Source organism: Eupeodes corollae, chromosome 1, assembly GCF_945859685.1.
Source record: "Eupeodes corollae chromosome 1, idEupCoro1.1, whole genome shotgun sequence".
In the NCBI taxonomy this organism is placed as follows: Eukaryota; Metazoa; Arthropoda; class Insecta; order Diptera; family Syrphidae; genus Eupeodes; species Eupeodes corollae.
This window is the reverse complement of record NC_079147.1, coordinates 230706471-230841314: the sequence shown is the minus strand read 5'-3', so window position 1 is coordinate 230841314 and position 134844 is coordinate 230706471. Positions and strand designations below refer to the sequence as shown.

The window sequence follows — 134844 nt, the reverse complement described above, 5'->3', positions numbered from 1 at the left end:
TTACTGCTGTGGTAAAAAAGTGGCCTTTTTATTTTGTAATGTCAGAAACTTTTGAAAAAAGTAGTTATTATTGTAGATACGTTGAAAATGCATATTTGCAAGAAGTCTTCACTGGTGAGCAAGCTGTTTCAAAATCAAGAGTTTTTCACAATGGGTTGAGAGTTTTGACACCGTCTACGTAATCTGAAAGAATGTTGAGTTTTAAAATAGTAAAATTCAGGGCTTCCGATTCTGTAAGCATGCGCAGATAAACCAAAACATCTTGTTTTCGAAAATTGTTTTTGAATGCCTTATACTAGATTTCTAAATCTCTCTTTTAAATTGAGATAATGTCCTTTAAAATATGGAGAAACTCGGTTTTTTGAGGCTATGTATGTTCCCCAAGTTGTTTTTTTTTTCAAATATATTTACGATAACTTTGCAAATTGTAATCCTAATCGTCAAAATGTACTTAAAATTTCCAGCATTCCATTTAGGAAAATGCAAACATTATTACACATTGAATGCACTTTTAAAATTGTGAATTTACAACCTTTTCGGAAATGCAGTTCGGGTTTTATAATAAGAAAGCTATCGTTTTTCTTCAGAAAACAAGTATTTATTTAAACAATTTCTTAAATATTTATGTTGTCTTTTAATAATTTTACTTTGAGTTTAAAGTTTTTCCAACAACACCAGAAACAAATGTCTGTTCTGTATGAAGACTACTTTTACTTGCGACATATAGAAACTACTTATATGGCAAGTTTTGCAAAAGTAAAAGGTTTCGAACTCGATATTTAAATCAAACGATGGTCAAGGAATCGAAAAAAGGGGGTCATCCTATTTCGTCTGTCTGACTGTTTGTCCCCGCCCCTACAAGCCAAACTATTGAGTCGATTAAGTTTAAACGTTTCAAGCTGATTCACGTTCGGTGTTTTTTTTTAAATTTTTTTAAAGATCAAAAATATCAGAAGTAAATTTTTTAGGCAAAAATCGAAAACTGAATTATCACAAAAACAAACCGATAGATTTTTTTTTAATGTTTGCTTAATTTTTGTTTTTAATTATTTTTTTCGAAACTCAATATCTTGAGAATGGGGCATCATTTTTAATGAAATTGATATCTAAAGTTCTAAATAGATATATACCAATAATATTTTTTAAACTAAAATGAAATCATTTTATGCACATAGAATTAATTAAATTCAAGTAAAAATTTTAGTTTTCTTAGATTTTAAGCGTTTTAATTATTATTAAAAACAAAATTTTGTTTAGGTTCATCTTAAAATACAGCAAATATTGGATACATGAGTTGGTTTATAATAGCGGCACGCAATATGTCGATCAGTATCAATGACGCTGCTGTTATCAAAGCAGCTTTTAGGCTATCCAAATTTCGAAGGGGAGTCTTACTGGCCATGTTTTCCTATTCGGACTGTAATCCAACAGACTTAAATCTGAAGTTCTGGCCTTCCAGAATGCCAATCTGCAACTACAAAAAGAAGCTGGGATGCGACCCACACTGATAACTTCCCATCCCGTCTGTCGATTTGCCTTGCTTAAAAGTTTGTCTATATGTACTAGTATCGATTTTACCAATTTGCGTACTATTTTTTATAGATTTTATTTTTTATGAAAAAACGGACTGTTGGATTTTTATATAAAAATCACTGAATATCGAAAACACTATTTTCTGTAAAATAAAATAATATTGTTTTATTTTTTGTAAAAAACCGTCAATTCGATTTTCTTCAAAATTCTATCGAATGTTGAAAACAATATTTTCTATAAGATAAAATTAGTTTGAAGCCAATACTTTATTGATTTGAAAAGATATTTGAGTCGAAAATCAATTTTTACCAACTTTTGTTAATTTTTTTTTTAGGTATTTAATTTTTTGTACAAAAACTATTAATTCGATTTTTTTCAAAATTTTACTAAATGTTAACAACAATATTTTTTGAAAGATAAAAGTAGTTGAAAGCCATTATCTACAATTTTTGAAAAGATATTTGAGTCGAAAATCAATTTTTACCAACTTTTATACATTTTTTTTTAAGGTTTTTATTTTTTGTAAAAAAAAACTGTCAATTCGATTTTTCTCAACATCTTTCAGAATGCTTAAAATAATATTTCTTATAAGATAAAATAAGTTTGAAGTCTAACTTTCAAGTTTTTGAAAAGATATTTGAATCCATATTCAATTTTTACCAACTTTTGTTAATTTTTGTTCGGTTTTTAATTTTTTATAAAAAAAACTGTCAATTCGAATTTGTTCAAAATTTTACTGAATGTTGACAACAATATTTCTTGAAAGATAAAAGTAAATTAAAGCCAATATCTCAAAGTTTTGTAAAGATATTTGAGTCGAAAATCAATTTTTACCAACTTTTATTAATTTTTTTTAGGTTTTTATTTTTTTAAAAAAACTGTCAATTCGATTTTTCTCAAAATTTTATTGAATGTTGAAAACAATATTTCTTATAAGATAAAATAAGCTTAAAGCCTAAATTTGAAGTTTTTGAAAAGATATTTGAATCGATGTTTAATTTTTACGAACTTTGAGTAATGTTTTTTTTAGATTTTTATTTTTTATAAAAAAAACTGTCAATTTGAATTTTTCTCAAAATTTTATCAGATTTTTAAAACATTATTCTCCGTTGCTCAAAATTGTTTTGGAGATGAAATCATATGTTAGTCGTTAAATTTAGGAGGTGACAAATTTTTTTTTTCAGTTTTTTTGATTTAGAAAAAAACCGTTAGATAGATTTTTTTCAAAAAATATACTTCTTTGAGATTACGTTACAGTTTATTATATAAAATTTAATTCCAAAATTGTCACCTTTTTTTTAAACTGCTATGGTAAAAAATCCACCCACGCAATTTTCTTGAGAGCCCTTTCTGCATCTTTCTGCCTTATTATCTGTAGAACAAAATTTATTTGAAGTTGATATCTCTTCTGGTTCTTGAGCTATGGAGGACGAAAAAAACGTCGCGAACGTACGGACGTACGGACGTACGGACGTACGAACATACGTACACACGCACGCACAGACATCTTTCTAAAAATCTCTTATTTCGACTCAGGGACCTTGAAACGTCGAGAAATGTCAAAATTTTCAATTTGACAAATCGGACCCATTACAATAACTTCCTATGGGAAGTTAATAAAATCCGGAATATTTGCTCTAAGCCACTCTTTTGTGGTTTTGGCTTTGTGTGCTGGAGCAGAGTCTTATTGGAAGACCCATCTCTTACCGTTGAAGAGAGTATTTGTTAATCTCTCAACAACACTCTTGAGAACATTCTACTGAAACAATTTTTCACCGGTTGTTACACCTTTTTCACAAAAATGCATTGATGTGTGTCACCTTAATGGGAAACCCCCACTAAACCATTACAGAGCGAGGTGGTGTTCACGCTGAACCCTTGGAACAACTTTTTTAGCTTCTTTGAATGACGTCGCATAAAGTTTTATCATTTAGTTAAGTTTAGTTTAGTTTTTTCATTCGTAAACAAGATATTTTCATGTTCATTTACCGCGTGCCACTGCAAATACTTTTTTCTTCTTTCAAGTCTTAGTTTTTTAAGAGTTAACAGATGTCCTGTTGTTCGACGATAGGCTTTTATGTGAAGATCATCGCGGATCAATCTTGACATGGATCTGGCGGATATCTCCGATTTTCTGGACATGATCTTCTGCTTCCGAAGAGAATTCCTTCACGCACAGCATTTACTTTGCTCTCGTTTGAGCGTGGACGACCACTTCTTGGTCTGTATTCTACTCTTGACAGTTCATCAAAACGTTTTATAGCACGATACACAAACATTCTCGATAAACAAAGTTGTTTTAAAAGTTCAAAAATTAAGTTCGAATTTTGTCCACACTTATATATGTAATGCGATTTTTACGACTCGATTTTCGTTAACGCCCCACTACATGATTACAAGCCAAAAACTGAAAACTAACTAGCTTCCATTCTTTACTAATAAGAGCACGTGTTTTGAAAAAAATAGTTACCGATATTATTCCTAGTGGAAGTTATAAGCAATGTGCTGTTAAAATCGTTTAACAGAACTTAAGGCTAGACTATGTACTTGTAACCATGGTGCGATGGTTAGTACATAGGACTGTTTTAAGTAGTTTATAGGTAGAATAGGTAGCTTAACCTCTTTTTAAGTTTTATTTAAAGGACCGAATTTTAAGTATAAATAAAAAAAGATATTGATATTAGTTTTTTTTTCTAATATATACAAAAATAAATACAATTGAATTGAAGTTAAATAAATCTTAGGGCCGAAAAGCATTAGAATTAAGCATTATTGTTCACCTTAGATTGTCCGTAGGGGATCAGTAAATTAGTTGTAATTTATGGTTAATTAGGCTAGTTTTACGATTTTTTGTTTAGCTTTAAGATAGTTTTAAGAATGAATTAATAAAAATGAATAAAAACAAAATTGTGGAGTACTGTCATTTCAGAGGTATTGGGTTTAATCCCTTCTTGTGCCATCTTATTTTTGTTTTCACGGGTACTGCCTCTTGCGGGGAATTGAAAAATCCTCCAAGAGTAATTCTTGTCTTAAAAAAGTGCTTTCTAAATTTGCCTTTTGGATTCGGCTTAACACTGTAGGTCACCTCCATTCATGACAACATTACTCGCACCCAGGAATGGTTGAGAGTCTTAAGTCACTTGAACTAAATTCGCAAAATCAGAACATAAACATTAATTTTAATTTCTAAAACAAATAATTTACCAATCATATAATAATTTACCCTAAAAAAATGACGAGAGGGAGAACTATGAATTCTAATTTGAATTCTTGTTGGTTTCAGATTAAAATTTTACGTAAAAAAATATGATGACGTAATATTATGGGTATAGATGGATGAGCACAATAAAATACAGATGGATTCTTGTTGTTTTGAGACTTGAGAGTTCGGTACTCTTCTTTCAGAAGCAACATGTTGCTGGTAGTTCGTTAAATATTTATAACGCTTTAAAGATACATACAACTTGCATGCTTGGATCCCCCAAAGCTACAGTAGGTAAGATAGGTATACATACCTAAAAGTAGACAATTTGCGCAGTAAATTTTATATATTTTGTATTGCATTTGACCTTGATAGTGGCTTTTTCTAGGTAGACTTGCCTGATTTATGTATGTATAGTACAGTGAATTATAGATATGGTAGAAATGTGATGCCTTATTTATTGTAAGTCGCTGTGTATAGTCAACTATTTATTAGAAAAAAAAATGAAACGAAGGTATTGCAGGTAAAGTAATTTGGGAGTTGAAAGTTAAGTATTGAGATATTTCCTAATTAAAATTTTAAAGAAGTACAAATTTCAAATTTGTATCTTAAGTATATTTGCTTTCCTGTTTTATGGAAACGTCTTTATGATCTTTTCTACTATGATGCCAACAAACAACAAGCTTATTTCGTTAGCCTTACTAAGAGTCTTGAATCTGTTTATTCAGCCCGAGAGTGGTGAAAGATTGCTAAACAAAATAAAATTCATTGAATTTAAAATGTATTTTGAAAGCTTACTTTCGCAATCAAATGATTCAGGTACTATCTTCCTCAGTGACATGTTCCAGAGTAAGATTGCACCATTGAGCTTCACGAGATATAATTTGCTATATCTTCATCAAAAGAATTTGAAAACTCCTGGTTTTGATGGAAGAAATACAGAAAAACTGCAACGCTACCATCATCTTTCACAAAATCCTTTATACACCCACTGTTCAAGAAAGGAACAATTCTCTTGAACATACTGTCTGCTTTACTACTATTCTACTGTGGACCAAGTTTATAATCTCTCATGCATAATTTAACTTCAACTCTGCCAAAAGAAGAAACTCTACGCTTTTTTTTAGGCTGCTTTTGATAGTGTCGATGTTGTACTGTTGTCAGATAATCCTTCCAATTTGCAACGGCTCATTGAGGATTTTAAGAGTTAATGCATTCAATGGAATCTTGAAATAAATCTTGATAAGACGGAAATAGTAATATTTCGCAATGTTAGAAGAAGAGATTCCTGCGAAAAATGGATTTACAATAATTCTGAAATAAAGGTGTCTAATCAATACAAACATCTTGGCGTAGTGTTTAATTACAACATGTCTGGGAATGTGCATCTAACAAACAGATTGGGAGCATCTAAAAATTCCATCAATGCAAAGTGGTCGAGACTACTGCGAGACAATACCGTCCAACACTCAACAAAGTTCAAAATATATTATGTTGTGCTGTACTCAAGTTTGGGGATAACGCAAATACAACCAAGTCGAAAGGTTGCAGCGTTTCTTCATAAAAAGATGCTTTTTACTGCCCGATAATACGCCTGACTATGCTCTGCGTATTGAAACAGGTTAACCGAAGGGTTTTCTCCTCCAGCTGCATTTTTCTTTCATAAGGCGAAATCTAAATTTTCCTAATAATAGATTACCCAACATTTTATCGAAAGCCATTACAAACAAGAAACTCTTCTGGGCTAAGGAATGGTTGAATCTTTTTCATATATGTTCGTTGGATTTTTCTTTTGACATAAATCTACTTGAATGGCCCAGCTTAGATAACATTTACAGTTAGTCTGACAAAGTCTCAATTTCACGATGAAAATTGCAACTTTATGTACTCTGGCATACTTTCCATTATTTTTAAAGCTCGCTGCGGGCTCCTTAATATTAATGAAAGAGCCTTCCAAGGAGATACAGATGGAATGTGTACATTATGTAATATGGATGAATCGGTATTCAAAACGTACAAAACGTACAAAAGAAAATTTCTTGGCAGCGACATTCTTTCTCATTCTCAACGTTCTTAATGGCTACTGCTACTCAAACTTATATTACTCGTACTTCTTTAAAGCGTCAATAAAATATAGCAACTTTATTAAAAATGAATTTTCATAACATTACATATGTAATTTGATCTACTTACCAAGCTAGCTTATATATTTTTAAACTTCCTTTTTAACCTTACAGGCAACTTAAAGTTATTGTCAACCAGCAATACTCTTTTTTTGCGAAATCTTTTTGAAAATAAAATTATATGTCTATCTTAGGTTGCGAAGCACCAACAAGCCTCGGCTACAGACGGATTCACTGTTGACAACCCACGCAAACGAAATAAGGACAACGAAATTCGGATCTGTACGTGGAATGCTAGGTCCCTTAACAGACCACGTGCAGCCGAACAATTAGCGGAAGCCCTAAACTGATGCAAGGCAGATATTACCGCCATCCAAGAAGTGCGATAAGATAGACCGGGTAAACGTAAACTTAAAGACTGCGATATATACTACGGCGACTGCTACCGAGAACAAAGACAGCGTCTATTTGGGTGTGGATTTGTTGTTAGAACTAGATTTAGGCAAAAAGTCTTGAGTTTCAATAGTGTGAGCGAGCGCATCACGACAATCCACATCAAGGCTAAATTCGCCAACATAAGCCTCATATTCGCTTATGCCCCAACAGAAGAGAAAGATGACGACACCAAAGACATATTCTTCGAGCTCTTGGACAAGACATATGAGCAGTGCCCTGGCTATAACATTAAAATTGTCTTAGGAGATTTTAATGCCAAGCTAGGAAGAGAAGACATCTTTGGTGGCATAATCGGGAGATACAGCCTGCACGACACCACCTCTGACTACGGATTCAGGCTGGTCGATTTCGCTGCGGGGCGAGACGTTCACACATCTCAATATTCACGAGGGGACATGGAAATATCCTGATCAATCAAACGTCAACCAGATTAACCACATTGCGATCCAAGCACGACACTTCTCCAGGATATCCAAACATTCCGAGAGGCCAACCTTGACTCGGACCACTATCTCGTTGTATTGTAGCCAAGGTATGTCTACGGATATCCCGATCCAAGCCAAAACAAGGAAGTACTGTGAGAAGATTCGACGTTAGATAGCTACAATCGCAAGATACTGCCATGTCCTTTTCCTATCGAGTCTCTAATAACCTTTTAAGGAGTCCTATGCTGCATTAAGCATTGAAAATAAATGGCAACATTGCCTTGCAGCCATCAGAGATGCCGCCTCTGAAGTGCTAGGTCACCACAGCGAAACCCCTGGTTTGACGAAGAATGCCAGCAAGCGCACGCAGCGAAACAAGACGCATACAAAACGACGCTGCACAAAAGGACTAGAGCTGCTCGCGAGCTCTACGAGCAGAAGAGGAAAGAGGAACACCGGCTTCTTAGATGGAAAAAAAGAGAGGATGAGAAGAGTGCCATCGAGGCGATAGAGGGATGTCACATCAGGAATGAGGTTCGTAAATTTTACCAAAAGGTAAAAAAAAACCTCCCAACGGTACCAGCTACGAACCGAAGGCTGTAAAGACGATCAGCGGAACATCGTAGTAGAACCGCAGTCAATGCTGAGAATATGGAAAGATCACTTCTCCAAATTATATAACGGCGATGGCGAACCGAATTCCGCTGTAAGGGAGATAGAACCACAAAACCTCGGCGACTCAGATCAACAATTCCACCTACCCGACCTTGACGAAGTGAAGATAGCTATATCTAAACTTAAGTCAAACAAAGCTACTGGAGCTGACGGCATCGCTGCCGAACTATTCAAAGAAGCAGCCGATGACTTGGTAGGGAGCATGCACAACTCATCTGCAAAATACGGTCTGAAGAAGGCATGGCCAATGAGTGAAATCTTAGCATAGTATGCCCGATACATAAGAAAGGAGATTCTCTAAATTGCGCCAACTAAAGAGGCATCAGTCTCCTTAACATTGCGTATAAGATCCTTTCTTCCGTGTTATGTGAACGTCTGAAGCCATTCGTCAACAACCTGATTGGTCCTTATCAGTGTGGCGTCAGACCAGGAAAGTCCACTATCGACCAAATATTCACACTACGGCAGGTCTTGGAAAAAACCCAGGAACTCAAATCGATACTCACCATCTCTTTATCGATTTTATAGCAGCGTATGACAGCACCTATAGGGAAGAGCTCTACCGAGCAATGTCTAGTTTTGGCATCCCTGTCAAACTTATCCGTTTGTGCAGAATGACGATGGAGAATGCACGCTGCTTTATCAAAGTCGGAAAAGATCTTACCGATGCACTTGATGTCAACAAAGTTTTTAGACAATGCAATGCACTGTCATGCGACTTCTTCAACATCGTTCTGGAAAGAATTGTGCAAAGGGACGGCGCAGTAGAGGAAGACCGCGAGAGAGGACCTCAACCAACTTGGCGTGCGAAACTGGAGACAGCTAGCTAGGGACCGAGCTGGCTGGAGACGCATGCTGGTTGAGACCCAGGTTTGCCCCGGACTGTAGCGCCACCTTTAGTAAGTAGTTCTATCTTATGAACTTTTCTTTAAGTCGAAGAAATGGACACACATAACATGCCAAATTATCTATTAATAATTCAATTTAATTCGATGTCAACTTTCCAAATAAGTTGTCATTTAACGAAGAATTCACCAAACAAAAATTGTATAAGAAACTCTAGGTTGCCCATCAGTGACAAGTAAAGTATTAATCCTTAATTTTTCTAAGGAAGGTCAATGTAACCGAGCACCAGTAAAAGAAATCTTTAAATGGCTTTTGAGAAAGTAAAATTATTGTAACATGAATTTGTAAACATTTCCCCTCGGTTTTTCATATTCGTTCCTGGATTCACACATTTGTAATGCGGATGTGAACCTTTAACGAGAGCGTATAAAATGCTGATTTAATTCCTATCCTGAAGTATTAACCGAGTATTTAAAAAACTCAATGCTGTCTCATGTCAGCACAGCTGTTATGTTCTATGTCTTTCGTTGTTTAACAGAAACAATGTGATTAGTCAGTTGCATCCCTTAAAAATATCAGTTTACCCTTGAACTCAGACTTACTGACTAGCATAGAGATTCTTTTTTAACAGCACATCAAAAATGTGGAATTTTTTAACCAGCTTTGATTCTTCCGCATATTCTGATATTCAAAACCTTCAGACTACGATGTATACCGGTATCTCCTTTTAAATCTTTCTTTTTTTTTAAAGTGACAATGCTCAAAATTAGACCCCTATTTAAAAAAACTTTCTATTAACAAACATTTTTTTAACTCAAGGTCACAAACAGGAAGAGTCTAGGTTGAACCCCTTTTTCACAATCCTAAACTTTATTTTATGTATTTTTATTTCACATACTAAGTGCAATGTTCTATATCATTTTTTTTTCAGAACACTACTCAAATCCAATCAGTCGTACACAGAACACATAATTTTATGAAAAGCAAATTGGAACAATTTTTGAAAGTACCTACATAAAGCTATGTGCATTTGAAAATACTTAAAAGCTAACATTCAAATGCCCCCGAAATTATCAGTCAAATAAATTAGCAAAAATTAATTCGACATTCCATTTGAGTGCGCAATTAACAACAACTAACTCCTCCACCGCCACCGCCGCTTCATGCCGCCGCCCGCCATATCGCTTGTACTTGTAGCACCAAACTCAATACTGCATGGAAAAAGTGATTTGAATATTTTCCAATCCAAAATGGTTTAACGATTAATTATAGAAAAAGTACAAACACAAACTTTTACTCTTGTGACTTTCAAACTATGGAACAAACTAAACCAAAAATTAAATCAATTTTAGGGTCATTAACCGTCTCCCAAAACAGAATCAATTATTCGAAATACAAATTCAATTATATTTATGAACATTTGTGTGTACATAGTTTTATTATAGGCTTGGGCATGGGCTTGCTTATCTTTAACACTGTCTATTAATATTTCAATGCACAAACATTCCAAATTAAGTACAAATGCATGCGGGAAGGCAATGTATATATAATGTACACAAGTTTCTTAAATAGGTAACTACTTATGAAAATAAACTATGGGATATTTTTGTTGATACAAAAATTGTCTTAAAATTATACATATTTATAATTTTAGGAATACTTTAATTTTTTTCAGTGATTAAGTGCTTAGCAAAAATATCCCAACCAAATAACTTCGGGAAATTTTGGAAATGTGTTTTGAACTTTGCACATACTTTTAGGAGTTCTTTAAGCGAGTATGTGCAGTTACCAGGCGCGTAGCAAAGTAATACTTGATCGTGTTGTGTAGCTTGTTTTCCCGTCTTGCTAAAACGAAGGTGTACTACACGCTAGAAAAAAATTCATAGTCGGATCATCAGCAACACTAGCGTTAAGATGATGATGCACATGCACAGGGCTTACGACATCAGTAACGCTTCCACTCTTTTCGAATTTGTTATTTTACTAACTATTTGAGTACTCGTCAAATTACTGAGTTTAAAAATGTTTGCTGCGAGCTCCACTACATCGAAACCACGGACTGAATTGACATTTAACTGATTTTTTAAAAAGAAACAAGTGTTTGGCCCAAGATTTTGTATCGTATCTGAGCAATATACATTAATGATTTTTAAGCTATGTAAACTAACGGCCAACTCCTTGACAGAGAACTAGTATTTAAATGCCGGTTTATTGAAAAAAGTATAATTTGATAGAGTTCTAGATTATTTCAAGTTCTCGAGCATGAGAACTCTGATTTAGATCTCAGTCTGAGATAAAACTTCGATTTATTAGACCCTTACATTTGAGGGTCTAGAATATGAGAACTCGGTTTACTTACTTCAGTGGGTGCTACAGCGCATTGTGCTCCTGGGACTCCAGTTTCGAATACTAAATTGACGTGCATTGGCCTCAACTTGATCACTCCATCGGAGATGATGCCTGCTCTGATTCTTGTTCCCTCAGGCTTGGCGTTGAATACCTTACCGGCTGGAGCTTCGATGTTCATTCGCTCGACATGCACTAGCTGTCTTAAGCGTTGAACACGCAGTTTTTTGACCAGTGGCAAGTCGATGTACAGCTCGTATAACTCCTGATTAAATCTTCTCCGCCAGATGTTACTTTGCCTGATCGTACGCAGAACCTTTCTCTCGAAGACACTAAGATATCCTTCATCCGCATGGGAGAGGTTCCATGCTTCTGCACCATACAGCAAGACTGGGATGATAAATGTTCTGTACAGTGTCTCTTTGGTACTTCGCGATAGGGCCGTATTCTTCAACTGCTTGCTAAGGCCAAAGAAACAGCGATTAGCAAGGTTAATTCTACGTTTGATCTGCGCGCTTATATCATTCGCAGAAGTAACAGCAGCTCCCAGGATAAACAAAGTCTTCGGTGTAAATCGACTCTATTTGATGACAGTAAATACTTCGTTTTCTCCTCGTTAATATCAAGACCCATTTTCTTCCTCAGACTCGATATTAGAGAAGGCGTCCGTCACTGCTCGTTTGGTTCACCCCATAATGTCGATGTCATTTGCATATCCAAGATATTGTGTGGATTTTTTAAAGATGGTTCCACTTGTATTGGCGTTGGTGTTGCGCACAACTCTTTCAAGAACAATATTAAAGCAGCTACATGACATCGCCTTGTTTAAGTCCTTTGGTGGTTTCGAAGGTTTCGGTTGAGTCTCTTCCAATTTTGACGCAGCAACGAGTATTTTCTAACGTCATCCTGATAAGTCGTATCAGTTTGGTAGGCGTATCAACATGGCACGGTATAGTTCGGTTCTGTCTACACTATTATAAGCTGCTTTAAAATCGATGAAAAGATGGTGTGTTTCGATGCTATGTTCTTTTCCAGGATTTCGCGTAGAGTGAAAATTTGGTCGATGGTAGATTTTTCGGGCCTGAAACCACACTGGTAAAGACCAATTAGCGTTCACATAATACGCTTGACAAGATCTTGTATGCGTTGTTTTAAAGGCTAATGCGTCTGTAGTTGGCGCAGAGAAGGTGGTCACCTTTTTTTTGGATCGGGCAGATGGTGCTTAAGTTCCACTTGTCGGGCATGCTTTCTTCCGACCAAATTTAAGTAATAAGCTCCTTACCAGATCTGCTCCAGCGTACTTAAAAAGTTCGCCTGCAGACCGTCATCACCGGCCGCTTTGTTCGACTTCAGCATAGATTGATCTCATTCTGGCCGGGTGGGTGGAACTCTAGATCGTCAACCAAATGGATTTGACGTGGCTGCTCGCTGGCTGAATCGTTGACTTCATCACCATTAAGCAGCTGGTTGAAATGATCTCTCTAGGTTTTTAGCATTGACTGCGTCTCGACTACGGTATTCCTCTCCTTATCTTTGCAGGCTCCAGGACAGCTAGTGAATCCCGTAGTTTTCTCTTTGACTCTTTTATAAAGGCTTTTTCTTGTTAAAACATCCCTGGATCTCCTCGTCTTCACGCTGCTCATGCATAATCTTTTTTCTTTCTTCTGAGCAAGCGATTCTAGTCCGTTCTCTTGTCGATATAGAGCTGGCGGGAAGATCGTGTCCTCATTTGCTGTCACAATCTATATGCCTCCGCTTTGGCTTTTTTTGCCTCAGCACATTCGGAGTCAAACCAGGGGTTTCTTAGTGGTGGCGGCTGTGAGAAACCTAGCACCTCTTCTGCAGCATTTCTGATGGATTGTTTGTAAGGCTGCCAGTGGGTCTTTGGGCACATCTCGTCCGTTGTAGGTTTTCTCGCAAGCTCTATACTCGGTCGGCAAAGGCTGATGAATTGAAAACGCAAAATTAAATTTAAGCAAAAGTTTATTTTAATGAAAGAAACCAAGAAAAGAATTATTTGCGTAAGAAGTTTCTAGACAAAAAGAAAAAGTGACAGATTCAGTTGTTTGGAATTCAAAAATTAATAGTGTTGCCAAATATAGTATAAATTTTAATTGTTCTGTCACTGGCACGGCATGCATTGCCAGAGCGCTTGTTGATATTTCTCTTAGTTTTAACAAAGGCATTGTCGGTATACTCTTGCTGCAGTCTTCCAACGTTGATTCTTCTCCTCGTGGTATTTGTTCGCCTAAGAGCTTACATGGACATTAGTACGCGCAGTTTAGCACCAACTAGATAGTGGTCGGAATATATGTTGGCTGATCTGTATAACGTAACAACGCCAAGTATGCTAGAGGAGTGTCTTCCGTCAATAGCAACATGATCGATTTGGTTGCATGTTCGATCATCGGGGGACAGTCAAGTACCTTTGTGGATATGTGGGCGCGGGAATCTGGTTTCACCAAAGATGGCTTCTTTACCAATTTTGGCGTTGCTCATATGTTTTGGGGAGGAGCTCGTAGAATTCTTTCTTTGGTATTGTAATCCTTCTCTTCCGTCGGGGCATGCGCGCTGATAAGGCTCAGGTGGTCGAATTTGGCCTTAATAAGGATTGTTGTCACTCTTTCGCTTGCTTCCTGAAAGCTTAAAACTCGTTTCGTTTCATTCTGACAGCAAAACCACCTCCAAATAAGCCCTACCTCCCATCAAGTAGACACTTGCCGCAGTAGAAATCATAGCCTTCAATCTTCCTACTGCCTGGCACTTCATCGCATTTCCTGGAGGGCTGTCACATCAGCTTTGAGTTCGGCGAGGACATCGGCAAGCTGCTCTGCTTTGCCGTCCATCCAACGTTCGTCGTTAGTTCACCTTTCCAGCACTAGGAGGTGACGATAAGATTTTGCACCACCAAGAAATCGGATTAGTAATGTTTTTTTTTTTATTCTTTGAACAATTTAATGATCAGGTAATATTGTTTTATTAACCGAATTTATTGATGTGCAGGGACAATTCTACAATTAATTTAATAAACTGAAATTAAGGACACAATTGTTTACCGCTAAATCGAAGCTGACAACCATTTAATATGTATTATTACTCGATAGAATGTCAGAAATGTATGTCAAAAAATTATACCAGGTGCTTTGAAGGTTGTTTAATATTCGTTAGAACTTTGTTTTATTCAACAAAGGTCTAAGTTCTTAAAACTCTATAATAAATTCACTCTGAATTCTAAGAAAATTATAAAAAGTGAAGAAATACTCGAGTTCTAAACATTTTTAAAAATTTTAAAGATAAACCATGAGTTATTAGATCGAGTTTTAAATTGATTTTAAAACTTTGAAACTGGCTGTAATCATTTCATCGTTTCAGATTTAAAATAAAATTATTTAAATCTGGAAAACAATTCTCAGACAAAATTTTCAAAAGCAGAAGCAAATAAATTCTCAAACTCTAAAGTACTTTTCACATGAGCACGACCAACGACCAACGAATGAACGAATATTCGTCGATTTTGACGTTTCTTTCACATGAGGGTTTTTAATTCGTCGCGAATGAAGCCACAGAGGAACATCATTCACCACCGAAACCAAAACAAGAATGATTTTTGAGGTTAAGTACGCGCGATTATTTTATTCGTTGCGAGTGTGGATAATGTGGAACGCGAATAAAGTTTGACAGTTCGTATCAACTATAATTTTTTTCGCGACGAATAAATTTGTTTTCTTAAATTTATTAATATATTATAATGAAAAGTAAAAGAATGTATCATAAATCAAATAGAAACTATATTGCTTTCGTTTTGTTAAGAATTTGTGTGGAAATATGTCTTCAAACGTATATAAACTCACATTTTGGGATTCATTCGTCGTTCGTTGGTCGCGCTCATGTGAATACTACTTAAACTCTTGAATTGAAGGTTACGCAAATTAAGATAAACAACGCGCAACTTGGTTTTTAACTTCAATTTTGATATCATCTCTGAATTCGGTCAACTGCTGTGTTAAAGATGATTGGAATTTGAAAAAGTGCGAATAAAACGGAATTGGAAATAAGTTGAAGTCTAGGATAGCTTCCACAAAAAGGATATTTTCGTATCAATTTACATAAAAAACCTAATGGGTAAGGGAAATTGGGAACTTGCAGCTATAAGAAACATAATTTATTTTAAATCCAAGTAAAAATTTTAATTACCTACTAATTATCAAAGTTTTTTTTTTCTAAATTTATTAATTTATTATTATATTTATCAGCAGCACAGAAAAGTTAAAAGAAAAGGAATATAAACGAAAAAAATACTTAAATTAAAAATCTCTGACATTACTGGAGGCCATCGCAACCCTACGAGCCACAACCCGACCATCACCATCACCACCAGTAGCAAAAGGGAAAAGGAAATTTTTCATTTAACACAATAGTCCTTCCTTTGCTGGCGTATAATTGCCTCCAGCTTGATGCATCTCTCCCGTAGAGCACCGTTCTCCTTTTGTAGTAATTCAATTGTTGTGTCCTTCTTTTCGATGGCTTGTTGAACTCTGTTTTAAAATAAAATGGCAAAAAAGACAAGAATTGTTTAATTCCAATTAATTAAGGCAAATCCTTCTCGTTAACAACTTTAGCAGCAATGTAACAACACTCAGGTTATACCTTTTGTGTATCTTTTGAATCTCATTATCGCGCTCCGATTTAAGGGTAGCCACTTCAGTTGCAATTTCAGAACGTACATTGTCCCGCAGATGTTCACGTTCCACAAGAAATTCATTACACATCTATAGGAGAAGAGACAGACGTTTAAAAAGTAAATTTAAATGTGATTAGAGGCAGAGGGTTTTTGGCTGGCCAAAACCTTCTGCTATCGCCACCAAGAGGTCTACTAACCTTCTTACTATGGTCGAGTTCTATGTGCAATTGTTTTAATTCAGCTTGGCTATTTTTAACCTGAGCATCAGATTCGGCCAGACGGGTTCTTGTCTCGTTATATTTTTCACGTAAATTTCTTTCGACTGTTTCTGCTTCTAAGATGTCCTTTTCGTATTTCTCCTTTAATCGTCTAGAACATTAATTATTAGTGATTTTTTTCAAAATAATTACATTTTGTTTTGTTAGCATATTAGAGCTCTTAAACTCACTCGATTTTTGATTCAAATTCTTCTTGATTTTTTAAGGCTTCGTTATCCATTCTTGTTACAATGGTGTCAATTTGGCGATCCCTTTCAATACGATAATGCTGACGAATTGCATTTTCACTCTCAACTTGACGCATTTTTGCTTCGTTTTCGTATTCTTTTTTCCAGATTTCAAAGTCAGATTCGTATTGCTTTTCCATAGAGTTGACCCGATTCTTGAATCAATAATATACAACATTAAGGGAGCTTTTAAGAACAAAATCATAACACAGTAACTCACTTGGTATTTTTCTTCAATCCTGGACATCTTCTCGACCAATTCCCTTGTCGCATTTTCAACGGCATCTTCCTGTTCGCGCTGCATTTCGAGTTTTTTCCGTTGCATCTCACATTCTTTATCCTTCAAATCAGCTTGATGGCTTTCGCGTTCCGTAGCAAGCTCTTCGCATAACTTTGCCTTTTCTTCGTCGAATTTTGATCTTTCCTCTTGAAGTTGTCTTTCATACCTTCAATTAAGTTCAAAAGAAATTATAATGGTTTGCACAGAGTAACACCAATCGCAATCTTATACCTATCTCTGATTGCGCTACGTTCCTTTTCAATTATAGTTTCGCGGTCTTGAGCGCAAGACTCTCTTATGCTATGTTCAATCTGGTCATGCTTCATACGGGCCTCATCTACGGCATCTAATAGTTGCTGCTGATGTGCTCGTTTTAACTCTGTGATTTCTCGTTGATGTTCACATGTCATTTTATTGATTTCCATTTCCAATCCTTTAACAGTAAGTTCCTGCAATATATGTATAGCATGATAAGTCCTAGATGATGTTGTTCGAATGATTGTTTCAAATATTTTACCTTGATTTTCTTAGTATTGTCGCGGACCCATCGTTCACGACGAATTTTTTCCCCTGCTAGAGTTGTCTCTTTGACTCGCGCCACTTCAGTTTCCAATTTATGCTCCCATGCCTGATTTTGACTCTCGAGTCTTCGCGTAAGTGCTGCAACTTTTTCACATAAGGAGCCTTTATCTTTAAGAAGCTATTGGGAAAACAGATTTTTAGTTTCTTTTTGTCTTAACTCCTTTTTTCATGGATCTCTTTTTACCTGCTCAATGAAACCCTGATGGCGAGAAACAATTCCCTCGAAATGTTTCTTTTGTTCGCGCAAACGATTAGCTGTGTTTTGTTTCTCAGTCCGAAGTCCTTTTTGTTTTTCGTTACGAGTTTTTATTAGATGCTCCTTTGAAAGGAGTACTGCATTGGCAAGTTCATTGGCACGTAGACTGAGACTTATCACACGACGGGCTAGTTGGTGATTTGGAAGCATTAAAAGATCTGAAAGTCTGCAATGGGAGAAATAATAAAATTTGAAGAAGCTATTTAACAATAATATTATTAAATTATACTTAGGAACATCTTCAGCTATATCGGGCTCCACAACGAATTCGATTTCAGAACGATTGGATTCGGGGATAGATCTACGAGTTTCTAGCAGCGTCTTGTCACAACTGTTTTCCACATCATCAAGGTAACTTAAAATGTCTCTGAGAAGAAAAATAAAATTAATAAAAGATTAAGTAGTTATGAAATTAGTTGTTTGTGCAAAACTAGAAAGTTATTCTAATTTTTTTTTTAAATACCCAAAAATTAGAGTTTTTGACCCAGTATCCAAAACGCAGTGTTTCCAAATTGTTCTGAGCATTGTTACAGATTTCTGGAACTTTCAGAATATACGACTGAGCATGAGAAGAGCTCGATCGAGGAGATAGAGGGATGTCACAACAGGAATGAGGTTCGTTAATTTTACCGGAAGGTACAAAATAACCTCCCAAGGGTACCAGCCACGAACCGGAGCATGTAAGGACGATCAGGGGAACATCGTAGTAGAATCGCAATCTATCTTAAGAGTATGGAAATACAAATTCTTCAAATTATATAACGGCGATGACGAATCGAATTCCGCTGTAAGAAAGATAGAACCACTCAACCTAGACAACGCAGAGCAACAATTCTGTCTACCCGACCTCGACGAAGTGAAGATAGCTGAAGTCAAACAAAGCTGCTGGGGCTGACGGAATCGCTGCCAAACTATTCAAAGCAGCATACGAAGACTTGGTAGGGATCTGGCACTAACTCATCTGCAAAATATGGTCGGAAGAAATCATGCCCGATAAGTGGAATCTCAGCATAGTTTGCCCGGTACATAAAATAGGAGACCCTATAAATTGTGCTAACTACAGAAGCTTTAGTCTTCTTAACATTGCATATAAGAACTTCTCTGCCGTATTATTTAAACTCCTGATGCCGTTCGTCAACAACCTGATAGGTTCTTATCAGTGTGTCCACTATCGTCCAAATATCTACGGCAAACCTCGGAAAAACCCAGGAACTTAAAATCGATACCCACTATCTCGATAGGGAAGAGCTCTACAGAGCAATGTCTAGTTTTGGCATCCCTGTCAAACTTATTAGTTAGTGCAGCATGACAATGGAGAATACACGCTGCTCTATCAAGGCTAGAAAAGATCTTACCGATGCATTTGATGTCAAAAAAGGTTTTAGACAAGGCGATGCATTGTCATGCGACTTCTTCAACATCGTTCTGGAAAGAATTGTGCAAAACTCAACCGTCAATCCCAATCTCCAATTACTTGGATACGTAGATGATATTCACATAATTGGAAAATCAAAGCGTGATGTGAGTGGAGTGTTTTTGAGCATTGCGGAGGAAGCGGAGAAGATGGACAGAGTATATGCTGTCATCAAAAATAGGACATTGAACGACGACTCTTGCACATCGCTGCTTCTTTGGACTTTGAAGGCATTTGAGTAGTAAAGTCCTCTCTAGAGCATCTTAAATCAACATCTATAAGACACTCATCATGCCGGTTTTATATATGGCGCTGAGGCCTGGACCCTGTCAAAGAAAGATAAGAGCGTCTTAGGATGCTTCGAAAGAAAAATTCTTCGGGACGTCTGTGTAGATGAAGAATGGAGGAGAAGTTACAGCGAAAAACTTTTCTTACTGTACAGCGACACTGGCCTGGTTAACAGAATTAAAGTCCAACGACTTAGATGGCTGGGTCATATATAGTGAATGGACATCAATGCTCTAGCCCGGAAGGTCTTCGAATCGATTTTCCAGAGACAGCGCAGTAGAGGAAGACCGCGACTCAGGTGGCGCACGCATAGTGTGAGAAAACCTCAAATCAACTTGGCGTGTGGATCTAGAGACAGCTAGCTAGGGACCGATATGGCTGGAAGCGCATGTTTGTTGAGACCCTGGTCCGCTCCGGAATGTACCGCCACCATTATGTTAGCAAGCAATTATTTCGGTGTAAATCGAATTTTCAAAAACAAAAACCGAATTTTTGAACTTTGTAAAAATGATTTTTGCTTATGCTGTTAAAAGTTAAACTATTTAAAATATTATTTATAAAAGACCCACAACTTAAAAAATATCAATTTTCCAATTTTTTAAAATTTTAAATATGTTAGCAACTCTAGCAACGGCAACGACTTCAAAATTCTGTCCTTAAACATAAATAGTAAATATACAAAACCCCAAACAAAAAAATTACTTTAAAAAATTATTTTGTCAATATCTCAAATCAGTTTGTTTCAAAGATAATGAAAGTGATTTCGGAACTAAAAATTCCAAAATTTGGTTAAAATTTTGTTTAATCTTTTAAAATTTTGAACTTTTTACAGATAAAACAAAATTTTATAGTTCAGTACCTGTATTTATCGGGTGACTTTGCATTGTTTGATGATGTTGGTGGTTCTATTTCATCAGGATCCAATTGAGCAATAGAATTTAGCTTAAGCTCGTTTTCCACCGTCCTTTCCGCATAGTTATCTAAACAGACGAAATTTTGATTTATTTCATCTTATAGTTCCTATTACAAATACAATTACAAAGCTATACTCGAACATACCTTTTTTCTTGTCCTCCTCAATTTCCTTAATCACTGAAACTATCTCCTCATAAGTCGAATCATCTTGTGAGTTTTCATCTGATTTTGAAATCTGCGAACTGTCCTGTGTTGATGAATCCTCATCTCCGTCAATGCTATCTTTGGAAAATTTCTCAAGGTCTCCACTGACGACGCGTTCTTGTTGAGTTACTTGAGCAGACATCCAACTATCGACCTTGTCCAATTGAAATTCGTCCAGATTTGAATCCTCGCGATATGGCCCGAAGCCCCTTTTATGTTTCACTCCACCTACATGGCTAGAAAGTGACTTTTCAGCTCCTGAAGCAGATTTAGATCTTCGTTCTTTTGTCGCAGAAGGAGGTCTATTGTTTGAACGTTTTTTCGTTGTGACAATAGGACTTGCAGTAACCTTTAAATAGTTGTTAATAACTGACTCACTTGAGGGTGCTGCTGGAACGGATACGGCAGTGATTGGTAGAACAAGATTCCTCTTGGTCTGTTTGTACATTTCTATCGTGGAGTTTTTACTGTTTACTTCAGCAAAATTATTCTGCTTCTCTAATTGAGCGTAATGCCCAAGCGATGGTAATGGCAATGGTTCCATGTTATTAAGCTGGCAGTGTTGTTTTGGTTCTAGATCTTGAAGAATATTCTTAACTATAGAAGAGCATTCTGAAGATTGCTCACCAATTACATTTTTATACTGTCGAATCACGTCACTTTCACTTTCACTTTCTCGATTCTTGGATTTTTCTGGAGATGTCGAACTCGAATGCGGAAGTTCACATTTTTTTGGCGAATCATGAGCACTGGCAGTTGATGAGCTCCGAGTGCTACAGGAACAATTCTCGGATGGACACTTTGGGTATTCAAATGTCTCTGCTTGGACTTCACTAGAGGATCCGAAGTGAACTGACTTCTTGGAACCGTAGAAATAAGATTGCTTATCGTTGTCACAGTCACTGAGTGCGTCAAGGTCTTGCGTGTTGTCGGAAGCCTTACTGAAGGAAACTCTCCCTGGAAGATCGGGCTTCTTTGTGTGCCAAAAGTCATTAGATTGACATGATTTCTCCTTGCAAAAGTTAGTAAGCGAAGAAGATGAAGAAGGGTTCATTCTCTGTTGAAGCTGTTGGTTGGAAGACCTTAAATCTTTATTTATAATAGAAATGATGGAAACTATCAGAATGGAGATTTTACCTTGTCGAAGTTGTATCTCCTTCTTGGCTACTAATTTCCAATGAGTCTTTTCTTGATCTTCCCAAGTTGTTTGCACTAGAACTCTTTCTGAAAGTGCTAGTTTCAGACTGCTGATCATCGGATTGGTCTCGGCACAACCAAGAACGTTTTATAGGTTCATCAAGCAATATTTTCAAAAGATTAGACGAAGAAACCGATAGGTATCGTTTCTGCGAAATAAAATTAAATATTGTATAATTATGTAATTTTTCTTGGGCAAAATACAAACGAACTTACATTTCGGACTAATTTTCCACTGCATTCGCCTTCTATGTAGCTTCCACCACCGAAGCACCTTGAATATTTTGCATCTGCCGATTGGGGTCGCTTTAAAAATGGAGAAATGCGTCCTCGTCGAAGTACCGAGGCAGAACCTGGACGTTGGAGAAATGGTGTTTGCTTAGCATTCAATGATTTGGGCTTATGCCGTAAGACTAAATTTATCTGTCAAAATAAATTTAAGTAAATATTTCTTTGACTACTGCTCTCAAGTCTCACCTGTGATCCTTTCAAACTCAAATCCATACTAAAAGAGTGGCTATCGGTGTTAAAGTGGAAGTGGAAAGCTTTTGAATCATTAAGCTTAAGAAATTTTGTATATGTGACAAAAATCCTTGTTTAATGTTTGTATATTTATATATCGACTGACACGGATACTAACAAACGGACAACTAAGGTGGCAAAAAGTTGGAAGGTTTGTGAAGGTAGTTCCTTGGACTTACTTAAACATTGCTCTATTGATTCCTACATGGGCTGTGACGGTGAATGATGCATGCCATACACAAAGGTTTTCACCTTGCCTACAATTTGGTCACAACAGAGTGAATTTTAAGGGTGGACAGGTGTTTTCTGTTTTATGTGTTGTGTCCTATTTCAACCCTTATAACAACAAAGGTGTGCTGCCAACAGCAAAGGGGGGATAGCATAGAGCATATTTATGCGTGCTGTTCGAGTAATTGTTTTGATGAGGCGCAATAGTCGAAAGGTTAACTATAGAGGGTTGCTATGTTTTGCTTGCTAACTTTTTTCAATGTTTTAGGGATGTTGTTTTTCGTGTGGTGTTTATTTTTGGATTGATACATTTGGTTGATATTTTAAGGTAGGTAAAAAGTACATATGCATGATTTTGAGACAGTTGGAATTGAGAAAGGCACATACAATGTTTAATTCCAAAGAAAATCAAGTTCTTGTTGCAGTGTCACGAAGTAAATGTAATGCATTGTGTTTTTAATAAATGGTGGGTAAATTTTAAGGACCGTTGTTGATTTTTAATAAAACACAAATTAGGTTTAACATTTTGTTATTTTTTTTTATTATGACAATTTTGGTAATGTTCAATTATGTATAGATCGAAATATCGGCCAAATGGCTGCCGCGGCCTCGACAGCAATCCTCTATCTAATGGGCCAAATTTTCGAAGTCGCTGAGGCATAATTGACGTTTTATGCAGTTAAAGTTCCGAATTATCTCATCGCTCGCTAAGCTCTTTGTTTCTGGCTTATAAAAAAACATGTCCAACGTTGTCAAATCACATGATCTTGGTGACCAATTGACTTCGCCAGCAAGGAGGTAACACGGCCATTGAGTTTTTCGCGCGAAAGAGAAATTGTTTTATGTGCTGTGTGGTCAATGGCACCCCCCATTGAAACCACATGTTGTCCCCATCCATAGCTTTAAATTCGGACCATAAACAGTTCGTTATCATCTCACTCAGCGAGCACCATTCACAATAACTGCCTGACCGGCCTCATTTTGGAAAAAATACAGCCCCATGATGCAACCAGCCCATAAACCGCACCAAAAAATCACACTTTATGGGTGTATTGGTTTTTTGACAGTAACTCTTGGAATACCAATCAATCCACCAAAAGGAGCCAACTCTGCAATTCCTCTAGTTAGCAATCGGTTTGCGATTTCTCCAATTGTAAATTGACCGAACAAAATCACGAAGTGCTCGATATGCATTTTCATTTGACCGCTCATTTTCATAATAAGCCTGAATAACTTTAAGGCATTGCTCGATTGTATATCTTTCCACGGTTTAATTTGAATTAATCTGAAATTGCTAGATCTCAAATAAATTGCTGAAAAAAGCTTGACATTTGGTTGTGGTTTACATTCAAAACCTTATAATGAAATCACCCTTTAAAAAATTCATAAATTGACAAAATAAAATTCACAAAAATCGTCATAAATGAAATAAAACTTAAATTGTTTAAATAAAGAAAAAATTGGAAGATAATGGCAAAGACGACACGATGCTTATTTAAAAATAAAAAAGGCACTACGTGCCAGACAAGCAATGAAACAATTGCAATTTTGCTTATTTCTTTATCGTGTTATTTCTCGAAAAGGTTACTACAATTGACCTCCGAGATTTTTTGGTTTAACTCCTTTAAATTTTTTAAACTTCCAACACAAAGTTATTGTCATCGGTCCAATTTTTCGAATTGAAAATTTTGACATATTATCGACGATTCACGATTCCTAAAATCTACATATGTATGTTAATCAAAGATTTTTAGAAAGATGTCTGTGCGAACGTGTATACGTCCGTATGTCATACACTGTCGGTCATAAAGGTTAGAAGCAGGTATTTTCGAGAATTAAAATTGATATTTCTCTCGTTACATCGAACCCTTCCCGCAAATTTATTGTTAGCGCCAAAATAATTTTTATCGTAAACGACAAATCAAAAGCTTACTGCTGGTCCTTGAAACAACTTGTACCCATAGTCAGTATTGGAAATTATTAATTATGCTTAAGTTAAGAAATGGCAATAGCCTTCAAGGCTCTATGTGATATTATTGAAAACGTCGCTTAGGATAAAATGGCGGGAAGGGCTCGACATGATGAATTAGGACTATTTTTTTATCAACAAAATATGAAATTTGGGTATATGAGAGATTTAGCTCGCGGAACTTTTATGACAAATTGTTTACTGAGTCAAGAATATGCGAAAATAAATCGGGTCATTAGATGAGAAGCAGTGAATAAATCAACGTTTTAGACGAAAGGGCAAAAATAGATGTTTTCATTGATAAAGGGTGTCCCAAAATTAACGCAAGATTTGAATTTACCGCCATTTGTGCAGTGAAGTGTTGGCAACCCTGAAAAAAAGCAATTTGACAGCTAACAGTATAGGGTTATTAAAAATGGAGCGTTACACGATAGAACAACGTGTCTTCATTATTAAAGAATATTTCAAAAATAGTGAAACCTTGGCGGCTGCAGTTCGAAAATTTCATACAAAATATGGTCGGAATAGTGTTTTAACTTCGTCAACTGTGAAGAGATTAATTGAAAAATTCATGGAGACTGGATCCGTTGGAGAAGCCAAACACACTGGTAGTCCAAAAACAAGCCGTTCAAATGTGAATGTCGAAGCAGTGCGTGAGAGTGTTGCTGACAATCCAGGAACCTCAATTCGACGTCGTGGACAAGAATTGCAAATTTCAAGAATCTCTCTACAGCGTATACTCACCAAAGATCTGTGTCTTCATGCTAACAAAATTCAATTAACACAACAATTGAAGCCTAATGACCATGGACAGAGAAGAGAGTTCGTTGAATGGATTATTGAACATCAACAAATGGACCCTGATTTTTCGAGCAAAATCATCCTAAGCGATGAAGCACATTTTCATCTTGATGGCTTTGTCAATCGCCAAAATTGCCGCATTTGGGGTTCGGAGAACCCACATGTGATTGTCGAAAAACAAATGCATCCACAACGCGTGACTGTATGGTGTGGATTTTGGGCTGGAGGCATAATTGGGCCATATTTTTTTGAAAATGATGCTGTTCAAGCAGTGACTGTTACTGGTGCTCGATATCGCAACATGATTACACAGTTCTTTCTGCCAAAATTGGATGATATTGATGTGTCCAATATGTGGTTTCAACAAGACGGTGCCACATGTCATACAGCCCGTGAAACAATTCAATTACTGCATGAGACATTTCCAGGTCGTGTACTCTCTCTTTTCGGTGATCAAAATTGGCCTCCTAGATCATGTGATTTAACACCATTAGACTTCTTTTTATGGGGTTATTTGAAATCACAAGTCTATGTCAACAAGCCCATAACCACCCGAGCATTAAAGGAGGAGATTCAACGCTGCATCAACGAAATTCAACTACATTTATGCAGAATGGTCATGGAAAATTTCAACAAAAGAGTGCGCATGTGCATGCAAAGCCGTGGAGGCCATTTGTACGATGTGTTATTCCATACATAACCCTACCCTATGTACTTTACGAGTCAATAAAAATATAACTATCAAAAGACTAAAAACGGCGTTTTCTATCTAATTCAAATCTTGCGTTAATTTTGGGACACCCTATATAAGGGTCGTTAATGCTTTGCTTGGACCCGAAAAAAAAGATCAGCTATTATTTTAAAAACTAGCGTCTTACTCAAAAAATATTAAAAACAAAAAACACTTCCTCTGCCTTAAGACTTCGTAAAACACGAAGTGTCCTTGAAATAGCGTCAAACTCAGCTTTATCGGCAGCTAAAACTAGGGAGAAAGCTAATGTTAAGACCAGCTTATCCACTGTTAAATGCACAATTCTCCATGCTAAACACTTAAATCGCCTAAAGCTTAAAAAAAAACCAGCACTAAATGTGGCAAGGAAGAAGCAACGCTTGTGTTTCGCGAAAGATCACATGAGCTGGAATGTGCAAAATGGAATGACTGCAAATGATTGGCGGAAGTTTATTTTTTTCCGACGAAAAAATTGTAACCTAGGTGGGCCAGATGATTGTAATTATTATTTCCATGCCATAAGGAGAGAATAGTGATTTTTAAACCGTCACCCTAGCAAAGAAGGAGGCGTTATAGTCTGCTGGATCAATTTTATTGTATTGCGCTATAGACTTGGTAGTCCAAGATACCAAATGACAACGAAAAGGTACAAAGCCTTACTGTGATCAATATTTCCTAATATTATAGAGCTTTTTGTACCAATTCCATGGATTTTTCAGCCTGAAAACGCTCCCATACACACAGCCCGAGAGTTAAATTCTGCTTACTGCTTTGGCCACCATATTCTAAGGACCTTAACATAACTGAAAATGTGTGGGTCTAGCTTACACGTAAGGTACAGAGAGAGGAAAGCAATACGATGACAAGGAAGCGCTAATTCGTGGCATCAAATTGCCCTGGAGTGTGATTTTTCTTTTCTCTGGTCTACTTGGAATCTCTTTATAAATTCTTAAAATAGAGACATTTTTGAAGTTATTTTGGAGGCTGATGGTAGCACACATCATTAAAAAAAAAGCTAAAAAACAAAAAAAAAAATACAAATACTTGTATTTTATTTCCATTTATTTAATGTATGTACATACTTCTAATCTAATGACCATATTCTTCACTCAATTAACAATTTGCCATGAAAGTTCCCTAAGCCAAATCTCTCCTTTACACAAATCTTATATTTCGTTGTTAACAAGATAGTCCCTCATTTACTATAGTTGTTTTTTTCTAATCCATCATGTAACGGGAGAAATATCAATTATAATTCTCGAAAATGGCTGCTTCTAACCTTATGACTGGCAGTGTATCATATCACATCTGTAAAGTTTAAAAATAAAAATTGTACAGTAAAAATCATTTCGCTGACACGATATTTTACAGTCAAAAATCAACTCATATAAGTAAATGTTTTGTATTCTTGCCAAGAGCGAAAGTTATGACAGTTATTGGCCCACAATTTCACATAAGTCATAAACGCATTCAAGTCAAAACAAAAACACCTATCTAAACATTTGTTCAAATAATTCCTATACCTATAGTCTTTCAAAAATTTAATGATACAATACTTCATCTAATTGTATAGCATTCAATAAAAGAGAATCAAAAAATAATCTTTCACATTGATCCAATTAGAAAAAAGTTCCACATAGTGTATACAAAAATACTGTATTTATGTGCAATGCTTGTGTTTATTTTTAAGTTCTAATTAATCACAAGTAATACCTTTCATCAAAGACAAAACTAACCGCCATTTGTCTTTATACGTAAGATAGATACCAAATCCATCTTTTGTAAACATTATATGCATGTATATAGATACATATGTAAGGTCTTAATTTAATTAGTTTACATTTTTGGCTGAAATTTTAGAAAATGATTAACATAATTTTATGATTCCACAATTTTATATTTTAATCTCTTCATCAATCAAATAATATTTGTGTGTATATTAATATCAAGCCACCTGAGTTTATTTATCAAATAAATCATTTTTGGCACTTTTTCCTCATGACCGTAATTCATCAAACCGTAAATGAATCACGAATAGGTATAATATTCTGAGTTACAAACACAAGTACACATATTTAATCGGGCAGCTGTTATAATTAAAAAAACTCTACACTTTAAAATCTCACGTACCATTATATTAGCCTTTGTCAATTACATATTTGGCCAAAAGTACCCATTTATTCTAAATAAAGTCAAGGCTTTTCCATGGAAAACAAAAGTACGAGTATATTAATCAAAGACCACGGAATATATCGGGTTTTTCAATAAGTTTTCGCTTCAAAAGTTTGTTTTAAGTAAAACAAAAATCCGTTTTGGATATTAATGAAATTCTTTATTGCCGTGAAAGTACGTTCAATGCCATTATTTACGGAACTTGATTTCTTTTGCATGGCCACCACAGGCACGCTTGCAGAAGTCCACACGCTGACCCAAAATTTCGACGGTTTTTAAGAATAAAAGATAAATAATACTAATGCAATTTTACGTTCGATATTCATACGAAGTTCATAAATCGTTGGCATGGACCATAGACTTGACGTAGCCCCATAGGAAATAGTCAAACAGTGCTTGACCGAGGAGGACCATTTCATGCGATGACACGTTCTCCAAACTTGGTTTCCAATAAATCAATTGTGATATTCGCTGTGTGGCTTGTAGAGCCGTCCTGTTGGAACCACATGTTTTTCAAGTCCATATCATCCAATTGGGCCAAAAATATTCTGTTATCATCCAACGGTAGTGATCCCCATTCACAGTAACGTACTGGTCCTGATCATCACGGAAAAAGTACGGCCCAATGATGCCACCGGCCCATAAGCCACACCAAACCGTAATTTTTATTTGATGCAATGATAACTCATGGAGAACGTGTGAATCGCTGCCTGACCAATACCTCATATTTTGTTTATTGACAAAGCCATTCAGCCAGAAATGAGCATCATCGCTGAAGATGATTTTGCGATGAAAATCCGAATCAGTTTCAAGTTGTTGTTCAGCCCAATTCACGAACACACGACGGTGGTCAAGGGGCTTCGGTTCTTACGTCAATTTAATATTGTAAGGATGTAGGCCAAGATCTTTTCGCAAAATTCACCTAACGCTTAAGAACGAAGTGTGAGAGACACATTTGGACTTTCTGCAACTGAAACCTGAGCAGCAGCAATATTCTCGACACTACAGGCACTTCTTTGTCTCACTGGAATAGAAACATTTTGTACTGTGTCTATGGATTCAAATTTTTCCACTAGGCGCTTAATTGTTGATCTGCTAGGACGATTATGACGACCATAAAATGGAAGTAGCGATCTTAACGTTGAGGCCACTTTTTAGTGACTTCGACTTTTTGTTTTGTCGACTTGTATATTTTTTATCATGAAATGGCAAACCTTATTACAGATATATGGCGTTATTTGCTGTTTCTGTCGCTCTACTTTGTTCCTGTCGAAAAACCCTGTATTTATTTTAATTTAAAAAGGTTGCTCACATGGAAAGTGGAAACGCATTACCCTAGTTGATAAATCTTTTAAAACGAGAAAGATATGACCTAATGGCTTAAGTATAGTTCGTAGGGTTTTGCAAAAGGTAAAAGAACTTAACTAGAGGATGATTCGTCTTTTTTATCAATTTATTTTATTTATAAGATAATAGACAGAAAAGATTTTGGTTGAACACAGATATAGGGTCCGCCAATAACCTTTTTTTTTTAAATTCTATAAAAACATCGAGGCTGTCTTGTTGCCAAAATCATCCTCCTCTTTTTGTGAACAAAAATTCGTTGAACAGACCCAATAACGATCGCCATTAACTGTAACAGGCATTTAGGCCTCTGGACCAAAATCCGCACCAAACAGTGACTCGTTTTGGGTGCATCGGGTATTTCAATGTATACGCGTTTTTGTTGTGCCCTAAATGCGACAATTTTGCTTCTTTATACACCCGGCAAGATCAAAATAAGCTTTGTCTGGAAAGATGATTTTTTTGGAAAAATCGGAATCTTCGCTAAGCGTTGTTCAAGCTTATACACAACCATATTCGTTTAGCGGAAGGATAAAACTTACTATCTGTCAAATCAGACATGAGTTAAGTGTTACCATTCAAGAAATAAGCACTAGTTAAAAAAAAACATTAGATAGCGGACCCTATATATCTTGTCTAGCTATTAGTACAGACGATTGTGAGATCCTTAAAATATTGTCACTTCTGTCAGTAAAAAAAATGTCATTAATGTCAAACTTACAATTTTGTTTACAATTTTATGTGACAATATTGTCACAAATGTTAATGTCAGCCATTGTCATACTAATTGTGACATTTCATCTTATTATATTGCTCATCTCATCATCTAAAAATAATATTTCTTCCTCACTTTCTTATTTCTTACAATAGATTTATAAAACGTCAAAAAAGTTCACTGTGAACTCCGCCTTAAACATCTGATAATTGCTTACAATTTTAATACTGTCATCTTTGTACACACAGCTTTTAGTACTGTCATTGTTAGGCTACGACAACATTAGCTTTGCGATTTTGTTCTCATAACTTTTGTATATAAAACTTCCAACGCCACCTTGTGGCTACAGTGAACGTAGACAAAATCAGATCCGTCACAATACTATGGATTTTATACACAAAACTGTCATACGTACATTCAATGTTTGTCTTTTTGACAATTTGAAAATAATTTTAATTTTTTTTCAAAATGTAATTTTTGTCGCGTCGCAAAGTCTTTCTGAAATATGTGTTCATGTTGGCAGGTTACATAGCGGAAGGCGCATTGTCGTTCCCTTCATTCCTTGACAGAAGACTATGGGTATACCCACATTAACTTTTTTATATATTTTTATTTACAGTAACAACAACTAAAACACTTCATACTGTGTAGTACATAATTTAACAAATAGAAATTACTATTTCAACAATAATACAATAATAACAGTATACATTTTTTTTTAAATTAAAATAGGAATGATGTTTGTGTTAGCAAAGAAAATAATAATAAATTGTCCTTTGTCTTTATTTTATTCAGTTGGTCGAACTGTTGGTATCACTTTGACATCTTCGCTGTCAGCATGAATGTCAAACTTCAGCTTATACATATCTTTCATTAAATCATCCTGTTCCGTAGCAGATGGTGGAACTTCTGTGACGATCTTAACTGTGTCTGGATATTTGTTGGGTTCGCTTGACAGATCTTTGGCGAATGAGGTGACAGTTTTTGGTTCAAAGTTGACATCGCTTTGGGAAGAAACAACTCCATTTTCTTGTGATTGGTTTTCACTGATGGAATCACCATTTGTAACAACATCTTTATCACTTCCGTTGTGAACGCCATTTTCGATGGGTTTCTCAACACCGTTGTCGTGGCCGTTTTGAATTGGTGTGGGAACTTCTTCTTTTTTTTCTGATGGAATTTCTTTGGCAACATTTTCAACTAGTTCTTCGATCATGGCTTTAGCGGCTTCAACAACTTCGGTTGGTTTCTCTTCTTCGACCGATCCGTTTATTTGACTAGAATCGTGGCCATTTTCTTTGGGTGTTTCCGTATTTGGTTGGTCCTTCTTCTCAGTTTCACTCTTTTCATCAATAATTTTAGTTGTAGCAGATTCGTTTGGCGTTTCGACAGGTTTCTGAGGCTCTTTAACAGTTTTAACAGGCTCTTCAACAGGTTTCTGAGGCTCTACAACAGGCTCAACAGTCCTTTCACTTACAACTTCAACAACTGAAGCTTTTTCGATTTTATGATCGGCAACGACGGGAAGCTCCATTTGTTTTGTGGGTGATGTTGGTGATATCATGACGTGTGTAAAGTATCCGCTTTTACGAGTTTCAAAGTCCAGACTATTCTGATTGGCCAAACGTTCGGCAATCTTTCGCTGAGCTTTAACGAATTCAGGTTCTTCATCCTGCTGTACAGGTTTTTCATTTTCTTCTGGCAGTTTTGTTCGCCTTAGGACAACTTTGCTTACCTCATTCTCACTACTAAGGGGAATTTTCATAAGTGTGGGCTTGACATAACCATTTGATGTGCTATTCGCAGTGCTCTTCAAAACTACTGTAGCCGCTTCTGGATTTGTTGGAGAGAAGGGGCATTGCGAATCATTCTTTACCTTGGTCCGATTGATGGTGAAATTTGGTTTGCCGTGATTTAGCATAAGCTTCGTTGAGGGTGATGGTGTCTTTTCGGCGCCATTTACACCAGCACGAAGTGTTAACTTTGGCTTAATATCAGACATTATGTTTCTGTAATTGAAAATAAAACAAGAAAAATTCATGAAAATAATGTTAAGAAATGTTCTATCAACAAAAAGAAACTTGTATTGAAATATCACGAAGTCGTGGTTTGAGTTAATGTAGTCTTTTCCGTTTATTCCTTTTAATAAGCAAACTACAATATACTTTACAATAAATTGCTAAGTTAAGATCAATTTAAATTTAATAAACAAATAAATCAATTAATAAAATGAATGCAGATGTATATATCTAGATTTTAAATATGGAAAATTGTTGTTATTTAACAACTCCTTTGGAGACAGCGGATGCAATTTATCTTCAATGTGCTTAATATCATTAACCATAAGTTTATTTATATCAAAGCTGTTTTTACAGATTAAATAAACGTTATTGAAGAAGGCCATCTGCAAAGAGAAATCGCCACAAAACTGAAGATATCCAAAGGAGCAGTTCACAGGAACATACAGCGTTACTCTAGTACCGGCGGTTTTAAGGATAAGCCGAGTTGAGAACGACCTAGAGTTACGACGAAAACCGAAGATCTGCATGTCATCACCATTAGCAAGCATTCTAGGAAGAAAACAGCAACAGAAATACGCGGCGAGATCAATGAAATCCGGGAAGAACCATTATCTGTATCAACGATGCAACGAAGGTTAAGGCATGTTGGACTTTTTGGGTGCGTTGCAGTGCGAATACCACTTCTACGACCCGAAAACAATATCAAACGCTTGGAATGGGCCAAAACCCATAAGGATTGGACAGATGAAGACTTCAACAGAGTCTTATGGAGCGATGAGTCCAAGTTTGAGATATTTGGCTCAAATCGCAGAGTGTACGTCAGGCGCAGTGCTGAACAAAAGATGCTACCAGACTGTTTGGTCCCAACTGTAAAGCATGGAGGCTGTTCAGTAATGGTGTGAGGATGTTTTTCCTTCGATGGAGTAGGAGATCTAACAGGAGTGATCGGAAGAATGGATAAAGAAGTCTATAAAACAATATTGGAAGACCACGGTTTGGTATCTGGACTCCGTTTAATCGGTAAAGGTTTTGTATTTCAGCAAGACAATGGCCCGAAACACACTTCCTAGCTTTGCCGCGGATACCTGAAACAAAAATAAGATGAGGAAATTCTTAAATTAATGAGCTCTTATGGGAAGAGCTTGCCCGAAATGTCCGGAATCACCACATAACATTGGAATCTGCTCTTTGGGAATGTCTACAAAATTGCTGGAATAATATTCCACAAGAAAAAATACAAAACCTTGTTAGAAGATTGCCCAGAATTGTAAAAAAAAAATTATTGAATTTAAAGCAGGGTTTTTTAATGAAAACTCAATTTAGAGCTTTTATTGGTTTTTAAATAAATAATTTATGTTTAGTACAAAACTAGTTTATATTTTCCTATCATTTACAACTAGACATGCTTTTCACTTTTTTCACGTATTAACTTTTTTTCCTAACACTTCAGTTAAGGGGTTAAATCTCGATATTTCTCAAATTTCAGAGGTGGTCTCAAACATTTGACCGGAAGTGTATATTTATATCAAAGCTGTTTTCACAGATTAAATTAGCTCTAATCATCTTCAGAATCGGTTTTGTGATGACTTATTATGTGTCAATCATTAAGATTTCTGAAACTTATGCCTCGTGCGTGAAAGTCTTAATTTGTTGTATTTTTATGCAAAATTAAATTCTGATTCCTTCAACTAAAAATAAGAACTAACCAGAAACCACAGACAATACTGCACTCATCTATTTTGTATACCTTGACATTTTTCAATTTATCTTCCCATCTTTACCATAAATTAATTAATTTCTATACCACAGAATATTCTTAACATCCCTTTCAACCACTGTCAACATTCGTCATCTTATAACTAACATGAATTTATTAAGATCAGAAAACAAATAATCTTAAATGGCAAAGATGCATTTCAAGTTTAAACTTTATTAAACTATCACAAAATTTGAATAAATTTATTCACAGCAAAACAAACAAAATAGAATGTGTTTTTCGAACCGGTATATTCAAACCCAAATCTCATATTAAATTTAGAATGTCTTTAAGACTATGTACATGCATTAGCAATTCAGATTTGTATATTTTAAATTAGGAAGTTAATTGAGGTCTATACGTACGGCATCGTTACCATATCGATATAGAACGGTGGTGGTGCGCCAAAATTAGCGAAAGCAAAAGAAAGATGCTCTCATGATAAAATATCTACTAAGTTAACGGTAAATTTATTCAACGACCTAAAGCTCAGTCTTAATTTACAGCTATAATATATCTTTTCTAAGGCAATAATCAATCATATCAAGGGGTAGATAATCAATTTCGGCACTATTATTGAATTTGTTGACCTAGAAATTCGAGCTGATTCCGGCTAAACAGTATAATTATGAATATAATAAAATTTGAATGGAATTTTGTATCACTCTCAAAGCCTCAACTTGAAAAACGAACATATTGATTTTGTATAGACAGGGTTTTTCAAAAGGGACGCTACAAAAGTAAAACGACAGGGACAGCAAACGACGCCATATTTCTTGCCGTTCTTTTGACATTTCTCATCAGTAAGGTCTACAATTTCATGATGGAAAGATATACGAGCCAACAACGAGTCAAAATTATCAAAATTTACTACCGAAATTTGGAATCAGTGGCCTCAACGTTAAGAGCGCTATGTCAAATTTATCATAATAATTTTCGTGAACTTGAAAATGATTCGAATTTTCATCGAAAAAATCATCTTCAGAGACGAGGCTCATTTCTGGCTGAATGGTTTCGTCAATATGTGGTATTGGTCAGGCAATCCACACGTACTTCATGAGTCATCATTGCTTCCCGAAAAAATTACGGTTTAGTGTGTTTTATTTCTTCCGTGATGATCAAGACCAGCACGTTACTGTGAATGGGATTCGCTACCGTTCTATGATAACCTAATATTCGTTGACCCAATTGGATGATATGGACTTGGAGGACATGTGGTTCCACAGCAAATGTCACAATCAATTTATTGGAAACTAAGTTTGTTTTATCTCAAGAAATGGTCTATTCGCTTGGCCTCCTCGGTCGTGCGATTTGACGCCGTTAGACTATTTCTTGTCAAGTCAAGTGTATGGTCTATGCCAACAAACCAGTGAAGATTGATGAATTCCGTACGAATATGGAACGTGAAATTGCAGCAGTATGCTTGAAGACCGTCGAAAATTTGGTTCAGCGTCCGGAATTCTGCAAGCATGCCCGTAGTGGCCATGTAAAAGAAATCGAGTTCCATACGTAATAACATCGAACGTACTTTCACAAAATACAAAATTTCATTGATATTCAAAACTGTTTTTGTTTTATTGGTCTCTTATTGAAAAACCCGATACTTTATTTAATTTTTCGACTTGTACAATAACGCAGGAAATACACGAATGACATCACTTTTACCCTTTATGCTTCAAATCTTTGTTCATGTCTTCATTACATTAAATTTGACAGTTGAGGTTAACTAAAAAAATAAATCAGTGTTTGTCCAAAAACCGTTGTTCAAAAAATATGTAGTTGAAAATTAAGTTGTATTCATAAAATCCGATAAGAAATCTATTGACATAATAGTTGATTCGATTATAGCGTTTGATATTTACAAGTAAATCGATGTTTTTAACACTTACACACATTCTTTCTCTTATTGTTCAATGTGTTTCGTTTGCTAGATTTATCAATAAGTTAACTGACTCAAAATCATGCAAACGTAAATTTTTATTTGGCAATATTGACATAAAGTTCATTGTCAGACATAGTTTGAAATTTTCAAATTTCGTTGCTTTGAAAATTGCTGACAATTTCTTCATTGTAATACATGACATCATTTTTTGGAACAGACTAAAAATCAAATCAATAAACTATATCTGACAATGGAGTCCTAAAATCTTAGGAAATACAATTTTTCATAAGTCATAATGATTCAAACGATATAATGGACTCGAAGAAAACACTGGTCGACAAGATTTTCTTACTGGCAATAAAATTGCATTTTTCCAATGGGTTTTTTGGCGGCCTTAATTCAAATCCAACTTCATAGTTTATGTATCACATCAGGTTTTTGAGATATCACTTTTTTTAATTTTAAAAGCAAATATGTATATAAGGCTTTTTGAGGCTATCAAAATTTATGAAGTAGCATTTTTAAATAAAATCCGTGATGGTTTTCCAAACCTATGATATGATCCAATATTTAGTTGAAATATTTATATTATTTTATACACTATGTATTCGAAAAAACTTCAAAAGTTGATAGATTTCGCCTTCATTACAAAAATCTAAAAAAAAAAACGTTTTCAATATTATTATTATTATTCTTTATTATTATATTCCAATTCACAGTAAGAGTACACTTATAAATTTGTGAAAATTAAAAATATTTAAATTACAAAGCTTGACAGTATAACAAAAAATAATTATATGCTTACAAAATAATAAAAAAAAGAAAAATAAATAAAACATAAAACAAATTAATCATAGTAACATTACGTTATTCCAAGTTGCTTTGCTTTGGTTAACAAAATACAGTCTTAACTCGTCACTAAATTGTTGCTTGTCACTTAGTTCTCTCAAGTTTCGCGGAATTGTATTCCAAAGGCGTATAGCTGAGATAAAGTATTGTTTCTCGGATGTAAGGCAGGTGTAATGTGGTAAAATTAAACAAGCAGATCTGTTGGATGTCGAAAGCCGGATTTTATCAAAAAGATATGACGGCTGCATAGTTTTTAGAATTGAAAATAACAAACACATGGTACGAAACTTCATATAATTAAAAAATGACATGCCTAATACATTTTTTTCCAAATGTGAAATATGCTCGAATCTCCTCAGATTGTAAACATAGCGCAGAGCACTATTGAATGCTACTTGAAGTTTTCTTTTGCTTTCAGTATCACAGTTATAAAATATTTCACAACCATATACGAGAACTGGTATAACCAAAGTCTTAACAAGAACTAATCTTGTCTTTGGTGGTGTAAACTTTTGAGCTGTCCATAAAGTTCGAAGAACCCCACAACTTCATTAACATGGTCATTCCATGTCAAAGTTCGGTTGAACCCTAAGTTCCTTGACTTATCCACGAATTCAATTTTTGAAAAACCAAGCATAATTGAGGGAAAATAAGACAGATCTAGCTTCTTTTTCGAGATAACAAGGCATTTACATTTCTTCGGATTAAGCGAGAGACCATTGTTTACCGACCACCTCATAATTCTTTGGAGATCATCGTTCAGATCATTGGCACAGTTTTCTATGAGCCCAAGAGGGCAGCTTTTATATATTTGAATATCATCAGCATAAAAATGTTTTGATGAATTCAAGATTGTATGTTGTATGTCATTTATGTACATAGAAAATAACAGTGGGCCCAAAATCGATCCTTGTGGAACGCCCCGTAGCACAGGACAAAAATTTGATCATTTTTGATATCACTAACACTTAAAGAAAGATTATGGATATTATTGATGAATGCTGAGAAGTTAATGTTCAAACAAGAATCACATTTCCAAAACAAATTTCGATTAGTTAATGATTTAAGATTTTCTTCAGATAACTCTACACAATTTTTGTGAAAATGACGACCACAGTAAAAACCGCACTCGACGGATTCACAAGTTTTCGAACGCTTAATAGAAAGATTGCACTTAGCACAGATCTTTGACATTTTAGAAGATAATCTCTGACAGACTCGGAGAGAATTTTACAGCAGAAGAAGACATATTGAAACGGTGGCTCATCTTATCAATAAGAGTAGAGTGGTCAACCATATCAAATGCCTTGGAGAAGTCCAGTAAGACAAGAAAAGTAACCTGGTCTTCATCTAGTTGCGCTCTAATGTCTTCAACTACTTTCAAAATTGCTGTGGTACAGCTATGTTTGGCACGAAAACCAGACTGAACTGAGACGAGAAGATCAATACGTACGAGATAATCATTAACTTGCTTATGCATAATTCGTTCGCAGATTTTGGACAAAAAGGGAAGTATTGATATCGGCCTGAATTCCTCACCCGATGAGTTTTTAGGTATTGGAATAATTTTTGCATTTTTCCACTGACAAGGAAAATAACAGGTCAAAAAGATTGTATTGATAATGTGAGTTATATACGGAAGCAAAAAAGGTAGTATAGCTTTCATAAAAACTGGGTGTATTCCATCTATACCAACTGCATTACAGTTTATGGATAAAAAGCTTTCCACGACATTCGTACTTTCTATTCTTTCAAAGAAAAACGGTGTTTCAGTGGTATCAACAGTGCTATTAATAGGAAAAGGAAAAACGGTCTTAAAGTAAATATTGTTCTTGTAACGAATCTGCTGTCTAAGCAATTCTATGTATTATATCAAGTTTTTGAAATGTATGAAAAAATATAAAAATAATGGGTATTTTTAAAACTTGAACAAATAGTTAAAATTAGAGATTGGATTCGATATCAATTTAATTAAGTCCAAAACGAATTTTCCTAAAAAAATTTAAAGATTCAAATAAAGGCTCATAGTCATAATCATAACTAATGATATTTTACAGAAACTACGTAAAATAATAAAATGATTTAAATTATGTGTAAAAGAGAAAGATTTGTATTTTTCAAAATCATCATACAATTTATTGTTAAGAGGTATTTTGAGGTTTAACTTAGTGTCGAAAAATTCGTTTTTGGTTGTTTTTAGCATTTTTAAAGGGATATATTTTGAAAATCAAATGTGATAGAAAAATTTAAAGGCGAGATTCGAAATTAAGGATATCTTAATCCTTTACAAAAGTTTGGAACAGAAAAAAACGTAATTTTTTTAACAGTGAATGTACATTTTTAGGAACGTTTTGACTAGCTGCCAAGAAAATCGTCTTTTACATATTAAGCTAACATTTTTTCAAGAAAATCGTCTTTTACATATTAAGCTTACTTTTTTTTATATTTGACTGGAAAATTAGTAAAGGCAAATTTGTATTAAATCAAATTAATTCTTTTAATGTAAAATATCAGCTGATCATAATTGTTTTATACAACTTAAAGCTGAAATGTATTGATATTTCATTTATTGCCTAATTTTGTTTTAAGTTTTGAATATACAATATATATTTTTAACCTGTTTTGTGTTTTTTTAATAATTAAAAATAGTGTGGCAAAAGTCACTCTTACCACTTTGGTGCGTTCGAAAGAAAAGGTTTTATATATTAAGAAGGTCGATTCGGGAGATGCTACAATCATGAACTATATACACTGTCGGACAAAATAAAGTGCAAAGTCAAATTCTTATTCTTATTTGTTTATTTTTGGAATGTTTTAATTCATTTTCAGTCGAACAAACAATTAATTTTTAATCTTAAGCCTATTTTACGATTTTATAAGTAGTAATGAAAGGTTATATACAAAATTAAAGTAAGAAATGAAAAGATATCACAACATCATGAACACATAAAGAAGACAAAATAAAGTGTAAATTCAAAAAAATATCAAAAATTAAAAAAAAAACATTACTAATGTAAAAAACTTAATAGCTAGTGGCTCCTCCTTTATTCTGTATAACTGCTGCAAGACGTTTGGGCATGCTATACACCAAATTTTTTAAGATGTCAGCTGGAATATTCTCCCATTCATATTGTAGGCTTTCCCAAAACGATGTCAAATTTCGACGCTCATTAAATGGAATTCTGTCGTCTAAAATGGCCCAAAGGTGTTCAATGGGGTTAAGGTCTGGGGATTGTGGTGGACATTCTAGTACGTCAATATTGTTTTCGGAAAAAAACTCCTTGGCTACTCTGCTCGTATGTTTGGGGTCGTTGTCTTGTTGTAAAATATAATTTTCCAAAGACATTTTACGAGCAGAAGTAGGTAAGTTTTCCCTAACAATATTGACGTAACTAGCGCCCGTCATTTTGGTGTCGATTTTGACGATATTTCCGACGCCACTGAAGGAGAAACAACCCCAGACCATAACCGACCCACCTCCATGTTTGACGGTTTTTTGAATACACCTTTGGCTGAGTCTTTCGTTTGGCTTGCACCAAACGCGCTTTCTGGCTTTTGAGTTTTTGAGTTCAAATTTGGACTCATCTGACCAAATAACACTTTCCCAGAATGATTGCGGCTTTGACAAAAACTTTCTAGCAAAAGCAAGTCTTTTTCGAATATTGACTGCTCGAAGCAGTGGCTTTTTCTTTGCAAAATAGTTTTTTAAACCGCTTTCATGGAGTCGCCTTTGAACCGTCCTTTGAGAAATGTTTAACTGGAGGTCTTCATTAATATTTCTGGCTGATGATAAGGGGTTTCTTCTAGCCTCAAGCTTGATCCTGCGGTCATCAACTGCTGTGGTCTTCCTCTTTCTTCCGCAAGAACTCTTAAAACTGGCAACAGTTCCTCGTTTAACGAAGTTAAGGCAGATTTTTCTTGCTCGAGAAATTGATATTCCGTATTTTTCTGCCAGTTTATGGAATGTCAACCCATGTTGACGGTCCAAAACTAGCAATTCCTTCACTTCCAGCGTCAGCGGTTTCATCCTAAAGTCTTTCACATATTAATTGAAACTATTCACTCAAATAATTATAAATTTATATTAATACTTCTACCTTTGAATATCTCTTCGATTTGTAGTTTTTTTCTTAAAAATTATTATTTTCTTATCAATAAATAAGAGAAAAAACAGAAACTGCACTTTATTTTGTCGCGTTTCAACTTCATGTGTTTCAATATTCAAGCAATTCATAACAAATAGACAAAGCAATTAACGGGATAGTTTTTACAGATCGTCAATAAATGACATTATGTGACGTCAGATCATGAAAAAGAGCGATAAATGATCTTTACTCTTAAATAACAGTGATAAGAAAAAGAGAAAACTAATTTTGCACTTTAATTTGTCCGACAGTGTATAATCTACCTTATACAAAAATTAAGCTCTGTGAACTCCACTAAGGTTGTCAACTAGCTAGAATGATTAAAGAGGAACTTGATCTTAAGTCATTTGCTGTGAGTTTTGTTACATTTTATAGCTTCTGTCTCTGTGTCAGACCATTATAACTGTAGAAATTGTAAAGACCAAGCTTAAATAAATGGAGAGACTTGCTGAGTGAGGTCAGGACCGGATCACGGTTGTCGAACCAACAATAGCGATAAGTTCGCTTACCGAATCTTTTGGTGTTTTCTGTGCTAACAATTTAAGGCTAATAGCAGTAAATAAAGGTCCAAGTTTGAAATTACTGACATCTGGGAATCTAACCAGTAGCCTTATTCTAAAAATGCGTTCAGAGAATATGGTTGTCTCTTATGTCTTCTGAGTCTGCACATTGAACAGAACTGTATATATAGTTTTCCGCTCACTGATAGTTACTGTCAGAGCATTGATTGATAATTACGACAAATAATTGTGTTTGACAATCATCTGCAGTTCCTGTGTACTATTTCAAAGAAATAGATTAGTTTTGTTTGGTTGTACGGCAAGCTACAGACAATTTTTACTTTATTAACTTTCCAAAGGAAGTTATTGCAATCGGTCCGATTTAAATAATTAAGGTGGCGCAACAGTCCGTTGAGAACTACTGGCTTAGTGACTTACAACTCCCAACCATTCCCGTTCCCGTGTGCGTGGTAATTTAGTCACTAATTGAAGAGACCCGAATAGCCGAATCCGAAGAGCTAATTCGAGAAAGAACTTTTTATGGCAAGAATTACTCTTGGAGAATTTGTCAGTCCGATTTCTCGCATTGAAAATTTTGTCATTTCTCGAAGTTTCAACGTCATTAGATTCTAGATAAAAGATTTTTAGAGAGATGTCTATGCGTCAAAGCTTTTTTCGCCGTCCATATCTAAGGAACCAGCGATTACACATAAATTTTGTTATACATATAATAACGGAGAACGATGCAAAAAGGACTCTCAAAAAAATTGAGTGGGTGGTTTTTGGTTTTTTTAAATCAAAAAAACTGTAAACAAAAAAAATTGTCACCAAGAAATGTTCCTAAAAGTGGTTTTCGTCTAAAGATCTTGTTAACAAAAATACATTTAAAAATCAAACAATTTCATCATAATGCAAAATATTGTTGATAATTTTTAGTTAGTTTTTAGGAAAAATCAACCGAAAACTTTTTTAACGAAATACAACAAATTGGTTGCGTATAAGTTTTGTCCACAAAATGTTTAAATTTAAAAATTTTAGGATATTTTCAGGGCCTATGGCGGTCTTAACCGAATATTGCTCTGATAACCAATATTATTATCATTTTTAAAGCTTTTGTCTAATGAAAGACTAATACACTTCCATTCACCTTCCCAGGCAGCTAATTTCGTTCGTTCTCAATCTATACAAACATAAAATAAAAACACTAATTACTGAACCCAAAAAAGCTTAAATGAACTCTTATAACTGTATAAAATTTGAAGGTGAGGGACATATTGAAGCACTATATACATTATTTACTATGTAGGTAAATAGATATTGGTATATTTGTAAGTAAGTAAGTAAGCTTTAGGGATAGGTAAGGTATAGTTTTAAGGCATCCACAAAATTTATTGTTTGTTATGATATTAATGAGATTTAAATGCTTTCACGTTTTATTTTTGCGCTCGTGTTTATTACTGCCAATACAAGTTTTTAGAGAGGAAATAACCTGCTTGAGATTATTTTTAAATTTAATTAAATTACATATACCTGTAGCTACATTTATGTATCTATATGCACGAGTACAGGGTCTTAGAGATATTTAAAGCGTTAAAAAAATAATTGTGTGAAATGAAGGTAATAGATACAATTGAATAGCTCAGGCACACGGCACACCTAATTGCTTACAGAAGAGAAAACAAGGTGGCTCAATAGTCAACTTGTTGTAAAATAATGTTGAATGGGCCTGGTATAAAAAAATGTATGTTTTAGTTTAGCTGAATTCTGAAACACTAATGATTTTAGACCAATCTATGATTCAAAATTCAATTAAATAAAAATCTATCGGTTCGTTTTTTATTAAATTCGAATGTTCAATTTTTTACCAAAAATTGTTTTTTCTTAGGTTTTTATGTTTGGTAAAAAAACTTTCAATTAGATTTTTCTCAAAATTGTACTAAATATTAACAACAGTAGTTTTTAAAAGATAAAAATAGTATGGAGCCAATATCTCAAAGTTTTGAAAAGATATTTGAGTCTAAAATCAATTTTTACCAACTTTGAGTAATTTTTTTATGTTTCTAATTTTTGGTAAACAAAACTGTCAATTAGATTTATCTCAAAATTTTACCGAATGTTAAAAACAATATTTCTTATAAGATTAAATAAGTTGGAAGCCATAATCTCAAAATTTTGAAAAGGTATTTGATTCGAAAATCAAAATTTTTCCAACTTTGAGTAATTTTGTTTACGTTTTTAATTTTTGGTAAAATTTTGTGGACCTTGAAACGTACAGAAATTTTAAAATTTTCAATTCGACAAATCCGGCCAATTACAATAACTTTCTGCTCAAAACCTTACCTTTCAAGCTTGTTCTCAATCATTGGTTAAGGCTTTAGGCACAGGGACAGACAGATACAATCTTTACTCAAGCAAGTATACAATACAATGTACAGCTCTGTAACATTTTAGAATTTAGAATTTGAGGACACTTTTTGAAAAGTGTTAAGATATTGATTATCTAATTCACCGATACTTTCCAAAAATATAGTTTTTCGAGGTCCAATCTTCATTAAAAACACATCATAAGTACACAAGAAATTTGGTGGGGTCCACATAACTGAAGGTAGTTGCGTGCTGTTTTATTTGAGTCCGTGACGTTTTTATTCCATGGTTTAGCTTTAATATCTATGTTTACCTATTTATTTTATTAATTTTGGACGTACAAATACGTTACTAAGATCAACGAAATTAAAACTTTAATACCACAATTTTACCAATTTAAATTTAAGGCTTTAATATAAACAACTCATTTCGGATATGAAACTCAACTCATGCCTTATTACATAAAAATTAATGCTGATATTATTTCAAATATAATTAATTAGTAACAAAAATAATAAAATTGTATGTTTTAGTATCATACAATAATCACAACATATTTTTCTTTATATCCTTTTAATGCACTTTCAAATTATTCACAATTGGTAATTGAAACTTCAAATACCTAATTCATAATTTATGTTTTATGTAAGTTCTTCAATTGACCACTCAAACCCAAATTAAATAATTTGCCAATCAAAAACTTACCAATGTTCTGACATTATAATAACCATTTGTCTAACGCAATATATTATATATTTATTTGCATAAAAGCTTCTCAAAACAGTGCATTCGCAAATAAACATAATCTAATTCAATTTGAACACATTATTAAACGTTGTGGAATGAAAAATCAAAATAAAATGAAAATTAATTATGTAGAAATAATTTTAATGTTATTTGCAGTTTGATTTTTCTTACATTTAGTTGCTGTTATTGTCGTGTGCATTTATATTTGACGATCTAAATTTATATGAAAAATATCTATACTCTTCATATGGGCAATTCTAGAAAATCTAAATATTATTGAATGAAATGATATACATGTGCCTTTGACGTTTTCAAATCCTTATTTAATTTTCATGATTTGATATACAACAAGAACATAGTGATTAAATTATTTAAGCTCACAAAACATTTCAAAACTCCTATTTTCATTACAAAATCAAAGAATTATTGAATTATATAACGCATTTAGCAAATTAATAAGGACACACATATGCATTAGCTTATTAGTTTCTATTTCGAATATAGGAAAACAATTTTTAATTCAATCAATCAGTTTATTTAAAAACAAAAGTTTTAAATAAATTCATTTAAAGAGTGAACAAAATCTAAGCAGCGAAACAAATAAAATAAGGATTCAAATTGTATCTATATTGAAACAAATTGTCCTTCTTTTTGAAGGACTGCCTTGATGTAACATTAGGTACAAAATTGAATTATTTTGCCAAGAGAAAGAGTGCAGTGTTTTTCACCAGTGAAGCAATGAGTGATGAAAAAAAAAGTTGTTAGTTCTTTACTAAAAAAGTAGTACTTTTTGTTGGTTGTTCCTTTTTGTAAAACCAAATATCACTTACACCAGATGCCACCAGCCTAATTCTTCGCAAAGGATTTTTCTATAAGGCAGCTGTCACCTGTTGACATAAGTAAAAACCATGCCACTGGTTTGTTAGTGTTTTACTTGTAAAAGAACAGCTGATTCAAAACAGCGATGGGATGTCAAAAATGGATTCCAAAGCTATCCAAGAACTTCTGGTATATGTTGGTATCTGACATCAAGCTGATTCAACGTTATGATTTAATTTGAAGGAATTAAACAATTGGGCAGGTTCAGACGGCATAAGAGACTTGAAAGTTAGGCAAGTTTCTAGTATCTGATTGGCCAGCTGCCAAAAAATTACCTTCCAATTAAGGCAACTTTAATGGAAAGTTGACTGAAAAGTCAAGAAAAATCTCTCTAACTAAAGGGTGATTTTTTTGAGGTTAGGATTTTCATGCATTAGTATTTGACAGATCACGCGGGATTTCAGACATGGTGTCAAAGAGAAAGATGCTCAGTATGCTTTGACATTTCATCATGAATAGACTTACTAACGAGCAACGCTTGCAAATCATTGAATTTTATTACCAAATTCAGTGTTCGGTTCGAAATGTGTTTCGCGCTTTACGTCCGATTTATGGTCTACATAATCGACCAAGTGAGCAAACAATTAATGCGATTGTGACCAAGTTTCGCACTCAGTTTACTTTATTGGACATTAAACCAACCACACGAATGCGTACAGTGCGTACAGAAGAGAATATTGCGTCTGTTTCTGAGAGTGTTGCTGAAGACCGTGAAATGTCGATTCGTCGCCGTTCGCAGCAATTGGGTTTGTGTTATTCGACCACATGGAAGATTTTACGCAAAGATCTTGGTGTAAAACCGTATAAAATACAGCTCGTGCAAGAACCGAAGCCGAACGATCTGCCACAACGTCGAATTTTCAGTGAATGGGCCCTAGAAAAGTTGGCAGAAAATCCGCTTTTTTATCGACAAATTTTGTTCAGCGATGAGGCTCATTTCTGGTTGAATGGCTACGTAAATAAGCAAAATTGCCGCATTTGGAGTGAAGAGCAACCTGAAGCCGTTCAAGAACTGCCCATGCATCCCGAAAAATGCACTGTTTGGTGTGGTTTGTACGCTGGTGAAATCATTGGACCGTATTTTTTCAAAGATGCTGTTGGACGCAACGTTACGGTGAATGGCGATCGCTATCGTTCAATGCTAACAAACTTTTTGTTGCCAAAAATGGAAGAACTGAACTTGGTTGACATGTGGTTTCAACAAGATGGCGCTACATGCCACACAGCTCGCGATTCTATGGCCATTTTGAGGGAAAACTTCGGAGAACAATTCATCTCAAGGAATCGACCGGTAAGTTGGCCACCAAGATCATGCGATTTGACGCCTTTAGACTATTTTTTGTAGGGCTACGTCAAATCTAAAGTCTACACAAATAAGCCAGCAACTATTCCAGCTTTGGAAGACAACATTTCCGAAGAAATTCGGGCTATTCCGGCCGAAATGCTCGAAAAAGTTACCCAAAATTGGACTTTCCGAATGGACCACCTAAGACGCAGCCGCGGTCAACATTTAAATGAAATTATCTTCAAAAAGTAAATGTCATGGAACAATCTAACGTTTCAAATAAAGAATCGATGAGATTTTGCAAATTTTATGCGTTTTTTTTTTTTAAGTTCTCAAGCTCTTAAAAAATCACCGTAGTTAAGAAGTAGACTTCTAGCAAAATGACAGTTGATTATGTTTCTTCATTCAACTGAAAGCTGAACTTTTTTATTCTATGATTTATTTATGTTCTGCAAAAGGTTCCTTATCAATTTGGAAAAGAACTAACTAATATTTCCTTAAAATTCAAAATATAAATCGCGATGGACTTGTAGCTTGCCCGAGGAGTGCTCTGTGGGCAATAATTTTGTTGGTACTTTTTGTATTATGAACTTAAAGTAAATGTTTGCGAAGTAAAGTTCTGAATTTGAAATTCATTACACTTGAAAAACTAACTAGTTGCCTTGATCAAAATAAAGTTGACTGCAAATGAAGTCTCTTATGATGCCTGAACCTGCCGATTGATTCCAAATTTTAATCTTTTATTGGCAACAATCCGATGAATTATTAAAATTATGCGTTGAAAATTTTGTTTTACAATAGTTTTGGACCTCGAAATCCAAATTTTTGTCTGATTTTTGTGAACAGCTGAAACTTTTTTTGCCAGATATGTCAATTAAGTTAACAAACTCGTTCAAAAAGGTATCTCAAAATCCACCTATCCAGAAGAGCCTACCTAACACGAAATTGAACGCTTGAAAAGAATTATGTGGAAGTTTTGGGACCTTACTTATTTAAAAATAAGGTTTTACGATTAGTGATTTTGTATGGTAATCATATATAAAAATATAGTATCTGTGGATAGCATGACTCCAGAGGTAACGCAGTCTGTTCTACCCAACGTTTTTTGTGACCGGTTTACTGCCTCTTGCCGCACAAATTCACAAATCTTCAAAGAGTAATATTCTTGTCATTAAAAAGTGCTTTCTCAATATAGGTATTCGGATTCAGCTTAAGAACTGTATATGTCCAACCATTCTTTTTATTCTTTTAATTAAAAAATATTGATGAGTATGAGGTTTATCATCAACAAAACAGTACTATATGTGCCACATAAGCAACGAAGAAAACATTTTGCAGTAAAAGTTTCTTTACCGTATTATTTTTCGGAAAGATTTAAAAATGTCTCTTGAAGAATTGAAAAAATTCAACCCGAGAAATGACTCCATTTCGACCATAATTGCTACGATGAAACTCTTCATAAATTTTAAATCGGAAATTGGAGCATTTCCTCCAGTTAATAATTATAGTAGAGGAGGAAAATTAATGTGATAAGTTTTGATGTCTCTAATAAACATCACTGCAAAGCATTCTCTACGATCTTCAAGGGATTTTATTCCAAATAGCAAACTCCGAATACTATAGGCCGGTCTTAGAATCCCCCATTTTAACTAGTGAAATTCTTTTGAACTTTCTCGATTCTTTCCCTTGAATTATTCTAATAACGATTCCAGACTATGCTGCAATACTCCAGAATCGACCTTACGAAAGAATTGTAGAGTGATTTTATGGTATAGGGATCTAAGAATTCTCTGGTGTTTCTTTTGATAAATCCAAGCATTTCATTGGCTTTCTTTATCATATAGTCATAGTGAAATAAAAGTGACAAGTTGGTATCTAAGATAACTCCCAATTCTTTCGTTTTTCTCACTATTTCTAACTTAATCTGATTGATAATATAATCAAACAAAATTGGGTTGTAATTCCTGAAGCAGGACAAGACTCGACTCTTCGAAAAATTAAGTAGAAGATGATTCCGTTTACACAAATCACCAAATCTTGCTAGTTCTTTTAAAAGAAGAACAAAATCAGATTCACAACTTATTTTCCGATAAAGCTTTGAGGTCATCCGCAAAAAGGAGGCAACTTTAATCATTAAAAATATTAGGAATGCCATTGAAAAACATTTAAAAAAGTAATGGCTCTAAATGACTTCCTTGTGGAACCCCTGATGAAACAATGATAGTAAATGAGAACGAGCGACCAATTTTAACTTATTGGATTCTAAATGTTAAGTATGATTCTAGCCAATTCGATAAAGAAGATTGAATACCTAAGGAAAAAAAGAGGCTGGGATGCTACCCACAATGATAACTTTCCATCCCGTCTATCGATTTGTCTTGCTTAAAAGTTTGTAGGTTTTCGTATTGGGTTAAAAAAGTTGTCAGTTAAATTATTCTTAAAAAATTCAAAATTACCAACAAAATTTTTTTATATAATGAAATAGTTTAGTTTGAAAATCTAGTTTTGTTTAATAGATTTTTAGTAGAAAACAAATTTTTAGCAATTTTAGTACCATTTCTTAACTTTTCATATTACTTATATAAACAAATACAAATTGGATGAATGAAATTAATTTGATATCAAGAACCGAACATCAATTTTTACCTAATTTGCATACTATTTTTTGTAGAATTTATTTTTTTTATGAAAAACCGGCCTTTTGGATTTTTATAAAAAAATGACTGAATATCGAAAACAATATTTTCTGTGAAATAAAATAAGTCTGAAGCCAATATTTTTAATTTTTGAAAAGCTATTTAAGTCGAAAATAAATTTTTACCAAGTTAAAGGATTGTTTTTTTAAGTAAACCTGTCAATTCGATTTTTCGGAATGTTGAAACAACTTTTCTTATAAGATAAAATTAGTTGGAAGCCAAAATATTAAATTTTTGAAAAGATATTTGTGTCAAAAATATATATTTACCAACTTTTATAAATTTGTTTTGTAAGTTTTTATTTCTTGTAAAAAAAATTGTCAATTCGCTTTATCTCAAAATTTTACGGAATGTTAAAAACAATATGTTTTAAAAGTTAAAAGTAGTTTGAAGCCAATATCTCAAAGTTTTGAAAAGATATTTGAGTCGAAAGTCAATGTTTACCAACTTTGAGTACTGTTTTTTTAAGGTTTTTATTTTTTATAAAAAATTAACTGCCACTTTTATTTGTTTTTAAATGTTGTCAGATGTTAAAAACTTTATTTTTCATTGCACAAAGTTGCTTTGGACATAAAGTTTTATTCGTTAAATTTTCGAGGTGAAAAATGTTAACCAAAAATATATTTTTTTGGTATAATATAAAATTTAATTCAAGTCTCTAGCGTCATTAGTTCGTGAAATATTTACGTTAAATCAAAATGTTCAACTTTTCTTTTTAACTGTTATGGTAAAAAAACCACCGACGCAATTTTCCTTAGACCCCTTTCTACATCTTTCTGCATTATTATCTGTATAAAAAAATTTATTTGAAGTCGATATCTTTTCTGGTTCTTGAGCTATGGACGACAAAAAAAAAGTCTCGAACGTACGGTCGTATACGTGTCCAAAAATGTTCCTTTGGCAATTGCACAATTTTTTAGAAGACTAGCAGGAATTCCATCGGTCCTTTAAATTTATTAGGACCTAATACAGATAGATCATCTTTGATCTCTAAACACTAAGGTTTAAAGAGCCGATGACTACAATTCTATTTACCAAAGGCATCTCCTGGATGGAAGGAGCATTTAATGAATAAACAGATTGAAAATAATCAGCGAATAAGTTTCATATTTTTGGAATCTCTCTAATGTTGATGTCTAGATAATTCATACAACTAGGTATGTCATTTTATTTTAACTTTGAGGTTATAAAATTCCAAGAATTTTTGCTATTTGATTTTAAATCACTGTCAACCGAAAACAGATAGTTTCTGTACAGAAATTTGTTTAAGATTTCGAACTCACGTTGGCGATTGAAGTATTATAATTTTATCCTAGTTCCATATTATCAATGTCTTTTTATATGATTTATATGTTTCTTTTTTATTTTTACTCTATTTATAAACTTTAACAATCTATAAGACTATAGAGAAAACTTTTCAAAAATATTGCTTTCGTTAATAAACGAATAGATCCTTTGATTAAACAACTTATCTACTTTCCCAGTAGCAAACGAGGGTTTTTTAAATGCACAAGTCACCATAATAATCCCATAATACAAGTATAAATAAAATAAATGTACTTTACACCTTTACAAAATCCTTATCATTTCCGTCATCAATTATTATTTATCATTATCATACAGATACATTCCTCATGGTCAAAATTCGATTATTATTATTTGTAGATATGCTTCAATCATTCTGAATGAATATTATTTCTTCGTAACCTATTTGAAGATAGTTTTCCGGTTTTAACTTAAATTTAATGCTCTCTCAAAGCACGATTTCTTTTTAAATAATTTCCCTATCAAACGGAACCAAACTGAAAAACCAAAACACGATTTGCCTGTAAAAATCAAATACCTGTTGCAATAAACCCAAAACAGCCAAACAAAATGTTTGATAACAATTGTTACGTAAGTTCAAAAGTTTTGTGATTGTTTTTATACTCTCGACCTAAATTTTCATTTCAAAAACAAAATTAAACCACTTTTTCGTCCAAATCTCAAGTACCTAATGTGGTTTTTTTTTAACGAGTATTTCGAAAATATTGCTTCAGATATCAATTTATAAATCCACAGCAACATACTAATCATTTTGTGATTAGGATAACATTTCACGTTTATTCAATCCACGTCAACCAACAACCGGTAGCGGCGGCGGCGGCGGCGGTAAGAACAACACTTAATGTAAAAAATCAATCACATGATCGAATCGTAATAAAAAGCTGATTAAATATTCTTCTCCCATCGCAGAGTTTCCATAAATAAGTCACTGATGAGTAAGACTTACTTCAAAGTTGAAAAAATAAGAAGCTGCACTAGGATTTATCATTAGATTTTGCAATAGCTGCTAGTTTAGGTTAAAACCGCATAAACTTAACCACCGCCGTTCGAAATAGGTACATAGGTTCTATAGAAGATATCTCGTTAACAGATACATTGCACTCTAAGTTTGTGGTCACGCGGTCACTTATTTGCTGCACAGGGTCGGTCGTAGTCGTCACTAACCGTCTGCGACACTTGTGACACTTTCAATACAGTTCAATAATATAATTATCGTTTTATGGTTAATTTTTATAGATATTTCCAAACTTGCTCACCTTGTTTAGTGTCTATTTATTTTAGGGTTGTTTTGGGTAGAATGTGAAAAGCTTTCCCTTTGATGGTTTGGTTTGGTGAATAGGAGAACAGACACTGCGTGCTACGTGGTGACTTGATGATTACTGCAAACGCACGTTCACGACGACGACTACCGACTTGTTAAAAATTGCGAAAATTAAAATAACGAATCGATTTGTTTATCTTTTTCTTTTCGCCTACCCCCACAGAGACAAATGAGGAATGGTTGAAGAGGTGAATTTGGGGTGGTAAACTTTGTGATAAGCTTATAAATGTATCTTATCGGTAAAGTGTTCAAAATGATAAACAAATTAAAGCCGATACAATTGAAAACAAAAAGGAAAGATTCAGCAAACACAAAAACAATAGTTTAACACTCTGAAGGTTTTCAAGTATATTTTATCCGTATACGAATTTGTACGTATTTATAAGAGCTTTTTCTTTCCGAAGGTTCGAGCACACTCTTGCTATAAGAACCACATGCTAAGGCGGTTAGACCAAGAATGAGACAATGGTCTTAGTTCATTGGAAATCAACATCAACATCAACAACGACACCCACAGTATATGGAGCTGTTTCATTAAGTTAAAGACACAGCACCAGCGACAATAGAGTATAAACTACTGGAATGGCTTAAAAGCTTCATTTTATGAGTCTTCTCTTTGACATGACGTCAGATAGCCTGGGGGGAGAAGGGCATGTTTGTCTTTAGAGCCTGAGCAGGTATATTTAGTAGTTCGTACTTAAATGATTCATAAAGTTCCCCTTGATCTATTCTACCTTCCTATAAAATTAGTCATTTTCATTAAGTCGCAACGGAATCTAATTATTTTTCAAGATGTTCAATGTATTCTAGTTTATAGTTATCGAATTTCTCGCCAGAGGTCGTCGTCGTGTGTAATAGATTTTATTTTTGGTTGCAGGTATTTAGTTTTGTTTTGTGTTGAACTCGAATTGTCGATTTGTTTTTATTCACTTCTTATCACTCACAAATTAATAGGTACCTGAACCTACCTATAGAGGAAGTGCTAAAGTAGGTTTTCCACCTCTGTTAAGTTAGTTTATAGATACGTGGTATCGACATATGGAATTGAAATATGATCACGTATACTTTTGTGGCCTAATCAGAATATTTAGCTGTCATTCTGAAGAAGTATCTGAATATTTTTAATATATGCGAGACTTGAAGACCTGTTTTGATTTCTTATATTCATACATACATACATATGTGTACAATATACATGTATGTATAAATATTTTACGTTCTACGTAGCTTCAAACATGACTAAATAGATAGGTGTAAATAAATGTAACTAATAATAATATAATTGGTCACGCTATAAAGTTTTCACTTAGAAAATTTTAATGTTAGTAAGCCCGCTTTTGCTATAAAATAATATTTAAGACTTTGAACTTGAAAATAATGCTGTTGTTTATTGCAGTCTGTGGGAAAGTATTATAAAAATCAGAAAAAAGTACCTATACGATTTTAAAGACTGTTCAAAACTGAAATTAGGCTTTTATTTTAAGACCATGGGAAAGATATAAGAGCATAGTCCATCAAACCGTATTTGACAAGGAGTTTATTGATTCAGTATCCATATAAAAAATGAGAGATGATCTGTTTTGTGCCTAGATGATTTTTTAACTAATGTCAACCTCTTTTCGCTATTTTATAGTGAGGAACATTTTCAAATAGAATAAAAATATCCTATTTTTCTTGTACCACTAGAAACCCATGAAACTTCTTGACATGTGTAGACATAGGTGGCTTCATGGACTCGCAGCAAACGTTTGTTTCTCGTTTCTGAAACAATTTTGTTGTGTAGCTTACAATCTAATTATTGTTGTTATAATTTAAGAGCCTAGCTACAGAAACTTAAATTATTTTGTCGAAAAGAGTTTCTTCTCATTAATGGTTGTTTTTTAAACTTAAAATGTTGATATTTTTCATCATTTTGAAGATTCCTAGAAACTACGCTCGGAAACCCTTTTTTGTTCTCCATATCTCAAGAACGGGTTAGAAGATATCGAAAAAGTTTATAAACATCAATATGTGCAGAACTGAATTTTAGAGCAGTGTTAAGGCAGTTAAAAAAAGTTTAAATTATAATTTGAATAATTTATTATTATAACTTCTAAAGAATTGATATGAATATTTTTCAAAATGTATGACAATGGGTAGGTTCAGACGACATAAGGGACTTGGAAGTAAGGCAAGTTTTTAGCATCTGATTGGCCAACTGTCAAAAAATTGCCTTCTTATAAAGGCAACTTTAGTGGAAAATTGACTGGAAAGTTAGTAAAAAATAATCTCAATAACAATCAAGTCAAGTCAACTTATGTCAAACTGACAATTGATCATGTTTTTTTTCATTCAACTGTAGGCTGAACTTCATTACTCTATGATTTATTTATAGAGCCATAGAGTCATAGTCATTTAATGCTATCTGTAAAAAGATTCCTTGGTAATTTAAAAATGAAATAAGTAATATTTCTTTACAATATAAAATACGAATACAAATCGTGAGAAACTTGTAACATGCCTGAGGAGTGTTCTGTAGACAATAATGATTTTGGTAGTTTTTGTACTATGAACTTAAAGTAGAGGTTTGTGAAGTAAAGTTCTGATTTTGCAATTTATGACACGTAAAAAACTAAGTAGTTGCCTTGGTCAAAATGTACATTCAAAGAATGAAGTTAACTGCAAATGAAATCTCTTATATTGACTGAACCTGCCCAATTTTTTCTACCGGGTGTATTTTTTCTAATGGGTGTATTTTATTTAGACGTGTAGTTTTCAATAGGGCAATATTTTTTTATGATTTGGTCTTTTTGACAGCTGTCACTTGATTTATGCTAAGTTTGATTTTCCAATAAATAGACTTATGTACAGCTTGGACAACGTTTGTAAATCGTTTAAATATATTACCACCATTACCATAGGTCGGTTTACGAGACGCATGGAAAAAATCAATTTATTAAATGGGGGTTATAAAAATCCAACGTACCATATTGGTTAGTGCGTTGGACTGTCATGAGAGAGGTCTTGGGTTCGATCCCTGCCTGTGCCATATAAAAAAGTTTGATTCACGGATACTGCCTTTCGCGAGGAATTGACAAATTCCCAATAGTAATTCTTGTCATGAAATAAACTGTAGGTCCCCTCCATCCCTGCAATTGCTTGCACTCAGGTTGAGAGTTGTAAATCACTAGGCCCTGGTTCTCTACGGATTGTTGCAGCACCTAATTTATTTGTATATAAAGTCACTTATCAATGCAGATAGGTTAGGTTAGGTTATAGTGGCTGTTCAAGATGGAAACGGACACACTTAGGCCAGTTTAATGGCCCATTGTGATACCACATGGATCTTAAGGATTCCTCCTAAGCTCAATGGAACCAGCTTGAGTCCCTTACGAAACGTGAGAGGCTGATTATACCGATATGATTTAGATCGTTTAGATCGCTAAAGAAGAATTCACCTAGGTAATTCTTGCGTTTTCGAGCTAGAGCAGGGCATGTGCAGAGAAGAAGAATAACCGTTTCTCCCTCTTCCTTGTCCACACAGCTTCTGCAAAAGTCATTTGAGAATAAGCCTCGTCTCGTGGCGTGCTTTCCTATTAGACAGTGTCCGGTTATGACACCTATTATCGAGCTTATATGCGATCTGCTTAGAAAGAGTAAGCACCTTGAACGTTTTAAATCCAGTGTTGGCCAGATGTTTTTTGTGACTTGAAACGTGGTGATGTTGTTCCACCTGGTGCCTGTCCTCCTCACAGCGTCTTGCATTAGCAACAGTTTACAAGTAGCGATTGGTATGCCAGTACTTGCCAAACGTGGTAGCATGGGCTGTACCGTACCGTTCCTAGCGAGTTCATCTGCCTTACAGTTATCTGAAATGTCTCTATGGGCCGGCATCCAGCAAAGGTGAATATTAAACTGTTGCACCATCTCCATTAGAGATGATCGACAGTTATGGACTGTTATAGAGTTTGTAGAGACAGAGTCCAGAGATTTGATAGCGGCCTGGCTGTCAGAGAAAATACGGATATCAGATGTTGAGCCAAGACAAGACTTCTTTAATCGCCAAAAGTTCCGCCTGAAACACGCTACAATAATTGGGAAGGCGGAATGAGAGACTTAATTTCAGTCGTTCAGAGTACACACCTCCACCAACCCCTTCTTTTGTTTTTGACCCACCTGTGTAAAAATGGATTGACCCAAGAATGTTCTATCCTCCCAAAAAGATCTGGTAGGTATAGAAATCTGGAAGTTTCTGTCGAATTGTAGTGGGGGATGGTGTAGTCTGTGTGCTTTGAAATTGATTCTAAGTACCTTAGAATTACGGAGTGGCCAATGTTGTCGTTAGTCCACTGCGACGAAGCATTATCAATGCAGATAAGCCCGAGATGATTGACGCCTTGGAAAAGAATTCGGCGAGTTATTACAAGTTAATATGCTGCAACAAAAACTTTCGGACCTCATTTCTGTTTCTGAACGTTTCAGTGTTCCTCTCTCCTCTTCTACGCGTTAAGCTCTTGTTTTGCTGCCTGTGGTCTATTAAGGAACCTTACATTCCTTAAATAATTATTTTACGTAGGTTTTCAAAAGTAAATCAACAGTTTTGATGCTCGCAACTAAGTTTTCTACATGGTTAGGTAGTTACCCTGGCGCAAGACCTCCAACCTAGAGGACCAGGTTCTTTATTTGAACTCCAAGGGGGAGAGCCGGCATAACCACCTCTTACAGTACAGGCATGAGCTCCGAATATGTCGAAGTAGCTAACGCAACATAGCTAAAAGGAGATGTGCTTTATTGGAAACACTTGTCCTCCCCCTCTGGTTTCAACAACGAGTGTTGAAACACAATCTCCAGGTAAGGCACTACAGGCACCTGATGTTTATCACGGGAAGGTTAAAGTAAAAGTTTGTAGACAAAAGGCACCTATGAATGCTTTTGTCCTCTTGCGTGCACATGTCTACCATTTAAACTTTATTTAAAACCAATCTCTTTCTATAAATTAATTTATAAGTCAAACATAATCTACTCTTTACTTTTCGACAGGAGCTTTATATGTAATCTCGAATTACAAATTTAGAAAACAAATTCTGAACGAATGAACAATTCTCGAAAACAAAAGTCATGAATTGAAAATATTTTTTTTCTTTTTAAAATAAAGCCTCGGGTTAAATAATTGAACCAATTTCTTATTTTCTTTTGTATTTTAAAATTTTCTTTTTCTTATTTAGATGAGAATATAAATCTTTTAACCACCTGAATGAAGTGCTGTGTTTTATTTGAGTTGTAACTCTTTAAAAAGTGTCAAAATAAAATTTTAAATTAAATTTTAATTTGTCTTTCAAGATTTTATAAGTGAATTATGAGAATTAAGATGATCGAAATTTTTACATTTTTGACTAAAAAATATTTAATTGAGATTTTTGAATTTCGATATTACGCCATGATCCCTTTTAATACCTAAATGCAACTATCATGAACTTACAAGATGAATTGAAGTCGATTTCATCAAGCTTCTGATGTTATTGATGTGCTATTTATTTATTTATTTATTTTTTTTTGTATCAATTAAATATCAATTAGACAATTGAATATGTTTGTTATCAGAAGAATGACTAGCACTTTGTGTATGATAAAATTTGGAGCCACCATCAACTCAACCGGATGTCTTACATATAAGACTTTTAAACTTGTATTCAAGTGATTTTTTCTTGATTTTATGCTATCATACATATGTACATTTATTTTTCAACAAAAAATTAATGGTTGAATACCAAAAATGTACTTGTTTTGCAATTACATAATATGTGTATTGTAATTGTAATGTTAATAATCTCCACAAGTAAAGTTCATGGGGAATAAACCACATAAATAAATGTTTAATGTTTTCTATACTTAAGTTCATATTTTTTAAAGCTATATATAAACGTACTTATCTGTGTTTTATTTCGGGACAAGTTCTTTTCTGGATAAGAACAATAAATACAAAAATGCATGTTCTCCTTTAGTTCAACAAATAAGATAAATATTTTGTCTGGAGTTAATGATTATACAATTTGATGCTGTTGAGCTGTTTACTTTGAGTCTTGAGTGTTATTTCGATAACCGAAGACAGTGGCTGGCGTAACGAGACGAGGGATCCTGTCTTATAGGGTTTAATTTATTAATATGCAGTCTGATCTTATAAATTGAATAGTTTTTGATTTTTAACTTTCCATAGGAAGTTATTGTAATCGGTCTGATTGGACTCATTGAAAATTTTGACAGTTCTTCATGTTTCATGGCCCCTAGAGTCGAAATAAAACACTTTAGAGAGATGTCAGTGCGTGCGTGTGTATGTACTTTTAGCTATGTTTTTTTTGTCGTCTATAGCTCAAGAACCAGTAATTATATAACTTCAAATACATTTTGTTATACAAAAAATAATGCAGCAAGATGCAGAAAGGACTCTCAAAAAAGTTACGTGGGTAATTATTGTGCCATAGCAATTTAAAAAAAGTTCAACATTTTGGTTAACCCTAAATACCTCGCGAACCAATGACACCAATAACGCTAGAAACTTGAATTGAATTTTATATTATACATATATTGTACTCGTACCATGAAACAAAACGAATATAATGTTGGAAAAAAGTCCATTTTACGTTTTTTTTTTAAATCAAAAAAAACTGAAACAATAAATATCACCTCGAAAACTTTACGAACAAAAATGATTTCATCTCCAAAATAATTTTGTGCAACGAAGAATAACGTTTTTAACATCTGATAAAATTTTGAGAAAAATCCAATTGACAGTTTTTTTTATAAAAAATAAAAACATAAACAAAAAAATTTATAAAATTTGGTAAACAATGATTTTCGACTCAAATATCTTTCCCATGAAGTAATTTTAAGACAAATCGAATTGAGAGGTTTTTTAACAAATGTTAGTAAAAAAGAAATATTGTTTTCAACATTCTGAACAGTTTTGAGAGAAATCAGTTTTTTTTACAAGTAATTAAAACCTTAAAAAAAAACAATACTAAAACTTTGTAATAATTTACTTTCGACTCAAATATGTTTTTAAAGATTAAAAATATGTTTTCGGCATTCAGTATTTTTTTATAAGAATCCAACAGTCAGGCCCGGATTAATAGGGGCTAGGGGGAATTGCAGCCCCGGGTCCCGCGTAAACTAGGGTCCCATCCCATTAAGAAATTTGAACCGTAAAACCGAGATATTCAAACTGTACAATCTAATAAACCCCAAAAATAAAAACCAAAATTAGTTGAACCCACAAAATCCAAACTTGAAAGCTATATACCCCAAAAACGTTAAACCCATATAGCCCAACTCACAATTAATCCCATCTTATGCAATGAAAATTGGCAACGGAAGTAACAAGTTGACGGTCTTTTTATTTAGTCTCTACTTAAATCACTTATTTTCAGCATTTTGGAAATTTCTTGAGTAATGTAAAGAAAATAAACAACGAGTGCACACAAATAAAATAGAAATGAAAAAAAGAGATGAGTATATAAAAATGTTTTCAATGATCCTGAGTTGTTTTATTTTCATGACCCATGTTTACGTTGAAAACGAGAGTTACACAATGTTCCTGCAACTCTCGTATCGACAAAATTAAGTCGATAAAAACTGAAAATTGAAACATTTTTTTGCATTTTTCAACGGTTTGAGCGAAAATTACTACATTATTTGTTGCTTTTAATTTTTAGAGTTTTGAATAATCAAAAAGAAATGGTCTGACGGTCTGACTGTTTTGAGCTCATGGTTTTTGGATTAATTACAAATTGGTTTATGTGTTTTTAACGCTTTTGGTTTTACGATTTTATATTTACGATTCCAAAATGAACACCTTTAATTTTTCAAAAACTTTAAAAAGAGCCCCTGATAAATAATTAGCCCCGGGTATCAAAACATATTAATTCTTATCGGGGGTTTGAGCACTTGGGGGATAGCTTTTTGGACTTTCGATGCGTCAACTCTTCGGAGCATCGTCTCTGAGAGCGTGGGCACCAAGCGCCCCGCTTTGGTTATTGGTTTGGCTCGCTTAGGGTTTAGGACGCTCTGTTTTATATCTTATATCTCAACTTTGAAATAGTTCCGGGCCCTTTAATTCGAGCCTACAAAAAATAATCGGTTAAAATTGACATTCGGTTCTCGATATCTCTCGAATTAATTTTATTCGTCCAAATTGTATATGTTAATATAAGAAATTAAAACTTTTAGAAATGCTACTATAATTGGTAAAAATTGTTTTTCGACTAAAATTTTTCGTTAACAAAAATAGATTTTGAAATAAAACTATTTCATTACCTATATGCAAAATATTGTTGGTAATTTTAAAATTTTTAAGAAAAATTCAACTGACAACTTTCTTAACAAAACCCGAAAACCTACAAACTTTAAAGCAAGACAAATCGACAGACGGGATGGGAAGTTATCAGTGTGGGTCACATCCCAGCCTCTTTTTACTTTCAAATCGATTCTTGCCTGAAAAATTGTAAAAATAAATAGAAAACTGTTCTTATGAGACTAAAATTAATCACAACATATGTAGCTCTCTACAACACATTGTATGAAAAAAAGTTCAAATTTTCATTATTCAAATATGGGTTTTCTACAAAAAAATTTTTAACTTTCCGTTGCGCTGTTTATGATGATTTTTCTGAAATAAAAAACATACTGGAAATGTTTGAATTGAAGTTTGAAGATAACAAGGATACTTGCAAAATGATTACAAATTTGAGAAAAGAAACATTTTTAGAACTTTCATGAAATATAGTGTATAACAGTTTTGTTCACCTTAAAACTCTGGTTTTTAAATTTTAATTTGATTTTAGTTAAAAAATCTTGTTGGCTAATGTTATATAATATCATCTTTGAGAGATAAATGGTTTAAATTGCACAATTTTGGCATATGAGTGTCGGCTGGTGATCTATCTGCTAGCTTTAAAACTCTTATACAGCAAGTCTCACTTAAAATTTGTGCATGCTCACCTTCAGATCATAGATGAAACTTTTGATGCCGAAATCGCTTTTGATGAACTAGAAATTGCTATTTTTCATACGCAATTCCAATCATTTTTCAACAGAATAAATTTTAGAAAAGACGTTGGTAAAAAGGTCGATAATCTTTCCTGTTCACAAAAAAAAGCAGACTTAAACAATGTTAAAAATCACATAGGCGTCTCGTTTATATATGACTTAAATCTGATGGGTTTGCACCTTCAATGGGTTTCTCCAACATAATTTCCTCATATCCAACAACTATAACAGATCTATTTGTTAAATACTTTAGCAAATCGTATACTGAACATCTTCATGATCCTGATCCACACTACTTTAGTTATTTAGATGGTTCCGCCCAAACCTCTCTTTCATCTTTTACAATAACTGAAGAATTGGTTCAGGCCTTTCGCCCTGGTCCTGTCCAATTGTTCTAAATAAATGTATGCATTATCTGTCAAAGCCTCTTACTGCACTCTTTGAAGACTCTCTTTCCCAAGGTGTGTTTCCACATATACGAAAAGCTTCATTTATATTCCCTATCCATAAACAAGGCAATAAAGCTGAAATTAACAATTATAGACCTATTGCTAAACTTTCATGCATCCCCAAAAAATTTTGAAAGCTTAATTTATGAATGCATTTACTTCCATTACTAGCCCTTATTTTCCCCCGCTCAACATGGTTTACTTAAAGGTAGATCCACTACGACTAACTTAATTGAATGTATATCCAAAGTTTTGTCAGCCCTTGAGAATGGTAATGAAGTTGATGTTGTATGCACTGATTACAGCAAAGCATTTGATAAAATATCCCATAAGATAATATGTATATCTCAAACTTAGAGCTTTAGGCTTTCCATCTCTATTTATAAACTGGATAGGCTCCTACCTTGCGAATAGAACTCATAGAGTCCTCTTCCGTAACTCAGTCTCCAGTCCCATACATTCAACTTCTGGAGTCCCACAAGGTAGTCACCTTGGCCCCCTCCTCTTCGTCTCATCTGTTAACGATGTCTGTCTTAAATTAAGAAACTCAAATATCCTAATATTTGCGGATGATAATAAAATTTTTAAGATTATCTCAACTCCATCTGATTCCTTACTTTTACAAAATGATCTTAATATCTTTTTAGTTTGGTGCATTCATAATTTCCTAGAGTTAAATGTAGGTAAATGCAAACAAATCCCATTCTATAGAGTATACTACTTTGTTAATGACGCCGTCAACGTAGTCGATTTTATTAGAGATCTTAGTATTACATGTGACAAAAATTTGAATTTACAATCCCATTGTGACCAAATTATTAATAAAGCTAATAGATCTCTCGGTTTTGTTAAGATATGATCAAAAGAATTTTCCAACCCCTATGTAACTAAAGCGCTTACAAGTTTGGTCTCCATTTTATGAAAACCATTCCCTCAGAATTGAAAATGATCAAAGACGTTTCGTTCGATTTGCCTTACGTGGCCTTCCCTGGGATGATACATCCAACTTGCCTCCTTATGCCGATCGATTAAAACTGATAGGTTTGCACCCCTTATATATTAGAACCAAAAACGCTAATATATTATTTGCTCACCAATTGTTATTGGGCAATAAGATTCCCTGGAACTCCTGAGTGCTATTCATCTTAACACCAACCCTCGAAATTTGCGATCCGTTTCCCTTTTCTATATCCCTCATCACGGGCACTTCGAACCAATGTCCAGAATTCTTCCTCACTGCAACCCAAATGCAATATGAAAGGTACCGTTAACTTTTTCCCTTTTTGAGTTCGCATTCCTCGTCCCTTAATTAATTTAATCACGAAAAGTAATTTGACGCCTGATCACATTTTCACGATGACGTCCATAGTTAAAGACTGCCTTCGACTTCATAAATCGAAAATAGGACTATCAACAAAATTCTTACATGTTAGAAAAGAATTGTACTCAGAGGTAAACGCAGTTTTAAATTTTTTAAATATTTTTAAGCAATGTGGAAGACATTCTTCCTGGATGGTGGAATACATGTCGCTGATTTAAATAATCTTTTTTATGCCGATAATATTGTGATACTTTCAGAATCTCCAGAAGACCTTCAACTTATGATAAATCGCCTAGCGAAATACTGGAATAAATAGGACCTTGAAATAAACTCCAAAAAATTAAAATGATATTAAGTAGGTCAGTAAAGAGCCAAGATATATATAATTGGGTGTTCAATAGTATAAGCTTGGAGGTTATATAGATGAGTACAAACATTTGGGTGTGAAACTAAAACAAATTCTTGATTTCAGCTTGCATCTCTCTGAGAAATCAAATACTTCACAAAGCCTATTGAAAGTAACATGTCGAAACATCTTCTTGAATAATCGAAGCAACCTTTCGTATAAAATATTTGATGTGCGGGTAAAATGATCAAGTGTTATACGGCTTAAGTTTGAGTATTGATGAATACCAGTCCATCGGAAAGTTTCAAAGAAAATCTTTAAGAGAACTTTTCAACTTGTTTTTGTAAACAACAGCCAATTCGATCTTGAAACCGGACTTCCGATTTGCTCGTGAAAGTGCTCTTTTATCAATATAATCACCTTGCTTAAAAATGCTAATTAAGCTCATTTTATGGCATCAGTTAATCTTGGAGTAAACATGTCACTCACCTTTAGAGATTTTTTGCAAGCCTTAACATAAGGCTTAATTAGTAGCCATTTTAAAATGTTTGTATTGGTCTAGGACATTGAATTTCATTCACGACATGAGCAATACCACTGACCTCTCGATTATTCTGTATGACAATTTGCGAAATCAATTTTCAATTCAGAAATTCTTCAAGCATTTGACAAATTTATTTTAAAAAGTGTTGAAAATTGGACAAATTGTGATTTTGCCACTCATAGCTATCCGCGACGGAGCTTTGCTATGTCATTTTAAAGAGACTCCATATATTTCTAAATTATTGATTGTTGATTTTTAACTGAACCTAATTGTTTCCATAAGTTTTTCAAAGTTGGGGTTACTTTAGAGTTTGTTAAATATTTTTAAAACCATTAAAATTTACGTTCAAAACAAATAAAAAAGACTATTTTCGTTTGATACCCCTCTATTATTCTAGCTTAGATCATTCATCGGACAAACATTAACATAATAAACGTTCTAATTTTGTCCCTGAATAAATTTGGAAAGAAAGTCTGTTGGTTTGGGTTCTTCGGATTCTTTCCAGTACCGCATAATGTGTCCTTTTTGCTTCCAAATGTTAACAGATTCTTTTAATTCCATTTGACCCTGAAAAGTTATTAACAAATTGAATAAAACTGTTTAGACATCAAAGTTTTCCATCCACTTACCTTAATAACCAACATATCAATAACACGAATATCTGTAACACTGCGATGCTTGATGAATTGCTCTCGGAGTTTAGCCCGACATTCTTCTACGGACTTGGGGATATCATAATCCATAACTGGAATAAAACCAAAGAGGTGGCTCTATTGAATTATTTGATTTACATAACAATTTCGTTTCCGAGAGACTACATAACCTATGAACATTGACGACGGGATTCTTACCAATGTAAGGGATTTGACGATACCATGCCTTGTACAAATTAAGGGCACGTTTTCTAGCTTCCTCCCGATCAACGGATAGAATTGGGCGAACTTGTTGTACGGCTCTTTTTACAGCTTCACGTCCAGCCATCGTTGAAAATTTAGATCCTTAAACTATAATTTTCAAATTGACAGACAAGAACGACGAAACAACAACAAAAATTATGATTTCAGAAATTGACAGTGACAGCTGGTTGTCAAAGTAATTTAATGGAGACGAGTGAAGCTAGATGCAGTTTACGAAACAGATTTGTATAAATGAATGAATTCAATGCCAAAATGTGAAAAAACTTAATGGTTGATTTACATGTAGTTGCATTTGATTTCTTCAGTAATAAGAGAATGCTACACATACAATTTTTTTTAAATAGAAAGAATATACCACGTAATGGGTGCGTGAAATTTCAATTAGAGAGAGTTTTTTTTTTTTCCATTCGACGTTCAATGTATTGGTGCAAAAACCATTTTAACAAATTGCAAAAAAACGATAACAAATAACTAAAAAGAAGGAATGTTGTTGTTGTTTTCTTGCGATTTGCTAACCTAACACTTTTTGAGGACAAATTAAACGGATTGAATAATGTTTTTGACATATTTTCAATAGCATCTTCGTCTGCATCAGTGCTGCTATTATTATGTTACAAGTGTAAAAAAAGATTAACAATTCTTTTTTTATTTTTAAATTTTGTAACTATGCTCCATTTTGAACGTTTTGTTACACGCTTCCAACTTAAAAAAAAAACTGAGCTTAAAGTAATTATGAAATGATAAGGTGGTGAAAAACTATACGCACGAATAACAATTTTAACCAGGTTTCTTTATCACAATGTTCGAATTAAAATCAGATCAAAAAATAAAATAAATCGGATCATTATATTTAAATTATATTTTTTGACGTTTAGAGTGGATGGTCTTTGATACCTATGTACTTTCTCACATACAAATATTTTTAGCACTTATTCTTGAAGAATAACAAAATGCAAAATATACACATGCTCCGGCTGGGAAAGTCTTTGAATCCACACTCACAGGACAGCGCAGTAGAGGAAGACCGCGGATCAGGTGGAGCGCACAAGTGGAAAGTGACCTCACCCAACTTGAAGCGTGAAACTAGAGATATCTAGGTAGGGACCGAGCTAGATGGAGAAGTTGTTGGTTAAGGCCCTAGTTCACACAGGACTTTAGCGCCACCTTAACCAAGTAAAATAAACACATAAATTTTACAGAAAAATTTATAGAGAAAGAAGACATAGTGAAGTCACTCTGTTACACATTTTTTGGCATACATTTATCTATTTGATATCCAGATAATACAAAGATGTTGTGTCCCAGAGTTCCGTTTTGTCTCCTACATTCTTCCTTATTTGTATAAATGTCTTTTGCCTGATAGTTCAAACTCACTAAATATTTTCCCCGATGACAGTTCCCTCAGCTTTTCATACTCGTATTTAAATTCTCATCCTTGTTCTTCGGATGTGGGCTACCAACGGCACCGTATGCTAAGCTCAATAAATTCTGATCTGGACAGCTTTGTCCAATAGGGAATCGAGAACCGTTTAGAATTGAATGCTTCAAAAACTCAATGCCGTCTACTGTTGAAAAAAGCGTAACCCTCTCCTAATGCCACTATCCATAGTAGGTACTTGCATCGAGAAGACTGAATAGCTTTTAGTTGTAGGTATATGCGTCACAAACCACTTGTTGTGGACCTCGTGAGTGTCTTTAATAATTTAAAAGAGAGCTCCAAAAATAATAGGTGGCAGTTGTCTAACTGAAACTTTTGTATCTCTTGAGCACCCTCGTAAGGTTCAATGTCTGTCATTATTTTATTCCTACTTCATAAGCAAGGCTTCAGTGAAATAGCCAGTTGCATTCACTACCATGTGCAGACATTCAATATCAATGCGCATCGATATCTCCTTTCTAATCTTAACCTCCCTTAATGATTGCTGGCAATGTGTTGAATCGTTATTAGGGTATTCATATCCCCATAAGTGCGCTCACAATATAAAAAGAAAACAAAAATCCATCTATACTTCTCTTCATAAATGCAAATGCAAAGACATATAAATCCGCCATAAAACTGCCCATTTACCATCCAGTCAATCAGTTGTGCCATTTATATTTCTAGAAAATTAGCAAACCACTAAGCCAAAGTGGACTTATGGCTTAAGTGAAATGAGAAATCTCACACAAGATTACAAATCATTTTTCGAGAATGTCGTTGTAAGCGATGTTAATAGTTGACTTATATTATTTGGAGAAGTTTCCAATCTTCTTCAAGATAATTAATCACCGAGAAGCGTGAAAATGTGTGCAAGTAAAATAATAAAGTTGGCGGCTGCTAATAAATAAAAGTTACTCAAAGTTGCCAACAACTAAAAATTGACCAGGATTACCAATAATAAATTTTCAGTAGCTACTCTTACTAACTTCCCATAAACTTTTACAGTACATTCATTTAGCATCTGTCAAACTCAGCTATCATTTTAAGTGCCATAATATTGCTTAAATATGTTTGCTTTTACCAAAATGGATAGTCTAGCAATGACACAAAGCGTTAATTAAAAAAGTACTAAATTTTTCAAACACTGCGATACACAACACGATCAATAACTTTTATATTAACTTTTTACATTTTCTAATATCCGATAGACAAATGTCAATAATTATTTTAAAGCATAAAAAGTTTAATGGAAGTATAATTTAACATTGAGGCAATGTCAATTTGCTACTGAAATTATGGATTTTAACACCGTTCCATTAGTATCAGTAGGGCTACGTAAAACATTGTACTCTCAAGAATAATCCCTGAATTCTAAATAAAGTAAACACTAAAATTACTCACGGCATGCGTAAGAAAACGACTCAAATGTGAGAAATAGTGGATGAACATTACTTTAAGACACATTTATCGCACTTTGGCTTAACTTCAACCGATCATTTAACTTCAACTTTCTTACTGGTCGACTGGCCTAAAACACCCTATAATAATTGTTCGAAAATTTGAACGAAATTCACAGCTGTTTGCCATTTGAACTAAACTTCCACTTCGTTCCGCAGGGTTTTCATTTTTCGCACATCAAATTTCGAATGTCAAATCCGAAGAATGTCAAAAAAAAATTATTTTTCGTTTTGCCTATTCTGCCAGTTCGTAGTTGTTCACTTCACTTGTGTTCGTGCATTTTTCTGTTCGAACGAAAAATGCAAAATTTTCTTGAAACATTTTTGCACAAAAATTTCGTTGTCTTCTCTTCTTGGTGATGGATGTTCATGTTATTGTGCAACTTTGAAAAAGCAAACATTTTGTTTGGATCTAAACTAAAATACAATAATTTCTGCTAATCCAAATCCAAAGCAATTCCACACCAATTAAAGAAAACAAAACGAGCGAAAAAACTCGTCGCGCATTTAACAAAGAATAAAGAAAATGTGAAATCTCTCGAGAAAAATATAAATTTGTTTTTTTTTTTTTAATTTTTTTTTAAATCTAAATCAATTAAACCTTCGCAAGGCTGAGTAAGGTTTTATTTTGTTTTCAATTTAAAAAGATATCTAATTTATTCAGTTTAATTCTGCTCGCTGACCGAAAATAGAAACAAAAAGTGAATTTCTTTTTACTTCATCTCGATTTTCTATTCGTGTCATCGTTTTGTGTTTCTGTGAGTGATCAACGCAAATTTTAAATTCGTCGATTAAGCAGATTCAATTCTTAAAAAGAGATATAAAAAGTGCGAATAAATAAGAAAACGAAAAACATCATCAGCCACCTAAAGAATCGTTCAAGGTAAGCAAAACCTGCATTTTGTATTCTTCAATCTTTTCATTTTGATTCTTGGGTAGGTAAAAGGTATACATAGCTATGTAGATATATCTACGCGTAGACAATCGCTTGGTTCCTGTGGGAGAGCTACATATTTGAATTAATCATATTGGCATAATATGAGATGAGGAATGCTTTGCTTACTTCAAAGGCAAGACGAAAATCTTTGAATATAATTACACTACCTCATACTTTTCAACGTCTTAAACCTTTGATCTCTAAAAAAACAATCTTATGACTAATAAATTCTCAACAAGGTCGCTCTAAATAAAGTTTGCTGGAATCTTAGTTGAAACGATGTTAATTCATATGGGTTATTACTTCTCCTCTTCTACCTAGTCTATTTCTTGCTCGTTTGCTATACTTGGAGATAGAATATAATGTTTCAATATTTATTATTAAACAAATCCTCTTAAATCCAATCTAATCGGCTGATTTTATGTTTGAGAATAACATAGTTCAGCTATAATACTATACTCAAAGTGTTCTTTAATAAAAGATATTTAGATACAAAAACTAAGCTTTTAGGTATTATAATACGGGCTATTCACATTTCCTTCTAAAACAATAATATAGTATTTAAAATTGTTTGTTTGTTATACAAATTATCTTTTTTAAAAAAGAATCGAAAATGTATTTAAAATAACGAATCATCCTTTCGATAACGTTTTTTATTTGATAATAATAAATAATTTCTATGTGTATAAATTGATTGATAAAAAAACTACTGTATATAAGAAAAATAGTACAAAGTACAACAAAGGGTTGTTAAGTTCCATTGTTCTAAAGAAGTATTCTTCAACGCCGGCAAAACCACTGCGGAAGCTTTTCCATTTTTCCTACTCTACTGGTCTCTTTCCGGACGGATGGAAAACAACATTTGTAGAGCCTGTCCCTAAAAATGGCAAATCCTGCTTTCTCTCTAACTATCGTCCAATAGCACTCAAGGCCCTTTTTACAAAGGTCATGAAAACGCTGCTTAATTATAAGCTTAAGAAATATCTTAAAAAACGGAAGCTTGACCGACAGTATGAGTTTCCACTGGTGATCTCATGGTTTATCTCACCGAATAGTGAAACAAATCTTTACATCGTTTTTGAGAAAGTAAGATTATTGCACTTGATATTTAAAAGGCATTTGATAGAGTTTGGCTCTCTTACCGAGAATGAATCCCTTCTTCGTTGAATTAAAAATTATCTTTCCAACCTGAAATTCATAAAATAAATGCTGGTGTTTCTTAGGGGTCTGTTTTGTCTCCGACTGTCTTCCTCATATTCATAAACGATCTGTTGTCCGCCACTTCTAATCAATTTAACTATTTCTCTGACGAGAGTACCTTAGCTTTTTATATTCATTTCTACATAGATTCACATCCTTGGCCTTCGGATATGAAAGTTCAACGGCAGCGTATGATAAGCACATTAAATTCTGATCTCGACAGCATTGTTCAAAAACTCAATGCTGTCTCCTGTCGTTAAAGCGTAACCCAACCCGATGCCGCTATCCATGAGCGGCACTTGCATCCAGGAAACTAATCAACTTTAATTCCTCGGTATGTGTCTCCTAGATCACCTTTTATGGAATGATCATATATTCGATATTGCCAAAAACTCTGCTAGGTGCTTAGGGTTTCTCCGACGACGGTGCAAGAAATATTTCACCCCTTCTAATCTGGCTGTAATTTACAAAGATTACATTCGTCCAAAACTTGAATATACTTCGATTATTTGGGCCTTTAAACCAAGTGTAAGCATTTTGGACAGGATCCAAAAAAGAGCTTTGAAAATGATAGGGGATGGTGAAACAATTACGTCACTCGAACACCGCGGCAATGTATCATGCCTTTTGTTGTTCTACCGATATTTTTATAAACGGTGTTTTGTCGAATTAGCGAGTTGCATTCGCTCCTCAAATAATGCAGCCGTAATACTCGTACTTCTAGGAATGCACATCAGTTTAACTTTGAGCTCAATTTCGGACTGTCAAGTACGGAGTTTATTTTTCTAACCGGACATCGAGAATGCTTGAACCAACTTAGTTTTGATGATGATGGTTAGTGCGTTGGACTGTCAAGCAAAGGGTCTTGGGTTCAATTCGTGCCTGTGCCACCTAACCTTTTCACGGGTACTGCTTCTTGTGAGGAATTGACAAATTCTAAAAGAGTAATTCTTGTCATGAAAAAGTGCTTTCTCAAATTAGACGTTCGGATTCGGCATATAAACTGTAGGTCCCTTCCATCTCTGACAACATTACTCGCACACAGAAATGGTTGATAGTTGTAAGTCACTAGGCCCTGGTTCTTCATGAACTGTTGCGCCACCTAAATTTATTTTTATTTATAATAACCCCTTGAGTGCCCTTTAATTATAACAAAATGATATATTATGTTGTGCTTCAACACTTCTTCCATAAACACCAAACGAAAAATTTCTTTCGACACATCTGAAAACGAACTCGACCAAAAAAGTTTTGTGAAAAAATCTGATTGATTAGTTCTCGCAATGTGTTTCTGTGTAAAAAAAACCTTCAAAAATGTTTCCCCAATATACAAATATTGAAACAAAAATATGCTTTATTGTCTTTTTAAACTCGGGGTTCTTTCCTAGTTTAACAGCATATAACAAAGGTACCACTTTTTGTCCTCTAAGTTCTTCTAATAAGTGTTTGAGTTACATGGCTTCCATTTAGCCATTTGCTAATAATGATACTATTGCAGTCGTTGATTGTCTTGTTTAAAGATCTTACTTACTTACTTAAGGTGGTGCTACAGTCCGGCGCCGACCTGTACCATGAGTCTCCAGTCAGCTCGGTCCCTAGCTAGCTGTCTCCAGTTCCGCATGCCAAGTTGGCTGAGGCCTTCACCAACCTGAGTTCGCCACCTGAGTCGCGAACTTCCTCTACTGCGCCATCCCTCGGGATTGGATTCGAAGACCTTCCGGGCTGGAGCGTTGATGTCGTTGGACTTTAATTCTGTTAACTAGGTCAGTGTCGCTGAACATGTATACGGAACCAAAAATCACCCGAAGAATTTTTCTCTCAAAGCAACCTAAGACGCTCTCATCTTTCTTTGACAAGGTCCAGGCTTCAGCGCCATAAATGAGAACCTGGATACTATATGATGACTTTAGATGCTCGGCAGAGGACTTTACTACTCATTGCCTTCTAAGTCCAAACAAGCATCGATTTGCAAGAGTTACTCTTCGTTTGATTTCAGCGCTGGTTTCGTTGTTTGTGTTTATAGCGGTGCCTAGGTAGACAAAGTCCTTAAATACCTCGAAGCTATAGCTGTCCATGGTGACGTTTTGTCCAAGACGTCGTTGTTCAATGTCCTTTTTTGATGACAGCATATACTTGGTCTTGCCCTCATTGCCCACTAAACCCATCTTCTTCGCTTCCGTCGCAATGCTCAAAAACGCTTCACTGACATCACGCTTTGATCTTCCTATTATGTATATCATCTGTGTATCCGAGTAATGGATGAACCTTTGTAAGATTTTGCATCTAGTGTTGACGGTTGAATTTTACACAATTCTTTGCAGAACGATGTTAAAGAAGTCGCATGTCAGTGCATCGCCTTGTCTAAACCCTTTTTTTATATCAAGTGTATCGGTGAGATCTAGCAGCGTGCATTCTCTATCGTCATTCTGCACAAATAGATAAGTTTGACAGGGATGCCAAAACTAGACATTGCTCTGTAGAGCTCTTCCCTATTTATGCTGCATACGCAGCTTTAAAATCGATAAAGAGATGGTGGGTATCGATTTGAAGCTCCTGGGTTTTTTCCAATCAACTGCATAGCTTCACTATAAATTACCAGCTTGCTTTCCCTTGTTAGTGATTATGAAGAGAATATGAATTTTGTTTTGACCAGTACCACCACAACAAGTAGTCTCCATATTGAATCTTGGAATGAAAAATTCCGTAGTAAATTATTTTCAGGAGAAAAGAAGAACAAATCGATCGCAAAAAATACTTTTTCACCCGAAATACTTTTTCAAACTTCCAGTGTGGAAATAAAAGCTCATCCTCGAACCTATCCAGGGCCCTAAATATATGAACTCATTGATACACTCGACCAAAGTACAACTATCATAGCAACTGGTACCAATAAAAAAAGTATCAATAAAGCAACTTGTAGTACAGTTTAAAACGTTGATACTCAGGTGCATGGTAGTAAAGTTTAGTATTGGAAAAATTGTGGGATGATAAGCTGGAGAACATAATTTTTGTTTGAGAACTTATAATCAAACAGTGTTCTGCAAACCACCTTCTCAATTGGTTAAGATCCAAATTAATATAACTCATTAGGTTCAAAGCACTTTCCGCTCCATAGGGACGCCCTACATCATTAGCAAGAGTTTTGAGGCTAACTTTCAAACTCGACCTTAATAGCGAGTTAATATAGATTAAAAAAAAGAAATTGGACCCAATACAGAATCTTGAGGTACCCCAATTTTAATATGTTTAATTTCACTGCTGACTTCCTCAATTTTAACTCTTTGTGCCCTGTTTTTTATATAAGTTCTGAACCACTGAAGAATAAACCCACGAAACCCCTGCATAACGTAAGTTACCCAGCAAAATATTGTAATCGACCATATCGAATGCTTTCCTAATACAAGTATCAATAAATAAACCAGCTGTGAGCTTTCTTCTATTAAGATTATAAAATATTCTGGAGCAAAACAACAACAGACCAACAAAACCAAATTGGGCATTGCTAAAATAACTATTTTTATTCAAAAATGTAACCACTCTTTTCTTTACAACTTTTTTTCAAAGACTTTGCTAAACCAGAAAGCAGTGTTATACATAGGTCTATAATTACGAATGTCACTAGAAGATCCTTTTTTGAACAGTGTATTAACTTGTGCATACTTAAGGGCTTCCAGGAAAAGCCTTGTTAGTATCAAAAGATTGAAAATATGAGCCAAAACATTAACTACATAACATCCGATTTTTTAAAGCATGTTGTTAGAAATACCATCATAACCACAAGCGTTCGAGCTCTTCAAAGATCCTTTAGATTTTAACAACTCAAAAGTAGTAATTGGGCCAAACACAAAACTGTTAGTAGGCACTAGAGATTCAAAGTTACGCTAAACAAGGATTATTAAAAATGCTGTTAACAACTTGCCATTCACTTTTCACATTACTTTTATGCAAATCAAGCTGTTCCCGATAATAATCATCCCGACAAATAGGGATTTCTTTTTTTAGTTGTAAACATACATTTTTAAATTGTTTTATTTTAATAAGTATTTTTTAGAAATTTTGCACATTTGATTCTTCTTAACTTTTATTTTGTTACATAGCCTAGTGATGCGAACTTGAGTGGTACAATTATTAGTGTGCATGTTGAGAGTATCGATAAAAACTGAATAGGAAACAGATGCATTACTTTTAAAATAAGTATCATCCCAAAATTCATACAAAAGACTATTTTTTTAGAGGACCTGAAAATATTTTTAATTTTATTTTACAGGGCTTAATCAACAGTCCTGTAATAGAATAATCAGTAATTCCCAAATCAAATACAAATTTCTCACAACCTTAAACATAGATATTATTGAAACGGCCAAATATATGGTAGAAGCATCTCCCTTGCTGTAAAGGCGATATCAGACCGATTTGTTGTTACCAGGTACATAAAGCTCCCTACAGCCTGATTCTTTAAATTCTTTAAGCTTTGCATTTGTTCCTTTTTGACTTACTGGGGTCATAACTGGATGAAATTCTGTTCATTTTTTTTTATAGATTTAAGATTATTACTGTACAATTTTCTTGACTTAGTTTAATTGAGCTGAGAAAATTGTTCGAAGATACGATTGTAATTTTTTAATAATAATTACATAATTTCGTTTTCATGATTAGGAGTAACAAATCTATCTTCGACATAATATCGCCGCAGAACTTTTCGACTATCATTGCGATAAAATAAGCATGGATCAAAATTACTGTTCTCTTAAAATCATTCAGACTGCTCTAAGCATACTTCACCCTCAAAAGTGCTGTATAAAAATGATTATTTACATTTAACGTTTAGTCTTTTGATTGTAGCCATAGGGAATAAAAAGTGAACCATGTCGCAACGGGCTTAAGGACTAAATGTTTCATCGTAATCAACTCCTTTTTTTGAACACATAATTTGCTTTGCATTTTTTTGTATCGCCGATTCTGGAATAATTTTTGATTTTCGGGTACTATAAGAAAATACCATGTTTTGTTTCCTCCAAGACATGATAATTCTTCTTTCATCTTTGAGAGCCACTGTCAATGAGCTGATTTCATAACTTCTGTGATATTCTCCTCTTGTCATCCAACCGGACTTTTCTTTCTCTTGTATTGGTAGAAATTATATCTTCTAACTCAACATTGTCATCTTCTTCAGATTCAGAATCTTCAATCTTGAAAATTTGTTTGCCATTTTAAAGGCTTTTTAACTATGAATTAGAACAGAGTTTTATTTTACACACAATTTATTTTTGATCTGAGCAATCAAGATGTAGTTGCATGTTAAATCAGGACCTTGGTAAGGATGACTAAGGCATCAACTAAATATTTTGAGTCTTCAAATATTCAATTGCATCACTTCATTTGTTAGGTTTTGAATTTATGTTGAAGAACAAGCTTCGAGTATGAACAACTTATTTTGAGTTTGTTTTATCTTAAAGCACCCATAGAGTTAATTGCTATTAAGTTTGAGTCTTATAGGCATTCATACATGATTCATCAATTGTGACGATATTGTACATGGGTTTTAAGCCACTACCATTTGATTTCTTGAAGATTTCCTCAAGTCAATCAAAATTAAACTGGCCATTTTTAAAAATTCAAGACCGATATCGTAGAATATCACTTAACGAAAATTAAATTTGATATTTAAGAAAAGTCTCCGTATTTATTTAAAAGCCAGGAATTTAAGCAAAGTTAGGCATCTTGTTGACTTATAGGGTTTGAAATATAAAAATATTGTATTTTAAAAAATTGAAATAAAAAAAAACCATACATTGCTTTCAATTTTACGGAATTGTTGATTTTTTCTGCTTACTTTTTACGTTATGTTGCCTTCTCTCAGAAATACTACAAGACCTATTAAATAAACGTTTTTGTATCTTTAAGCATTTTTGTTTATTATTCAATCAATCCGTCTATGATAAAATACTCAAATGACTGCTTTTAACGAATAAATTCCACTTGAACAATCAAACCGAAACCAGGTATTATTTTGTGACTTTTTATTTGTTTATTTCATTGTAAATTTAAAACTTCTAGACCAGTACTTATGCATTCATGGTACATATATCTTTTTAAGTAATAATATTTTGCAATAAAAACAGTTGATCACGAAAATTGTTCTAATTCTCATTGTGTTTACTTTTTATTTATTTATATTATGTCGCATTCTTGACAATTAGAATTCATCTTACTAGCTACACCTTTTTGTCTTTCGTTGAAATTCAAATAAACAAGCAAAAACAATTACTTATCTAAATAAATTCATATCTTATCCGTAATAATATGGATGTACATTCATATCTACATTTATATAAATTACTTTATGTGTGTGATAAGAAAATAATTACTTTCTCGGTAATAATAATAAATATCTACCATTGAAGTTTCTGAAAAAAAACTATAGCTTCCATGATTATTTTACATAAAAAGAAATTTAGTATCAAAGAAAATTGTACAGTCATCCAAAATTTTGTTCCGAGTGATTGAAATGTTTTAAATTAAGCAGATGCCGAATAAACTTAAGTTCTTTAGTCACTTTCTATTAGAAAACTATCATAATCAACTGTGACAAGGACAGTTTAGCACTAATCTTGAACATTTTGAAAGCCACAGTGGCCGCTTTCAATCTCCTGTTGAATAAGCTATATCTAGATAGGTTGATTTTAAAATACCTTATTAAACGAATTGCATGCCTAAATTGAGGTAGCTGTCAAAAAATAAAAACAACTTTCAGCTGTTTACAACCAAAATTCAACCATATATTGAAAAAGTTGTTCTTTGAGATACCAGAAATTCTCGGATACCTTTGGGTTCTTTTTTAGATCAGCTATAGCCAGAAAAACACTAACAAAAATGTATCCGGATATTTTATCTGTCTTAGATAGAACTGGCTCTTTTATTCCAGAGTAATGGAATCTTACAAACCTGCTTTGGTTTAAAAATATGTTTTTAATTTAAAATCTTAGAACTTCTACAGTATTGAAATAAATATTCAATTTAAAATGTTCATTAATTCGTTGGAATTTTTGAGTTAAGTGCAAGAAAATGCAAAGACATAACATTTTTTTTTAGCTCAACTTATGTCTGAATCAAGAGAAAACTTGATCCATATTTTTAATTAGGGAGAGGTCAAGCACTTAACATATAGACGAGTTTTTACTTACATCTTAATAAAGTTCTTTAAAGAAGACTAACAAAATGTAAATAACATAATGTGCATCTTAACTTTAAATCTACACATTTCAAGGGCTAAAGTGACACTTACTTACTTACTTAAGGTGGCGCTACATTCCTGTGTGAACTAGGGCCTCACCCAACAAACTTCTCCATCTAGCTCGGTCCCTAGCTAGATGTCTCCAGTTTCGCGCTCCAAGTTGGGTGAGGTCACCTTCCACTTGTGCGCGCCACCTGATCCGACGTCTTCCTATACTGCTTGTCCTGTGGGTGCGGATTCGAAGACTTTCCGGGCCGGAGCATTGGTTTCCATGCGCTCTAGTAGATCACACATAGAACTTTTCTCTCGAAGCGACCCAATGTGCTTTCATCCTCTTTTGTCATGGTCCATGCTTCTGCACCGTATAGCAGGACGGGGATTATAAGTATCTTATATAGCGATACTTTGGTCCCTCGAGAGAGGACTTTACCACTCAATTGCATTCTTAGTCCAAAGAAACAGCGGTTAGCAAGAGTTATTCTGCGTTTGATCTCAGCGCTGGTGTTGTTTTCTGCGTTTACAACGGAGCCTAGGTAGACGAAGTCCTTGACTACCTTAAAGTTACGTCTGTCGATTGTTACGTTTTGACCAAAACGTCGGTGTTGTATGTTCTTTCTAGACGACAGCATGTACTTTGTTTTGCCCTCATTAACCGTTAAACCCATTTCTGCCGCCTCTGCCTCAATACTCACAAAAGCCCCATTGACATCACGCTGTGTTCTACGGATTATGCCAATGTCATCAGCATATGGCAGTAATTGGACAGACTTTTGAAAGATAGTGCCTCTAGTGTTGACGTGTGAGCTCTGCACTATTCTTTCAAGCATGATGTTAAAAAAATTGCATGACAGGAGCATCACCTTGTCTAAAACCTTTTTTGACATCGAAAGGTTCTGTTAAGTTGTTTCCAACCTTTATGGAGCAGCGTGAATTCTCCATGGTCATCCTGCACAAACGGACGAGTTTGGCAGGGATGCCAAAACCAGACATGGCTCTATATAGCTCGACCCTGTAAATGCTGTCATATGCGGCCTTGAAATCAATGAAAAGGATCTGCCGTAATGTGAATATTTGATCAACTGTGGACTTTCCTGGTCTAAAACCACACTGATAAGGACCTATCAGGTTGTTGACGATGGGCTTTAGACGTTCACATATTACGGCAGGGAAGATTTTATAGGCGATGTTAAGTAGACTTATTCCTCTATAGTTGGTGCAGTTTAGAGGGTCTCCTTTTTTCAGGATCGGGCAAACAATACTGAGGTTCCATTCATCGGGCATGCTTTTTTCCGACCATATCTTACAGATAAGTTGGTGCATGCTCCTAACCAACTTATCTCCAGCTGCCTTAAAGAGCTCGGCATTCAAGCCATCCGCTCCAGCGGCTTTATTAGACTTCAACTTAGATATGGCAATCTTTACTTCGTCTAAGTCGGGAGGACGGGATTGTTGGCTTTCGTCGTCTATATTGAATGGGACATCCTGCCTGACAGCGGAATTCAGTTCTTCGTCGCCGTTATATAGTCTGCAGAAGTGGTCCTTCCATATCCTCAGCATTGACTGCGGTTCCACTATGATGTTTCCACTTTCGTCTTTGCAGCCTTCGGTTCTAGGTTTATGTACCTGTGAATTTCGTTTCACCTGTTCATAAAACTTTCGAACCTCATTCCTGCTTTTATACCTCTCAACATCTTCGACCGCACGCTTCTCATGCCTTCTCTTTTTCCTTCTGAGAAGTCGGCGTTCCTCTCGCCTCTTCTGCTCATAGAGCTCACGAGCAGCTCTCGTCCTTTTATGCAGCGACGTTTTTTTCGTCGTCCATAGCTCAAGAACCAGAAGAGATATCGACTTTAAATAAATTTTGTTATACAGATAATAAGGCATAATAAGGCAGAAATATGCAGAAAGGACTCTCAAGAAAATTGCGTGGGTGGTTTTTTCACCATAGAAGTTTGAAAAAAAGGTGAAAATTTTGGTTAACCCTAAAATTTTACGACTGAAATATGATTTCATCTCTAAAACAATTGTGTGCAACGAAGAATAATGTTTTTGACATCTGATAAAATTTTGAGAAAAATTGAATTGACTGTTTTTATTACAAAAAATAAAAATCTAAAAAAAAATGTATAAAAGTTGGTAAAAATTGATTTTCGACTCAAATATCTTTTCAAAACTTTGAGATTTTGGCTTTAATTTACTTTTATATTTCAAAAAATCTTGTTGTCAACATTCAGTTAAAGTTTGAAAAAAAAAAAAACGATTTGACAGTTTTTGTACAAAAATTTAAAAACCGAAAAAAAAATTAACAAAAGTTCGTAAAAAATGATTTTCCACTCAAATATCTTTTAAAAACTTTGAGATAATAGGTTCTTAATAATTTTTTCTTATAAAAAATATTGTTTTCAACATAAGGACAAATTTGGAGAAAAATCGAATTGACAGTTTTTTTTTTACAAAAAATAAAAACCGGCTCAAATAGCTTTTCAAAAATTAAAAATATTGGCTTCAAACTTATTTTATTTCACAGAAAATATTGTTTTCAATATTCAGGAATTAAAAAATAAAATCTACAAAAAATAGTGCGCAAATTTGGTAAAAAAACATATAGACAAACTTTTAAGCAAGACAAATCGACAGACGGGATGGGAAGTTATCAGTGTGGGTCGCATCCCACCCTCTTTTTTTGTTTTGTCTCTGCCAGAGTATTTACAACACGTTCTCCTTAGGTTCATTTTTATGTATGTTAATAGATTTCTATATATTAAATAAAGTTTAGGAAAAATAGCTTAAATAAACCGCAAGGTCCAAATAATTAATTTATGAATTGTATTGATTAGAATTTAGGCATCGATTGACCACTTGTGTCCGAAATCTCCTAACTGAATTTTTACACTCAAGACTTTAACAGGATACGAGCAAAGAGTGATCCAAGTATGATCAGTGCTCAGAATAAAGTCATGTTAGCCTTAACTGAACGGTCACTTGATTTTGAGCAAATCTATAAACTCAAATTTGTTTCAAAAACAAATTATTTTAAACGTTTGATCAAATTGTCCTCTTTGAGGTAGATAAATTTCCCTAAGAAACCGTGCTTTTTACCACCATTGTTATCTATGTGACTTCTTTGGTTTATTGGTACTAATTAATTAACAAAAATTCAAACCAACTTTCATCAACATTACTCTTTTGGGAGAGAGTAGAACATCAACTCCTTTTTTCTTAAAAACTACCCTAAAATGGACAAAATAACGAAAACATTTGTTAAATTGTGTGATAGTCAATTTTTTGTGAACGTCCGTTCCGTCAAGATGGCTCACATACGCGTCAAGGGACAAAACCTTATGGACCAGTGTTATTGATTATACTTTTAAATGTCTTTCAATAACATTCTACCTTCAAGAAATACAATAGCACAATGATGGTCTCGCTGTTGTTTTTCAATAATTTATTTTGTGTGGTCAGTAACTCTTTTGAAAAATTACTCCTTCAACTCATCACGGGAAATATAGACCTTTAATCCTATCACATTTTTGTCTTCTTTAAACCTAATCTACACGCCTGAATGTTATGGTAAAAATTGTTTCTAACTTCAATTTGTCGACTTTTTGTAAAACGTAGTTTAACTAAAAGTTTAATTTCTAAATAAAATAAATTAGGTGGTGTAACAGTCTGTTGAGAACTAGGGCCGTTCCTGTGTGACGAGTAATGCTATCTGGGATGGAGGGGACCTTCAGTTTTAAGCAGAATCCGAACGTATTATTTGAGACAGCACTTTTCATGACAAGAATTACTCTTGGAGGACTTTTCAATTCCTCGCAAGAAACAGTACCCGTGGAAGGTGGCACAGGCGGATATCGAGCCCAAGACCTCTCGATATACAGTCCAACGCACTAACCATCACGCCACGGGTACTACTAGGCAAATTGATGTTCATTTACTTACTTAGGTTCTCAGACCAGTTAAGTCCGTTGGGACCCCTTAAGGGGCATAGGTCATCTACTACGATTACGCGCTATCGTGTGTGGTTTTTGGAGATATGTTTCAGCTCCTTCCAACCCTTTCCTAGTGACGCTGATATCCCCTCGACTGTCCTGTGCCATGTGCTTTTCGCTCATCCAGCTCTTCTTCTTTCTTGTGTAAGAGCGGATTTTACTGCCTTTAATGCAGTCGTTGCCTTTTCGAAGCGTATGTCCAATCCATTGCCACTTACGCATTCGTATAATAGAGTCTATAGGTTCCAGACTTGTCCTTGACCTCAATAGATATTCGGTTTGGCCAGAAAATCATTAGGATGTTGCGAAGACATCTATTAACGAATATTTGCAGTTTCCCTGTAATGGTTGAAGTAACTTTCCAGGTGCTGAAACAGTCGTGGCTTTGTTCTTAAGCTGATAGAGTTACTTCCAAATTTTCGACATCATACCGAACGCCACTATTGCTTTGCCGATGCGCCAGATGACGTCTTATTCGGTTCCGCCTTCGATGGAGACGATAATTTCAAGATATTAAAAGCTCTCCACTTTCTCAACCAGTTGATCGAGGCTGATCATTTTTGTTTTGCCGGAATTAATTTTCAGCTCCACGATGTCTGCTTCTCTCTCCACACTTGTTGTCATTTGATGGAGATCCATGATCCTATGAGAGAGTAAGCAAACATCGTCCGCATAATCCAAGCGCTTTAAATAGGATGTCAAAGTCCATTAGATCCTTCCCTTCCCTGAAAAAGCTGAGCGCAATACATCGCTTATCACCAGCAAAAACAATATTGGTGACAGAATACAGCCCTGTCTGACTCCGCTACGGATTTCAAAATCATCTGACAACCTACCATCGCATCGTGCTGAACGTGATATTCATTTGGTATTCTCAAAATTATAATGCCTTCAAAAATCAAAATTTCGGTGAATACGTATTAATTTTGTTTCGCAGATGAACTTTGAAGAAAGCTTGAAATATAAATCGAATAAAGTTGCATGTAGATATTGATAATGTTTAAAAATGTAATAAATAAAATATAATATTTATTTTTTATTATTTCACGGAACACCAATAAAAAGCTTCCATACCAATATCAACAGTTTAATAAAGAGACACTCTGGTTATGCAGCGTGCAAGCATTGAATTGTTAATCATGCAATAGCTTCATAAATAAGTTCCCAACACTTTACTGGAATACTAATTACAGAGAGATGAGTGTATCTTTTTCCCCGTCGTCGGTCGTCGTCGACATCAATGTGATGATTCACTAACGGGTCTTGTCTTATGATATTTTGTTTTGTTCAGTCTCTGTTGTGCTCAATTAATAGTGAATTTTACTAAGAAATCTGCCATGAATCAGTGCAGATCAAAATGCAATAAATAAAGAAACTTGGAAACCAATTTATGCATTCTCGTCTAGTGTATTTAAAAAAGAATGAATAGGGGATATTTGCAATTTCAAAATTTAAAATTCCTGCCAAAAAGAAGACAATTTTCTACCCACAGTCACCAGACCAAAGGATTCTTTCTTTGGTGGCATTGAACTTTTTCGATAGACAACGAGACTCCTGACGTATGTAAGTGTATGTTCCTACGACTTGAAGGCAAATAACCTTAATCTAGGTCGGTTTTCAAACAAGAAACTAAAAACAAGGGGGTTGGTTGCATATTAAGTGAGCTTCATATTGCGTGGGGTTGAATAAATGAATAAAATACAAGAAATAAATGATTTCCGGCCTTTGCGAGGTTCTGACTTTACACGTAGTGTTTTCTTCTTTTCTTCATTGATGATTTTTGTCCAACAAATATTTGTTTGATGTTTTGGGTAGGTACCTAAAATTCAGAAACTTATCATATTTTGTTTTTTGTCAAACTTATAATCTTCTATTAAGTTTAAGTATAGGAAGTCGTATAGCTCTAAAATAAATGCATTAACGTGTTTTCGTCAAGTGTTTTGTTCTGTCTTTTATGATAGAACTTTTATCGTGCATTGCATTTTCCAGAAAAAAAGAGCGATGCTTAAATCAAAAAAGAAATAAATAATTGGAAGAACAGTTCATACTCGTTTTTGAATACAGAAACTTGCAGGGGAAAAATTGTCATACTATTTTGCAGGAAAGTTGCTCGTTAGAACTTAGGAGTGAATTTGTCTTTGCTGAACAAAAGTTTGCAGCGTTAAGTATCCGTTTATCTGTTTTTTTTCTTAGACTTTTCTTTGTCCTTTATTTGAAGCTGCAAAAAGGAGTAGTGTATGTAAAATAAGGGAAATGTTATTTTTTTTTTCAAAACCTTGAATTGAATGACATAAAGTTAAAGTTGTTGGACTCTTTTTTTATAATTTACACACACTATTAACTACCCTTAACAGTCCAAGTTTTAATAAAGTGAAAAAGGATTCAAGAGATGGTACCGTCAAACCATTGGGGATAGACAGGGTTGAAACATTCAAGCAGTGTTGGAGCGATGTAAAAGTTTCGGATATACAGTGGGGAGCCGAAATGAGTACATGTTTGTGATTTTTGTAGTTCGTAATTTATAAGAATAGAACAAACAAAGCAAATGGAATGATGTTTGTTGCCATTAAATATTTTATGTTTAATTCTAAACAAACTGGGTTATGATACAAAACAGACCACAAATTAATTCTAAGCAAAAAACTAATAAAAAAAAAACAGCTCAAATCTACTCAACTTTGCACCTGTGAGCTTTTCGGTAATTTGCAGCAAACATTAAAATTTACAGTCAGATTAAGTTTGTTTGTGACTTAAAGTTTTTGATGTGTGTTTTTGCGTGAGGTAATAAAATTAAAAAATAAAAGAACACAGTAGTTATTAGAGTTCGGAAAACGCAAGCTGTTGTTCCGAAAGCACAAGCCAGAGGCCGTAAAAAAATACCAACGGATGCGGACGCTCGTCTCATGATTACACAGATGAAAAGAGACAAGTTTCTAACACCAAAAGATGCTTCTATAGCAATTAATAAGCTCGTTAGCCGATGGACTGCAAGAAGAGCCCTCCATGACATTGGCTACATCTCAGTGCATTGTCTGTACAAAATGAAAGGGCACGGTTAAAATATGCCAGACAACGTTAACATTGAACAACACATGACTGGAAGCCTGTGGTGTGGTCAGAAAAGACCAAATTCAACCGGTATCAGTCGGACGGCAAACAATATTTCTGGCAACGTCCTAAAGAGACCATCCAAAGGCATCATGTCAAAGAAACAGTAAAGCACGGTGGGGGAGCGTCATGGTATGTGGTTGCTTTACTTGGTGCCACATTGGACCAAGATTATTTAAACATTCAACTTTCATTCATTCATCTTTCCGATTTTGTTAATATCTTCCCTTATTCTGAGGAGGAAGTAATATCTCAACAGGACGAAGACCCTAAGCACAAGTCCAAAATCGTGAAGAAATGGCTCACCCAACAATATTTTCAACTAATGCAGTGGCCAGCACAGAGTCCAGACCTCAATCCCATTGAGAATATGTGGTCAATAAAGAAACGACAGTAAGGACAATATAGATCGACTCCAACGAACCTGCAAGAGCTTTGGTAGAGAGTACATCAAGAATGGCAGAGTATTCCAAAAGAAATTAAAGAGAATCTAGGGGAAAGAATGCCAAAACGTGTTAAAAGTGTTCTACGTAATAAAGGACTATGGACGAAGTACTTTCTTTCCTTTAAAGTGCAAAATTGAGTACATGCAAGTTGTTTAAAGTTTTCGGTTTATTTTTCTAGGACTTAATGTTTTCCGTTTTTTATTACAAAACCATTTGTTTAAGTATTGAACATGAAAGAAAGGACATACAACAATTTTGAATTTCTTTTGTTATTTTTACTCATATGCAGAAATGTGGGCACGAAGTTAACCATGTACTCATTTGTGCTCCCCACTGTAGTTCTATCGGTCATCATTGTTTAAGCCCTTTTTTAAGTTGTGATAATCATACCCAGGTTTGAAAAGACTGAAGAGTGTGTACATTAGGTTCAGATCGGAAGGAATTTTTGTTTCTAGCCGAAGGAAACCATAAATGTAGACAGAAGGACAGAAGAGTAAGAACAACAGATAGAAAAACACATGACAAAGCACGCTGTAGGTTTCGAGACTGTCCCCTATCTGTCTACTTGCCACGCTCACTGATGCTAGATTTCGGTGATCGATGGGAACCGATGCTTTATCAGTGACTAGGCCGTTGTAGGACACCATTTCAATTTGAAGGTTACGATGGGAATCGCTATTTCATATATACCAAGGGGGCATTTTTCACAAAGGAATTTGTTCTGTAATTTTTGGATAAGTTTAGCATTTGTTTTCTTGTACAGCTCCATACTTGGCTGTCATAAGTCCAAGCAAGCGGGTATCAGTAGTTGCTTGTAAAAGATTTGTTTAATCTGGAAAGCTAGATCAGAGTTCTTCCCTATTAACCAGTTCATTCTTCTATAGGCATTAGATCTTCTTGATTCCAAGGTATTTGGAAATATTGGAGTAAGGTACTTTATCTTTTTGTTTTTAAAATGTATATGTGTTGATTCTCTTGGGTGTACGAAACAGAAGAAGCCCTGATATGGGACTTGCCCGTGACCACCACTGAATGATAGCTACCCTAAGATTGTGTACAGCTACAATTCGGAGATCCAACGGAATAACACGAGCGCACAAATTCAACACCGCAAGACTTAATTACCCCACGACCCGTTAACAATTTAGGGATCACCTGTCACACGAAATGAGAACAATCAGCAGCTCAGTACATGACGACATCGAACACTATTGGAATGCTGTGAAAAATGTTTTCATTTCAGGTGCTGACAGAATAGTCGGTCGGAAAGAAGGAAGAAGCAACATTTGGCTTTCAGAAGAATCTTGGGCAAGTAGTTAAGGGCTCGAATAATTGCTCCACAAGGGGAAGAAAAAAACAGGCTGGAGGGCTCGTATCGCATGAAAAAGAGAGGTTCACTGCAGTGTGCGCCGCGACAAGCGTAACTACATCAACGCATTGGTGCAAGAAGCAGAAGATGCTGCAAACAGGTGCGACAGCAGGACCGTTTACAGAATAACCAAAGAGCTGACCAGTGCACACAGCTCAAAGCAACACCTGGAAAAACACTTTTCCTCGGTTTTAAACTGGGTACTTGCAAACAACGTTCAGTCTATACCTTCTGAAGCGCCTAAAGAAACTAAACCCCGAATCCGCAACGGACCTCCCAGTAAATATGAGATCGTTCCCGCAATTGAAAGCGGTAGGGCTTGAAGTAATTCCCGCAGAGCTTTTGCAAGCAGCGCCAACGTCATCAAGCGAACTGCTTCATCCGCTCATTAAAGAAGCTTGGATGACCGAAAGCTTCCCCCATGAGTGGAAGAAGGGAATTATCGTCAAGCTCTCAAAAAAAAAAAAGAAGATCTAACAAAGTGCGAAAATTGGAGAAGAATTTGCATTCTACCTGCCGTTGCCAAAATAGCACCAAAAGTCATACTGGTACGCATCAGAGAACACCTTGAGGCCACACTCGATGCCGAACAAGCAGGATTCCACGCTGGATCCTCCTGTTTTGATCATATCAACACCCTGCGGATCATTATTGAACAGTGTGTTGAATATCGTTCACCTTTACACCTGCTGTTCATCGCCTTCGAGAAGGCCTTTGATAGCGTTAACATCAAATACATCTGGTTAGCTTTACGGGGGAGAGAAAAATTAATTGCTATCATTAAAGCATATGATGGATCCAAGTGTCATTTTCTGCACGATGGTAGGTTGTCAGATGATTTTGAAATCCGTAGCGGAGTCAGACAGGGCTGTATTCTGTCACCAATATTGTTTTTGTAGGTGAAAAGCGATGTATTGCGTTCAGTTCTGTCAGGTAGCGGAGGGATCCAATGGACTTTGACATCCTATTTAAAGCACTTGGATTACGCGGACGATGTTTGCTTACTCTCTTATAGGATCACGCATCTCCATTAAATGACAACAAGTGTGGAGAGAGTAGCAGAAATTATGGGGCTGAAAATTAATTCCGACAAAACAAAAATGATCAGCTTCGGAACCAAAACACCCTCTAAAATAAATATTTTCTTGCAAACGGTGGAAAAAGTAGAGAGCATTCAATACCTTGAAAGTATTGTTTCCATAGATGGAAGAAACGAACAAGACGTCTTCTGCCGCATCGTCAAAGCAAAAGCAGCGTTCGGTATGATGTCAAACATTTGGAGGAATAACTCTATCAGCTTAAGAACAAAGTTACGACTGTTTCGCAAAAATGTCGAATACGTGCTTCTTTATAGGTACAGCACTTGGAAGGTAACTTCAATCATAAGAAAAAACCTGAAAACATTCGTGAATAGATATCTTTGTAACATCCTAAGGATTTTCTGGCCAAACCGTATATCAAATGAGGTACTTCATAGAAGGACAGGTCAGGAACCTATAGAATCTATAATACGAAGGCGTAAGTGGCAATGGAAAAGGTTGCAGGCCAAGCAATGCAGTGGATTCCGCTTACACAAGAAGGAAGAAGAGCTTGACGACCGAGAAGAACATGGCGCAGGACAGTCGTGGAGGAATCAGCGTCACTAAGCAAGAGTTGGATGGAGTTGAAACACATCTCCGGAAACCGTACACGATGGCGCGTATGCGTAGTAGTGGCCCTTTGCCCCATAAAGGATTCCCAACGGACTTAATAGGTCTGAGGTCCTTAGTAAGTAAGTAATATGAGTTGATTTTGTTTCATTTACATTTTATCAAATGCATTTTGCAATTTTTGCGTATCCTTTGCTATATTGAAATATCATCAGACATGATAGCGTTGGAACCCACTGAGATCCGAAAAAATGAAAAAATTCACTTAAGGTACAACAGCTGCTTATTCGTAGACCCAGTTCCAGTAGCTATAGAGTCCATGAGAGCAATTCTTTCCCATTGAACCACAGAATCAATTTCCTTGTGAGCCTATTTAACAGCATCTAAACCGTGGAGAATATTGCGTTCGACTTGAATGTAGAAATCACCATAGATGGTACCTGACAGAGAGTCAGCTGGGTTGATGGCACCCGACATCATGGCGACTGGTTTTAACGACGTTCAAGCCTTCCCACAATATTGGAACTACAGATGGGCCGGAGCTCATATAATTAAACAAACCGCGGAAGAATGGATGAGCAGAAAAGTCAGAGCAGTGCTTCTCCAACAAGCTCTTTTAAGCCCTCATGAACTTAATTGAGACCAACTTGATGCCCTTCCGCTCAAAACGCTTCATGATCTAGCCAACGACAATGGACCGCATCGGGCTTGACCATGCTCAAAGTACCTTCATTGTTTGTTGTCTACAACAATGAGAAGAATGAATAATCTAGCTATCATGTATAATTCTCTCTGTCTGAAAATAATTTCTTCGAACTTGTTATTAATCAATCTTATTTGTTATTTAATGCTCAAAAAATGTTCCGTAAATTACCTCATTGTATTCCGTACCTAAATTTGTCATCCATTCGCCATATTCCTACATTCCAACCATAAACATAAACATTTTTAATTACTGGCGCTAGAGTGTGACATAAGAACAAAGCCCCTCCCATTGATCTAGAATTCTAGATCATAGTACCCATAAGCTTGTAAAGGTTTCAAACATTTCTGATGTTCCACTTTCACAAAACTAAATGCCAACAAAGAATTGTGATTATTTAAATTGTTGCAGCTAAATTACAAACTCAAAACAAAATGCTTCTTTTAAAAAAAGTACAATGGGTATGTTCATATAGCAAAGTGACAAACACTTCGAGGTCCATAATCTGACGAATTAGTTAACATACATACACTACGCACAGTATGCGGTAGCTGTGCAAAACAAGTGAGTGACTAATTCATCAGATTAATTTATGGATGTTTTATTTGTTATTTTATCTACTCTACACTTCTATACAGCCCTCCCTTCGTTCTCAAGGTTCTCCTACATAGCGTCCTGTGTTTCTGTATCGAATTAAAATCAAATTAAGATTCTATATAGTTGATTAGTGACACCAGCAACCAGTATAGACAACGAGTTTATTTAAAGCAGCAGCTTATAGCTGTGCAGTGAGCTGGTGGCAGTTTTAGATTCAATTTTCCCTGCGTATATTAACTTGCAATTAAATTATTTAAATATAAGAGTAAAACCGTTTCTTAATTGACCTTTCCATCAAAAGGTGTTAGTCCTTTTTATAAATGGCTTAAACGTAAAACCTTGTTAACAGTTCGTTTAAAAAATAAAACAAACAAACCTTGTTTTGAAAAGTCAAAAATGTTGAATTCATGTAGATTTTAGAATTTACTAAGAGTTAAAGTAGCATATTTTTTAAATTAAGTAAATATTAGGCCATTTTTATAATCTTAGAAATGAAAACAACATTTCTCACTTTTACTGTCAGAATTTTGGGCACAGAACTTTTATGATTCGATTTGTCCTAAATTCTCTATCGCGTTTTTCTTTTTTAGTTCAGAGATGAGCACTGAGCAGAGTCTGAGCGAACAGAGTAGAGTAGAGTCGTTTCTGAGCAGAGTATGTTCAGAGCTTTCTGATTAAATTATGAAACAACTTGAGCACTAAACTTTCATGATTTGAAAAACAGTCATAAAAATGTTCCGCCATTTTTATTGTTTTGACGATGATTTTTTTTTTAATTTCCCGGCTTTCAAATATCAAATTGTTTGTGCTCAACATTTTACTCTGTTTACTCAGTTATTTTATTCTGAGCTTGCAGAGCGCGCTCTGAACATGTTCAGAACTAAAAAAGAAACACGAATTTGAAGCTCGAAAGGATCAGAGCAGTTTTGCTCTGAACTAAAAAAGAAAAACGCCAAATTATTCAAAAAGAAAGATAAAGCTATTTTGACTGCTAAGTGGAATGAATTCTGTTTAAAATAGGTGATTTTTTAAAAGCTATAGGAAAGGTTTTCAAAAAAAACAACATACAATTCAGAAAAATGCATGAAATCTTTATTTGAATCGATAGTACGGTCCATATAATTTAATTTTTTAAGATTATTTCATGCAAATGTTGACCTTGACTGCGCCTCAAATGGTCTATTCCGCTAAGTCCAATTTTGGCATACTCATTCCAACATTTCGGTCAGTATCTCACGAATGAATTGTTGTCTTCCAATGCGTCAATTGAAGCGGGCTTGCCTATATAGACATAAGCTTTAAGATAGCCCACAAAAAATTGTGTAAAGGCGTTAAATCGCACTATCTAGGCAGCCAATTCACCGGTCCCGAACGTGAAATAGTGTTCACCGAAATCGCCTCTCATTAAGTTAATTGTTGCGCCATGTAGCACCGTCTTATTGAAACCACATGTCATGCGAGGCAAGTTCTTGCATTTTAGGCAAAAAAAAGTTTTATATTATTCACAGTTACGTTACGATTCGCATCATCTTTGAAAAAGTAAGTTCCAATGATGCCACCAGTCCCTAAACCGCTCCAAACGTGCGTCAGCTGTTTAAACCAGTGTTGCCAAAAAGAAAATCACCCTTTATTTCACTCTTCTGATTTTTCAATCCAACTTAGAAAATTCTCAGGCCAATTATAAGAGATTCCTAATAGGAGGCTCAAATCGTTTAAAATTATAAAAATCAACTTTTTAACTGAATAACTTATTAAATGACTTTAACCTCTTTATTAATATTTGTTTGAATAATGCTACTTAAGGGGCTATAAATACCCTTAAAAATATTTAAACACAGAAAATAGATTCAATTACAAATTGGCTGGGCAGAAGAACAGAGTTAGGTAAAGCATGTCACATTCCTGATGTACGACTGAAAAAAGAATCTCTGTTTTTGAAAGTACGTCCCAGGCTGAGCTCAAGGGTTAAGGTTCTAAAAGAAGTTCGAGTAGTGCAGCAGAATTGTTTGAGGGGTAGAAGACAACATTGCTTATAAGAGCATCGATAAAACTACACGGAAGACATATGAAACATTGCTAAAACTACTGACACCAACTCCGTAACTATATAAGCAATATAACATGTGGAAAAAACTAGCTTGTTACATCATAAGTTGGGTATGAGTGTTCGGTTAGAACTTGAAACGTTCTTTCTTTTGTACTTCAAAGCCTGCCTACGCCCCTGTACATATGAATACGGTTCACAAAAATGACTAATTGACAGAGTAATGCGTCTGCGCCGCTAAATTTGTTTAACTTCCATGAGTTTTCCATATCAATTCTTCTTGCTAATTATGCACAAACTCGTTTCACTATAAACTTGTATCACTACTAACATAAGCGAACTGTGTAAAAAGTAAGCATAGATCAAAAAGCAGAACCGTTTTTTGACAAAATCATTTTATATTTGAACATTGCTTTCAATCGGTTTGACAAAACAATATCCATCAGTTTAAATTGCACATCTCTAGCTATACAACATAACAAACTTAATTCTGACGTAATAAAACAAATAAAAACGATTTATTTTAAACGAAAACGACTCGATTCTTATCTGGGTAGGAGTGTGCCCTACAGCCTGCACCCAATGAGTATTATTATTTTGACAAAACATTTGTGCTAACAATATAGAACATAAAGAAGGCAAGACCTACCCAATCCGGAAGTGGAGCTTTTTATGTTTGGGTTGTCGACTCGATCACGTAGCACAAAATGAAGGAAGTAAACTTTGAAGGAAAGCATATTTAATTGCTGCTGCTGCTGATGATGATTTCATATCACGTTCTATATGTATGTCTATCATACATACTCGTATTTATGTGCCTTTGTGATTTTATATATTGTGTAAGCTGTAGAAATGCATAAAGTTTTGATTTTAGAATTTATAGTCTGGTATTTTATATCAGCTTTAAGAATTTGATATTTTATATATTTATAAACCACAAGATATAAAGTTAGGTAAACAATAAATGACGACGCAACTATTAATTAAGAAAGAACACCTAGGTCTGTTTTTACTTGTGGTGTAGAAAAACAGGAGAATCTGATACCATTTAAAGCAAATCTAAAACTGCGAGTTCTTACGAAACTAGTATTTATCTGCCAGTTCAAATCAAGAATCTAAGGGCTTTAGCTTAAATTCTCAACTATTTCTGCGATCCTATAATTGAACGGTTAGAACTAAGTAAGTTGTTCTTTTAGAACTGTCAATTCTGGGGGAATGGAAAAGATTTGTTGCTCTTAACTTCCAATTGTAAGTTATTGTAATCGGTCCGACTTGTCGAACTGAAAACTGTGAAATTTCTCAACTTTTAAAGTTCCTAAAATGTCAGTGCATCCTTTTTAATGTGATGCTGTGATACTTTCGGAATACCGCTTTTTCGTCAGTTATATCTTAAGAAAGCGCAGAATTATAGATTTGAATTTTAATGTCTTTATAAAACTTTATTATTTCCTTATTTTATACAAAATGGAAAATAATACACGAGAAGGAATGAAAATTGACTTTGCTTCTAGACTTCTACTTTTATAATGCCCGTCGTTATTTCATTTTCTTAAATCAAATACAACGAGCTATCCTATTGGAAGATAGAACGAGCGATCTCATTGGTCGGATAATTCGGATTATTTTTTGACACTTCGAAACAAAAATAATAGGACATTTACATGAGTCAATTTACATATCATATTAATATGGTGTTACATCATATTAATTATTAAGGTATTACAGAATTACAGTTTTTGGACATGTAATAACAACAAAATGACTTTTAAGTTTAGTTTACCTCCAATACTTGGAAAAACTAATCCTATCGATTTTTTATCGAAGCTTAACTTTTAATCTAAACAATGCATCATTAAACTGAATTTAAAAAAAAGTGTTAGGTTGATTTTTTAGAATATTCTAAAAACAAGAAAGATAATCACCCTTATCACAAGCTCCCTCGTAGCAAAGTTCCGAACGTTTCGTTCCGCTACGAATACGAATAAATTCATATCATAGGCTCCGAACGAAATGTTGAAAAGCATTGCCACACAGGAACCATTTATTCGGACTTTCGGAATCAGCTGGTAAACGTCAAAATGTGAAAATTAAAATTTATATTTAATTTTGGATCTTGCTGTTTGTGCATTTTTTGAAATGGATTCATTTGCGATCGCTATTTTTGCAATAAAGAAAGAAAATTTGCAACGAAAACGCAGATTAAAAATACAAATAAATACAATAATAATAAATAAATACATACAAACAAATAAGTTGTTGCTTTTGATCTTCCAAAGAACTGTTGATTCCAAACGAACGAGAGCTTTTAACTTTAACCACTTGTTGATGTTTCAAGACCAGTTAACTTGATAACACTTTCTTCAAGTTCTGAAAATGAATGCGTTCTGTTCATTCCACCACCTGTTGCCTTGATTTCTTTTTTATTTCCTACTATAGTTTTCTTATACGCCTTCCAATCTAACCATACCTAAAGATAGATTTTATACGGACCTTTTCGCAGCATTATGTAAATTAAATGTACCTTCCTCCAGCTGCTGGCATCTTTACAGGTGAACCAAGCCTGTTTAGTTCTTCTTTTTTTACTTTATCCCAAAACGCGGCGACTTCCTCATTTTTTGGCTTTTTGTACCCTTGAGAAATTTCAGGGTTTTCTTGGAGCAAATCCAATAGCCTTTGCGTTTTGTTTGTAATTACTTTTTTGGACCTTTAAAAACAATATATATATATTTTTCACAATAATTTTGTATTTGAACTTACATTTTTCTCAATTTGTATCCATTCGCACAAAACTGTTGTGTCTAGTGTTTTGAATTGTTCCTACGAAAAAATCTGTTCGTAGAAAAAACTTACTATTCATTCCACTTTTCAGTACTCCGAATTTCGTAGCAGAATTTTTCGATACGAACAGAGCTATGACACCTACCTTTTTCGGAATTCGTAGTACGAATCTATTACGTCGGGGCCCGTGATAAGGATGATTGCCTCCAACATAATGTTATACAATAAAGAATGACTTTTTTTTAACTCAAAATTCTTGAGAAAAAATACCGATAATGGTGCAGAATTTTGTAACAACCTGTTGACTAGGCTTCAGAATTGTGCTATTTAGCAAACTTGCAAATGCTTGCCAGTAAAATACTGACTGCCTTTTATTGGACACGGTGCATCTGATCATGTTTACACAATGACAGTTCGTGGAAGAAAAACCAAACAAGAGCGGAGCTATTGAATTGTAATTTCGGAAATTAGAATTGACAATTTTGAGTATAGGTAAACGATATTGAGGTAACACACCATTAACCATTTGGTAAATGAACTGTCAAATTTTGTATAAGACATAATTTATTTAAAATTCCTGAACGGCGAAGGGTTTTGGTAGATAAAATTATCCAAATTTTTCGAGTAAAATTGTCAAAACGTCATTGTGACATTTAATAACAAGAATTTAACTTTTGTTTAAAAAGTTGTTAAAATCAATTTAAAAAAAAAATAAACTAAATTGGTTTGGAATATCTCCATAGAAAATATTTTAAACTCCAATTTTCGAAGTTTTTTGATTGAGGTTCAAGATTGTTACAAAAAATACCAGTTATTTATTCCTTAAATTACTATCCCCCAGTTTCAAAGTGAAGGTTTTAATTTCTTGAAACCTGAGTTCAATTTTTTAGTTTAACTAGTCCGGTTTCACAGATTTTTTGATAAGTATCTGACAACATTGCTTGTAGTAGTTGCGTAATGTGACGTAACCTGTCAGATTGTCACTTTTATGAAGTTTTTCAACTATCTTTCCGTGTCTTCTCTTTCTCCCTCTGAGGTAAAGAGCACAAGAAAAACAACTAATATTTTGTTTTGTTGACGAACTCGAGAGGTTTATTTTATTTTTGTGTAATTTTTAAAATGGAAATAAATTTAAAACAAAAAGCTGTGAAAAAAAAGAACAGGCAGTTTTTCATCAGCAAATGTAGATTTTTTGATAGAGTTAGCTGCGAAAAGAAAGAATATTTTGAAAAACAAAAAAACTGACAAAGTACATTGAAAAGAAAAAGCCGCGGTTTGGGATTCCATTGCAAATGAGTTCAATACTTAAGAAAAAGATCAAAAACAAATTAAAACTAATATTTCGCGACGTTGTAAAACACTTTCTTCACAAACGCAATTTATCAAACGGGAGCTGTGAAATTGAAATGTCACCGTGGTTCCAAACGCTGAACTGGAGTTTAAACGGCAGAATACTTTCGGTTAACATGAACTGCAAATTGAACTGAGTTCAAAGGTTAAACAAAATTGTAAAAACGGACAAATTCTTGAACTGAAGTTTAAACCGAAAGTGGAGTTTAAACTTCCACTGTGATACTGGTGGTAATAGATTGTGATATTATCTCATCAAATCCTATTTCAAATATGTGTTTTTGAGACGTATATTCAATACTTTTATTAGTTTAATGTTCAACAATTGATCTTTAGGGTTTGGTTTTATCAGTTGAGTGCCCAAAATCAAGTGAAATGAAATAGAAATCTAAATTGAAAATCGAGTGAAATTGTTTTCGGAGTTTTTTCATTCAATAGATTTCATAACTTTGAATGCTTTTCGAAATCATTTAAGTGAAATTGAAGCAGCTGACATACACATATGCGAGGGGAATCAGAAACGGGAGTTTCGTCATAACTTTTTTATTTATTATAATTTTACCAAATCACCTTCAAATTATTCTCCTTTGACCGTAACGCACTTCTGCAAATTATGCTTCCATTGTTCAAAACATTTTTTAAACTCCTTTTTTACCACCTCTACAAGTACAATAATAAAACGCTTTTCTCTCATGTTCTTTTTAAGTCTGGGGAACAAAAAAAATCACAGGATTCCAGATCCGATGAGCAGGGGGGGTAAACGATTAGTGTCATGCCGTTTTTTGTCAAAATCATGCATTAACTCGACGCTACTATTGCTCGCCTGTGAGAAGACGTGGGACAAATTTGGCTGCAACTCGTTCCATGTGCAAATCTTTGGATAAAATCCTCTTAATTGAAATCCACTCAATTCGGCATTTCTTGACGTTACGAGGCGTCCTGAACGGGGTCGGTCTTGAATTGACATTTCTCCATTTTTAAAACGAGAAAACCATTCGTAGACTCTGGTTTTACTTAGGGCAGCATCCCCATAAGGATACCTGAGCATTACAACTGTTTCCGCGGCAGATTTTTCTAACAGGAAGCCGCGCGTTGTTCTGGACAATCGACCATCACGTTTTCGCCGAAATGGAAAAAGGCGTTTCTCTACGAAAATTCTTACGGATGAAACAATACACTTACAGCGACAGATCTTAACACACTAACTTCTGAGACCCCTTCCTAAATCATACCTGGTCGACTTACCCTACTCTCTGTCCCCACCACAGCCCAATTCCCGTTACTTTTGGGTCACCCCACGTACATATATATTACATCAGTCAATAAACAGTTTAGTTCAATGTCATTATTTTTATAACTTCTTATTTTTAAATTATTCTGGGCTTTCGGTTCCCTTATACTTCTCACGAACCTAGTCCATTACATAAAGAAGTTAAGGTTTATATCCCTTAAGTGAAATTACTACTGTTTTTAAAAAATTCTCTCTTGTCGAATTCAAATCGCACCAACTTAATGTGGTCGCATTTCAATCACATGAAAATCGCAAATTTCGAAATGTTAAACACCGAAATTCACTTCGTTTTGAGTTCGAAAAAAATTAAATCGACTCGAAGAAAGTGAATTTCAGAAACCGATTTTATATTTTGAATCGATATCAATTTCATTTCGAGTGAAAGTGAAATGTTAAACCTAGCTGCATATTTTAAAAAAATGATTTCGGGTAAGTGGCCGTTGCGGGCTGGTTCGAATAAATTACAGCTGAAACGTCCATTTATCGACCGCTCTTAGCAGCAATTATGGTCGTATGTCTGCGTTACCGAATATTGTTTTTCAATGCGTCAATCGTCACATTAATTTCTTTTATAAAAACTGACAAATTTCCATGTTTTGGATGAAATTGAACAATGATTATGAAATGAATATTTTAAGAATTATAAAAATTAAGTATTGGGCAGGTTCAGACTACATAAGGGACTCAAAAGTAAGGCAAGTTTCAAGTTTCAGATTGGCCAGCTGCTAAAAGAATTCCATCTAATTGAACCTAGTTTATTGGAAAGTTGACTGGAAGTTAGCCAAGAAAAATATCCCTACCTGTCATGTCAATTCTACTTATGTCAAAATGACAGTTGATCATGTTTTTTGCATTCAACGGAAAGCTGAGCTTTATTACTCTATGAATTATTTATTTTCTGCACAATTTTTATTTAATGTTTTGTAATGATGTTTCTTCTCAAATTAGAAGAAAAATTACCTTACATCAGAAAATACAAATCGTAATGGACTTTTAGCTGGCCTGAAGATTGTTTTGTAGGCAATACTGTCTTTATTAGTTTGTTTTTAGAACGATGAACTGAAAGTAGAGGTTAGTGAAGTAAAGTTCTGAGTTTGAAATTTTATGATACTTGAAATACTAACTATTGAAATAAATAAATAAGGTGGCGCAACAGTCCGTTGAGAACTAGGGCCTAGTGATTTACAACTCTCAACCATTCCTGTGTGCGAGTACTGTTGTCAGGGATGGAGGGAACCTACAGTTTTAAGCCGTATCCGAATAGCAAATTTGAGAAAGCTTTTTTATCTTGGAGAATTTATCAATTCCTCGCAAGAGCCAGTACCCGTGAAAAACTTTACATGGCATGAAAGTCCAACGCACTTAACATCATGCCACGGGTACAACATACTAACTAGTTGCCTTGGTCAAAATGTACGTCCAAAGAATGCAGTTCACTACAATTGAAGTACTCGTAGTATGTTGTCTGAACCTGCCCATTGTTATTAACTCCTAATAAGAGATTTCATTTTGAGTAGCTTACTATTTAGCAGCTGTCATCTTTTGACATTTAACAGCAAAAAAAACCGTTACTTAAAATTCATCAAATAGATCTTCCATTTGTGGTTTTTTTTTGGATAAGGTCAATGCCAATACTCCAGAATCGCTTTAATATCTAAAAGATAGATTTGAGGAGTTATAGCAGACATGAAACCACAAAGGTGCGAATTGGTCATTGACAATTTCATGAACAGGATATGGTGTTGTAACCATAGCTCTGGCAGTTATCGTTTTCCATTTTTAATGGCATAAAATCAATGTTGCTAAATTTCCATGCATTTAATTTTTTATTTTAATTATTAAATATTAAAAAAATAATAATTATTATCCATAAAAATATTTGTTTGTTTTTTATAAAAATTGCGCTTAACATTAAGCATTAATTAACAATTTAAATTTTTCATTGCTCGTTATAAATATGTGTCACCTTATTAGAATTCAACGGTATATTCTCAAGCAAGCATGAGTAATTTGTTTCAAGAAAAGCTTTTGATATTCAACAAATGTTTGTGTATACATTTAAAATTTGTATTTGATCACAAATCAACTTGGGTTTCCACTAAAATAATTTTTTTTAAAAAACGTCATCTTGGTGACTCATCAACTGACCAAGATAATAAAAAAAAAACATTCAAAGTAGTTTTAAGAAAACATTCTTCAAATTTACATTTGTTTTGGTAGATGGGAATCTGATAATTAATATTATGACATCTGTCAAGATCATAAAAGTACAAGTTTAAAATACAACTTTTACGTGTGATTAGTTTGTAACTTTATTTACACAATAAGTTTGCATATTTAAATTAAATAAAAGATAAAGAGGGTAAAATCATTATGTTGCTGCATGTATGTTAATTGCATAGCTTATGTCATAAAACTGACTTATAATTTGTGCATTTCTTGATAAATTTAACCAAGCCATGAGAATTTGTCGGTAAAAAAGTTCGTCTCAATATTTGAAACCATTCCGAATTGCAGCAGCAGTAACGATATATGACGACATTCTATAAAAAATCTATAGCACTATCATAGAGCAACTTTGCGTTGGAGTTTTAAAATGCAAGGGTAAGTCAAAAAAAAATCTGCATGAGCTTGTGCCACCGCGGTAGCCACTAGGTGTCGCCCCCGAAGAGCCTCCAAATGCTAGCACTACAGTATGGGTTTTATATACAAAGATGACGCCCGACTTGAATAATATCGTACACAAAAGAAATCAACCACACTGGTGGATGGTCAATTTGCTGTGAATGCCATATGTCACATACCTTGTTTACACTCTTAACACGTTTAGTAGCTATTTAAAAATCAAAAAAGAAATCGAAAGTAAAAAACCAACTGGTATTTGTTTTTCGTTTCTTTCTGGTGGTAGTTTTTCGTCTGATGGTATAATAGTAGCAGGGTTGCCAAGCTATGGAATAGGTAGAAAGTCAATTATTCAGCCCTTCTTCAAAACATTTGTCAATTTAAGAAATAAGGAATAATAGCCGTGTTATAAGTAAGTAAGTAAGTAAGAAATTCATTTATTTATAAATATTTTAATGCAGTTTCAATAAACATAACGAATTTTATTAAGCTTTGGCATAGCCGTCAGCTCAGTTGTCAAAGTACATATATAAAGCGATTTTAGTTTATATAATACAATTTAAATGAATTGATTTAAATAAATTCAGAAATTAAAAGATTTCTGTACTTATAAATTGAATTTAAAAAACAGTAAAATAAAATAAGGTTAGGAGCTCACATCTGGATTTGAATATTAACGATATTTTTTCATAGCTGAATGTGTTTTCAAAATAATTATTGCTGAAAAGGTAATGAAAAGGTTATGATTTAGTTGTGAGTAAATTATTCTGCTCTCAGATTGCTCAGCCTCTGCTACTAATTTTTTTCGAACAAAATCTTCGTGTTTTTGAATTATCTTGTAAAGCTGCTCCTTTAGTTGAACCAAGTTATTCAAATCAAATTGGATAACTTCTCGCCAATATTTTGCCATTTTGCAACCCACCAGTTCTTATTCCGCATTTCATAAAGGAGCATTTTCTTTGTCAAACGAGCATCTGACTGTGAAGGAACTTTATAGATGTAATCGGCCTCCATCTTAAGGGTGTTGGTAAACAGTTTTGTAACCCCCGTTTTTAAATAAATTGCGTAGTTACGTGTTCCATTTGACAGATTAAAAAGTTTTGTATGAAATTTCTTTGCAGCTTTTCTACTGCTTCAATTACATCTGTTCCCCAAACTTGTGCTGCGAACAAAGAGATGTTTTAACAACACATTCAAATATTTTGTATTTAGCTGACAGCAATAAATTTTGGTTTGAAAAAATATTCCTCCATGTCATATTCAGCAAGCTTTGCGAAGACTTCGCCTTTTCAATTAGATGATTTTTGAAATCCATCGTTTTGTTCAATTTCACGCCCAAATAATTGTAATCTTTAGTGATTTCAAGACAGTGATCATTGAAGAACCAACCTTCTCTAACCAAACTGTGCGAATATCTTGTAAATACCATGATTTTCGATTTTTCAATATTTATTGGAAGTCCCCATATCATAAGCTGCAAATTTTCTGATGACTCTGAAAAGATCACTAGATCGTCTGCATAGAGTAGAACATTGATTGTAGTGTCAGCTATCCGAATCCCACCAGGAAGATAATATAGTTAATGAACAACGCAAACCGCAAACCACTCAAAGAGCATCCTTGTTTAACACCAGCGTTAGTATTAAACCATTGTGAGAACGTAGATTCATCCCAAACCGCTGCTTCTGTACCAGTATACATATTCCTTTATACATTTTAAAGTTTTTACTACATTCCAAATTGAGAAAGTTTAAAACAAAATGCATTTCTGTTCACAAGGTCGAAAGCTGCCTTAAAATCAACAAAAAAAAGCGTAAATCTTCTTATTTCTGGATTGGAATGCTTTGGCAATTGAGGTTAAAACAAATATCTGATCCACAGATATTTTTCCTGAAACCCGCTTGAAAGTCAGTTAAAGTGCTGTTATTATCAACCCACTTTTCTATTCTGTTCATTCATATTGATATTCCTCGACGTTGTTTGGATCACCTTTCTTATGAATAGGGAAAATAACAGATTTTTTGAACGAGGAGGGAATAAAGCCGGTTGAAAACCGTGTTATACTTTGGGAGGCGCAATAGTTCGGTTTTATGTTTTTTTATTTGATATGATTGAACAATTTATAACAATATTGTAAAAAAAAAATTAACTTAATAAAGTGCACAATTTCAAAGAGGATATGTTAAGGAAGTATTAGGAAAAAAGTACAGCCCTATTCTGCTATTCATCGCGAAAAAAATTTTCTTGAATGTTCTCAAATCACTATTCTACTATTCATTCGAATTGAATCTGTGTATGTCGATAACGTCCGCGTCGGTAATACTGCGCGGTATTCTTCTATTCACGTGAACGCATTCATTCTGTACAATTCAGACCCGCATATGAAATATATCGGGTTTTTCAATCTATGTCTGGTAATATCAGATATTACTTGAATTAATTTATTTGGCGTGTCATTCAACACTAACTTTTATTGTTACCGAATGTGGATTGATTAAACTCAATTTTTGTATGAATAAAAAACATGTATCTAATATTATAAAGATTGTCACATGAGCAGCTGTTTACGTGAATATCAAATTACTTACTTACTTAAGGTGGCTCTACAGTCCTGTGTGAACTAGGGCCTCACCTAACAAACTTCTCCATCTAGCTCGGTCCCTAGCTAGATGTCTCTAGTTTCGCGCTCCAAGTTGGGTGAGGTCACCTTCCACTTGTGCGCGCCACCTGATCCGCGGTCTCCCTCTACTGCGCTGTCCTGTATGTGTCGATTCGAAGACTTTCCGGGCCGGAGCATTGCTTTCCATACGCTCTACGTGACCCAGCCATTTTATTCGTTGGACTTTTACCCTTCTGGCTAAGTCTACGTCGCTCTACAGCCCGTACAGCTCGTCGTTCCATCTTCTCCTCCACTCCCCTTCGATGCATACGGGACCGTAGATCACACGAAGAACTTTTCTCTCGAAGCGACCCAAGGTGCTTTCATCCGCTTTTGTCATGGTCCATGCTTCTGCACCGTATAGCAGGACGGGGATGATAAGGGTCTTATATAGCAACACTTTGGTCCCTCGAGAGAGGACTTTACCACTTAATTGCTTTCTTAGTCCAAAGAAACAGCGGTTAGCAAGAGTTATTCTGCGTTTGATCTCAGCGCTGGTGTTGTTTTCTGCGTTTACAGCGGAGCCTAGGTAGACGAAGTCCTTGACTACCTCAAAGTTACGTCTATCGATTGTGACGTTTTGACCAAAACGTCGGTGTTGTATGTCCTTTCTAGACGACAGCATGTACTTTGTTTTGCCCTCATTAACCGTTAAACCCATTTTTGCCGCTTCTGCCTCAATACTCACAAAAGCCCCATTGACATCACGCTGAGTTCTTCCGATTATGTCAATGTCATCAGCATATGCCAGTAATTGGACAGACTCTTGAAAGATAGTGCCTCTAGTGTTGACGTGTGAGCTCTGCACTATTCTTTCAAGCACGATGTTAAAAAAATCGCATGGCAGCGCATCACCTTGTCTAAAGCCTTTTTTGACATCAAAAGGTTCTGTTAAGTTGTTTCCAACCTGGAGCAGCGTGAATTCTCCATGGTCATCCTGAACAAACGGATGATTTTGGCAGGGATGCCAAAACTAAACATGGCTCTATACAGCTCGTCCCTGTAGATAGAGCAAAATGTAAATACAAATTTATTTATGGCTTGATTAAGAATATTTGTTTTATAAATAAAAAGATCATTAAATTTTTTATGGAAAGAATATTCTCTTATTCCACTGCTTACAATTGAAAAAAAAAAGTCCAAAACTTTCTATTTCCAGAAATTAAACTAATTGAGCAATTAATTCTGTTAAGGTGGATTGATTAAACTTAATGTTGTATGAATCAAAAAAATGTATCTAATATTCTCAAGATTGTCACATGAACAGCTGTTTACGTGAATATAAAATTGGTTTGGAACAATGTAGTTCAAACCATGGATAGCAGCATACAAAGGTAGTGTGAAAGAAAATCGAATATACGAATGGGCTATAATATTTGTTATCTAGTTTTCAACTTTGCAAATTGAATCCGAATGAAAAAGAACTGAAGGAAAAGGTGTAAATATTTGTTTTCTTCAGGTGGCGCTTTACTTGTTAAAACTAACTTTTTGAAAAATAACAAACAATATATTAATTAAGAAACATGGTGGAGCTAAACACTACAAAAACAAAAGTTTATTTTGATTTAGTTTTACAAATAATTATAAAAAAGAATAATTGTATGCTAAGCAAAGTTGAAAACCAGAATAAGAAGCAATATTAAAATTTTCTTATATTTATCTTTATTTTGAAGACTTGCCAGGTACTTTTTACATTTTGGTCTGAAAGGTAGTCGTACTACATTTGATACGGAGTCGCCACAAGATTGTGTAGGACTGTACAAATTTGAAAACATGCATTTACAAAAAAGATTCAATAAATCTCATTTTAAAAACACATGATTTAAATTAGTTAACATTAGTTGAAATAAATTGAAAAGGAATTCTGTGGAATATCAAAGTTCATCTTCATGTTTAAAATGGCGTCATAATGTATGTTGTACACTACTCTACGAACACTATCGAATCTTAAAGTGGCAAATAACAAAATTATTAATTTCTATACTCGAATAAAAGTCAAATCTCTATCCGGTGCAGGGTTTTACTTCACTTTTTATCTGCAGTTGCATTTACAATTCGACAAACCGGAACTTATGGGAAAAAAAATAATTGCATTTCAAATATAACAAAATTTGGCAACCCTGAGTCCAGTGATGGTCGGTTGAAGTTCATCACCATGTTGTGATCATCTTCGTTTTTGACGTTCCCTCGCATTCGCTGCTGTTACCATTTGAATTCAAATTGCAAAACAACAAAATATATTTTTTTATTTTTCAAAATAGAGAAAACAAACTACATCCAGCCCATCAGATGAATAACTTACAATTACAAACTAACAAACAAGCTAAAGGTACAAAAATGTTTTAAATAGTCATTCAACTAGTACCAAACCAAGCCAACGCCAACGGATGAAATGATGGCCATGATGAATTTAAAGCACCCGTCCGGTGCCGTCACATCGCCATCGATAACAAACTAAATGATTTTATTTGTGTTGTTTTGTTTAATATTTTCTCCACATCGCCATCGCCATCGCCATCGCATCGAACGGACCGGTGCCCTGGCAGTGATGATGGAGGAACGAAAATTACGTAAAAACATGAACGATAACAGATAAATATATTTTGTTTAAAAGGCTTAACTAGTATTTAAGTTTAACGGTGATGTGATGTGGTGCATTGATGCGTGGTGTGTTATAGTCGATTATTATAAACAAAGGCGAACTAGTTTTTAAAATTCATTATTGACTTATACCTACTGCATCATCGACATTATCGACATACGTTTTGTGAGCTCTTGAAATAATTCAAATCCATTCCCTGTAGATTATTGGAAAATTGAATATACCCCAATATCCTTCTTCCGGTCAACCACCAATCCACACCAAAATTTAAACCTTTTCTTGGAAATTCGTTAAGGAGCGTCATTCTGTCTGTGAGTTATGAGGAGGTAAGGAACTGATTTTTTATCACTTCAAAAAGTTTATTTTTACGATTCAACATAAAATCATATTTAAAAAATGACAAATCACAACAAATGCAACTCGCTTGTCTGGTTGTTCTTCTAAAGTTGTCTCATTCGATGCGAAGCTTTGAAAAGGAGTTTCAAGTATTCAGTCGGCCACAATTGGAAAACCGCAGTTTAGTCATACAACTATGCCATGGCCTGTGGTTAATTTTGTACACTACGCGCCAATCTACCCTCTGGCTCTTGCATTACGCCAGATGTCACTTCTCACTTTTGTTGTATGCGATCGATACTGTACTGTAACACTGATCTCCTCTGCGCTGCGTTGGTTGATTAGGCTGAGTGGAAGTCGTTCGTAAATATTGTGTTCCTATAGTGTTGATGATTTCGGATCGACGACGAAAATACTCACCCAGATCGGCACAATCAGATTTGCTTTAGCTTTCGTACGGTATAGAGTAGTTTCTTACAATTTGTGTCCAATCGATCGGAAGTTGTATGTTTTTTGATTGAACTAGTTCTTATATTTCAAGTTATAACTACATATTACGAACTTTTGCTTTGATTTTTATTGTCTGTTATTTTTGTTGAGTGTTTGTGTTTTCAAAAATAAATTTGTTTTAAAAAAGAAATACACAATTGAAACATTCAAATGGGAGCACCGAAGACGAAAAAGGTTGGTTATAAAATTAAAGAACCTACTTTCGATTTTATTTTGATTTTGTTATCATCGGATTTGCGAAAGTGAAATGTCATGCAAAACCAAAGAAATTAAAAATCTGCATTTTGAATAAATAAATACACACTTGATTAAAATTCTAAATTATTTTATACTTTAGTCATCAGAACGAAAAAAAAAATTAAGTGGTGCTAAAATGTAGGTAAAAATATAAACATTTTAATCAATGCAAATTTGAATCGTTGAAAAGTGATGTGGAATATGTTAAACATGATTTAAAACCTATAGATCTATAAATAACTCTTGTTCTTATGATAAAAAAGCTTTTAAATAACATACTTAATTTACCTATTCTAAAGAAAGTGAATCGACTTAAGTAACAACTTAAAAAGTCTTTAAACTTGTGAATGTAAATATGAAATAATACCACTAAGAAATTCTAGATTATACTTATGTACTTTTATTGAATACTTACCGCTATGGAAATATAATAAAGACCTTTGCACTTGCTTACACATCTTAATATAAATTACAAACTAGGACTATCTCTCAATTTGCATTTTGCAATTCAAAGAACGGTCACTAATTACCACAAGTTTCTTAAGTACCAATTTGTTTGTATTGATTTTTAATTTATTTGATTTTATTGCATTGTGTAAAAAGAGTCAGGCGTAGTACCGTGATCGATTAATTGAAATTTTATTACATGAGCAAATTTCCCGAAAAAAATTATTACTTACATCCAAGATCCAAGCAACGCAAAATGGGTGTTTTATTCGCTGGGGCACATTCTTCTACGACCTTAAATCAATGGAAATTCATTCTTTGGCTATGAAACAAAGATAAATCGTTTGGGTTCTGATGGTAGACGCTTTGTGCGTAGACCAAAAACGCTGAATTCGTTTCTTGGTACACTTTACCCGTTTTAAAGCACGTAGGAGGGTCGATAAATGTTAGGGAATACTTCTCATGGCTCGGCGGCGGCGTTGGTCCTATTCATCCAATTTATGGCATCTTCACTAAAGAGAAATATGATTAGATGGATTTTTTTTGCCCGTCTTAAATAATTTACATTGTTTACAAAAATAAAAAAAAAGCACGGCATTCTGCCGTCTGCCTAGTTGACAAAACATAAATTGGAAACTTATTTTGTATGACATATAATTTATAAATAAACGAATTAGGTACATGATTTAAAAAGTTTTGTTTCAATAGTTTACTATTGAAATTAAATATTATCTTCAGAAACTCTCATTAACAATTCTCCCCCTACAATTTAGAGTCAGTTTGCAGTACATATACAGTTTTTTAACGTCGACTTCGTTCAACAATGATACAATTTCATTTTCGTCCAAAAAACCCGTTCCAAGAACACTTCTCCTTATGTCTTTAAGATTTGGACATTTACCCATGAAGTAAAATACATCTTCTCTCACTTGTAGATTACATAAGGAGCATAATATTGGTAAATCCTCCCTATGTGGAATGAAGTTAAGAGGCACGAACGAATTCACCACGCAGCTTTACTATCATCGAAATCTCATCTACGCTGTATTCATCCCGGAAATAGTTCTTCGCCTCCAAATTGTGATTGAGTTGAATGTAAATTGCTCTGTGCAGTTGCTTCATTAAGGTATTTTTCCCATAAAATATCATCCACTTTTGCAATTAGGTGGTACAGTGATTCTTTCCATTGATTGAAATCAAAGTTATCTATGTTAAGGTCATGTCACTCTCCCTAGCAAGTTTCATCCATTCTGCATACCATCCCGACCTCTCTCGAATAATTTGAACTGCCAGTATCTTCGGTAACCGTTAATTATCCATATTCATGATTTTGTGTTCGTACAAAGAGTGGCTGCAGTCCCGTTTCCGACATCCTTTTAACGTAGAAACGTAACAATTTGTCCACATCTTCATATTGCTTCGCTCCCCACACTTGAGCTGCATAGAACAAGATTGATTCCGCTACTGCCTTAAAAACAGTGTACTTACTGCGATATTTCTGTTTGAGAAAAACCTACTCCAAGATGCGTTGATGGCGGCTTTTGCACTAGTAAGCTTTTCCCTCAGATGCGTTTACATATTTAAATTTTTTGTCAAAATCACTCCAAGGTATTTGAACTCTTTGACAATCTCTATATTTTCACCATTGTAGTTCCATTTTTCATTAAGGCAGTTTCTACCTCCTCCGTTCTTGAAAATCATGATCTTGGACTTTTCCATGTTTACGATTAGATTCCATATTTTACAGTACTCAAAAATATGGTTTATCATAAGCTGTAGTGATTCTGGAGATGATGCGAGAACCACACTATCATCCCCACACAAGAGTGCTTTAATTAATTCTCCCGTGTTCGATACCAGCAGGTAAGAAATCGACTAAGTCTTCGATAAATAGATCGAATAGGCTTGGACTCATCGTACAACCCTGTCTAACGCCTGATTCAGTTCGAAACTAATCCAACCTTTCTGTACCATTCCAAACTGCTGCATTAGTATCCATGTGCAGGCTTTCCAGGACTCTTCCAAATTTTAACAAAATTCCCTGACCAAAGAGCTTATAGAAAAGAGCAGACTTAAAATCCACGAAAAATGTGTATAACTTCTTTCTTCTCCTTATAAATGAATTCGCAATGCTTTTCAGAACAAAAATATGATCTATTGTTGAGTAACCGGATCTAAAGCTTGCCTGAGAAATATGTCGAGGTACTAAGAAACGTGATGTTGCCGTGAGCTGAGGAGAATTTGCCTGTAATATGAAGTTTTCAGCAGGATAATGACCCAAACCACACGACAAAGCTCACCCAAAAGTGGTTCCACGACAATTCAGTCAATTTGCTTGAATGGGTTTCAGTAAGTCGAGACCTGAATCCAATAGAGCACCTCTGGAGCAACGTTAAGGCTGCTGTAAGTGGTCAGAAGAAAATAAATTGTGACGACCTTTACACTAAGGTGAAAACAGCTTGGTATGCCATTCCTGTAGACAGATGTCAAACCCTCATTCGGTGAATGCAACACTGATGTATAGATATGCTGCGGCAAAGAAGATTTCCTACTTAAAATTAGAAGCTAAACTATACTACCGATTTTTTCCTCATTTTTTTAAAAGGTCTTAATTATATTTTCAAAGCAATAAATAAAGTTTTGATCTAAGTATTTTTGTCAGTTGTCAAACAACCAGAAATTTTTAGTTTTTTATACTCGTATGTATATAAACAAAAAATGAAAAAAAAGATGAATAAATAAAATTGTAAAAATTAATAAAACAAAAAAAAAGTTTACTTCACTGAATTCGTGTCTTAATTATATTCCCAAAGCTATAAATGTTATGTTTTGTATTTTAATTTGTTCAACATTAAGAACAAAATCTCGAAATCAAAATCTCAGCTTTCTTTTTAGGACTTTTAGTGTCAATTATGTTTGTTCTTTTTAACCAAATATCTAATCCAACAAAAACTTCAATCACATACTTATTTAGTTACATACGCACAACCCACTGTACATGTTTTAATTTTTGTTTTTTAAAAACTTAAATACTCGGAAAAACATTTATCTTCTCTCTTCCGTTCATTGTTACTCATCATGTAACACACAAGCCATACAATAAATAATTATTCTACATAAACCTGCCTACAAGCAAACCAGCATAATATCAAGGTCAAAATGACTGGTCTTTATTTCGACGCACGCTTCTTCTTCTTTTCTCTTATGTTTTTTTTTTTTTTGCTAGATAACGAGGGCAAATTAAGAAAAATATAATTTTGTCCTAAACTGATTTTGGTAAAGTAATCATTTCTATGCGACCTACGCTCGCATCACAGTTCTTGATTGTTTGGTCTTGCGTGGGTTATCTTTTTGGGCAAGACAACACTGTCAAGAAATAGATATCAGAACATCTACATCGACAACAAATGACTCGAAATTTAAATGAAGACAAACAAAAAATAAATATGATAAAATATATTGCTTTGATCATTACAGATGGCAATCCCACCACCACCGGGACCACCCCCTCCACCAGGTCCGCCTCCTCCACCAGCGATGGGTGGTTTGAAGCTGGGCAGCTCTGCAGGTGGCGCTGGAGGTGGAGATATGAGATCAGCTCTTCTGCAATCCATTCAAAAAGGTACAAAACTAAAGAAGGCCGTTACAGTTGATAAGAGTGGACCTGCGTTATCAGGAAAGGTAAAATATTTTAAAAAGAAGTCCTAGTATCTATGTTTATGTGTGTATAATTTTAGGTACGTGATGAGTCTAAACCAGCACCAACATCAAATGCCTCCCCGAAATGGGGTGTCAACAACAATAACATTGCTAATGGTGGCCCGAAATTAGGAGGTCTATTTGAAGGTTTGGCGTCAATGCCAAAATTAAAACCTGTAAATGGAGCAAGAAGTTCACCGTCTTCCACGAGATCAACAACAGCACAACAACAATCTGAAACAATAACATCCTCAACAACGAACAGCAAAAGCCCACCCCCTTCCAATGGTCCACTAGATTTCAATGCCGAACTGACAAAGCATCTTACACTAAAGAAACAAAAGCAGCAAGTTAACGTTACCGAAGCCAACTTAAGGACCAATCGAGGACCACCACCACAACCTCCAGCAGCTCCACCGAAGAATCTTTCATCTGTGAGTATCTCTTTCATAAGGTATACTATTTTCAATGTCAATCATTTTGCCATTAAATTTTCTCAGCGGGTGCAAGACTATTTTTAAATTAAGTCACCAAACATATTTCGGGTAGGGGTGGTTTCCGTTCATCTACCTTTCAAATAAAATTGTTTTTCTTCGTCCATAGACATTTATGGCAGAATTTAGGCACATTGAATACGGCATCTCTATTAATAGAATTTTGTTTTGTTCATATCGATCTTTTTAAACCCTGTGATAGATGTATTTCCAAACATAAACCAGGATGGAGGTACATTATGTTTAAAAATAAATTCCTTGACTTAATTCCGTATTTGTTGATAGCTTGGTCAATTTTGATGGTTTTGTTTGTTGTTTTTTTTAAATCTTTGGGATTAAGAATCTTCTGGTATTCCTGCTGTATTGATGAAAGCGAGACAAGTTCCTCATTCTGAAATTATATTTTAACTGTTTTTGACAGTAAAAACTAAAAATCTTGGTTCATGAAACTAAGATGAGAGGATTACATACTAAATTATTAACTTAACTATTATAAATAGTTTTTAAAAAATTAGGATATTGATATCGTTCGCTTTCCTTTAAATGTTTTGATATACATAGCTTGTACTCGAAAATGAAGAGACTCTTGTTTGAACCAAAACAAACCACAAAATAAACCAAAACAATTTGAAATAAAAGTTTTTGCCTTAAACATTACACTATTATTCAAAAAGTTTGATAATCGTCGTATAAATATAACCACCCGCTATAATCAGACTGAAATTGTATATCATAATTTCGTAACGTCCGTCATGTCACTAGAAATAAGAGATGTTGTGTACCATAACAGCATCTGGTCGAGATACCAGATGCTTCTCTCATGCAAATTAAACCGCAAGATCACACAAACACCAGCATTAAATTGTGCTTGTTTAAAACAGTAACAATCAATTTCAATTAATTCTGTTTGCTCTCGATTTTCTGCTAATTTTTCTTCGTTTTTGTTTGTTTTCTTATTTTTCATTTTATCTGTTTTTGTGTGAACAAAAATAAAGCTGAACACATCTGACTCGGTGCTTGAAAAGAGTAATTTAAATTCACTAAGATCAAGTCCGAAAATTGGGGGAGGAGCAATGACAGGAAGCAATCAAGCCAAATCTTCATCACCTACGCTCTCGGAAGGCAGCAACAGTAGTGGAAGTAATACACAAACCACTGGTATGAGTACGGTGAGGAAAAATGCCGCCAACTTAAAGTAAGTTTTAAATATTAAATTAACTTTTGAATGTATCCTTAATATTTGTTACTATTTTTTTGTGTTTAGTTTATCATTAGGAAATACTACAAGTTATGTACATAGTATGAGTAATCAAACAAAAATATCATCATCATCTTCGTTATCATCGACAATAACTTCTACTGTTGCCACCGTAACAACACAGCGCGTTACTGGCTTAGCGCCAAATAAATCGTCACTTTTTGGAGCAGTTAGTGAAAGTAAATCACCAGTTCCAGGATCGCCTTCATTGAGTGGGAATACACCACAAACGACTTCAACATCATCATCATCATCGAACAGATTCGGACCAAGTCATGGCAAACCAAACTTTGCACCAAAACCTCCTGGCATTCAGCAACAAGTTTCAGCAGCAAATTTACAAAAGTCTACTGTAGCTCGACACCATAGTATGAAATCCCCTAGGTATGTAAATGAGCTGATTTTTAGTCTGTCCCAATTATCAAATTCATAACTTACTTCGCTATACTTTAAAAAGCAATGTTTGTTCAGAGTTTGGAGATAAAATACTAAACAAGTTCATTTTTCTCAATAGAAAGTTGAATTGTACAAAAATATCAATTAAATATAAAGTAACATCAACATTCTTTACTTGATTCACAAAAATAGATACTAATATCAATTAAAAGTAAATGGCCAAATAATATGTGTATTTAAGGATAAAAGAACTAAAATTTATTTGAAAAAGTCACGCTCTTATTTCTAAAACTATTCTTAAAGTAGGTCAATACTTAAAAAATAAAACAAAGATTATCAAAACTTCCGCACAGAAGAACATTAATCTATTGATCATTATCTTTTACTCTTTATCAATTAACTGATTTTTTTTAGATCCCCACCAATTGCTCCAGCTGGTGGGCCAGTTTTCCCGACCTCACAAGCCTTTGCAACTATGCGAGCACCCCTGACATTATGTCAATCACAGGAAACAATTAGTATCCGACAAGCGCCAAACCCCCCAATCGGTAAGCCAATTTACTATTTCAAACGATGTTATCGTGCTATTAATCAATTGATTTATTTACAGGTCGCCCAACAGTCGCACCACCAAAACCACCTTCAGTCAAAGCCCCTCCGCCGCCAACACCTGCCAGGAGTATTTCAAACACAAACCTTAATAACCTTACACTGAGTTCGGCCCAGAGCAACTCGAATTTAAACAACAGCCTTACGCCAAATGTATCTTCCTTACGAGAACATTTTAAAACGAGTCAAAACAACGTATCCACAACCGGTACATCATCAAATAATAATTCACCGCCATCGAAGACAAGTTCACCTGTCACGAGCAGAATACCAGCCACCCAATTGAATGGTGCTCCTCCTTTACCACCACACAGGACATGCCCAGCACCACCGCCACCCCAGCGTCAGACGTCATTTAATGTAAGTTGTTTTTTTCTTTTGAATTGGTTTTTCTTCGAAAAATTGTCAATTGCCAAAAGCTTTCCTTTTTAAAGTGCACTTTTGTAAATGTTTTTTTTTTTGTGCTTCTATTGTTAACATGAGTTTCATGTTTTGTGGACCTAGTTTCGCATTTTCTTTATGATGCAGGTATTGGCATCGTATGAAATAAAGGACATCTCTGTAACATAAGCTAGAATAAATGAATTCCAAATCAATGATGTAAAAGCTATAGCACTTATACCTATAGTTGTTAAGTATAAAAGTTTTACCTTAACGCAAAACAGTACAGCATCATACTCTTCTGTCTATAGCTGCCTTCCCAATATTCAAAAACATCGTTTTCTTGGTTTCTTTCAACATTAGGAGTACAATAATAAAATGCAGAACAAATAAAAAGCTAGAGTTTATCGTAGGAACTTGCTTTTATAGTTGAAGCCGTTGTTTGTTTTTAATGTTTGTATAACAACTGCGATAAAATACTTCGAATAAAAGGAAGTACCTAAACATAAATGATTCGAAAACAAATTTTAAATCTTAGGGAAGTTAATTTTGTTTAATACACTTCGCATCACTAGCATAGGAGCAAGCTTTTTCCGTATTATAAAGAAGCTTTTAAGTTTTGTTCATTTTCCGAGAGCCTTGACAATATAGGAAATAATTTATACCAAGAATATTGTTGAAAATTGTATAATGCCAGTTTCAGGATTTTTTAAAACACACATTTTGGTAATGAATCGAGTAATTTTTTATGATTGTTAAGGAAGATGCCTATTCACATTTAGCAGTAAAGCCTTATTTATTGATCACAGTGGAACTAAGTCATAATCTATATATAATATCAATGAATGAATTCGAAAAATGGTTTTAACAATTATGAAACTATATTTACAAATTAAATATGGTTTGTCCAGTGACCGTCTACCAGATTGTTTAAGTTTAATTGTATAATTAACCTAGTTGTTGAATTAGAAGTCTCCTTCGCGGATACGTTGTCTATAGCGCAATGCTGTTGTAATATATTTATATACAATTTTCCAGTCTACTTTTCCATTTAGAACTTCCAATGTTTCGGCCAATTCCATCATAGCTGCTCCAAAATATTTTATACGTAACTCTTTCAAAACAAAACATCTTGCAACGAAGTCGTGTACATCTTCTCGCTCATTAATATTGCAAAGGTCGCATAGGATCGGCAGATCTGGTCGATGCTGCATGGAATTTAAATTTAATAGTTCGCCTCTAACTTTAAATATAACATTTATCATACTTATGGGGAAACGGTTGAGGAGGTATGTTCGTTCTTGAAAATCTAAATTTACCCCTGGATGACAAAATCTTTTTAAGTACTTGTCTCATCTTTCCTCGTCCATTTCCATCACCTCAATAATGTAGTCAAAATGCAGCTTGAAGGTCCTTAAGAACAATGGAGGTTCAGTTGTTTACAAATGTAGCATATAAATTGAAGTGCAAAAGTGGATATGGAATAATTGAATCAGGAACAACAAAGATATAAATTAAGTTAATTAACTTGCGAAAGGAAATTTTATTTTGAATTTTTCCAAAAGTAAATAATTTTAAATTTCCCAATCCTTTATAACCAGAATATTGAGTCCATTGGTTAACTAAACCATTTGGAACAGCAGATTTTCTCATTAAACTAATCGGCGGACTATCAGAATCAAATAAAGAAACTGAAGTATTACATCTATGCTTAGAACCATTAATCAAAAAGGTAACAATTACATCATTTATTTCGGAAGTATGATTGTTAGCTTCTCTATTTGTATTTTCGATATTCTTTAACTGGAAATCATCTACTAGGGCCACTCGTTTAGTAAGTTTTTTTGGACAGTCCTTTAGAACCACAACGAGAACATAAACCTATTTCTCGTTTGGGATGAGGACATGAACTTGCAAAATGCCCAACATTTGAGCAATTGTAACACAGCATCTTGGAATTATCAAAGCTCGGTTTCAAAACTGATGCCTTTGTCTTAGTTGCTTTTGTTGTAGACGGGGTTTTAATTGATGCTTCATTTAATTCTCGTTGACTACGTAATTGGCTATAGCGATGTGATAGTTGTTTGAGATGTTGTATATTAGAAGCCGGATACAACACAGCAATGTTCACAGAATTATCATGAAATCCCTCTAATATAAATTGAATGACTTGCAATTCATCAATATTCGCACGTGCTGCCAACTCTTGCATTTTGAGAATATATCCAACAACAGAGAGTTTCGAAGAACGGAAAGTGGTTTTTCGTAATTTTTCAATCACTTCTGAAACAGTGTATGCATGACCAAAATTTGACAAAAAAATTGTTACGGAATTGAAGATAATTAGTAGAATTATCCACACGAAGAAACAATTCAGCAGCAGAATTCGTTTTCATCAAACCTCGGATTGACTTAAGGCGGTAAACATTTTTACTGATTACGCGAATCACAAGCTCGTTCGAAAATTTCCAGCCATTTACGGGCATCATAAGCTTCATCACTAGCAAATAGAGTGATATAATGTTGGATATCTTCGAATTTTGCGTTAGCCAAAACATTCGGAGTGGAAGCCAGTTCTTGTTGCAATTGTTTCAACCGACAGCGTTTTTCCAAAACTCTAAGCTGTGCATCAATATCAGCTTCTTATTCTCCTAAAGATACAAACTGGATTGAACGATCAAATACATTTTCTTCATTATTTCTGGAAATATCTGAATTTTCATTTTGCACGGAATTGTTATCCCTTTGATTTAACTTCCTAAATTGTTCATTGTACTGCTTTCGCAATTGCGTCAATGTAGCTGTTGTTGAAAAATCAACGTGTTGCTCCTTCATTATCAGAATTCTTTATAATATAGGTAAATATTAATCAACAATTTTCGGAACTATCCCACTTCTGAAGTTGTTATGGCCTTTTCAGATTTTTTTTATTTAATCTCTCAGTTTTCGAATGAATCTTAAAATTAAAATTATATATGACAAAATTAGCATACATATAAAAAAGTATTATTGAATTAAAGTAAATTTAAAACAGGTACTCTTACATACACTGCGGGTCATAAGGTTAGAAGAAGGATTTTTTGAGAAGTAAAATCGGTATTTCTCCCGTTACATAATGGATTAAAAAAATAACTATGGTTAATGAAAGACTATTTTGTTAACAACACAACATACATTTTGGGTATAGAAGAGATTAAGCTAACTGAACTTCTAACACAAATTGTTAATTAAGTCAAGAATATGCGAAAATAAATCGGGTCATTAGATTAGAAGCACATAAAATAAAATGCAGTTATTCATATTTTGTTTAAGTTTTTTGGCTTTTATTAAATATTTAATAATGTGTGCTGCCACCAGCCTTCAAAATAACTTCAAAAATTCTATCTTTTAGGGATTTATATAGAGATTCCAAGTAGTCCAGTGAAATCTCACTCCAGGCAATTTTGATACCATGAATAAGCGATTCCTTGTCATCGTATTGCTTCCCTCCCTCATACACCTTACGTGTAAGCCAGCCCCACACATTTTCTATTATGTTAAGGTCCGGGGAATCTGGTGGCCAAGGCAGCAAATCCATGAAATTGGTCCAAAAAGCTCGGTAATATAACCTTCCGCCAATCATTTGTAGTCATTGAGTTCTGCACATCCCAGCTCATGTGATCTTTCGCAAAACACAAGAGTTGCTTCTTCCTTGCGTCATTAAGTGGTGTTTTTTTTTAAGCTTCAGGCGCTTTATGTGTTTAGTATTGTGGATCGTGCGTTTGACCGTCGATAAGCTGGCCTTAACATTAGCTTTATCCCTAATTTTAGCTGCCGATAAAAATGAATTTGACGCTATTCTAAGTATATTTCGCGTTTCGCGAACTGTTAAGGCAGAGGAAGTGTTTCCTTTATAATTTTTTAGATACGACGATGGATTTTTTAAATAGTTGCTGACACAATGATCATTCCGTTTTATTTGTCGGGCTATAGCACTGCATGAAAGACCTTCAGAGTAAAAAACATCTATTCTTGCCATTTCCTCCACTGTCAAACATTTTTTCTTGTCCATTTTTATTACAACTCAATAAACAACAATTAATTTATGAAATGCACCGTTTATACCGAAAATAAAATGAATTCACTTAACAAGACAAAGTTTATATGATCACTGCTTCTAATCTTATGACCCGATTTATTTTCGCATATTTTCGACTCAATTGACAATTTGTCATAAAAGATCCGTTAGCTAATTCTCTAATATTCCCAAATTTTACATTTTGTTGTTAACAAAGTAGTCTTTTATTTACTATAGTTGTTTTTTTCTAATCCACCATGTAACGGGAGAAATATCGATTATACTTCTCAAAAATGCCTGCTTCTATCCTTATGACCCGCAGTGTATTTGATTTTATTGAATAAAAAAAAAACAAAAAAGATTATTATTTCAAGCTCTCAAAATACAAATCTTTTTAATTCGGTATATTTGCGTTTGTCATTAATATGGCAGTTCCGGATTGGCTAGATTTCTTGTGTTATTTTGAATTCACAAAGCTAGTCGAATTTCGACTACGTAGTCACTAGCTTTACAAATGCGCCCCATTGAAATTTCTAAGCGTTTTCTATGTCAGTTTTTAGTCTTATCTTGAAGCAGTTTGTATAAAACAATAAAGTTGCTTTTAAATGTTTAAGATTTATCCTTTTTTAATGCCATTAGGAATTTAAATAGCTAACAAGTTATTTTTTAAGCAATGAGATTAGTTGCTCTTCGTAAAAAAATGAAAAACGAAGACCTTACGTCTTAACAAGATGTTAAATATATGCAGTGTCCAAACGGCCATTTACGAAAATAATAGACTTCTTAAAGAATGTATGCCCAAAAATTCAAATATTTTATTTAACACTACATTGAGTAATTGGCCCTTTTAAAAAACCAACCCCTAGTTTTGTATGTTAATCGAAAAAATTAAGCTACGGCAACACTTTGTACTTTGTACTTTTTCTCATTGAATCTAACACAATTTCAATACTTTCTTCTACTGCGCTCTCAGTCTTCTCTTCAGAGACAAAATTCTATTGATTTTATCAGAAGAGTAAAAGAGTCTTTGGTTACTCCAGCTTTACTTTTGTTCCGTTTAAAGGGAAAATCGTACATCGTACTCGTATAACATTACCGGTGGTTGTCGCATCGCATCAGTGTTTATTCCACTTTTGTTACGTGATAACAGGCTTCTTATGGTGTGAAAATTTAATTTAACATTAATTTCGAGTCTCGTAGCCTTGAAAAAGTTGTGAATTAAAATAAAATTGAATACACAAAAAAAATGAGATCTAAAAAGGTAAACAACTCTAAATGTTTGGTTGCTAGTTCGTGGGTGGAAGAGTTGTTAGTTGGATTTATAAAGGTTAAAAGTATGTGAATGAGGGTATATAAAAAGAAACATTTAAATGTACATGTAAAATGCCTTTTACTTAAGGACAACCCTTATTGGTTCAAGGTCTTTCCAAAAGCAAGATCTAAAGCTTTTTTTCCTATTATTGTAAATATATGTGTATGTAAATACATACATAATATTGAAACTGGCTAAATGTAAAGTCAAAAAATGGCGCGATTTAATAAAAGGATTCTCGAGTCAGTAATGTCAAAGTAATACCAGCAACGTCAACCAGAAACACAATCATAAGAAAATTAAGGACTTAACTTTGAAAAAAAAATTCTAAATTTGAAAGAGCATTGATTCCAAATTATGGGTAATAAATGTAACATGTGCATTAAAGATTATAAGGTGAGCATGACAGCATGAACGATTTATTTTACTGAATGGCATAATTGCTTTTAAAATAAGGAATTTAAGTTTTGTCGTGACAGTTTGACCTTGATTTGTCAGTTTGCTTTAAGTTATTGGCAATGATGCTCCCTTAACAATAGTACAAGTAGACACCTTACATACACTACTCCCTTCTAATGAAGGGCATTAAATCATACCTTGCAGTCATCACAATATATCTACAATATGACTAAGACTTGAAAACTGTTTTATGTGAAAAAAAAACGACTTTTAATGTATACTTGCTTTCTATTTACATTAAATTCTATGAAGAAATAAAATCTTGGCCCTTCGTTGTCGTTTGTTGGTCCATATGTCTATTTGAATGCATATGCAGAAAATAAATTACTTTGGACTTAATTTTACAGATTTTCGAATATCTTAGGTTAACACAATATGATTCAATATTTCGCCCGGGAATAATTTCACCTTTAGCTTGTTCTCGACAAAAGTGTTGTAAATGTGCTTTATGTTCAGTTGTCTAACATCTTTTTATTTATTTAGATGTAGTCTGATGTAGAAGACAGAACAAAATTGCTTTTAAATAAAATGTTATTTAAACTTTAATTAATTCAAACACAATTAAAAAGTAAACAATGACAAATTTCAACGTTATACTTTTTAAGTTTCACTATTTACTTACTTACTTATCTTCAAGCAGTCATCAAGAATGTAACCGTCTGTTCCCTGTAGCGGAGGTTTGGTCTTCCTAGTCGTCTTAAACCTGAGTGCTGGAATTTAAAGCGTTGTTTTAAATTCGATAGGCTACTTTCACATCTTAGTACAGCTCTCAATACAGCTGCCTTTTTACTAACTTATCATAAATATCAACATCGCAAGAATACAAATTCCAGCGAGAACCGTGTTTTAAAGTTTCCTACATTTTTCTAATTAGTACTTTCCAATGAGCCATATTTGCATGCATCGTACTTGTGATGCATTACAAGCGAACAAAACAGCTTATTTATTCATATCTAGTATTATTTTTAGGTATTTATCAAAACGCGAAAGTATTTTTCCTCATATTTTCAAAACTAAACTCAAACATTTCATTAAAAAAGAATCTTATTTATCATCACAGGCAGGTGCACCACCTGTGCCCCCACAAAGGCACTCATCAATGCGCCCTCCTTCAATCACATCAGCAACAACAGCTAATACTGTCAACACCTCAAATAACAACAACAACTATGGTCATAACAACAGTGGATCAGCAGTTAGTCGTTTGGTTACGGACCTAGAATCGAAATTTGGCAAACGATTTCACAATGTAACCGAGTTCCCAACACCTCCACCATTTTTAAATATCCAAAAAATGTATCCTAGTCGTAATGCAGTTAAAGCAACTAATGGTATGTAGAAAAAAAAATGAAAACGAACTAAAATATTTAAGAAAATATCGAAACTAAAGAAGTAACACAGTTCATTTTAGTAGTATTTTATTTTTTTTTTTTAAACTATAAACTAGTTTATGGTCATCGTTATTCGTTATTCACTTGTTATTTAATAATAATATATTTTAATATTAATTATTATTTTTGTTTTTAAAATAGAACTACATACATAGCTAAATAAAAGATTTATTTTTTAACTTTTTAATAATTTGCAAGAACTAATATGTATAAATTTGTATTATTATATTTTATAAATAATTTTTAATTTTTAAGAATTGTTTGCCTGTTAAACAACAAAAAAAAAGATGAAATTTTTTTATAAATTACATACATAAATGAATTTATAATTACATTATATAAGTTTTAATGAATAATATGCATTTTCTATTCGCTCATTTTCTTATTTTATTCATTTACTTGTTAACATTTAACAAAGCATGCTTTATATTAAATAATTATAAAAAAAAATTAAAACAAAAACAAAGAAATAAATATGATTAAATGAATTTTTAAAAATAGCATTAATTAATAATTAAAAAGAAAAGCTATATTCACATGGAAAGAAAGAATTATAAAATAAAAATAAACAAATTACATTCGCATTAATGTTTTATTATTATTATTTCCATTTTTGTTTGTATAAAATGATCTTTTTCATTTTCGAAGTTTTGTTGCGTAAGTCTTTGCTCTTTTTTAATATACATAGAACGGCATGAAATATTATTTTGCTTTTCATTTATGTCTTCTTTAAGTTTTTGGTTTATACCTCTGGGAAGTTTTATGATGGCACATATCTTTTCTAATAGAATGTCAGAACGTAATCTTTTAATAAATAAAAACCATTGTCTTAAAAAGAAAGATACAGCCAGTTGAAGAAATTATTGGTAGTGTTACATTTACTTTTGTAAAATTAGATTCTTTTAATCGAGTTCATTTAATTTGGTCTTAATCCTCTTACACTTTTGGAAACATTGGGGCATATTCATAGTCATATTTTAAACCCGAGACTATTTGCACTGGAGTCGAAATTTCCCATCTCTGTTTTGGCAGCTCTGTTTAGTTAGAAACAAGTTAAAAGTATATTCTACTACAATTCTAGTACAATTTCACTTGAACAAAATAAAAAGCGTTAGCCGGAGGGCCAAAATCTGTTAATTGTGAAATTGTATGTAAGTTCTGCTATTACTTTGAAACACACAGATATCGGCAAACCTTTCTTTGAATTTGGATCTTAAATTATTAGAAGGTCAATCATAAACTTGACAGTTTTTTATTTTTTTCTCGAATCGATACCTTAAACATCCTCCTCATCTATTTCAAAAGGGACAATTCGGGTTAAGTAGGGCTTTCGTTTTCTGTTGGGTGGTAGCATTCCAACATCCAGCAAAATATTAAACTATTAATGTATTCTTAAGTCTTTTGACATTTTAATTTACGTTTTTAAATAATAGGTCTCACAAAGTAATTTCTCAAACAGTGTGTTTATTTTTGAAGTTTTACAAATTCAAAAACAGCTTAAACATGCATAGGTTCCGGCGTGTTTATTTTTAGACTGCAGGCTATCGTTTTAAAATGGGTTTAAATTGTCTATGAATAACATTAACTAAAGATTAGTTAATGTTAAATTAGTTAACATCAGAACTTATCAAAGAACTATGAATATGGCCCATTAAATTAAATTTTGATTTGCTGGCCTGGAAAGTTGGATTTCATAAAAATTGTATATTCGTTAAATTGTATAATGTACTAATTTTTGGACTTGTTGAATTATCGATTCAAAATAGCTTTGCAACCCTAAAGTCCATCATTTAAAATTGTTTGATTATTTTCAACTCATATTCTTCAAGAACTTCGACAAATTTTTCAATGTTTTCAGCAAGTTTGGAAACATTTTTTTTATAATCCATAAACACATCTTTTTTTATACTTCAAGGATTCAGTTGTTTTGTTGATTTATTAGGGGTTAAGTAAAGGGGCAAACAAGAGTCGAGTGCTCTTTAGTTTAAGGTTCACAAAAATAATATGGACGCATGATTCATGCCCTGTGATGAGCTACCACCATTGAATTTCGTAATACGTACGATCGTGTGGATTCTAACATACGCATTACGCACAAAAACTGGATTTTGGGCCACCTTCATGAGCTTCGTCGGTTAGTGAGGAGCGTTCAAGGTTTAATTCGCAATACTATTGGTGCTATTCTACACCAAAATGGAATGACAATTCACGTCGGAAGTCTAAGAAATCGTTTAACAAAAATGAGCTGTGCAGTTCTATTTTTGTATGAAGACAACATTTTAAAATTTCTATAATGAAAACAAATTCCACTCAATCTGAGACTTGTAATCGTCAAAAATGTCTAATTTTACATCCTTTATTTTAACAGGGCTGAAAATTATGGAAACTACAACCTCCGTGCCAAGCTTGGGGATATGTATCTAATTAGTTTTCTTTATTCGATTTTATTTTCGTGTTTGGTTCAATATCAGGCATTAAATCGTTTTGTGACATTTATGTACATATATCTAACATTATTTTAATTATATTAATTGAAGCGTTGGGAGAAGTGGTAATTGTAAAGTTTCGAGATACAAACTTTTTTCCGATTAAGAACTAAAACTATTTAATGGCATTAAAAAATAAAGCACAAAACAGACTTTCTTAAGATATAACCTTTAATTCATTTAAATAATTCAGAAGTATTTTTTAACATATGTATGTATGTTGTATTCCAAAAAGTTAACTTAATTTTTTTTTACAAACAAAACATAAATACATTTTTTTAAAACCGATTCTCGATGTTTATCGGAATAGTATTTTTAGTATTATTATTTGTATACACTCTTTAACAGTATAGACTAGTTCAAGCTTCCGTAATTCTTTTTCTATTCTTCCAAAATCCCGATTGCTATCCAGTTTTGTCCGCCCAACTGCGAAATACTGGAGTAAAATATGAAAATTTTCATTTCGTCCAAGGAAAGAATCTTTCTATGTTATTAAGTGCCTTTGTTTTCGTAAATTGACTATGCTTAAAAAAATGTGCAGAGTGCACTCATTAGCTCCTTGTTTCCTACATTTCAACATCCACAGAAATGACAGGTATTTCCAAATTATAAAACTAATGCTGAGTTTTTGCCAGAGGCACAGGTGCCACGTGTATGACTTCTAGATAGGCGGACGGACAGATTACATTGGGTATTAAAAAATTCCTATAAAAAGACTCCGGTAAAAAACCCGACATCTTTGGGTTCTACGGTGCAATGCTCAATGTATAGAACAGAAAAAGGGGAAAGAAATTAAAGAACTAGGTCTAGGTACATAAGTAAATAGACAGTTAATTCCCAAAAGTAACTCCAAGGTGGTAAATAAACATTGACATGTGCCATTCTTCTTACTTAAGTCTTATAAGTTGCAAGAAGGATGCACATAAGTATGCATTTAATTCCTTCAAACAACATACTTGATTGCGTTATTTGAAGCCTTCTCCACTAATTTAAAAGAAAAAGTTGTTTCGTGTAAACCTTTTATACCAACAAAAAAAGGACCAAATCGGAAACTAAAAAATACTGAAAAGACAGAAATTTAAACTTGCATTAAGCATAAGATAGTTTTACAAAGGGGTTTCAAAACGGATAAAATATATGTATATGTAATGTATTTTTGAAAAGTAACTACATACAGTGATGGAAAAATTAAAAGAAACGATTAAAAAAACTATCCAAACTTCTTAACGATCATTAACGTTGATTTGAGATCGAATAAGAGTTTCCTGATCTTCTGTTTAGAAAAACAAAGACACATTTTAGGGGCGTATTATCACTAGCGAGTCGAAAATTGTCTAAAATCGATTGGTGGTATTACGAATGGCGAACTCTGTAGTTCTGTAAGTCCTTGAAAACAAAACTGCCAACATTAAAAACTGAAAGTGAAAAGTCATTCGTTGTCATAAATATGACAAAGTCGGATTGAAGAATATTGTTCTTAGTGAAAAAAGTAAATAAAAATAAATATGATTAGCAGCGTTGAATTGTTTTTCGAGGATGAAAATAAAGAAGGAACAAATAAAAAACAAAAAATCATGATCTGCAGATTGAGGAGAAGTTTAAGAGATGCTTCCAATCCACTGGAAGTACCAGATCATTTTTATTAAAATTAACAATTACTTTGAAACAAATTTAACTAGATTTCTTTCATAGATTTGTGTTATACTTTAGGCTAAGCAAACACGCATTTAAATATGTTTTAAGTCAGATAAATTCAGGATTTCTAACGACTCAAAATTCTGCAATCCAACCAATTTTAAAACTTGCGTAGGCACTACGATTTCTCGGATGTGGAAGTTATCAAAATAGTGTAGGAAATGACTTTGACAGTAGTCTTAAGCGAAGTTTTTAATTTGCTTGAAGCAATAATCTGCCCAGTTTGGATCAATGCACATATTTCCACTTATGAAAAGCAAGAAGCGAGAAACTATTTTTTTTTTTCAAAGAGCAGGCTTACCAGGGATAGTTGGATGTGTAGACGGAACTCACATTCGTATCATAGCTCCTGCTCAGTTACAACACTAATATTTAAATAGAAAAGGTTTTCACAGCTTAAATGCGATGGTGGTAAAGTACTTCAAAGAGATTTTTGAATGGAATCAGACGCAACAAGAAGTTTGTCTTGAGTCTCCGTTTGTTTTTGGAGGAGTTTGACTCGTTCATCAACAAACTTTCCCCTACTTCTACGACTTTCGTTGATTTTTGTTGACTGGGCTGATGTCATTGCCATGGGAGCATCTTCAACTTCAATGTCTGCATTGTTTGTTTGTTCCAAACAAATAACCCATTGGATTTACAGCCTGCTGTAAACTTAGCAAATTGTCAAATGCCTGTTCCAAAGGGGACAAAGACAACTGCCGAAAAGGTCCTCCACATGTTGCGACTACATCCTTTTTATTTGTCGCGATTTTCATTTTCAGTGTTTTCTTAAATTGTTTTGTAATATTCTTTGTTACGTACCTTATGTCACTCTTTACCCTCTCGTATAGGAGGTCCCAATGCGTTTAGCTCAAGGGCCAACGAAACGGGCTTGGTGTTTTTTGGATGATCCAAACTTCCGGACACCCTTGGCAATGTCGGGGTTTGCTTCCATTAGCTCCACCAACTTTGTGAACTGGGCGTTGTTGGTTCTTTTAATGCTATACCAATAAAAGTTTTAATTAAAATTTATTTAATAATTATTTGATTTACCTTTGTCGATTTTCACTCATTTTTTGTATGTCGCAACAAAAAATCTAGACAACTATTTCGAATTAAAAAAAAACTGTGATTTTTTCAAAGTCACCAAGAATTACGGTTCGACCGATTATAATCGATAAAGGCGAGCATTCGCCAATTGTAATTGAACGACATTTCAATTCGCCAAATTTTTGAAGTTTAAGGCGAGCGTCAACTTGGCGAATCGCAAACAGTAATGCCAAAAAGTCACATTCGCTTATTTTTTTAGGTGACTCGAGAGTGATAATACGGCCCTTATTTAGATAAGATGGAAGAAATCATGTTAGTTGATCAAGGAAATCAATTAAACGCAGATGATAGTTCAAGATTTTGGTGAAAGCACTATAAGTTTTTGATAGTTTCTTTCACCATCTGAAGCTAGGAAGATTTTTTGAATGAAATAAAAAACATGTACTGTGGACTAAATTGGACTCTAAGCATCGTAGTGATGCCTTTTGCCAAAGATGATGCCTTGAAAGAAACTGCAAGACCAAAGTCAGACATCTTAAGTTTAAAAATAAAACAAATTCATGGTATACCATACTTTTCAAGACCTGTGTCAAGGTGGTTAGTTTTATATTGAAAGCTGCAATTATGCTATTTTAAATAAATGTGCAACGACTATGTATTTAAGGAATATCAACATTTTTAAACTATAAATAATGTTCTATTACAATAATAAAGTATCAGCATCATATCTATTATTTTTGTTAAGTGGGAAATACTTGGGGGGGGGGGGATTCTCTCACAAAAAGAAAAACAACAAAAAAGTAAGCGAACGGGAAAACTGCAATATCATGCTGGCCCACTGTTTTTTTTTTTTTTTTGAAAAAAACTTTATTAAACTGAAACTTAAAAATTCCAATCTTGTTGCTGTTCTTTGGCAAAAGAATTTTTAATTTTATAAGTGACAGCAAAACCGAGCAATTTATTTAATTTATTTGAATTTCTATCAAATTTGACACTTTTCACAAATCAGTCCAAAGAAATTTCTTGGGCTAAAATTCGTAGGTTGGGGAAATATTTTACTCTCCCATGAGTACGTAAAATTGGACTGTTTTAGGAGGGTACGCGAACGGCCTATTATTCCCTTAAAGTATGGAGAGTTGTAAGAATAGGGGCAGTCAGTATTATTGTGCCTATGATTTTCACCTGGCGATGGAACATGTACTAACTAAGAAAGGGTGTTTAAATGTTACCATCAGAATTAATTGATATTGGAAATAATCTTTCTAGGCTTATTATTTCGATAATAATTTCGGGTTGACACAGTTTCATTCAGCCAAATCTTTCAAACTGTTTAAATAAATTTACAGAATTCACAAAGTCGTTACAATTTTTTAAATATTTGCTCATTATTTTTAGTTTTTTTTGCATTTTGTTAGTAGTATGTTTTTATTGTCTGCAAGTTGCATTTATTTTTACCTCAAAAATATTCCGTTTTATATTTAAAAAAATCGAAAATGGCACTTTACAAAAAAACAATCCTGTTCCTAATTAAATTTATATAATGTACGTTTAGCACCACCAGTACCATCAGCACCATCAGAACCACCACCATCACGGAAACAAAGAGCACCAGCGCCACCTATCCAAGCGAAAATAAACGCTTACGCCCAACAACAAATGGAGAATCAACAATGGTAATCATAAACAATTGAAGTAATACAAATTTTGGAGCAGATGTTATGAGGCCATACATAAATAGCAATAAAACCACAATATTAAGCACAATTAAGTTTGTTATAATCCTTCAACATAAATATTGTAATTGTTTAAAAAAACTTATAATTTTCTGAGGGCGTTTTGTAACCAAATCTGATAAAAATACTATATTGCACTACAAGTAATACAAAAATGTCTTATACAAGTAAATCGTAACTCAATATACATAAATCTTAAAGCAATAATCCAAGTATACTATACTCGCGGTATTGTATTTACAAACCTACATTATATACCGCTAAATGTATTGTAAATTGGTGAAAATAGAAATTGAGTTATTTCATATATAGAAAGCAAAAGCACTTCAAAATGAAGTTCCTATAAAACTGTATATAACAATGTTTGTACTAACAAATTAATAATTTAAACAATATAATCTATTATACAGTCAAAGATCAGAAATACCATGAAATCCAAAACAATAATGACTTTTTATGTTAAAAATATATCATTGATCAAGTTTTGTTTTCTTAAATTTTATTTGTTGATATAACACATTTTTTAGGTAATATAAAGTTACAACGTACATACATATATAGTTTTAAGCAATTTATTAAAATCTAATATTTAAACATTATATAGATTTCATAGCACCAATAACAGTCAATTAATACGTTGGATTCGTCGCCCTTAGTGTATTAGGTAATATTTTGAATTTAAATTATTTAACCGCTGTTAACAAGAGTCGCATAATCAAAAGAATAATTTTATCTTATAAAAATAGTTAAACAATCCATAGTGTTCTTTGAAAAATTTACAAACCATAAAATACAATTGTATAATTTAATTATATTATTTTAAATGTGTAATATTTGTAAATATAAATTTTATAAAAAAAAAACAATAAGTTCCATTCTCGTATAAATTAAGATAAGATTTAGTACATATATCCATAATATTAAAAATGCATTTAAATATGAAAATGATCGCATGAATTTAAACTCGAGACATTAGCAATATCTTCTTTTTTTATTCGGAAGAAACAAAATAAAGTTTTTTTTTTAAATATCTTAGTTGTGATAAGTAAATAATAATAATATTATTATATAGAAGTGAAATTTTTATTATTGATTTAAAAATTTACAATGTTATGTTAAATTGATTGTTTCTTGAATTTGTACTGTATAAATGTAATAAATTATACACTAATAAATTATGTTTTATTAATATGTCCCTATTATTGGAAAAATACAAACTTTTTGTTTAAAAAGGGTGCTTACTGCTTAATGATATTTTTCGGCACACTTATGAGATTATAGCTTAATCCTATCAACATACTAGATAAGTAGAGATTTTCTTCATACTACCTGATAATGAAGTGCTGCAAATGATCCTGAGCCATTTTGAAGTTGTTCACTACAAAAATATAATGATTTTCCACGTAGAAGTGTATACAGCTACGAGCAACTAATTAGAAACGATAGTAATCCTCTACAAATTTTATATTTTTCGTAATTTTGTATTTACTTTAACAATTTGTATATATTTATTTTTTTATGTTGACTATTAATATTTACAAATATTTAAGGTCGAAATCAAAAAACAAAAAAAAATCGAAGTTATTATTTTTATTTTTAAATTAAAGACACAATTTCAGGAGAGCAACAAATTAGAAACGATAATGAAAGTAAACAAATAATAATAATAAAAAAAGAAAAAAACAAAACTTAAAATTCTTAAAAAATGGAGTTTGGTTAGTACTTTGTTGGAAAACCTTTTTGCATCAAAACTGCCTTGCAGCGATTTGGCATGGACGATATTAATGCCCTACACCTTTCAACTGGTATAGAGAACCATGATTTTTTTACTTCTTCAAATAACGCATCCATATTTGAAATTTTAAGTGCACTTATTGAGTTCTTGACATCCCCCCTTAGGTGTTCTATGGGATTAAGGTCAGCACTGGAGGATGCCCAGTCTAGAACATTGATGGAATTATCTTCAAAGAACTTCTTGGTATACTTGGCAGTGTCTTTTGGATCATTATCCTGCTGAAACTTTCAAATCACAGGTAAATTTTCCTCTGCCCATGGTAACATCACATCCCGCAATATGTCCACGTATTTTTCTTTTGTGAGGATGCCATCAATTCGATGGATTGGCCCAACGCCATTCCATGAGAAGCATCCCCATACGTTGATAGATCCTCCACCATGTTTCACAACCGCGGATGTGTACTTTGGATCGAATTGTCTTCATTTTGGCCGCCGTACAAATCTTCTGCCATCGGGACCGATTCTATTTATTTTGGTTTCGTCGGACCAGGGGATGAATTTCCATTGTTCTTTTGGATACGATAAGTGATGTCGAGCAAACTCAAGCCGCTTTTGCCTTTTGGTAACCATTGGTTTCTTGCGTGCAACTCGACCATGCAAGCCAGCTTCGACCAATCGCCTTCTTATGGTCCAGACTGAAACTGGTGAATCTATTAAAAACGTCGCGCTGGATAACTCTTGCACTTTTTTTGGGGTCAGCTTTTGAAAGTCTGATGATTTTTCTATCATCACGAACTGAAGTTTTTCGTGGCACATTTTCGCAGGTGTTATGCATTTCAAAATGTTTCAAGGCATTAAAAACTTTCTTTTTGGAACAGTTCAATCTATCAGAAATTTGTTTGTATGACAAATTTAACTTTCTTAGCTCCAAAATAGCTTTTCGAGTGGCTGGAGTACATGTCGCTGTTTTTCCTATTTCTTACGGTGAATTTAAAGTTCTATTTTCAATTACATATTATTTATTAATTGATACCTACCAAAATTTGATGTTTATATATTAAAACAAATACCAATTTCTGAGAATAAAGCTTTGCTGCAAGATGTTTCTAATTAGCTACTCTCTGCAATTTAGGAAAAAAAATACAATTTTGTTGTTTTCTTTCGTATAAACACCAAAATATCACACAACCTATCAGTCTAGAAGTCAACAGCTAAGTATACAAGAAACTAACATTGAAATAATTTAAAAAAAAAAAAAACAAAACAGTTAGATTTTTCATTTTCATTCATTGGGATTTCGTTTCTAATTAGTTGCTCCTAGCTGTATTTTTTTTGTTTTATTAGTACAAATATTCTGCGGGTTCAGATAACATAAGGGACTTGAAAGTTAGGCAAGTTTCTGATTGGCAGCTGCCAAAAAACTATCTTCCTTAATTGGAAATTAGTTTTTTTAGAATTGGCAACTTTAATGGAAAGTTAGTCAAGGAAAATCTCCCTGACTATCAAGTCAAGTCTACTTCTGTCAAAATGACAATTGGTGATGTTTTTTTTAATTCAACTGAAAGCTGAACTTTATTGCTCTATGATTCATTTATTGTCTACACAACTTCTTTCTTTTTATAATAAGCGCACACTCAAAGGGATAACTACCCTTATTATGTAGACACAGTGTGAGCAGTAGAAAAAGGAGAGAGGGGTTGAAAGGAGGTGTCGGTGCACATTGGTTTTGAATTCCTGAATATTGCAATAGCTGGGGAAGACAGAGTGTGGCAAGGCATTCCGCATTCGCATAGTACGGCTAAAGAACGAATCTCTGTACTTGACAGTACGACCGAAGTTGGGCTCGAGGGTATATTGATGAGCATTCCTAGAAGCGCGAGTATTACGGTTGAACTGTTAAAGGAGAGGAATGCAGCTGGCTATTTCTCTAGAGCATAAACCATTAAAATAACGGTAAAAGAGGGTGAGACAAGAAACATTTCGGCGATGTTCAAGTGACGTAAATGATCTTATGATAGTAATATCACCAACCAATCTAAATGCTTTACGTTCAATACTATCCAATAGGCTTAAGTAAGTTGCGGGAGCACCAGCCCAGATATGGGAGTTATACTCAAGCTTTGGACGTATATAAGTCTTGTAAATAACAGATAGATCAGAGGGAGAGAAAAACTTCTTGCATCGCCTTAGAAAACCCAAACATCTTGCGGCATTTTTGGCGACATTGCGTATGTGATCGTTCCGCAAAAGGTGGTTGGTGGAACACATACCGAGAATATCGAGATGATCAGTTTCCTCGATGAAAGTGCCATTTATGTATTGCGTTTTCGAAGTATTAAATTCCACGCGGTTTCTTATTCCCCATTGTACAATGCTGTTTAAGTCGGAATTTAATGAGCTTATCATATTTTGTAGTTGCAGTTCCACATCCGAAGAAGAGGGGTGTGAATCTGAAAACGAATATGAAAAGCTAAGTATTGCTGGCCCATTGTTTTTACTTAAAAATTGCAATCTTGTTGCTGTTCTTTGGCAAACGAATTTTTAATTTTATAAGTGACAGCAAAAGCGAGCAATTTTATTTAATTTATTTGAATTTCTGTCAAATTCACAAATCAATCCAAAGAAATTTCTTGGGCTAAAATTCGTAGGTTGGGGAAATATTTTACTCTCCCGTGAGTACGTAAAATTGGACTGTTTTAGGAGGGTACACGAACGGACCTATTATTTCCTTAAAGTATGAAGAGTTGTTAGAATAGAGGCAGCCAGTATTATTGTGACTATAATTTTCACCTGGCGATGGAACATGTAGTACCCGTGGCATGATGGTTAGTGCGTTGGACTGTCATGCAAGGGGTCTTGGGTTCAATCCCTGCCTGTGCCACCTTAATTTAAAAAAATTAATTTTCGCGGGTACTGCCTCTTGCGAGGAATTGACAAATCCTTCAAGAGTAATTCTTGTCATGAAAAAGTGCTTTCCCAAACTAGCCGTTCGGATTCGGCCTAAAATTGAAGGTCCCTTCCATTCCTGACAACAGTACTCGGAATGGTTGAGAGTTGTAAGCCACTAGGCCCTGGTTCACAACGGACTGTTGCGCCACCCCATTTGATTTGATTTATCATATTTTGTAGTTGCAGTTCCACATCCGAAGAAGAGGGGTGTGAATCTGAAAACAAATATAAAAAGCTAAGAGTACTATCGTCAGCGAAACAATGTATTGGATTAGATGTGGCAGACAGGAGATCATTAATAAAAATGAGAAAGAGTGTTGGAGATAGAACAGAGCCCTGGGACACACCAGCATTTATTTTGTGGTTTTCAGACTTGAATCCATCCAATACAACTTGTATTGAACGATTCGAAAGATAATTACTAATCCAATGAAGCATCAGGGATTCATGAAAACCGAAAGCACGCATTTTCGATAAGAGAGCCTGATGCCAAACCCTATCAAATGCTTTTGATATATCAAGTGCAATAATCTTAAAGATTGGCTCCACTGTTCGGTTAGATGAACCATAAGATCACCAGTAGACCTATTGCTACGAAAGCCGTATTGTCGGTCATTAAGAAGCTTTCGATCTTCGAGATATTTCTTGAGCTGATAATTAATCAGCGTTTCCATGACCTTGGAAGGGAGGGACGTAAGTGCAATCAGTCGGTAATTAGAGGCTGAGGAAGATTCGCCTTTCTTGGAAATAGGCTGGACAAATGCAGTTTTCCATCCGCTCGGAACGAGACCTGAGGAGTAGGACAAATTAAAAAGCTTACGCAGTGGTTTTGCCAGCGATAAAGAACACCTCTTCAGAACAATAGCGGGGATACCATCCGGACCAGCAGATTTATGTATGTTAAGATCTTTTAGGACTCTCGCTACAGTACGAGTGCGAAAAAACATTTGCCCCATAGAATTATTAACTCGTTTAAGTACAGGCGGATTCATAACACTCACTGGCAGCGTTGAATTGGCGGCGAACTGTCTAGCAAATAGATTTGCTTTCTCTAAAGAGCTAACAAATGGAGTGTCATTCACAAGGAGCGTAGGAACCGACGAAGAGGAAGAATTCCTCATATTTTTTACAAATGACCAAAATTTGTTAATGCCTTTGGTACATTGCAGTATTCTTTGCCGTAATTTATGGTCATGTAAAAATTTGGTCCGTCGAATATGGGCGTTGCAGGCCTTCCTGGCTTGCTTGAACTTATTCCGGTTTTCTTCAGTTGGATTGGCTTTAAAACAACGGAAACTTACCTTCTTGACCCTAATAAGCTTATAGGAGATAGAACACTAATAGTGTACTTACCAGGGTCAGAAGTAAGAAACAAGTCAAGAGTGTTTTCTGCTCGACCTCAAATCAAATGGGGTGGCGCAACAGTCCGTTGTGAACCAGGGCCTAGTGACTTACAACTCTCAACCATTCCTGTGTGCGAGTAATGTTGTCAGGAATGGAAGGGACCTACAATTTAAGGCCGAATCCGAACGGCTAGTTTTGAGAAAGCACTTTTTCATGACAAGAATTACTCTTGAAGGATTTGTCAATTCCTCGCAAGAGGCAGTACCCGCAAAAATTAATTTTTTTAAATTAAGGTGGCACAGGCAGGGATTGAACCCAAGACCCCTTGCATGCTCGAACTACCACGTCCAATATTCGAGTGGGCTCGTTGACGAGCTGAGTTAGGTGGTTTAACTCAGCGAAGATCTCAGCACACACTCCTTCTGGTGTTGACTGGCCCGAATGTTGAAGCCATAAAGAATTGTGTACATTGAAATCGCCCGTAACAACGTAACTAATATTTGTTAACAATACAAAATAAAAATCGTGAAGGACTTGTAGCTTGCCTGAGGAGTGTTGTGTAGACAATAATTTGTTTAGTACTTTTTGTGCTATGAAGTCAAAGTAAAGGTTTGCGAAGTACCTAAAGTTCAGTCCGTTTAGCATCTTGTAAAAACTCCACTGATTTTTGGAAACTGGCTAGGGAGCTAAATGGAAAACGTTTTACTATCCTCACAAAACTGTCTTCAAATTTGATGCATTCCCATTAGAATCTTTTAAATCCTGAAATAACACCGGCAAAGTGGCAAGTCTTCAAAGCTTCGTAGTCGACTCTCTGGACTGTGCATTTACATTTACCGAGTTGGAAAAAACCCTGGAGACGCTTAAAGATGGAAAAGCAGCCGTTTCGAATGGTATTCCAGTGGAATTTTTTAAGTATAGGACTGGCATGCTCAAAGAACACATTTTAAAAATTGTGTTTACAAAATTTTGGAGGGAGAACTGTCTCCAGATGAATTTCGAGATGCTATTATATTTCTAATCCAAAAGAAAGGATCGTTATTTGATGCAGCTAAGTGCAGAGGGATTTCCTTTTCTAATGCATCTTACAAGATATTGATGGATTGAGACCGGAAATTTACTGAGTTCCAGGTTGGATTTAGACCAGGATATTCAGCAATAGATAACATTCTTTATATTCAGGAGCTTGTATTGTATTTTTGTATCGATTTTAAGACCATTATCATCCCCGTTCTGCTATACGGTGCAGAGAAGAGTTGTTCTTGTGATCTACGGTCCTGTATGCATCGAAGGGGAGTGGAGGAGAAGATGGAACGGTAAGAATGGTAAAAGTCTAATAACTAAGATCGCTGGGTCACGTAGAGCGCATGGAAACCAATACTCCGGACCGGAAAGGTTTTAAATCCACACCCACAGGACAGCGCAGTTGAGGAAGACCGCGGATCAGGTGGCGCACACATATAGAAAGTGACCTCACCCAACTTCGAGCGCGAAACTGGAGATACCTAGCTAGGGACCGATCTAGATGAAGAACTTCTTTGGATGAGACCCAAGTTCACACAGGACTTTATCGCCACCTTAAGTTAGTAAGTAAGTAAGGTTTATTAATAACAATCCTAAATGTTTAAAAATTTTCCATTTGCCACATGATAATGATTTCTGCACTTAACACGATCGCCTTCCGTTAAGGAATTATATCACTGTGAGCCTGCATACACTATGTATATCAGGACCAGAGAAAAGGGCTTAGGTGGAAAACAAATCTCTTAAAACACCATTTAATACCGCAATTGGCAACCATACCCACGACGATTCTACCAATATGGGCCTACCTCTTAGACTTGCTGAACCAAGCCGAACAGTTTGAATGAGCCACGGAACCGATTGAACCTAGGGGATCTTGTCCCCAGTAGTACCCGATTATAGCTTCAGATCACACTTATTAACCGTTGATTTTACTTCCAGATAGACTCCTTACAGCCTGAGGCCTGGCAAGCTTATTGCCTGCCTACCAACAGCCACCAGTTGAAGTACGAAACCGCTAAT

General features: G+C 34.2%; 4 protein-coding genes across 9 annotated transcripts; 1 reads left to right on the top strand and 3 right to left on the bottom strand.

Annotated features, from left to right (window-relative positions):
* Positions 1 to 15767: 15767 nt before the first annotated feature.
* On the bottom strand, positions 15768 to 22576 carry LOC129941758 (centrosomal protein of 131 kDa). 2 transcript variants are annotated; one of them, XM_056050474.1, is made up of 14 exons: positions 22406 to 22576; positions 22145 to 22351; positions 21869 to 22077; positions 20672 to 21813; positions 20472 to 20592; positions 18140 to 18277; positions 17839 to 18076; positions 17590 to 17772; positions 17304 to 17521; positions 17013 to 17238; positions 16736 to 16947; positions 16485 to 16656; positions 16254 to 16375; positions 15768 to 16141 (listed from the first exon to the last, which is right to left on the bottom strand). In XM_056050474.1, exons 1-14 carry the CDS (start codon positions 22430 to 22432, stop codon positions 16009 to 16011), a joined length of 3348 nt encoding a protein of 1115 aa, XP_055906449.1. In that variant the 5' UTR covers positions 22433 to 22576; the 3' UTR covers positions 15768 to 16008. The 2 variants fall into 2 exon arrangements, with proteins under 2 accessions (XP_055906449.1, XP_055906450.1); XM_056050475.1 differs by lacking the exons at positions 22145 to 22351; positions 22406 to 22576 and having other exon boundaries at positions 20672 to 21797; positions 21869 to 22000.
* Positions 22577 to 30999: 8423 nt separating this feature from the next.
* LOC129954115 (WASH complex subunit 2) lies at positions 31000 to 52653 on the bottom strand. Of its 2 annotated transcripts, none has more exons than XM_056067805.1 (2): positions 52116 to 52653; positions 31000 to 32418 (listed from the first exon to the last, which is right to left on the bottom strand). In XM_056067805.1, the coding sequence occupies exon 2, from the start codon at positions 32409 to 32411 to the stop codon at positions 31197 to 31199; it is 1215 nt and encodes a 404-aa protein (XP_055923780.1). In that variant the 5' UTR covers positions 32412 to 32418; positions 52116 to 52653; the 3' UTR covers positions 31000 to 31196. The 2 variants fall into 2 exon arrangements, with proteins under 2 accessions (XP_055923780.1, XP_055923781.1); XM_056067806.1 differs by lacking the exon at positions 52116 to 52653 and adding an exon at positions 51806 to 51826.
* Positions 52654 to 64228: 11575 nt separating this feature from the next.
* LOC129954118 (NADH dehydrogenase [ubiquinone] 1 alpha subcomplex subunit 6) lies at positions 64229 to 64934 on the bottom strand. Its single transcript, XM_056067809.1, has 3 exons — positions 64713 to 64934; positions 64491 to 64606; positions 64229 to 64428 (listed from the first exon to the last, which is right to left on the bottom strand). Exons 1-3 carry the CDS (start codon positions 64840 to 64842, stop codon positions 64300 to 64302), a joined length of 375 nt encoding a protein of 124 aa, XP_055923784.1. The 5' UTR covers positions 64843 to 64934; the 3' UTR covers positions 64229 to 64299.
* A 2962-nt stretch (positions 64935 to 67896) lies between these two features.
* LOC129954114 (WAS/WASL-interacting protein family member 2) lies at positions 67897 to 127768 on the top strand. 4 transcript variants are annotated; one of them, XM_056067802.1, is made up of 10 exons: positions 67897 to 68270; positions 68348 to 68538; positions 109244 to 109447; positions 109504 to 109899; positions 110955 to 111154; positions 111224 to 111601; positions 112028 to 112161; positions 112224 to 112582; positions 119492 to 119762; positions 126588 to 127767. In XM_056067802.1, exons 3-10 carry the CDS (start codon positions 109244 to 109246, stop codon positions 126710 to 126712), a joined length of 2067 nt encoding a protein of 688 aa, XP_055923777.1. In that variant the 5' UTR covers positions 67897 to 68270; positions 68348 to 68538; the 3' UTR covers positions 126713 to 127767. The 4 variants fall into 4 exon arrangements, with proteins under 4 accessions (XP_055923777.1, XP_055923778.1, XP_055923776.1 ...); XM_056067803.1 differs by lacking the exons at positions 67897 to 68270; positions 68348 to 68538 and adding an exon at positions 104238 to 104562 and having other exon boundaries at positions 126588 to 127768; XM_056067801.1 differs by lacking the exons at positions 67897 to 68270; positions 68348 to 68538 and adding an exon at positions 105053 to 105256 and having other exon boundaries at positions 126588 to 127768.
* Positions 127769 to 134844: the final 7076 nt, after the last annotated feature.

Coding starts and splice junctions, on each gene's coding strand:
- LOC129941758 (XM_056050474.1), bottom strand. CDS start 22,432: ATGGATTTGAGTTTGAAAGGATCACAG. Junction 17,773..17,838: donor ATCAGGGTTTCATTGAGCAG/GTAAAAAGAGAT, acceptor TTTTCCCAATAG/CTTCTTAAAGATAAAGGCTC. Junction 16,948..17,012: donor GGATTGAAGAAAAATACCAA/GTGAGTTACTGT, acceptor TATTGATTCAAG/AATCGGGTCAACTCTATGGA.
- LOC129954115 (XM_056067805.1), bottom strand. CDS start 32,411: ATGTCTGATATTAAGCCAAAGTTAACACTTCGTGCTGGTGTAAATGGC.
- LOC129954118 (XM_056067809.1), bottom strand. CDS start 64,842: ATGGCTGGACGTGAAGCTGTAAAAAGAGCCGTACAACAAGTTCGCCCA. Junction 64,607..64,712: donor TCGTCAAATCCCTTACATTG/GTAAGAATCCCG, acceptor GTTTTATTCCAG/TTATGGATTATGATATCCCC. Junction 64,429..64,490: donor TTGATATGTTGGTTATTAAG/GTAAGTGGATGG, acceptor ATAACTTTTCAG/GGTCAAATGGAATTAAAAGA.
- LOC129954114 (XM_056067801.1), top strand. CDS start 105,233: ATGGGAGCACCGAAGACGAAAAAG. Junction 109,448..109,503: donor GACCTGCGTTATCAGGAAAG/GTAAAATATTTT, acceptor GTATAATTTTAG/GTACGTGATGAGTCTAAACC. Junction 112,583..119,491: donor AGCGTCAGACGTCATTTAAT/GTAAGTTGTTTT, acceptor TTATCATCACAG/GCAGGTGCACCACCTGTGCC.